This window comes from Ochotona curzoniae, unplaced genomic scaffold, assembly GCF_017591425.1.
Source record: "Ochotona curzoniae isolate NIBS_2020 unplaced genomic scaffold, NIBS_Ocur_1.0 patch105, whole genome shotgun sequence".
NCBI lineage: Eukaryota > Metazoa > Chordata > Mammalia > Lagomorpha > Ochotonidae > Ochotona > Ochotona curzoniae.
In genome coordinates, this window is record NW_024466646.1 from 1 (window position 1) to 117,273 (window position 117,273).

General features: G+C 41.8%; 2 protein-coding genes across 6 annotated transcripts; one reads left to right on the forward strand and one right to left on the reverse strand.

Moving 5' to 3' along the window:
* Positions 1–2,717: 2,717 nt before the first annotated feature.
* LOC121166254 (structural maintenance of chromosomes protein 6) lies at positions 2,718–74,498 on the reverse strand. 5 transcript variants are annotated; one of them, XM_040995357.1, is made up of 27 exons: positions 74,355–74,498; positions 67,419–67,561; positions 62,994–63,111; positions 61,546–61,651; positions 55,078–55,214; positions 54,123–54,184; positions 47,264–47,344; positions 45,580–45,681; positions 41,701–41,820; positions 41,510–41,608; positions 36,555–36,701; positions 36,188–36,276; positions 35,835–35,999; positions 35,294–35,472; positions 33,756–33,960; positions 27,664–27,778; positions 22,746–22,906; positions 20,241–20,376; positions 19,199–19,279; positions 18,423–18,593; positions 14,393–14,530; positions 13,530–13,675; positions 11,685–11,810; positions 10,463–10,568; positions 6,500–6,652; positions 4,182–4,279; positions 2,718–3,184 (listed from the first exon to the last, which is right to left on the reverse strand). In XM_040995357.1, exons 2-27 carry the CDS (start codon positions 67,554–67,556, stop codon positions 3,070–3,072), a joined length of 3,294 nt encoding a protein of 1,097 aa, XP_040851291.1. In that variant the 5' UTR covers positions 67,557–67,561; positions 74,355–74,498; the 3' UTR covers positions 2,718–3,069. The 5 variants fall into 5 exon arrangements, 4 of the variants coding, with proteins under 4 accessions (XP_040851291.1, XP_040851290.1, XP_040851292.1 ...); XM_040995356.1 differs by lacking the exon at positions 74,355–74,498 and having other exon boundaries at positions 67,419–68,193; XM_040995358.1 differs by lacking the exons at positions 45,580–45,681; positions 74,355–74,498 and having other exon boundaries at positions 67,419–68,193.
* A 4,441-nt stretch (positions 74,499–78,939) lies between these two features.
* LOC121166256 (flap endonuclease GEN homolog 1-like) lies at positions 78,940–104,671 on the forward strand. Its single transcript, XM_040995361.1, has 14 exons — positions 78,940–79,572; positions 80,080–80,254; positions 80,874–81,057; positions 85,501–85,677; positions 86,824–86,934; positions 89,248–89,321; positions 92,811–92,902; positions 94,907–95,057; positions 95,709–95,745; positions 95,827–95,907; positions 96,768–96,898; positions 100,738–100,799; positions 102,723–102,866; positions 103,353–104,671. The coding sequence occupies exons 2-14, from the start codon at positions 80,094–80,096 to the stop codon at positions 104,669–104,671; spliced, it is 2,724 nt and encodes a 907-aa protein (XP_040851295.1). The 5' UTR covers positions 78,940–79,572; positions 80,080–80,093.
* Positions 104,672–117,273: the final 12,602 nt, after the last annotated feature.

The window sequence follows — 117,273 nt, forward strand, 5'->3', positions numbered from 1 at the left end:
CCTGGGGCAGCTGGGGACTGACGTGGGATCTGTTCTCAGTTTCTCTGCAAGGGAAGGTCTGCGCTTCCTCACAGCACAGCAGCCTCGGGGCAGTCCCACGGCTCACCTGGTGCCTTGGGGAGCTGGGGAGCTGCAAGCTCTGTCATCTTTCCCATCTAGCCTTCAAAATCAGGAAGTGTCACTACACTTGGTTGGTTACAAATCACAAGCGTATCCATCTTCAAGGAGGGAGTTGGACTCCCTCCCGTCTCTGAGTGGGGCTGGAGACTGCCATCAGCATCGTCAGCAAGCAATCTGTCGCAGTCTCTCTGCAGCCACAATCTGCGCTCTTTCCTTCACAACAATTCACACACCTCACACTGCTGGAATTTCAAAGTCGGGGCCAGCCTCGGATGTCACTGTCCGAGGCTCCTCAGATCTAATTGTTCAGGATGTGGCACACTGAGTCTCATTCTTGCTCCAAGGCAATGAACCTTTGCCCTGTACACACAATACTGTAGGCTGGTGTAGGCTCAGAATATCAGCCAGTACAACATATGCATTCCAGAAAGGGTTCAATGAAAATGCTCATGGCAATGCTGAAATCCATACCAACTCAGCTTGTAACTCCTTTGTAAAGAGGAGTGGTTTTCTCTGTCTATTGCCTTCCATAAAAGTTTAAAAGTATAACTGGTTTTCATTTTATTCTGCATATTTGTCTAATATGATACAATTCTTAAAAAAAATAATTAAAATAGATTTCCTATGTTTCAGCTTATAAAGTCCACTCCATTTTAAGAGGCTCACCTTGAGACAGCTATGGAACAAGAGCCCTGAGAGTTTTGTTGTTTACAGAGAACATTTCCTTAGGTTGTAACTGAAAAGCTCTAAGACCTGCCTGAGGTACTGATCAACAATTTTACAGTCCCAGCTATTCCAAGTTGAAAAACAGTTGCCACTCGAAAGAGTCCGAGGATGAAAATGTCTTGCGCTTCCTTCGACGCACTCACCTGTCCTTGACCACCGCCCACCTTCCTACAGGCAGCTGGAGGCAGCAACAGGGTCCTTCTTGTACTTGTCTGGACATCTCCTTGCCTGCATCATGCGGCTCTCAGCCACACTTTTTATTATGCACACTGATGTATCATCAAGTTGATAAAATTTCCACCACTCCATAACAGTCCTTTGTTCTCTCAAGTACAACAATATTGTTTGTACTTTCCTTATTTTTTAGAGAAGGCATTCAACACAGTGCAACGAGCTTTGGCTTGTTTTGCGACCTGGTCTAGTTATCTAAAATCTGTTCTAATTCCTACTGCTACGTAGAAAATTACCCCAAAGTTCAGTAGCTTAAAAAAGGTACCTCTCACTGGTTTTAGTGGGCCAGGTGGACAACTGCAGTGTGCGGTCTCCATGCGGTCACAGGGAGCCGGTGCAGCAGGGGCTTGGGACTTCTGAAAGCCAACCCTGACTTCTCTGATCTGGAAGCTTGGGACTTCCTTGTGCGCTTTCTCCACACAGGCAGGGCAGGTGTCCACCTTATGAAAGAGCCTCGAGGAAACTGGACTGGTCGCAGAGATCATGGGAAGGATCCATTTCCTCTCGTTGCCTTTTCTGACCTGCCTAGCCTTCAAGTCACCATCTATTGATCGACAGTGAGTTACAACATGCCCAGGTAACGGGGAGAGGTGCATTTCCCAATGTGAGGAACGTACATGGCAGTGATCTATGGAGGCCCAGCTAGTCATCTACAGTCTGTGACGAGGACTAAGGATGGAGATGTCTCCTCCAAGCTTTACCAGGTAGGAAAACACCTCCCTAAATACACATTCGGTCCTATGTCATTAAAATGGCACTTTACATTATAACTGGTTTTCCTGAGACCAATCTTACAAGAATCTGTGTCAAATAATTCATGTTTTTCTACCAGATCTAAGGAAAGTGATCTGAGCTGGAAAAGACTGTGGAATGCTAGCAAGATGAGATTGGTTGTGATGTGGTGCTGTGTCTGCTGTGGGCAGCATTAGCTAGATGCCCTAGTGCATCTGGATTTAGTGCAGACAAATCCGTGACGGGAGCCAAGTAGAAAATGCTTCCAATGTGGTGGTCATGTCACAGCATTAGGGCCTCCTCTGTGGGGACAGCAGGCCACAGAGCAAGGCGCTGCATGTCCCTGCTATAGGGGCCGGAGGGTAGTTTACACTGTTTTTAAACAAAACAATGGGAAAATATTCAAAGTTAAAAAATTACATTTGAGGTTACGATCCTTAAATATATTCATGTTATCAAAACTATTGTCCTATAAATGGCTTCTTTATGTCACAAAGGTTTAATTTTACATAGAGCAATTCCTTCCCATGATCTTAATCTTTTCAGAAAAAAGGCAGAGATGTATACAATTGTTAGCAATGCCATGAAAACATTTCCTTTCTCCCTACAAAAAAAAAAGTAAATTTCTGAGACTCTCTGGCAAGCCTAGCAACTTAGAATCAAATAGAATTCTGATGAAGAATTCCTCAGTTACTATGTTGGCCGGTGCTGAAGGGGAGCCATGGCCTGAGAGTGCTGGACTCAGTCCTCAGCTGAGGCTCACTGTAACACGCAGACTTCACCACCAGGCTCCTCCCAGCCCCACATCCCCACCAGCCAGTGACAACAACTGAAAACGCATCTACCACATGACCCTGCTATCCCACTGCTGGGAATACGACATTCTGGAAAAGCAAAACTAAATATAACCAGGTGCTTAAATTTTTATTTTAATTGTTACAAAATACTATAGAAATGAACCCAAACTAAACAGATATGTACATGTGCATATGTACAAAACTTTACTTCTGAAAAAGAAATCTATAAAAGTAGATGGTACGAAAAAACTTAAAAAGATTGAAAAACAGTACTATGAAACTGATTTCTCAAAACAAAGTAACAGTAACTTGAAATTGCTGGTTGTACTTGCATTTCTAGGCTTCTCCACACGTTTCACTGCAGCCAGAGATGTAAAGGAGTTTGTTTTAGTCAAGTGTATCTCCCAGTCTCATTCTGTCACCGTTCAGAATTTTCATCCCTTTACAAACGCCGAGTTCCCTATCAGCTTTGGTCATCATCTTCTCCCTGAGTCACGGGGCGGAACGGCAACGTGCTCTGTCCTCTTTCCGGGTCAGACATCCGAAGAATTCTAATGAGTTTACTTGAAGGGAGGGAGCTAAAGGAAACAAAATTAATAATTCAAACATCCAAGAAAGTTTCTACCCAATAAAAAATCTCTAATATTGCCACATGAAAATATAAATCTGTATGACAGTTTATTATCTGCTATCAGTAGAATTCTAATAACCTAAGGGATATATAAGTTCAAATAAGGAAATAATTTGCTTTCACTTAAAAATATAATATACCTTGCTAGTCAACAGATTTTCAGCCAAGGAATTTCAATCACAAAACTTAATTTCCAGTCACAAAACTCAATCTTTAAATGGTCACATGACCCCAATAAACACTGAGAGGCAGCAGAGGAGAAAGTTCTTTATTCATAAACACTGCTATTTGTAAGTTTCCAAGAAAGAGCTAAGAAGAGAGAAACCGTGAATTAGTTCCAGTCTAAAAGGTAATTACTAAAATTCCACTAGATGGCCAAGATAACCACAAAGGAGCAGATTCAAAACAAAACAATGACAGGTCTGGGAGGCGCTTCCCATAGCTTTCAAGTCATGGCCAGGGAGGCCCATATCCCATTTTGGAGTACCAGGTTCGAGCACTGGTTCCTCCGCTGCTGATCCGGCCTCTTGGTAGCGAGCACCTTGAAAGAAGCAGATGGCTGCTCAAGCACTTGGGTCTCTGACAGCCACACAAGAGACCGAGGTGGGGTTCTGAGCTGCTGGACTGGCCTGGTCACAGCCTGGCTGCTGCAGGCATTTGGGGAGTAAACCAAAGGATGGAAGATCGTACTCTCCCCTTCAAATAAAATGAAAAATAAAATATTTAAAAAATCGAATCAGCTTTTTTTTCCAGCTACAAAACACAAGCAAGATTTCAAGTATCTATAACTAAGAAAAATGAACTGAAATCTCCAGATCCAGCACAGAAGCTAATTACTGCCCACTGGTCAGTTATGCCTGTGCATTAACAAGATTACACAAGATTTCTTTTCCTTTGTATGTGTGTGTAAGTGTGTTTGTAAACAGAAAGTGTTTTAAAGTTACCTCATGCTTTGAGGCGTAAGCAGGATAAATTGTCTAAAACGCTGGGAGTCTGCCATCTTAAGTATCATGTCCATTGCAATTCTCCTATTAACCATATCCTGAAGAGAAAAGGAGAAAATCAGAATCATGTCAGTAGCATTTCTATAAAAGCAGCATTCTGGTGGCTGGTACCAACTCCAATACTTTCATCCAGGGACCTTGCAATGTCCTTATCTATAGTATCAGGGAATTCATACAGTAAAAGCAAAGACAATTCAACACTACCAGAGGAAAATGGCCACAGAAACATCCGCAAATATTCCAGGTAAAATCTATACTCAAATATAATATGGCTCTTCCTTCAAATATATAGAACAATCAGATCCAAATGATGCCACTGCATGTTATAGAACCAATAAGCTTCTGAAAGAGAAAAAGAAACTGTTCAAGAAATAAATCTGAACTACAAGTTAGGCAGGTGAGCAGACTGCATACTGACATTTTGGACAAAAACACTGCATGGCAAGAATAGCAATCTTTTCTGATTTATGAATTAGCTTAGAAGTCATTTCTCATCAGAAGAATCTTTAACCCATCTTTCATCATGGGGCTTAGGAAAAATTTGATATGAAGACTAAACATAAACCCCAAGTCTGAACTCTCACTCATGAACAGCATTTGCTTAGTAGGGGGTCAGGCAGGAAGATGCCATGAATGCCATTAAGACACAGTTGGTGATCTCAAAAAGGCTATAAACTGCTAGAAACCATAACAATATATAACAACGTATTTCGTAATATGAAAACAGTAATAACCATCAAAGGTGGGGGTAAGGCAATGCCAAGGAGGCTGTGAGAAGTTCCCAGTCAGCTGCCGATCCTACACAGCCAGGTACCATGGCTGCTCACAGAAGGCTACTGCAAGGGGACACGTCAGTCAAGTCTTGAAAAGGCATGTTGAGCTTGACATAGACTGACTACGAACTGTTGAGTACAGCTGAGAAAGCACAGGACTCTCTCCTGAAAAGCCCGAGTCAGGCTGGAGAATGAAATGTTCATTTACAAACAACAACTAACTACTGAAGGGTGTAAATGTGACGAATCGTTCCAATTTATTGAAGTGATTTATACTGAAGTTCCAAGTCTGAGCAACAGGATGCCACAGTGAGCAACAGGTGAGGAGAGTTAAGAAAACAGACACCACAGAGTCACTTAAGAGAGGAGCAGAGATCAGATGTAGTGTAAATAGTAAGATAAGAAGAATCAGATGATGGGGCTAGTCAACCAGCAGCACCTGCCATTAAGGAAGGGGAAGGATTCAGGAAGAGGAAGTGGCTTTTCAGAACTTTGACCAGGAGAGGGCATCTGGATTTAGAACACAAGGGAAACGTCCGGATGTGGTGCTTCCAACCTGGCAGGTGCTCACAGGCAGGGAGTGGTTTGGGGACTCGGACGTGCGGACAAGGGACACGTAGAATATGAGCTATCCAGGAGTATCAAGAGCAGCGTAAGAAGCCAACAAAGGCTTCCACCACGTACGGGAGTCAGCGTGGCAGACCAAACACAAGGACTAAATCACAGTGACACCAGAAAAGGCAAGGCAGAAGACGTCTGTGGTGCGAGACACCCCGAGACGAAAAGGGAGATCCACAGCTCATTTATGACCTTTGCTGAACAAGCATGGTGGGAGTGGTTCAGTCTACACTCAGATTACAGTGGATGGTCACAGCCATTGTACAAAGACAGAAAGAGAATAATGAATTCCTCGTAAGAACTCAACAGGTGCCTGCATTCTAGGCAAGACTGCTTGAGCCCCATCACAATGCTGTGAGGCAAGGTGCATTAGTTAGTATGTTTTATGGACACCAAGAGCTTCAAAGGATAAATGCTTGCTTAAAGTTAGCTGAATAACTGCTGGCAGAAGTAGGGCTCCAATCCTAGGTTTCAATCTCAAAGTTAAGTGCTCTTGAAAAAAGTGTGGCTGTGAAGAAAGAGACAGCTACATAGCAGCTAAGAGTTACTCAAAGCAAGGGTGATGACCTGGTTGTAATTCTGTGTGGAAACAGGAAACTTGCTGAACATATTTATGGGTTGACAGAGACAAGCTAGGGGGAAAACTGAAGGCAGTGTAAGCTACTGACACTGGCAGAGAAGAGATGAGATCAAGACAGGCCTGCAGGGCTCAGCATGACAGCAGGGAACAATCCATTCTCGGCCCCCACCAAGTCAGACGCAAGTGCCAGGGCAGGGTCTCCGCTGCCATGGCTGAAACGAAAAGAAGCTTGTGCTTCTTCTGAAATACATGCTTCACACAGAGACAACTTCAAATATTAACAATACCATGTAGACGTCAAACTCGTCTAGGCATCTGAAGGGAGACTCGGCAATGGACCACAGGGACAGGATGAAGCACACGGTGGAGAAGGAGCGCTCGCCCCCCGACAGGGCACGCATGTCGTTGAAGGCCACTTTGTTCCCTTCCCCAGGCTGGACCTTAAAGGGAACAAGGGTAACAGGCAACAAAAACAAAACACAGAGAAAGCAGGTTAAATTCTTCTCAGTGCAAGTAAAGCAAGAGGAGGCTTACAGTTATGCAAAGGAAAAAATAAAATCATGTAGCAATGTGGAAATGGGATCTATTACATTGAAAATACAGCAAAAGGGAACCACATCTGCACTAACAGTGCTTTTCAGTTTCCTGAGAATCAAACTGAAAGCTTTGTCTCATCGTTTCTGAATTTAAAATACCAAAACCTAAACGCTTAACAGAAGGGCTGACGTTAAACAAATACTACTGATCAAAATAAGAAATTTAAGTCAATTCTCCTAAAATTTTAATAGTTGCAAACATTTGAAAAGTACTGAGGTGATTTGTTACTTGAATTATAGTGACATCTAGTGGTCATGCCGCTTAAGAAGTAATTATAGAAGCAAATGTCCAAAGGACCCAGGGTCAAACTGGAGACGCTTACACTGGCCAAACTACAGCATAAATGGATTGACAGACAAAAATATCTTTAAAAAGTGCTTCTACAGTAAAAAAAAAAAAAAACAAAAAATATACAGGTATGAAACAAGGAGAAAAAACAGCACCTACCAGTTTGTTAGTTAGCTTCTAATATTTTCAAGCCCATTATTAAAAAAAATTATGCTGGTGTCAAGAGAACATTCAGTTGTTTTGCAAAATACCCTGAACTTATATGGCGTATCTTTGTGAGGATGTATCCACCAAGTTTCTTCGGATTACACCCAAGTGGAAGGACCCTGCCATACACTGACGGGTTTTTAAACCAGTTCCACTGATTTCCCATCTTGGCCAATCCAGTACTCAGCCTTGTGTCTCAGTCTGCGAGAGGGGTGTGATGGGAACTCACGGTGGAATCTGTGTATCTGCTACTTCTATTTCACTTGATCTGACATTGCACTCAGTAATGATTTCAATCTTTTGAACTTTGAGATTTATACTATGGCTAGGTGTGGTGTCTGCTTTGGCAAATGTTCCACACACACATACCTCAAAAGAATCTACAATCTGTGATAACTGGTGTGTTTATTAATCTCTCCAACTGAAGTGTCAATTCTGTTTTGCATTTTAGTTCTTCCTACTTCTATGTATTTTGATGCTGTTATCAGGTACAGACACATTTTCAATAGGAAATGCCTCTTTTGGTTTTAAATAATTTTTGCATAAAGTCTGTTTTGTTATTAATATAGTTCACCAAATGTGTTTTTCTGTCCAGTCTGCTAGTCTTATTTTCAATCCAACTCTTTGTTCCATTTATCCTTATGTAATAACTGATGTATCTAACTTTAAGCCATCCATTTCCAAGTTGTTACCTGTTCTGTTTTCCTCCCTTTTGCCACCATTTGAGTATTTCTTCATCTTTTCTTATATATATATATATACACACACACACACATTTATTTTTCATGACATGGTTCCATAAGCCAAGGATTTAACCTTCTACCTACCCCAATTCCATCTCCCTGTTGTTTTCCCCCATATTATTATATTAGACTCCTTCAGCAATAGCCCTAAGTCCAACTATTGGCTATTTATGTGTACCATGGCATTGTAAGTATACATAATGTGAGAGAGCCTGCTATCCTACCGCCAAGATATATTTAACAGTTTTATTGGTAGTTCTCCTTTTATTCAGGAGTAGAGATGCATTCAGCAGTTTATCTTCAATTTGCAGTATGCTAGTTTCCATTAAACAGTTCATCCGCGAGAATACATGTATATTCAATGTTTACCCATCCATCTTTTTAACTTGTATTTTGCATGAAAGTTGCCTTCCATCAGAGAGAACATATGTGTGTCCTTTTGAGATTGGCTTATTTCACTAGCATAATTGCATCTAGTTGGGAACATTTTATGGCAAATGGCAGAATCTCATTGTTTTTAATGTCTCAGTGGTGTTGCACTGAGTAACTGTACCAGTTTCTTCAGCCATTTGTCTTTCACTGGGCATCTGGGTTGTTCCCATGTCTTCACTATTAAAGATTAGACCTGCAACCCTGCATTTATTAGCAGCATTTTGAGTATTTCTCTTCACCATTCCTTTCATGTGGTCATCACTACTTCTTTATACATTCTTCACAATTCTTCAGTAGTTATGCTAGAGACTGCAATGCATATCTCTAATGTATCAAATTTAAATTAGTATGAACATTACCTCTGGAAAAGTGCCAAGAAGCTTATTCAGTTTTTTTGCAAAGATATACTTTACTTTTATATCTCATAAACTCAAGACACACTACTGCGGGCTAGTCATAACTATTCATATTTAACCACGTATCTGCCATTCACAGTGCTCTCTGCTCCTTTTGCTGTTTATTTCCATCTTATTTTTCTTTTATATTAAGACATTTCTTTGGTTTCTTTTCACAGCATATGGAATCAGAATTTCTTCCACTTTGGTTTGTGTGAAAACTAAAGTGTTTCATCTTCATTTTTGAAAGAGTAATTCTGCTAGTTACAGAAAAAAAAATTTTATTTGTTTATTTCTTTTAAAAAAAAATCACAGGCACAGAGAAAGATGGAGAGATAGAGAGCTCTTGCATCTGCTGGTCCAAATGGCTGCAGAGCCAGGTCTGCGCCAGTCAGAGGCAGAAACCAAGAGATCCGTCTCTGACTGTGTCACAGGCCCAGTGTTAGACCGAGCATCTTCTGCTGCTTTCCCAAGTGCATTCGCAGGGAGCTGGATCAGAACCGGAGAGCTGGGATTCTAACAGGCACTCTGATATGAGCCTGGCTTGCTGTTCACAACGCTGCTCGTCCCTCTAGTTACACATTTCCACATAGCACTTACTAGAAACACAAACCCTTAACATTCTGAAGTTTGACAGGTGACATATATTCTCCACAACTTCTGTTTTAAGGTCTTCTTTAAGTTTCATAAGTACTCACTGGGAAGTACTGCGTGTTTTTTCTTGTTACTGAAAGGTTACCTCTTTGTTAAGGGTTTTCAGCTATTTGACCATTTTGTCCTCAACAACGATTGTTTTTGCACTTAACTCGGAGATTTCTGAATCTGAGTTGATGCATTTGTTTTGAAAAATTTCAGTCACTATCTCTTCAAATATTTTTTGTTTGTTTTTTGTTATACACTGTATGCTTCTTATCTCTTAAGACCTGCTCAATGGTGTCACATCTATTTTGATGTTACTGAATTTAGGTATCTTCGTTTGAATTGCTCTGAATTCTGCTAATTATGTCTTTTGTTGGCTGTTAAATACATTCCATGAGTTCTGAATTTCGGATATTTGAATATTTGTGAATTCTTCTTAGAAGATCTCAAATCTGTTTAAGCTCTCCATTTTTTTTCCTTTTTTTGGGTCTATTAATGGACTACTTCAAAGTAAAGGCTGCGAAGGCTGACTCATGAAGGATGGAGCCTTTTTGGCTTCCTAAAGTCAGATTACAGATTAAAGAGTTTACCTAACGCCCCACATAACTCAAAAATGCTGTGTAAATTCATAAAAGAGAAAAAAAAATCCAAAACATCCCCCAAGCCCTGTGCAACAGAAAGATTAGGAAAAACACTTGTCACTGAGAATAAAATTCTCAATTATAATCTGACAAAGATAATATGGTTGTGGGGGGGAAATACTAAATAGCAGTTTTATTCAAAAAGTTTAATTCAATTTTCAACATGTTGGCAAAGGCTGTTTTAAGTCTCAAGAAGAACTTAAAAAGATGTATCTTTTGCTTTCCAAAGACAACAGTTGAAAGTTAATTAATGTTTCATCGAAAGAAGGAGCTTATATTCGTAGTATCAGATGTAAAGAAATACTTACTGAAATGGTAAGAGTTTCATTTTTATGGTCAAAATTCATTTTTCCACAATAGGCTCTCTGAGACAGTAAGTTGTCAAAGTACAATTTGCATCGTAAAGTCAAACACCTGGAAGTAAAGAAACAGACCACATGAAAAAGAAGGCCGGTAAGTGTGCATCCAGAACGCTTTAACCAGACGGCAATGTGTGATCCACTGCCGTGTACCACACTCATTTCCACCCTCACATTTTTATCAGTTCATTATAAAAACACCTACACTGTACCTCATTACAGCAGGTGATCTACATGAATACATCAATAAAAACTTTGTACTATATCCTAATAGAGGTACACATCTTGTGCTTAAGATGAATGGAAAAATGCTCATTCAATTTGCTTGTTTCCTCCCAGATTTAGGTAGCAAAAATGGCTTACCCAGAGCCAGGCAGGGCTGGTAAGGTCTTTGGCTCATGTGAAAATTCACAAGCCTGGCAGAGTCCTTAGCACAATACTAGCTCAGGTAAACACTGATACTGCCCTAGCTGCACCCAACAAAGCTTAAAAACAGCCTCAAAAGGAGAAAATTGAGTCCTATTTGCTTCACATACTAACATCACGATTGACACAGCCAATAAACCTGAAACACATTTCAAAAACCAATCCACAAATATATTTCTCCTTTTAGTTTGATCTAATTTGCCCCATATATGCTAATCACGTGCTTGCTACATCTCAGGCACAGTCACAGGCATCGGAGCTAAAACAGTGCACACACAAGAGCTCCACTGACGGAAGCACACATGGCAGGAATCCACGGATAACCAAGGGATACTGTCCAACACTCCTTCTCCCCCAGCCTAGGTTCTCCAAGTCCTTGATTACATCCTTCGACTGCCTAGTTTGCTATTAAACATTGGTCTCCCTGGAGAACAATCAATGCCCAACAGTGAAATAGGCTACTTCAGCATAAATCTTGTACAACCAATTTAAGCAATCAACAGGCACTTCTGAGTCATGCACCAAGAGACAACTAACAAAGTGTGGAAGCACTAAGTTCTCTATAAAGGTCCCACCCAACCCAGCTTGCTCCTGAGAAGATTCCGGAATCCCAAGTGGCAGAGCAAGCACAACAGTTAAGTGCACCATAGAAAGCTCTTCTAATTTTTCTATTTATAAATAATAATACAGAAACAAAGAAAATACATAAGTGTATAATACTTAGCGATATTTCTAATGCACTTACCTTCTAAACTGTTGATACGTTTTGTACCTATGGGTCATGATTTCTTCCAATAATTTAATAAACCTTTTTAAAGTCCTTACTTTATTATCCAAGTCAAGATAGGTTTCTCTTGCCTCTTGGTATTGCCTATGTTATGAACAAATAGTAACTAAATAAATGCCATCCACAAAAAGTCCAGGAACAGCATAACAGCCAATATATGTAACAACAAGCAAGGGCCTAAGCCTAAGAATAGCTAATTTCATATACTCTCAAGGGTAAAAGGGGCCATGGGAGGAGACAGCGCTCACCCAGCCAGGAAGGAACACAGCCCAGACCTAGAGAAGGCAGAGGAAGTGCTTGAGCAAGCGCCCCCATGAGGGTCCGAGGGGCAGATTTGAAAAATGACAGCAGGGCCCGGCGCGGTGGCGCAAGTGGTTAAGTCCTTGCCTAGCACGCCCGGGATCCCATATGGGCGCCAGTTCTAATCCCTTCCCTTCCAGAAAAGCAGTCGAGGACGGCCCAAAGCTTTGGGATCCTGCACTCTGGCTCCTGGCTTCGGATTGGCATAGCACTGGCCGTTGCGCTCACTTGGGGAGTGAATCATCGGATGGAAGATCTTCCTCTCTGTCTCTCCTCTCTGTATAAAATGACAGCAAACACGTATCATCCCCTCAGAGAAGGGGTCAACAGAGGAGACAGGCTCCCTTCAGTGGGAAGTATCAGTGAGTGAGGAGAACAGGAGTATCAGGATGTGTAATGTAACTACTTTCCAACAGTTTCTATTCTTAAATTTACAATGATCCAAAGGTGGCTGCAATGAACTGAACACACAATTTTTCTCATTTTGGATTATATACAGCAACAAAATTACTTTGTCAAATAAAATTTTAAGAAATATTTTGACGTAAGCATCCTAAATGCTTCTCCAGAAACACATTAATACTAGAACTAACATGTTTTCTATACGTGCTATTCATTATGGATTATCTTAATCTCTATTATCACCCTGTCAGGTATTAGAAGTGCACTCATTTTGTAGACGAGGAAACACAAATAATTTCCAAAAAGATGCAGCAGGCAGAACTGCAACTCAAAACAAGGAATTCTCCCTTCAAAACCTGTGCTTCGATTATACAAACGTTCTATTCTCAGATTTGGAATATTGGTTTATTAAATTTTACTCAGTTTGTTGTACTTAGTTTCTAATTATTTTGATTTGTATTTCTTTGACTACTTGTGAAGCTATATATTTTCATCTCTGTGAATTTTATAAAGACAATTTATGTTAAAATGTCATGAGTTTTTAATAATTCAGAAGTTAATTGCTAACTTAATAACATGCATATACTTGAACTAAAACCATCTGCTATGGTTATTATTTCATCACAGCTTAACATTTTAATTTTAATTTTTAGTTAATCATTTTACTTGAAACGCAAGTGACAGGGCATGGAATGGAGAAAGAAAAAGAGAAGGAAGGAGACAGAGGGAGAGAGAGGGAGGGAAGGAGGGAGCAAGTGAAGCAGGGAGAGAGACGGAAAGCAAGCAAGCACTCGAGCTCCCTTCTGCCGGTCTGGCGCTGAAGCCTTGCAGGAGCCAGAACTGGACCCAACGGGCCAGGGCCTGGGAGCCCGGCTAGGCCTCTCAGATGGCAGCAACAGCATCTGCATCAGAAACCTGGTGCTAGGAGCGCAATTTTGACTTGAACTTGTCATTCCAGTGTGGATTTGGGGCATCATGGGATGCATCTTAACTGGTATATCAAATGCTCAGCCCAACCTTAATATTTTTTCAATTTATTTTTTATGTGTTAAAAAGATGCATGGATAACATAATAAAGTAGAACAGCTGCCAACCACATACCTCATTATTTCCTCCCGATCTCCATGACTAGCATGTTCTGCTTGTATCCTTTGTCTTAACCGATTAATTTCTTTGTCTAGAATTGATGCAGATTTTTGTACTTCTATCCGCTCTGGGCAGATTTGTCTTGCCTGTGACATTTTCTCCTAAGAAAACAGATGTTAAATATCTCTTAAAACTCTTCTTTGATTTGACAATATAGTATTTGTGCCAAAATATGCAATGTAAAATTCTGAGCTTAAGAAATACATTTTAATTATCCAACATCAATATTATCTAAGCGTTACACTAAGAACACAATCCAAAGTCATTATAATGCTGTAAGAGAAAACTACACTACACGGCACAGTTTAAACATTTTATGATATGCTCACAACTTTTCAGTGAAAATGTTATAGAAGTAGTTAAGAAAAGTTAAGCATCCAGGGCTCTAAAATCAGACCCAGTCTTACAGCAGCACCCAAATGAAAACCAAGAACCTTCGTGTCTGCAAAAGATTTAAAAAGTGCAAAGTACTATTACTGACGGTATTTATTTTATATTCACAACATCCCGTATTTACCATAACAATGGTACTAGGAACTAAAACGGAAGCAAGCACACACTCAGGAAAGGATGCCTCATCCTTACTCCACACGGGTATCCACCTGCCAAGCCGTGCATCTAAGGAGATATGTCAGATCAAGAGCAGGATGTGTCTGAAGGATGGGACTGCTGCAGCACTGCTAGCTAAGTCCCATTCTTAAGCTCAACACTTGTCACCACTCCTGTTTCTGGAAACATGATGTTAGGCAAAACATACTTCAATAATCATGACTAAAGTCATAAACAAGATCATGTATGGAAAAAAAAAGGTGGATGACCTGTAGTTCCTTTTCTTTCAAGTCTAGTTCTCTTTTCTTCTTATTTAAGGTCTCCAAGTGTTCCTTCTGTTTCTCTTCATAATGCTGTTTTCCTCGTTTTTGATTATCCACTTCAGAATCAGCAAGGTTTAATTCATCCTGTTTCAATCAAGCCAAAATAATAAAGAATGCTTAAAAAAGCACTGCAACCAAGTATAAAACTAGTTAGCAAATCAAAAAAGTTCCCAGGACTATGTTGCTTGAGAAACATGTGTTAATACTTCATATTATGTGTCTGAATAAAAGAAAGCTGCTTCCAAAATCAGTAAACCATGTTACAGGAGCAAATGCTCAGACTAACAGTTAAGATGCCTGCACCCTCGTGGAGGAGTTCAAGAGTCTGATAGTTAGCTCTGGCTTTTCTCCAGCTTCCTGACGATGCCATCACCCATGCTGGTAGTACTGAAGTTCCTGGGCTCCTACCATCCAAATGTGAGGCCCCACAGACTGTACTCATGGTTTGGCCCAGCCCAGGCTTGGCCCTGTCCCTGTCACTTTAGGGAAGTAACTCAGAAGATAGGAGTGTTCTGTTTCTTTCTCTGCCCTTCAAATAAATAAAAGTTCGAAACACACCATATTCAAATTATTACATGAAGTTTCTACATGCTGTAATACCTCCAAGTTTATTTTGGATAACAAAGTAATTTTAGGGGAATTCATATTAGCCTTAAAAATTAAAGCATGTGTTAAGCATTTGGCCTATCTTGAACTGATGCTCTGCTTGGCTCCTGACTACAGCTGTCTGAAAATGCCAAGCCTGGAAGGGAGTGCTGATGGCTCCAAGGGCTGCATGTCTCTCGCTTGTGTGGAGGTCTGCACTGAGCTCCCCAATCAGCCTCAGCTCCTCCTGGCTCTGTCAGGAGCAGTGGAGATGAATCACTGAATGGGAGCATCTATTCTGCCACTCAAAAGACAAACAAAAACTTTTAAAAAGAAAAACCTTAAGGGAGGGATAAAGCAATCTCTTCTTTACTGTAAAGGTCATGTCCCAACCCTTCCGGGCAATGTCTGAAATCACAGATATTACCAAACTACACAGTAGGAGTCTTCAGAAAGTTCACGGGAAATTTGTATCATGAAAAACCTACACATGGGGCCCGGCGGCATGGCCTAGCAGCTAAAGTCCTTGCCTTGAACGCACCGGGATCCCATGTGGGCGCCAGTTCTAATCCCAGTAGCTCCACTTCCCATCCAGCTCCCTGCTTGTGGCCCGGGAAAGCAGTCGAGGACGGCCCAAAGCTTTGGGACCCTGCACCTGTGTGAGAGACCAGGAAGAGGCTCCTGGATCCTGGCTTCGGATTGGCATAGCACTGGCCGTTGCGCTCACTTGGAGAGCGAATCATCAGACGGGAGATCTGCCTCTCTGTATCTCCTCCTCTCTGTATATCTGACTTTCCAATAAATGAATAAATCTTTAAAAAAACAAAACCCACACATGGATTCCCAAAATTTTTGAACCAAATAAGCACCTCCTAATTATCTTGATTCACTTGAACCTCACTTTCCATGTCTTTTTGTAATACAGCAGCTATATAGGTTAAACTTACAAACTTAAAAATACCAAAAATAAGCAATAATAATTATTAGAAATAATAACAATACAATTGCAGTAATAGTTTAGTAAAAGTTGTTTCTCAAGTCAAGACATTTTTTAGACTGAAGTTACTAAAAAGGAACTAAAACTGTATTAAATGGACGGCTACAGGTAATTTTAGAAAACGTGCAACGTACAGGACCAGCAAGTGAATTGTGAATGCCCAAAGACAGAGGGCAAGGAGGAGTACAAAGGAACACGAGGGGATTCACAGGCCAGGGGAGGGTGTCCTGCTTCTGATTTGTGGTCCTGGTTTCACAGACTTTACATGCTTAAAGCCATGTTACACATTTACAAATATATTTCCTGCATATTATCTCAACAAAGCTGTTTTAAAGAGGCTCCTGACTTAAGAGCCACAAAGCGATCATTACAGCAGAATAAAATGGCTCAACTTCTGCAGTCAGAGATGTTGCAGTTTCTGAAGCAGAATGGTCAATCGCTCACGTTTCTAATCCTTCTCTGCAGAGACTGGATTGTTTTAGGGAAACAACTGAGCCCTGCACCGATCGAAGCAGGAACACATACTGGCCATTTCTTTCTAACACCTTGGGAACGGAACCACTAAATTTGAAAAATAGGATGAGAGCAACTACAGGCGTTGGTTTTCCTTTATTCACATTTACTATGGCTCTTCAATATGTCTGTAGATGTTTCATAAACTTCCAAACTGTATGCTATCCAATTTAAAACTACAAGAAACCAACACTATGTTACCTAAACTACAGATACTGAATCCCTTTCTCGGGCTCAATGCAGGTCCCACTTTCTATCATGAGTTTCATTTAACAAATCGTTAAGTTTATAAGCATAAATTAAAGTAAGCTGATCAAAGCAGGGGGAAAAATGCTTCCTAAAAAGAGATTTCAACAATCACATATTCAAACAGAAGACTCAAATACTAACTACTTGTGTAAAAACACAAGTCCAAAAAGCAAACAGATAATATCTGGAAGGCAGTAATGAGCCAATTTCTTGGGAGGGAAAACTGTTGACTCCATCTCCTTGTTCCGACTATTACTGACGGCTAGCAGGACGTGGAGTTGAGAAGGAAAAGCTCCCGGATACTGGCTGATGACATTCAGGTTCACTATTGGACTCACCTCCCACCTTTCAATTATCTGCAGCCCAGGCAGAGAGCTAAGACCAAGAATTCTTACTGCCTTCTGCCCACTTTCTCTGTCCTTGAATTTATTTACGGACTCCCAGTTCCAGGAGTTCTTTTAGCCTATAAATCCCTAAAAAAACAGAATATAGGTTACTCTTCGTCACTGTTTTTAAGTTTTTTAGGATAAACACTTTAGGGGGTAGTGTTTTTCTTGCTACATTATTGTAGCATATTTCATCATTTTAGAAGTCACTGTCTAGAGCCAGTATTGCGGCACAAGCGTAGAGATACTATCAGTGCCACCTGAACACCCAGTTGCTCTGCTTCCCGTGTTCCTGGGAAAGCAATGGAAGACAGCCCAACCACCTGGGCCCTGCCACCCACATGGCAGTTCTGAGCTCCTAGATTAAGCCTGGACCAGACTAAGCAATTGCAACAATTTGGGGAATGAATCAGTGAATGGAAGATCCATTTGGTTTTCCCATACTTTGAAGTAAAAAATGAATAATTAAAAAATTGTGATTTGGGCCCAGCGCCATGGCACAGTGGTTAAGGTCCTCGCCTTGCACGCCCGGGATCCCATATGGGCGCTGGTTCTAATCACGGCGGCCCCGCTTCCCATCCTGCTCCCTGCCTGTGGACCTGGAGGGCAGTTGAGGACAGCCCAAGCCTTTGGGACCCTGCACCCATGTGGGAGACCCGGAAGAGGCTCCTGGCTTCAGATTGGCATAGCACCGGCCATTGTGCTCACTTGGGGCGTGAATCATCAGATGGAAGATCTTCCTCTCTGTCTGTCCTCTCTGTATATCCGCCTTTACAATAAGAAAAATGAATCTTTAAAAAAAATTGTGATTTGTTTTCCTTAACTTATAATTTCATTGTACTTTCTGAGCTCTGAATTCTACGTGATCTATTCTTGAAATCTGTATTGTTTCTATCATTACTTCTCATTTTCTTCTAAAAAACATTTTTTCTTTTAGAACTTGTATTTTTAATTTTTATTGCATTCAGTAACCACCTTCCTTATATTTTTCTTTATTAATCACTTTGCCTTCTTTTAATTATAATTTTAAAATTTCATATTCTACTTAATCCATCCTGAACAGTGTTTAATATTAATTTGATTAATGATGAAAAATGGTTCTTATCATTCTTTGAACTTTCATTTTTATGTAGTTCTAATTACATTTAACCAAAACTTCTTTTATGAGCATTTGCATGATGAATACACTGCGGAAGTAAAACTAAAGCATGAAGTTTACCTATGTCAGAATAAAAATAGCATGTACCTTAAGTGGGTCTGCTTGCTCTGACAGCTGATTAATTATGGATTTAATTGTATCATACTTATTTTCCGCTTCTATTTTCTGATTTTTAAGATGTTTCATATTTTCTTCTTGTTGCTCCATATTTTTCTCAACCATTTTCATTTTGTTTTTATTTTCTTGGGCTTCATCTTCCTGAAAAGTTAAAAAGTGTAAGAATTAATTAAAATATTCATCAACAGATAAAAACCTGGGAGAAGCAGAGCCTGCAAGCAAACAGGTCAAACAGGAAGGGAACAACAATATTTTCATGCTCTTAACAGTAAAGCAGAAGAAAGCAGATTGAAAAATAAAATAGGGAGAACATTTAGGAAACAAATGAAAAAGTATCTGCTTGAGATCATCAAAAGGAATGTTTTTTTGACTTGCTCACTCCCTTCAATCCCAAAATGCACTTAGTGGAAATACACACATATGCTATGCCAATGTGTCAGGAATCTAACTATGTTGTCATTTAAAAGGAAAATCGTTAGTTTTAAGAAGAAAAAATGCAGAGAACCTTTCCAACTGACTCAGACACAGCCCTGGCGTCCAGGTCCACCCGGAGCGACACAGAGGGGCTGAGCAGGCCTGAAAGACCATTCAGCTTTGCTCAAGCTTTTGTTTCAGGTGGCAGAGGACAAAATCAAACTGAAGCCTGAAGGTTTTTACAAAGCTGAGAATGGAAGTTATCAACGTAAGTGCTGTTTCCTCCTTTAACACTACAGGTAAACAGGGAAAAACAGAGGGGATCATTTTACCAATGTTGCTATATCTACAGACTGGTGTTCTTCTATATTCTCCAATTCCCGAATTTCAGAAATGTTTTTTCTTATTTTCATCTAAAAGAAAAACATAAAGATTTAAAAGAGTAAATGCAAAGAGTAACCAGGACAAATGGCTGGAAAGGATGTATCAATCCACAGCTGTATTCTGCATTAATGTCGCAAAAGGCTTTCAGAGTTAACAACAGAGATGCACTGGTTTTAAATAAACCAAAAGCTCTGTATAAATTCTGCCATGATCACGCTTACTAAAATATATTTCATGCAGAAACAACACCTATGCGGTCCATCTTAGCATTTACAATGAATAAACTGTTGAGTGCTAAAAGAAGACATCTTTCAGAAACATCCTAAGTTTGAAGTCATGAAAAATTATTATGATACAGGGATTTTCAAAATATAATCCAAGTAACCTGTGGTCATCTGGCCCTTTCAGAGGTCCATGGTATTGAAACTATTTTCATGAAAACACTAAGACATTACTCACCAATTTTACTAACATTTTCCAACTGTACAGGGTGTATGTATGTGTAATGTTACATTAGACTGAACATCAGTGCTGATATAACCATTCAGTTGCCCTTTATTATGACAGACACTGAAGTTTGTTTTTCCTAAATGAATACACATTCTTATTCATTTTAAAATGTAAATCCTTTTAAGAGTTTTAAGGTTTACCCATTTATTTGAAAGGCAGAGCAACAGACAAGACCGAAGTCTTCCATCTGCTGCAACAAGGCTGGAGCAGGTTGAAGCCAGAAGCCACTACTTCCATCCAGGTCTCCCAGGTGTGTGGGCCACCCAGCTGCTTCCCATGGTCATCAATAAGTGTCTGGATCAAAGTGGAGCAGATGCGGCACTCCCATACAAGCAGCGGTTCAGTCTACTGATCACTATGCTGGTCCCCTTCTAGGAAGCAGGCCACAAGGCCAAAATGTTCCAACACCATAGCTCGAAGGGAACAATGGGAACTTCAAATCAACTTGGAACTCTAATTTGAGATGTATTTTCTTCTTACCTGCAACTCTTTATAACGTAGTTGGCACCTTTTAAGAAATTCTTCATTGCGTTTAATATCCTTTTCAAGTGCAGACAAATGTTGCTGAAGATTTACTATCTGCGCCTTTTTATTTTCAACCTCATTTTCCAAGTCACTTGATAAGGATTAAAAAAAAAAACAAAAAAAACTTACCTATTTTTACAAAAAACTAAAATAACTGCTTTTTTTTTGTTTTGGGGTGACAACTTATTTGCAAAATCCTGTTCAATTAAACCAGCTCTATCACTCTATCAACTTGTTAGTCACATGAAAATCTATTGCAGAAACTTAAAAAAGTATTTCTTTATCTCACTAACAAGAATGTTATGACTTTCATGTGTGAAGCATTGTGCCTAATAGTAGAAACAGAATTAAGACACAATCTCTCAAAAGAAAATTAATCAGGAAATAAGCCATACCATTAAAATGTGAATATGACACATAGATACCCAAGGTAAACAGCGGAGATTAATAGCTCAACATTTCTTGTGGGCAAACAGAAGCTAAGAAAACAGGACAAGGAGATGGAGGGGGAACAGTCACCAAAATCGGAGGCTGCAGCTAAGGGCCAGCTGCTTCTCTCACCCACACTCTTGTCCTGCAAAGCCGTGTGCCAGCAGGAAGAGAACCAACCACCTGCATAGTACAAACAATCCAGCCCTCGACCAAGAGGAGCTCATCATATTTCATCTAAGATGTGTCCTTTTCCATTTTTTTACACCTCTAAAATTGAAAGCACTTTCAGTCCAAAGTTCAGTTAGCAACACTTTATACATTTTTACTGGTACTAAAATAAAAGAACATAAAATATTTTCTGGTATGTAAAATAACTATCTTGTTATGATTTCCGAATTAAGCAAAGAAAATTGAACAAATGTTAGCTGCATAAATGCTAAATGAACAAAAATGAAGAAAGGAAGAAATACTGCACTATTACTGATAAAATGGAGCTTGATAACAAAATTTCACTATGGCTGGTCAAGCCTCAATATGAAGTATGCATGTCTATAAATCTGTATCTTTACTAAAAAACAGTAATTAAATCAACTAACAAAATCCCCAAAATATCTGACACCAAAAATGAAACAAAATGAACAGAATTACACAATTTTCTCAACATGCAGAATAAATTAAAGCAATCAATATGACCTTCAATAGCAACACTGATGAATTTTACAACTTCTTTCTTAGGTAAATTTCTTAGGTTACCAATTTTCACATCCTATTCCTACGTGGTATTAGTTTTACAGAGAATGATACTCAAGTGCACAGAGAGGTGGCCAAGGTAGGGACCACATCTGCTGGGTCCGTGAACACAGCCTCCCCAGCAGCCCATCCAAACGGCTCACTGCTCAAGTCCCAGGCCTGTCCTGCGCTTCATGTGCTCACAGCATGGCTGACCGCTGACCACTGACCACAGGACCAAGCTTTCTGTACTTTGTTTCCTGCTAACTTGTGCCTAGCTTAGTGCCAGGTATAGCAAGTACTCTGGAAATATTTGAAAGAAAAAAATGATACCAGATAAAACATTCTTCAGCACATTATACTAACAGAAGTTACTAAACTGTGATACTGAGAACACATACATATATATATTACTGAGCTGCACTGGTAATTACACCGGGGACTGCTGAAGCAACGCATGCAGGTTCATCCCTGGAAAGCACGCTGGGAAAACAAACACCACAAAGCGCCATGACACACGCTGCTGCTCATCAACTTTTTCTTCTGTGTTTAAATAATAAACCCACTAATTTTCCAGTATCCATTATGGCTATTTTCCTTTATGTTGCTCTTAATATCAAACAAAAATAGCTACTATTATTTGAAAATGAGAAATCTATTTCAATAAAATTCTAATTTCTCCTACACATGCAAATTATTACAAACACTGTTGCTCAATTTCCTCACATACTTACTTAAGTCTAAGTTACACTTCAGATCTTCTAAGTCATTAATTCAGAGCCAATTTACTAATCTGTCCGCTGAAATAATGCAGTTGGGAAACCATGTGCTAACCTTTTTTGGCACCAAAACTTCATTTTGCATGTTTCCAAATCTTCCTTTACCTTCTCAGTTTGTCTTGTCTAACATATCCTACTTTCCCAGCACGTGTCCTAACAGCACTCATGGCTCTTTTTGTAACAGTGCAACTCAGCATCTCAGAGGCAGATGTAAATTCACCCCCCATGAGAAAAATCAGCGGAGCTCAGCAGTGAACATGATGACAAAGGCAGTATATTCTGACTTGAGCTCTTCATTGTGCTATCAACATATCGGCTGGTAAAAGGAACATGTTTTTATAAAAACTGCTGCCGAAGTGAGGCTGGAAAATGACCTCCAGGGTACCATTCTATAACCAACTGAATGATCTTCAGGGATCAAACACAAATGGAACATTGCTCTCCCCTGAAATGACCACTGAGAACACAGAATCAAAAAGGAAGAAGTGGAAACAACACTGTCAGCTCGCCTTGACCCTACCTTATTTCAGAATCCACGTCCCTGGTTAGGAACCTGGGTCTTGTATGCTCAGACGAATAGTACCGCTGTGCAAACACTTGATCCCCATCAGCTGTGAAAGCTTCTCTGCAATTTTTGGGTGGCTTCTGCGACTGCATTACAGCCCGAGCTACTGAATTGTTCTAAAACAGAGGAGAATACATTCTGAGAGCCACACCAAAGCATCTCCCATGAACACAATCTCAAAATAAAATCTATCTTCATGATCTCCAAATTTCACTATTCTTAGTTAAAGTCAAATAATTTTATTAAATATAGGAATTTAAAAACAATTTTTCAATGCCCAAAGAACTAAAATTATTACGAGTTTTTAAAATAACAGCAGGGGCTAGTACAGTAGCTAAGGAAAGAAGTATAAAAATATGAAGATACTTAGAAGAAAATAATTTTAAAATTGGAAAAAAAGCATAACTGGAAAATATATTTATTTTAATAGCAAAAAGTCTTAAATCCAGGGCTAATATAGTGGGGTAGCAAGTTAATTTTCCACCGGTGGTATCATTTTCCTATATGTGCACCACATGGGAAGTGTTTCACTTTTGATCGTTTTCCCTGCTTATGACCTAAAAAAGTGGCAGAGGATGGATGAAGGCTCTGGACTCCTGAACCCCTGTGGGAGACCTGCAATAAGCTGCTGGCTCCTAGCTTTGGTCTGGCTCAACTCTGGCCACAATGGCTGCTTGGGGAGTGAACCAGCAGATGGGAGATCTTTCTCTTTCCTTTTTTTCTATAAATCTGCTGTTTCAATAAAAATAAATACATCTTTAAAAAAATTATTTGAGGTGCTCTGCAGCAGGAGTAGCTGCCATGTGGCTAGCTGCCCAGAGGTAGGTCCGCCCCTTTGCCTGTGGAGGCCTGAGGGATGGTGGGAGCAGGGCATGGGGAGACCTGGAACCTTGAGTCCAGGCACGCAAACCGAGCCTGAGGACTTCCTCATGTGTGCGGTCTGTGGACTGATGATCAGGGAAAGGGGAAAATGTGCGGGAGGACAGACCGCTGAGGGAATATGTTGTAAGCGAGGAATGACTTGAGAGGGACTCCCATCCACAGGGTTGCTGGACTTGCAGGACAGCCAGGGAGCTGAGACCAAGCCATTTGGAGGGAAGAAGTCGCAGGACTTTTGTGGGTCAGACAGATGCACCAGCCCACATGGGAGATCTCAGCATGCATGACAGCTGAGCACCACTCACTGGCGCATACTAAAGCTAGGGCTGGGGGCCTGCCCGGCAGAGCTGGACCCTAGCACACACCAGTGAAAGTCAGAACAGGGCATGGGTAATGTTAGGTTGGATCGTGACACTGACCAGCACACAAGAGAACCAGGTCCAAGGGCAGATGCTGTAGGGGATAAGTGGGCACAACCTTGTGGAACTAAAATTCCATCTGGTTTGCTTCAGAGCTGTGGGTGATGACAGGCTGAGGTAGGCATGAACATGGAACCCTCTGACACTCAAGGGTGCTGGGGCTGGGAACAGGATGGGCCAGTTGGGATGCAGCAGCCAAAGGCGCACCCAAGAACAAGGTAAGGGGGCAGACTGAATACAACAGAGCGGGCAGAATCTGGGTCTGGGAGTGGGCCTAATAAGGGAAACTCCCGTGGTGGATCATAGCATCCACTGGTGAGCAAGTGATTCAGGCCCGGGTATTGGTTAGGTCCGGCAAGGTAACACCACTTGTCAGCAGATGTGAGAATCAAGACTATTAAGAACTAGATCTCAGAACCGAGTGCAGGATAGGCCAAGTCGGACTGCAACACCAGTCAGTCCACATTAGGGCCCTGGAGAGGTATGGGCCAGGAAGCACCAGACCAAGCTTAGTTCTCAGGCATGTGCAGGAGCCAGGCTAGTCTATCACATTCAGCAGTTTTCATGAGTCAGGGATGGGAGCAGTCTGGTCAGGGTTAGGATGCAGTATTCACCAGTCAGACTTGAACTGGTGATGGGACAGGACAGGTCATGTTGCAGTACCTGATGGCAAAGGCCAATTTGGGGGATGGACTATGTTGAGCTGGGTCAGAGCAATTGCTGGCACACACAAGATCTGTGGCTGGGAACAGGTCTGGTTGGGGAGCTAAGGGGATGCCCTGGTTGGGTTGTGGTTCCCACCAGCGAGTGTGAGCCAGAATGGGGGCAGCATTCTGGATAGGATGTGACTGCAGTTTCCCTCAGCATGGGTGTGGACTGGGTCTGGAGTATACCAGACTGGGCTTGACTCTAGCACCTACTGGTGCTCATGAGAGCTAGGGTGAGTGTAGGACATACTGAGCTAGGTCTTGGCACCCGCTGAACCACATTGAGAGCTGTACCAGATGTGACTGGGCTGTAACATCCAATAATAAGAACTAGAAAGGGTGTGAGCCAGTTGGGCAAGGCCACCATTCCTGCCAGGACAGGAGGTGGACTAAGTCAGTCTGGGCCAAGGACCCACCAGTATGTATGAGATCTGCCACTGGACAGAGGACCAATAGGGAGTTTGGGGAACTAATGTCAGCTCACAGTCCCTGCAAGTGACTGTAAGAATCAAGGCTGGGAGCAGCCCAGGTTACAGTACCCGCCAGCTCTTAGGGCAGTCCAGGCTGGGCCAGTTTACAACACCCATTGGCAGATCTGAGAACCAGGTCTGGGTGTAGGATAGTCCAAGTCAGGCTGCAATATCAGCCAGTCCAATTAAGGCCAGGACTGGGGGCTAGCTAGATTGGACTGGACAATGGCACCCACCAGCTTGAGCTGGAACTAGGGCAGGACAGGCTGGGCCAGGCTACAGTACCCACTGGTAAATGCCAAAGTGAGGCAGGCCATGCCAGATTGGGCCACAGCACCCACCAGCAGATGTAGACTTGGGGCAAGGTGGGGGAGATGCAAGCCTGGCAGAAGGACTGCAGCGGGGATGGGGAGTTCTCCTGCTGGGTCACTGCTCCCACTGTGAGCATGAGTATTGGAACTAGGTACAGACCAGATCTACTGGCTTGAATATGAGCTGGATTAGGGGAACAGCCAGGCTGGGCTAACTAACTGTAACCACTGGGGGGCAGGCATTAGCCAGAGTAAATACAGGGTTGCTGGGCTTTGCTGCAGCATCAGCTGGCAAACACTGGGACTGGGGACACCTGAGATCCAGGAGTGGGAGTAGGCCTGTTAGGGAAACTGTGGGTACCTCTTTAATGGGCTGCAAACCCCACTAGTGAGCATGAGAAATAGGGCTGGGGGCAGGCCTGGCCAGACAGGCAGCAGCACCTGCTGGTCTGAGTGTGAGCTGGATGGTGGGCTGAGCTAGGTGAGATGTGGGACAGATTGGGCCATTCTGCTGCACATATTGGCAAGCACAGGAACCAAGAATGAGAGTAGACTTGGTGGGGACTATTGATGGTCACCCTGACTAGGCTGCAGTTTCTGCTGGTGAATGTGAGGGCCAAGTATGTGGTGAGCAGGGCTGGCTGGGCCACAGCATCCACTGGTTTACATAAGAGATGTGGTTAATGGTAGAACTGACCCAGCAATTGCAACTGTGTGCACAGGCTGACATGGATGACAGACTAAGCCGGATCCCATCTGGCAAGCACGCACAAGTCAGGTCTGGGATTGCCCTAGACGAGGTTTCTGTGATTTCCCCCCAAACTGAACAACTGGACTCAGAATTGTAGGATCTGTAGCCAGACCATGGAGGGCATGTATCAGAACATTGGTCCTATCCATACTCCCCTAGTCCTCGGCCCTTCCACACTGATCAACTATGCAAACATCATCAAAAAGAAATAATAATAAACATGTCACATGAAAATATTTAACTTTATACAGGTTGTATATTATTTTAAATAACATATTTCTTATTTTCATCTTATTTTTAAGAGAGACCAAGTTCTTTCAACTACTGTTAAGACTTGCCCAACATATGCAGCAGGCAGGGCTGGGACAGCCAGGCAGAGCCAGGAGCTGCAAACTTCAGCCAGGCCTCCAGTGCGGGTCATGCCTCTCAGGGTGTGTGTTGTCAGGATGCTAGACCACAGACGGAGGACTCCAATCAGGCACTCCCTTGTGGCATGCAGGTACCCCAAAGAGCATGCTAATGACTGTACCCTACTGCCTTCTGTCTGACTTTCCACATCCTAGAAAAGCTATGTACAAATAGAAATTCTAATGAAATATTATCAAGGATGTGGAGAAAGGCTGAAAATACTTGAATCCAAGCAGAATTGAAAAGATCAGGTTTAATGGAGGGATGATTTCCTGCCAAGTATCCTTCCAAAAATATGAAAGAGTCAAAGATACAAATAAATAGAGCATGAACATATATAGACACATATTTGGGATACCAAGACCATTACTTCTCAGTTGTCATTAATGAAAAAGATTTTAATTGTTTCTCTTGATTACACAGATTTCTGTTTTGAGTCTCTTGTCCCTTCTCTGTATATTAACGCTAATACGTGAAAAAAAATATATAGTGTAACGAGCATAGAAAATCACATACATAATGGGATGATACCGATTTTTACAGAACAGCTAAATAAAGAAATCTGTAAGGTACTGAAGCATTTCATTTAAAAAGCATAATAATAATAACATATGTATCTGTTAGCATAAACAAAAATCAGATGCGCCAATCAAGAATTTAAAAATTTTATACCAACATATGCCAAAAAATAATATCCATTTGTAAAAGTGTTTTAGAAAGGAATGCCACAAGTTATGAATGCACTGGGGTAGAAAGCACGAAAACCAACCAGCAGTATGCTATGCTACAGCTGTCCCTAAGAGGTCAAAGCACAATGGCGAAACTAACCAATAGTGCTGAGAAAAAAGGGAGAAAGAAATGCATAAAACATCCTAGAGATTACAACACTATAGAGTAACATAAACATACAACAAGTATCTTCTCTTACTTTGATCAGCAGCACTGTCTCTATACCCCGCATGTCTATCAGGCTGTTGGCAACAACCGCACTGTCTATCTCTAAAGCTGTCAGAACCGTGGGAAACTCCGGATGATAAGCAGCTCTAAAAGACAAAGAGACAGTGGGTTAGCTTTGCAGACTTCACTGATAAGAAGATATATAAACCACACACGCGCGCACACACACGTGTGCGCACACACACAACTCTATAAAGATCTTCAGGTGGGTGAGAAGATTACAAGACAACAAAGTATGTGATAGCATTTGAAAACATAGCTGTAATAGGTTTACTCATTAAGTACATAAATACTATCACTGTTCTAAACATAGGACAAATATCAGTTCAATTAATCCGCCCAACAAGCATATGAGATAAATGTTACTTTCTCTATCCTTTTTTCGAATAAGGATGCTTCACAGTTCATTAAGTTCTCCAACATCATAAAGCTAAAAATGGAAACATCAGAGGGTCTGACATTTTGTGAAGATCAAGCCAACATCTGTGACGCTGGCATCTGGTGTTGCACACTAGCTCAAGTCCCAGCTTCTCCATTTCCGGTCCAGCTAATGTACCTAGAAAGGCAGCAAAAAATGGTCCAAATACCTGCGCTCCTGCCACCCACAGCAGAGATGCAGATGGAGCGCCAAGCTGCTGGCTTCGACCCCGCACAGACCCTGCTATTATGACTACTTACGGAGTGAACCAGCAGATAAAAGATCTCTTTTTGTGTCTCTCCTTCTATCTTTCAAATAAAAGTGCATCTTAAAAAAAAGTTTTAAAAAGTACAGACGACAAGTTTTCCAAGAACAATAAGTCTAAAAGCAATAAATGGCTAATGGGGAAAATAATGGTGCTGCATTCCTAGGGTTTCCTAGTCTTAGAATCCCAAAATAAATACCTCTGGATGCATAAAACATAAAACACAATATGATGATCTAATTGGGGGTGATGACCCAGTGGATGAAAAGTTCTCTCTCTGAAGCCAACCCCATGGGATCACAGGTTAAGCCTGTGGTGCTGGCATCCTATGTGGGCATCACTGCTTCACAGAACAGTGTTAAATGCCTAATAGAAAGTGAACATACATGTGTTCAAAAAGATACATTTTAATGAGGTACATTTCAACACGTTACAGAATACTTGCAAATACTTAAAAAAAAAAAGATGTATTCATTTTTATTGGAGAGGCAGATTTCACAGAGAGGAGAGACAGAGAAATATCATCCACCCGCTGGCTCACTCCCCAAACAGCCACAGTGGCCGGAGCTGAGCAGATCCGAAGCCAGTAGATATTCCGGGTCTCCCACATGGTGCAGGGTCCCAAGGCTTTGGGCCGTCCTCTACTGCTTTCTCAGGTCACAAGCAGGGAGCTGAAATGGAGCAGCCGAGATATGAACTGGCTAAGGCAAAGTAAGAACTTTAGCCACTAGGCCATCGTACCAGGCCCTGTAAATACTTAGCCTATAATTCTGAAATGTTTAAAAACTGCAGCACCTCCTCTTAAATGGGTTTTGTCAAACTGGTGACTAAATTTTCTAGCCAGCTCCAGTAAGCTCTAATAGTGAAGTCTTTAACTGTTCCACAACATGAGTTGAATCGATATATTCTTACTTTCAAGGCTTCTACTGTATGGAGGTAATCTCTGTGCCACTCATTATTTAGAACTAATGAGAGTTATGTACTTGTTTAAGGAGTATTTGAGGACCTGGGACAGTGGCCTAGTGGCTAAAGCCCTTGCCTTGAATGTACCAGAATCCCCTATAGCACCAGTTCTAATCCCAGCAGCCCCACTTCCCAGCCAGCTTCCTGCTTGTGGCCTGGGAAAACAGTCAAGTATGGCTGAAAGCCTTGGGACCCTGTACCGGCATGGGAGACACAGAAGAGTTCCTGGCTCCTGATTTCAGACTGGCGCAGCACTTGCTGTTACGGTCACTTGGGGAGTGAATCAACGGAAGCAAGATCTGCCTGTCTCTCCTCCTCTCCGTATATCTGACTTAGCAATAAAAATAAATCTTTAAAAAAAGAAAGAGTATTTGCGTGATCACTTTATGTCAATCATTAAACCTGATCTATACTATGTCATATAAAGGGGTCCTACCTCAATCTGACATTTTAAGCCTTCTTGACATCCTTGATGGTTGTTCAAAACACAAAACTGTTGGACTTTTATTTCAAGGGAGGCCTCCTGGAATGTCAAAGAATTTATCTTATTTTGTGGAGATTAGACTACTTTGGATTATATTAAGAGTGCCTTCAAGAGGCAAAGTGGTGCAAAATTTTGCTGTTATAATAATAAAAAGTTACTGATGCAAATGTCCAGAAGTTACAAAAGCTTAGTAACCTTTTTGGTGGTATTAGTCATGACTGTTATCTTAATTGCAAAAAGGCCCAGAAGTCTGGAGGGCATAAGTATCTATAACATCCCACTTGCATGCTTCCTAAAACACTAGAGAAAACACGTGACTCTCATTGGTTAATGAACTCCATGGCTCCAATCACAACTGTTGGGAATTTTTCCACATCCAGTTTCATTTTCTCTAAAAATACTCACACTCATCTATAAACCATCTGAGGAAAATACAGTCAACTCAGCTTACTAAAGCAAGTGTAGTTCTAATCAGTTGACTTTAATGTTAAAAAAAAAAAACACCTAAAAACTTTCAGCTCACATGACAGGCTGTTTAAAATTTTTTGGTACAAAGATACTAAAATGTTTGAAAATGATCAACACCTTTGTGCTTGAGTTTGCTGGTCACAAGTTACTCATATTGGATGCTCACAGCTGTCTAAAATGTCCAATTCCAGCTTCTACTAGAGCCAATTTTTGGCAAATACTATGACCTAAAATAAAAACCACACTTGTCTAACAATTTGGTTTCTTCGGCAATTTAAGTTGGCAATTGCTTTTTTGTTTTTATTTTAAAAATTCATTTATTTTTATTTGAAAGGCAGATTCACAGAGAGGAAAAGAAAGGAACAAAGAGAGAAAGGAGGGAGGGAAGGAGGGGAAGAAAGATATTGAGAGAGAGCCTCCATCCATTCACTCAAACGCCCATAACAGCAGGGGCTGGGCCAGCCTGAAGCTGGGAGCCAGGAACTTCTTCCGGATCCTGGGTGCAGGAGCTCAAGAACTTGGCCCATCCTCTGTCACCGTCACAGCCCATAAGCAGAGCTGGATTGGAAGTAGAGCAGTTGGGACTTGAAGCAGTGCCCATATAGGATGCCTCCAAGTAGCTATGCACACAAAAATTTGGATCTGAAAGTTTGTGCTAGCTGGCATGAAGGGCACCTCAAAGCTATCTTCTGCTGGAACCCTGGCTTGACCACAGGCCCTGGTTTTGTCTCTTCTCAACTTGAAGCCTGAATAGTCACCCTGACCCCCGGCAGCAGACAGTTTCTGTAATGAAATGGAGTGAATGAGGGACCCAGGGCTAGAAGTAGGCCAGACTAAATCCAGCCCACAACTCCTGGCCAGTACATACATTAACCCTAACAGTAATGTTTACCCCTACTAACTGGACAGGGACTTACACTCCTGCTTTCCTATTTCCCCCATTTGTTTTAAAAACACCAAACCGAAATAACTACAACAATAAAACCCCAAGCACAATCTATTTCCAAAACAACTCTGCCTCACTCTGGCCATTTTTATACCAAGGGAAACATCTTTATTATCTCCTCCTCCTCGTAATCACAGTTCCTCTATTCCTAGCATATACAATTTATGTATTTCAAAAGTTCTTACAGGAAAGAAGGAATTTTATTAGCTGAAGCCACCACTATCCAGATCCATCAAGCAGGAACAAAACCTGACTGTCTGGCCCGGCATGATGGCTTAGTGGCTGGGCACTCGTCTTTCACGCACCAGGATCCCATGTGGGTGTCAGTTCGTGTCCCAGTGGCCCCACTTCCCATCCAGCTGCTTTAGACCTGGGAAAGCAGTCCAGGATGGCCTAAAGCTTTGCTACCCTGTACCCATGTGGGAAACCTGGAAGAGGCTCCTGGCTCCTGGTTTTAGATTGGCTCAGTTGCATCCATTATGGCCATTTAGGGAGTGAATCAGCAGATAGAAGATCCTTCTGTCTCTCCTTCTCTCTGTTTATCTGACTTTCCAATAAAAATAAACAAATCTTGAAAAAACAAAAAAAATAAACCCTGGGGGTTCTCCTTATCCAACCCACCTAAGCCATGACTCTTACATAGATGTGTCTTATCAGCAGGAAGCAGCCAGAGAAACCAGTGCCCAGGATCAGCAATGGAGTGCACAAGGACAGAAGTTGTGCCTTATGTCCTTGACATAGTAAAAAGAAAAAAAAAAAGTCTCCCAACAGGGACTCTTCAAAAGACCATTCTTGTCCACAAGAGGCAAGACCAACCAAGGGTGAAAAGCCTGAGGCAAAACCGGTTCTGGTCCCCACCCACTCCTCCATTTTCTTGGCATTCTTCCACCCAGAAGAACAGTCCCAAGACCCCAAATGTAAGCCCAGTCTGCTGAAAGCTTGAGCCCCTGTCACGTGTTCAACCTCATCCTCAAGGGTGGCTGGCCATTCTCCTCTTTGATGATAATCTGACTTGGCTGTGAATTCCTACTCTGCCTCTTCCTCTGTTGTGCGTCTATTTCTGAACACACCCTCCTCCCCATTTCTCAACCTCTGGTTATCACTCTTCTCAGGTCAGCTAACTTTAATTTCACTTCCACCTAAGAGCAGCATACACACTTGGCTTTCTTGCTTCTAGCTTTATCTCAAGTACTATCCATTTTGCTGAGAGTCTCAAAATTTGACTAATTTTTATGGTTGAATGATATTCTAATGCATATATGTATAAAATGTCTTTGTCTGCTCACCCACTCATGGACTCTAGGTTGATTCTACAGCTCAGCTACTGAAAACAGAGCTGCAATGAACATGGGAGTGAAGGAACGTCTCTTACATTCAGGTTTCATTTCCTTAAGATACACATCCAAAAGGTTAGCTTCGTAAAATTCTAGAGATTTTAGTTTTCTGAAGAATTTCTGTTTTCTACGATGGTGGTACTGATTTGCATTCCCACCACGAGCGTACAAAGAGAGGTTTCCTTTTCTTCACACTATCACCAACTTGCTATTGTAGTCTTTCTTTCCTGCAATCACACTGTTGCAGAATGCATTGTGCCTCCATCCTGCATACACGACTCTATTTGTGTAGAAGGCAGTCATTATTTTCTGTCACTTGACAAATTCATCAGTTAAAAGACGACTCACTTATCATCTCTTCTCTGAACACCTTCCTGACCCATCTACTAAAATGTGAGTTAATTACTCCTGCAATTGAACCTCACCTGTTTCTTAGGATCCACTTTTATAAATGCTCACCAGAATAAAAGATGACTGGTGAATGCGCCAATCTGCTCAACTCAGACACAGAATTACAGATTCTTTCTTAAAAAAGCAAAATTAGGACTTATACATAGGAGAGAAAGGCAATTTTAAGTACAATCTGGGAATACATTCCCATCAATTTTTAAGGCAAAGTTATCAGCCAGCCAAGAATCAGCAAACAGACCAATTTGGGTAATGTTGCCCATAGTTTTTTTGAATTTCTGAGACACCCAGCTGGGTAGTGCACACCAATCTTCTTCCTCAGGCCTACCCTCTTATCACGGCTAGGTCTGCAGCATTTCTCTCGTCTGTACAATCCCCATGGCACACTGCATCTACTCCTAGGTCTTCCACAACAGACTTTATGCCAGAACCTCTGGACAACGGATACCAACTGTCACTATTTCTCCAATGACTACACAGAAATTAAAATGGATTAGTGAAATTTTACAAATTAATATTATGTTAACACGGTTTTAAAACTTCCAGGCCTGGTGAAGCCTAGCAGCCAAAGTCCTCACCTTGCATGTACCGGGATCCCATGTGGGCGTCGGTTCCTGTCCCAACTACTCCATTTCCCATCTAACTCCCTGGCTTGTGACCTAAAAAAGCAGTCAATGATGGCCTAAATCCTGGGGACCCACACCCACAGGCACCTCCTTCAATTTTACACATGATTAAAACGAAAACCTGGAACAGTAATACTTACTAAGGTCTTACCTGCTTCTTATGTCATACATCTCATTTCGAAATTCAGAAACTATTATCTGAGGCCTCGAGGTTCCTGGTGAGTAAAATCTTCTCATTAACGACTGCAGTACTCGTTCATCAGCGTGATTGTGGCAGCAATAGGCCTGCAGGAGTCCTTTCAGGCAGGATTCGATAGCCAGAGCATGCTCAGGGTCCCGCGGGTGAATGCAAGCTCCTAAAAGCAGAAGGACTGACACTCACCTGGATAGCTCAACAGAATCGTCCTTTTAATGGTTCAAAATGACTTAAAATATTTTCAAAGTAATGTAAATAACATTGCAAATCTCACATGAACTGAAAAAGAAATTCCCACAAAGCCCCCGGACACAGAAAGGAGAAACCTATTAAATCCTGTAAAAATACTGCCCTACTCCAAATCAGCCAACAGTGATGTTCTGCATGAACCTGTTCCACCCTAGCTCCTCAGCAGGATTCTGAAGATCACCCCAAGGATGTATAGATTCTTTGCCACTTTCAAAAAAACACATTAATACTGGGACTGCAGATTGACCGATGGCAATAAAGCCCCATCTACTGAATGGACTGTGTATAAAGATGTCTACATTTAAACAGAGATGTCACTGTAATACTTAAACGCAACACTCCAGTAACAAAGATTTTAATTTAGAATACCATCTCACCTAAGATGTGCAATTATGCAAGTCATCAGAATAGGATCAAAAAATTCTTTAAATTTCATGTACATGTGGCAATAATACAGTACTTATAGTTGTATATAAATCATACTGTCAAACCTAAATAAGAAATAAGTAAAACAATTTTATAAAGCTCATGTAAAATTCATGAGCATTCTTTCAAGTATATAATACTAATTAGATTTCCTGATTTGATCCGTCATGTTCATTAGTTCATTAATTTGTTTAGGAGAAAAGTAAAAAGTTGATTATTAAACTCTATAATTTCCTTTCCCCAAGTTGTTTTTCTTCTGGTTAATAAACGTTTAAAGGGTATCAAGAAAAGCTAAAAAATGCAATGTGATCTTAGCATTATTTCAAGAACATTTATAACTAAGGCCCCATCTAAGTACACTGCTTCTCTCTTCTCGTCTTATAAGGAGGCAGGAAGAGAGCACACTTATTGGTTTAGCCTCCACTGCCCACAATGCCACGCCGTGCCGGGCCAGAGCTGCCCGCAATGCCAGGCGAGGCCAGGCCACTGCTGCCTGCAACACCAGGCCAGGCCAGAGCTGCCCACCACACCAGGCCAGGCCAGAGCTGCCCACAATGCCAAGGATGGGATGGGCTAGAGCTGGCAGCTGGCAAACACAGAAAGGTTTTCTACATAGGCAGCAGGGGTCCAACAACGGAGCCCTCAGCACTGGTAGGAAGCTGGAATCTGGCGACTGAATCCATGAGCAGAAGAGTATTTTCATCACAAGGCTAAACAAAAATATGTAACTCTAAGATCTCTGTGTTTAAACTGGGTTCAAAAGACCTCTTTCTGAAAATAAAATGTGTATGATATCCTCTATAAGTCAAAACAATCACCTAGAGGGCCCACGGGCTTGTAGGCAAAGCGGCCTTGTCTGTAAGCATCATCTATTGCCTCCAGAAGGGCAGGCACATGAGGACCGAATCTCTTCAGTCGGTCAGTTTTGCTATCTTTGAGTTCTTTCAGTTGTCTCTGATTATAGTTCAGGATATTAGTCACATCTAATTCTTCTCTCCTAAGAAAAAAGAAGGCAGAAAAACAGATATGATAGTGAAGTCATAGAAATATGCAAACTTTGCCTTTACCAGCCACTCTAAAGAATGACAGCAGAACTCTGCAACTGAAAATAACTTCTACCAAACAAAAGCAGAAGTTCTTAGGATTCAGTATTAAAAAGCTGTTGGGCAAAGAATCCATCAACGTAGACATTACTTTAATACAAAATCCAGTAACTGTGAGAACTGCAAGGCGACTGTCTTACCTTCAATTCTTTTACAAATTTTAGAATGCTGTTAACACAAATAACACAGCAAATAACACAAAAATCATATTTTGTGTAAGCAACGAAAGAAAACTCCACAACTGCTGTAAACTTACTTAATTCTGGCATATTCTTCTTTGTCCTTTTCTATGGCCTGCTGAAACTGTTCAATATCTTGATTGACAGTATTTTCCTGATCATGTAAGCTCTTTACTCTCTCTTTTAAGCAAGATATTTTTTTTTGCCTTTCCAACCGCTCAGGTTCCAAAGATTGATCAGTACTGACAGTAAATAATCAAAGTGAAAAATATTAAAATTAATCATACATTTAAAAGACAAGTTAAAAAAAAAAAAGAAGAAGAAGACAAGTCCATCAGCTATAATACAGACAGCGGAACCCTCCATCAACCTAGACATTACTTTAATACAAAATCAGGTAACTGTGAGACCTGCAAAGTGACTGTCCTACCTTTTTTTAAGTTCCTCAATTCTCTTACAAAGCTGCTCATCATCTTTCTTTAACGCTCTATATTCGTTTAGGGAACGGTTATATAATACCTAACAAAAAAATTAAAACATCCAATGAAACGAGGAAACAAAACTCCTAATCAAGTCTACTTTCAGCAGATTTTCACACTGGGGTTGACTATGACTGGAAATATACATATATTTTTAAAGGCTTAAAATGATCATTAGAAACCATTGCCTTTTAGAAAAGGTGCAAGTTAATCAGATAAAACTCCAATTGTTTGTTTCTCCTCTAATTTTAAAAATGGGTAAACACAACTATTCTTTGTCATGCAATTTTCAATATTCCAGGCTAGCAAGCTTCTCACCTCAGCCTCATTATAGGCCCTTTTTCTGGCAGTGACTTCTGCCTTCAATGCCATGCACTCTGGTGCTCGTGCATTTGTCTCTTGACTAATTTCTTCCAGTTTATCTTGAATATTCTTGTATTTATTTTCCGCTTCATTAAGTTTGACCTTTAAGAAAATTACATTATTGGGGTATTTTTTTTCTTGCAAAAACAGAAAAACCTTTTAAAAAATCAGATCTAGTTCACATCCCAATGAACTGAATTTTGCTCAAAATATTAGGCAAGCAAACATATAAAATATCAAAATAGGATTTAATTTTAAATAAAATATGGTATTTTAATATAAATATGGTTTATAATATGGTATCTTCTGGCAGTATACACAAATGCCTTCAAACAACACAAGCAACGGGAAATAAAACACATTTCAGCAAAGAAAGACAAATTAATGAGACAGTTTGTACATAATGCTGCATAAGTACCTAAAACAAAATACAATTTATTCAGAAAAAAACCAAGATGCATTCAAACAGGCGCTATCTGAGCTGAGACTGGAAAAATTCATCTAAGTAAACAGGGCACAAGTTGGAGAAGGTGTTTAAAACTCGGAGAACATGTATTAAAGGTATTCACAATTCAGAGATCAAACACACTGCAGGAGCTTAGATGGAGAAGATGATGCTATGAGATAAGCTTTGCAGGTCATGTACCACATAGTCAATGAGCAATGTACAACTAATCCTCAACAGTGAGGCAAGAAAGGACAAAATTTGGATGTTACATCATTATGGAAGTACTTGGAAGGAAGGGTGGGAAGAGAGAAATGAAAAGACAAGACTTCAGTAATAAGTCAATAATGCGGGACAAAACGGAATGCTGACAATAGAATGAATCAATAGGGACACAGAAGTAAAGTATTTAGATCTGGTCAGCAACTGTTTTCCGCAGAAGCCAAAAGGGCACACTTCAGGCTTTGTGGGCATACGGTCTCTATTCAGCTCTGTCACTCTAACAGAAAAGAACTCTGCAGAATGAATTTAATAAAAACTTCTGATGGACCCAGATATTGCACAAATTCAACATTAACTCACAATACATTCATTCATATTTCTAGCCTTAAATTACGTTAATACAAATTTGACATCTGCTTTAGATGCTATTTTCTTTTAAAAGCAATAATCAGGGGAGTTTCAAAAGTTCTAAAACAATGTATATTATTTTTTAAAAAAGATTTATTTTATTTTTATTAGAAAGTCAGATATACAGAGAGCAGGTGAGACAGAGAGGAAGACCTTCCATCCGATGGTTCATTCCCCAAGTGGCCGCAATGGCTGGAGCTGAGTTAATCCAAAGCAAGGAGCCAGGAAATTCCCACGTGGGCGCAGGGTCCCAAGGCTTTGGGTGATCCTTGACTGCTTTCGCAGGCCACAAGCAGAAAGCTGGGTGGGAAGTGGGGCCAACTAGACACAAACCGATGCCCATATGGGATCCCAGTGCATACAAGGCAAAGACTTTAGCCACTAGGCTACCAGGCCGGGTCCAAAAATGTATATAATTTAAAACCACACATGGAGTTTGAATTTTACACTAAAATAAGCTAATCTTTAATTCAATTTTCCATGAAGTTTTTGGGAATATTGTCAGCTTACAGGAAAGACGACTTCACATGACTCATGGTAGGAAATGTTGTGGGCGACAGGTAAGGCAGCTAACTATTAGAAGAGGCTAGGTCTGGACACAGACGTGTCTGAGTGTTGAAAAGCAACGGGTAGCAGGTCTCTTCCAAACCAGCTGCTGCCACAAAGAAAGGGATCCAAATGCTACTTCTAGAACATGAATTTATGACACAACCAATCATGACTGCAGAATCTGGAATCACTATTTGAAGTGAAATTCAAAAACTTGAGGCTTAGAAATTATATCCTCTTGCTGCCTTGATAGTTTTGAAGAGTAACTGGGCTGTGTTCTGGCGTTTTCTGTCTCAGCACTTATCAATACACTGGACGTTACTGAGATCCATTTCAAAGTCTAGGGAAGAGAACACAGTGGAGCTTTGAAGGGCGTAATGTTCTCAGTGTTAGTGAAAGAGGGTGATGACAGAAGGACAACGGTATTAGCAAGAGGGAAATCATATAAGGGTCAAACTATATTGCAAGCTTACTTTGCGGGTCCCTGGGGAGGAGAGTGACCTAAGAGAGATGGGGGAACAGTGCTCTCATGGGCAACTGACAAAGTTTCCTTTCAGGGTTACAGTTCTTATACACTTAGTAAAACAATAATTCAAACACAACTCAGACTTAGGTCATGTCTGCAAACAGGGAGTTCAAGGAAAGTTAAAAAGTTGTCCTGGTCAAAGCACTCTTGAAACGGGGACTGGACAAGCAATACCCTCAGCCCTTGGTGAGCTGACCAGACAGCACAAATGTTTGCCTTTCATCGGAGAGAACACAAGAAGACCCCTGAGGACTCCCTGGGGGCAGCACGTGTGCCAGCCGAGGGGCCCTTCGCCTCCTCTTCCTGGAGCCTCTTCTGCACAGGGGTCCAGCCTTGCCTCTGTCACCCCAGCTTGTCTCGTTGGATGTGTTCTGACAACACTATATTTTGACTGCTATTGATCTACTGGACGTGCAGTGAGGTCAAGTTGGGAAGAAACACAAGACAGTAAACATTAGAGAGAGGATTCTCTAATACTGAGATTTTCTACAGTTCCACCGAAAAAGAAATGCTAGTACACGGGGATAGTTCCTGAGATAAGCTAGCTTTGAATACAATGCTCACCACTGCTCTCTTCTCCTTGAACTGTTTCAATCTCTTCTCAGTCATCACAGTGGATTAAAAATATTTTGATAGCAAAGCTACTGTAGTCCTGAAGGCAGGTGAAGGAAGTCATTGCCTTCATCCTGTTGCGACTGCTGTAGTTGGGCATAAAAGATGGGGGTGGCAGGAGGGGTGTGTCAAAGTATTTCCTAGTTTCACAAAGCAGTTCTATGGGGTTCTCTGCCACTCACTTAGCTGAGGTCTGAGAAATACAAGATGTGTAAGTCAGCAACTTGTGTGCAACTCTTTGTGGTGAGTCATTAGGCTAAAGAGAACAAACTTCAAAGTGATTTTTTAAAAGAAATATTTGCATTTATTTTCTGTGCTATCCTGTTTTTATTCAGAAAAGTGAATAGAAATTACAGCCTTTTGTTAGGTACCAGCAACAATTATTTCCTAGGATTAAATCCCAGAAGAAATATCATATTGTATACTGAATTTACAGTAAATTACAATGAAGTACACATATTTTCTCCTAAAAGGACTTGGTAAGATAAATAAAAGTCAACATGTCCATGCTTTCCAAAACCCTGCTTGCCAAAGTGTCCAAATGCTGAAGTACAAACCCAGAGTTTATAATCCTCTGCTTCCTGCTAGAAGGAGGTGAGCATCTGTGAGCAGATCAGACTAGAAAATGCTTAAGGAGGAAACAATACTTAAGGCTTTACTCTGACAAATTGAGAAACAAGGCTGAGAAAAGATTTGGTGCTAGTTTCAGAGTATTTCCTCAGAAGTGGAAAATCAGAGGGATGAAACTCAGCCCAGATATCACTAAACCAACCATCCTCCTCTACACGTTCCCCATGAATTTATATACTCATCACCTTTGATGATTTGATGCCATAACCCTTAGAAGAAAAGAGACACCTACTTCTGTTTAAAAGGGGAAAAATCTGAGAAAGCTTACAACCTATACCACCCACCAAGCCTGGTGCCAGAAATTCTTCAGGGAAAAGGGAACACAACACCAAGGGCCGAGTACGCTGACACACCGTACACCAGGAGTACATTCCTGAATACACAAAGAAAAGCTACAGTTCCACCAGCAGTTCTACAGTACTAGCTGCACAACCTTGTCAATTGCCTACTTCAAATGGGCAAACCTCGTGGTATGTTAATTACATCTAAAACACTAAGGACATAAAAGGAGCTTTGCCGGAAGGTAAGAGTCTCTGTGGAAACTCCCCTGCAGGACAATGCCACTTCTCACCACCATCAGCCCGCTAGGGGCCCTACTGAAACTTTTTGTGCTCTTCTAAATTTTTTTCTTTTTTTAAAGATTTATTTTTATTATTTTTTATTGGAAAGGCGGATATATACAGAGAGGAGAGACAGAGAAGAAGATCTTCCGTCCGGTGATTCACTCCCCAAGTGAGCGCAACGGCCAATGCTATGCCGATCCGAAGCCAGGAGCCTCTTCCGGGTCTCCCACATGGGTGCAGGATCCCAAAGCTTTTTGGGCCATCCTTGACTGCTTTCCTGGGCCACAGGCAGGGAGCTGGAAGGGAAGCGGGGCTGCCAGGATTAGAACCGGCGCCCATATGGGATCCCGGGCATGCAAGGCGAGGACCTTAACCACTTGTGCCACCACGCCGGGCCCTCTTCTAAAATTTTATACAGCAGAGTTTCCGCCTGGGTTCTTATCTCAGGTTGAAATGAAGCTTATCGATCTAACATCTTCCAAATGTTACAGCTGTATGAAATCCTCTAATGGGATATCTTGTTTCTAAGTCCTGTACATTTTCCTAATGTCCCATTGGCAGTTCCTGGGCATTGTTTTCAAATTCAAACTCCTATACTTGCTGATACTTAGGAACGATGTTTTTCTAGTTATTATCCTGGCACACACTTCATTCCTAAAGCCCCTTTTAGTTTGAACTTCTCAAAAAATTCAAAGTCCAGGCTTCCCATTCTAGTACTTTTCATCAGTAGCAAAGTCCCATTGTCTGTATCATGAAAAATCCAGTCTTAGCCAGACAGGCTTTTCACAGCCAACCATAAGATCTGATTTTCACAACAGTCCTCAAAAAAGCTTACATCTGCTTCACCTCATTAGTGAATTCACCTGCAAGCGCCACTTTTGTAGTTCATCAATAGTCTAATACTTGCAGTTAGATATGAGCCTACTGAGCTCCTGTGTTAAAAAACTGGAATTACCTGCTGTTCTTCCATCTTCCTGTCAAGTCTAGCAGCACGATCTTCTCCAATTTTGATATTATCTCTGATGGCATTCAATTGTTTTTCAATTTCATTGACCTAAGAAGAAATTATATAGCAAGTCACTGGTAAGACTGTCACCTTATACATTCTATATATTGCTAATATGTAAATAATTAAGTAAACATTACCACAGCCCAAGCCATCTCATGCTTCAAGTACTCTAAATTAGTCTTCATCGTACTTAAACCAGCAATACTTTGAAAACGTTCTTCTTTTTCCAAACACTGGCGCTTTAGTTCACTAAGTCGCTTAAGAGAAGAAAAAAACAAAAACACGGTATGTTTCTTGAGACATTCTACAAATGTTTTTCTTTTGAAGGCAATGTTTAATAAGCACTCCATAAAGGTTTATTAGGATATGGCTTTTTTAAAGTAGAAATAAAAATACTTTTGGCTCTCTGACTTTTGCTAGCTACAACAATTTTGTTAATTTCTACACTACAAAAATGTGCCAATATTCTGCACATAAAAGAAAACCAAAAGAATTAAAGGCTTAAACCATACAAGCATAGACAAATTTCAATGTACTTCCACATTTCTTTTCTCTTTCTGTTCTTCTAAAGTGTAACCAGTACCCACTCCCCCACTCCAAAGATGAGCGAAGGATCAGAAATAGTCTGTTTCCAAAAACCAAAGCAGTTATTTTTAAAATCTAAATCTATGACAAATATCAAGTATCCTGACACTCAAAACAGTTTGGCTTCTAGACTTTACAGTCTGTATCCATGTAAGACACCAGTCCTCACTCACACTTTCCAAATTTGAATAGCATCTTAACCCTGCAGGTCTCGCTGTTTCTCGGTCAATTCATTTTCTCATTCTCCAGGATTACTGAAATTCATTATAATCTCATGAGACTCTATGTACACCATCATCATGTTTCCAAACCCTCATTATCCCTGGCTCAGCCTAAAGAGATTTAGAAGTTATCACTTGGAAACTCCTTACCCCAACTTCCAAGAAACTGATCTTCAAATATAAAACAGTGCACCCACGTGCACCCCTGCTTCCAAAGGAAAGATTTCCACACTGAGTTCCCACTCCCTACACTTAAACCTACTGACCTTCCATCCCATCTTTTCACCCTTGTCACTGACTCCTATCTGCTGCCGTGCTTCACTCTGCTCCAGGGCGTGCTGACTTACAAGTACACAACTACCAATTGGCACCATCTCTTCCACTAAAATTGTGCCCTTCCCATCCAAGTTGCTTGAAGATTGCCTATTCTTTTTTTCTTCATTTTTCAGCCTTAAATACCTAGTTTTTTTTTATATACCACTACTGAAACTCATCCTGCAAAAATCATCTTTGAAGAGTCACTGTAAGTACTTTGAGTTACACAATTGTTTTGGTGCTTTAGCCACAGTACACGTCCCACAGCCCGTCATGATGATCTCCTTCCTTCACTGACTTCTCCCCACGTGTTTTCACTCCACTCAGTCATCCACATTATTCCTGGGGCCTCCACACCAGTAATGCACTGATGCCACTCACACTCTTACTGACAGCAGACCTGGACATTATTGCAGCAGCACACAGGCAGCTTCCTATTTGACAATTCCCTCAGATGTACAAATTTCACTTTCCTTCCTAATACCTTATTGAAAAGGGAATTCACTCTTCTTTTTCAAAAAAAAGAAAAAACCCAACTGTTTCCCCTAGCTTCCTATCTCTAAACTTACTCAGTTGCGAGGAAAATTAATGGTGACATCATAGTCACACACACACAATTGCCCAATCATTTCAACTTATTTCCCTCTTGCTACAACAAATACCCTAATTTAGCTACCATAATCTCTTCAGACAATTGTATCTTCTTTATTAACCTCACTCCCTTGTCCTTATATCTCTCTTGTATAGCACGGCAATGTACTGAAAACGCACCATGTAGTCAAGTTACTCCAGTTCATGTCTCCTGCTGCTCTTACGTTGTGTAATATTCTCTACAATCTGGTACTTTCTCCCGCATACTTGTGTTCTTCACTCCAGCCCATGTAGGAATCTCTCAGCGCTTAAAGAGCACAACAGACTCTCCTGACCTGGAGACCTCTATCATGCTACTACTTGGAACATCCTCATTCACATCAACCACTGTCTCATCTTATTCATCCTTTAATGTCATTTCAAACATCACTTCATAACAGCTCCCCCCTATTTCTGTTCTCTCCAATGCCACACGCTCTTCACAGTTTTCACACAGAAGTTATACCTAGTGTTTAGCCTAACCCAATTACGTACCGTCTGTTTCCTGCTGCACACTTAGTCCATCATCCCAAGAATTCTGATACATATTTGTGCTATCTGCAAATGGGCAATGGACAATGCCAACAGGCATGTTGTAGAAATTCAGCATATGCTGGGCCCAGAGGTGTGGCCTAATGGCTAAAGTTCTCGCCTTGAACGCACGCCCCGGGATCCTATATGGGCGCCAGTTCAAATCCCGACAGCTCCACTTCGCATCCAGCTCCCTGCTTGTGGCCTGGGAAAGCAGTCGAGGATGGCCCAAAGCTTTGGGACCCTGCACCCATGTGGGATACCCGGAAGAAGTTCCTGGATCCTGGCTTTGGATCGGCATAGCACTGGCCATTGAGCTCACTTGGGGAGTGAATCATCGGACGGAAGATCTTCCTCTCTGTCTCTCCTCCTCTCTGTATATCTGACTTTCCAATAAATAAATAAATCTTTAAAAAAAAAATTCAGCATATGCTGAGTGACATCTAGTTTTTAAGCATATATACTTTTTCAAAATCCACAGCTCATTTTGAGAAGATAGGATATTTAATAAACTAGAAAAAAAATTCTTATGTGCATAATATCTTAGGTACTCTGAAATATAAAAAGCGGAATGTTTCTTAAACTTTATACCCAAAATATCTGGAATTACTGAAAACAAATTAATACCATGGGGAAAGTGATGTTAACCCCAAGAGATCTGAAGCAAACCAACTTCTTCAAAATCCTGATGTGTTTTTTTAAAATCTACACTTAATATATGTATTTATTTGAATATTTCCTTTCCAATATTTCCTACTCCAAACAAGTAGGCTGAAATAATTCTGAGGTTATAGCAGTCCTTTCCACACTATATCATTACACAAGTTGGAATGAATAAGACATGGAATAAAATAAACATTCATTCTTGATTTCTCACTTTTCTTTTATATAACTACAGACCTTTTTCAAGAACTTACAAAGTAAAAAGGTTAGCAACATCTGATAAATTCAACTCCAGTCAATCCTCAGTATAAGTCCATGTCAAAAGGTCAACAAAAGTTGCTGGAACTTGAGAAGGCTGCATGTACTGATGAACAACAGAACAAGACATGGAATCACAGGAAGCTAGCCGAGCGGAATACTAGACAAGTGTACTGTAAGCCTGCTGACTCTGACCCTCAGACACAACACTGCACACTCAAGAATCTGAAGAAGAAAGCCTAAGAACCAACTATAGCTGATAAAAAACAAAGTATGTCATTGTTGCTGTGACTGGGAATTCAAGCAAGCCTGCCCAGATGCCAAGCTTGTCAGTACTGATGACACCTGCTTTAAGCTATCAACTGCTTACAGAAGGCTAACATTTCACTAGTGTAATGAAGGAGATACTCAGTTTGATAATTATGCATGCATAGTATGTTTATAATTAGCGTGAGCCTTGTGCACATCCTCACAAAGGAGATAGGATAGTTCCTACAGTTTTTAAACTACATAAAAGAATGAAAATTTGTAATACCTTACTGTAGAACTAATCATGTAGCAAGAGTAAGTATGTAAGCTACTTCCTAGTCTTTAATTTGCACTCTAACATAAGATAAAGACATACAGACAGTCAATATTACAAAACAAACAAAAAAAATCAAGACCTCAAGTACTAAACAAATTTCAGAGTATTCTACATAGTTTTATATACATGTTGAGATAGATTAATATATCATTTTATACTACCATTTCAAGTAGAAACCATGGGAATCTCTCCAATCTCAAACAGGTCTACATTAACCGCTTACAAACCTCTTCTCCCTGATTTATCTGCTCCTTTGTTCTTTCTTTTGTTTCCATAATGTAAGAATAATCTTCCTTCATCTGCTCAAGTTGGGTTGCTTTCATAAAGAACTGCATTAACAAGAAAAACAAAATCAGGAATGTATAAACTTACACAGAACTGTGAAAAATGAAAATATAATCTGAGAAGTGTTAAATGCGATAATTAAAAACCTTAAAAACACAGATACAAAAGATCTTATTTCACACTCAAATTTACTGACCCTGCTATGTTTACATTCACACGCTCACTTGCAAAAGTATTCAATGCCCCACAGGAAAAGTAACTGCAGTATCATTTTGAAGGCTTCATGTCACTATGAGTTTTAAGCATAAATGACAGAAACCAGAGCTTGCACAGTGGCATAAAAAGCGAAGCCACTGCCAGCAGCGCCAGCAGCCCATACAGACATTGGTTTAAGTCCTGACTGGTCCACTTCCCATCCAGCTTGCTGCTGATGTGCCTGGGGAGGCAAGAGAGAAAGGCTCGAGTCCTTGCGTCTCCGCATTTGTGCGGGAGACCAGAAGAGGCTCCTGGCTTCGCTTTCAACGCTGTGGCCACTTAGGGAGTGAACCAGCAGAAGGCAGACCTCTCTTAACTCTGCCTTTCAAGTAAATAAATCTTATGAAAAAAAACAAAAACACAAGGGACAGAGACCACTCCTGTTCCTGTCTTTAATCTTATTGTAACTTAAAACTTTTAGAATATGAACCAGCAAAACTTATTCAGAAAGCTATAAAGTTTCAATAGTCAAATGTTTTTTAATTGTTCAACAGTTTAAAGTTCATAATATGTTTCATGATCAATTGTTCTTGGCTTTCCCTGAAGATTAACTTGAGAAAAACGAAATTCGTTCAGAATCAAAGGCAAAATACTAAAAACAATGACCTATCAACAAAATTATACTAACATTTTATTTAATTTCCCACTTCAGTCCTATAATAGTACTTAAATAGAAATCTTTAAGAAAAAGAAATTTCTGGCACTAACATTTTGGCATAGCAGGGATCCTGTATGAGCAACAGTTTTTTGTTTGTTTGTTTGTTTTTTTAAAGATGTATTTATTTTCACTGGAAAGGCAGATTTATACAGGAGAGACAGAAAGAGCTTTTATCTGCTTTTTCACTTCCCAAGTGGCTGCAATAGCCACAGCTGAGCCAATCCGAAGCCAGAAGCCAGAAGCTTCTCTTCTGGGTCTCCCAAGTGGGTCAAGAGTCAGGGCGTTGGGCCATCCTCCTAGGCCACAATCGGGGAAATGGAAGAGCTGGGACAGGCACCAGTGCCCATATGAGATCCCGGAACATGCAAGGTGAGGATATAGCCACTGAGCCTTTACCCAGGTCCAGCTGCTCCACTCTGATCCAGCTCTCCGCAAACGTGCCTGGGAAAGCGCAGAGGATGGCCCAAGTGTTAAGGGCTCCTGACTTCAGCCTGTACTAACCCCAGCCGATGTAGCCATTTAAGGAATGAAACAGTGAATGAAGACCGACCTCTGCCTCTCCCTCTTTCTATCCATAACTCTTCCAATTAAATAAATTTTAAAAAGAAGAAGAAGAAGAATCTCAGTATCTATTATTTGAGCAAAAATAATGTTTGGTACTTATGTACATGTGCTCATTTTGGATAATTTACATTTGCTTTGGTGGCTCTTACTTTGTATTTGTCACCCTCATTTTTAGACTGCAAGAACTGCTTGCTCATCTCTTGTGTCAAAACTGAAACTGGATTATCCACCTGAAATAAACAAGAACAGGTCTTTTAAGAAAATCCTACTTCAATGCCTTAAAGAAAGATGAACTGAAATAGACATTAAAACTGACCTACATATCCAGATAAATAAGTATCATCAATAAAGCTAAGTATCATCAATAAAGCTAAGCATGGCCAAGTGTTAGCTTTGATAAATGTGAGTGATCTTTCACATAGGGAGAATGTTTCAAAATTTCATGATTCCAAAACAGATACTCAAAATTCAACATTCAACCATTTTAAGACAGTGTAAGAATGCCCTGAGGTACTTTTATTAGAAAGCTTTTCACTTCCAGCTGCTTTTATAGACTATCACTGTTAATCACAGACCAAGAGTGGGCTATGCTGAGCTGCCCCCAGTTCCCATGGCACCATGTCCCCAGCTTTCTTTGAGCCTTGGGGCATGTTAGTGAGTTTCTACAGCTAAACAGATAAAGTTCAACTCCACCATTTCTATCCAGAATCACCATGATTTTTTTTTTTACCTTTTTCTTACAGCAATCTCAGATTTGCCATGTACCTTCATTCTTTCATGAGGATATTGTAAAAGGAATAGAAATCATTCCTATCCTTTGAAGAGTCATTTTAAATAAGCCATTGCTTGTATTAAACGATCAATTTAAACTATCAAAGAAATTGGAAAGACACAAAAAGAACACAACTTATCTAAAAACTCAGGGTCATTAGTATATGTGGCATTAGCAAAAACATCTTACGGTACATATTATGCAGTCAGTATAGATGAGAAACAAAAAGTTTAAAACCTTTATTTATTTAAATTTTGAATATAATGGTACAATTTTATAGGGCCTGGGATTTTTCTGTTCCCTCCCCAAATCTCCATCCCTGACTCATTTCCCCCATATTATTACAATAGTATAGTCCTTCATAAGCAGTCATAAGTCCATTAGTCTGTTATTTAAGTGTGTCCTGACATTGCTGGTACAGACAATGGCAGACAGTCCAGCATCCCATTGTCTAGATATGTTCAACAGTTTCACTGGGAGTCCATCTTTGATTTGGAAATAGAGATGCATACTGCATTGTATCTTCACATCTGGATATGATAGTCTCTTATGCCATCACTATACATTCCTTTAAGTTTACCTTAAAATGAGAAAATCTTTAACATTTGCAAAACACACTTGGGTAATTTGTTTTTATACCAGTGGTTTAAAACATTTCTTTTAAGTAAAATGCTAGGTTCTCTCTTCTAAGGTAAAACAAAAATTTATGCAATTGTAAAGAAGCCTTTAAAGTTTTCTAACACAAAGACCAGACTGTGACTGCTGCATATTTTTTACAATGATTTTTTTCTACTATAGTTTCAGACTGCCATCTGACTTTTTTTTTTAAAAGATTTATTTTTATTATTTTTTTTTATTGGAAAGGCGGATATACAGAGAGAAAGATCTTCCGTCCGATGATTCACTCCCCAAGTGAGCGCAACGGCCGATGCTATGCCGATCCGAAGCCAGGAGACTCTTCTGGGTCTCCCATGCGGGCGCAGGGTCCCAAAGCTTTTTGGGCTGTCCTCGACTGCTTTCCTGGGCCACAGGCAGGGAACTGGAAGGGAAGCAGGGCTGCCAGGATAGAACCGGCGCCCATATGGGATCCCGGGCGTGCAAGGCGAGGACCTTAACCACTGCGCCATCCTGCCGGGCCCCCATCTGACTTTTTAAAGGCTGAGGAGGATGTGGGGCCTGGAGCCTAAGACAACTACCAACCATACCAAAGACTGATTTCTGCACTCATTCTGGAAGCCCTGGATGAATTCCAAGTTACCAGCTTTGGCCTCATTTCAGCCCAACCATCAAAGGCATCTGGAGGAGTGAACTAGCAAGTAGGCATCTCTCTTTGTCTCTCAAAACACATCAACAAATGCACCAGCTTAACCACAGAGTAGAAGGGACTATACAATTAGATACTGTATAGTATCCAAATCAAAGATATAAAGAGGTAAAGCTAGGTGCGATGCTTTAGTCCACTATAGCCAAAATATCACCTTAACATAGCAATCAACATGAAAATTAAGCTATTCTTTTTTATTGTCTTCAAAATCTGCTACTTCATCTACTATGAAGCACACCTCAAGACCACCTATATGCAAGCATTCAAGATCCATCCACCTGTGGCTAGTGATTAGCTTTTAACAGCAAGGTTCTAAGTCCTCTGGTATGTTATCAATGAATCTGACCTTCAGTTACAATTAAACCATCCAAGAAGAATAAAGTAATTAACATAATAATCTTCATTATTTTAAGAAAGAATAAGCATCTTTTATATTACCCAAGGAAGTGGGAGCATGCAGAAGCAGGCTTTTACGCTCTACCAAAGGAGAACTTCCTACAGAAACAACCCACAAAAGAGCCTAAGAGACTCCCTGACTGAGTGACTGCCCCAACCAACCTTCAGGTGCATGTGACAGAGACATCTGAAGTCCACACAAGGTGTGCACAGCATGCCAGAGAACCACAGGGTACATGTGGAGCAGGCCCGTGTGTCAGGTACCCACAGGGTGCAGCATGACCCGCATGGCTGGGTAACCTCAAACATTCTCCTAATCTCTGTTATTACATAAACGATAAGTTTTGGTTTTCAGTACTCAAACTGTGTTCTAACTGAAAATACATTTGCTGCACCTGCTCTGCTCCAGATTTTAATAATGCTTCTTATTCTTTCCTAAGCTTGTGACTTGCCACATATGGCTTTTTCTGCTTCACCAAAATCAACAATAAAAAAACAGGTCATACACTTCGTGGACAGGAGCCATTTATGGCTAGAGATTACCCTGACAAGCAGGGTAGATTCAGACACCGAACACCACAGAGATTTGTTCTGGTAAGTTTGTTCTAAAGCAAACTGGAAAAGAGATCAAAACTCCTGAACGTTCTTTCTCTGTAGTAACAATCATAGTGCTCTAAATCCTGAAAAATAACCCCCAGTGTGACACAGACACAGCAGTACATAATGACCAAGTACACAGACGGCGCAGTGGTCACACGTGCCTGGGACACCCTCTCCCATATCCAAGTGCTTGGTTCGAGTCTAAGCGCCCTTCCTTTTCTCACCAAGCTTCCTGCTGAAGAGCACCTGAGAAGCAGCATAGGACAGCTCATGCACCTGACTCGGTCACCTGCAGGGGACACTGGGACTACGCTTCAAACACGCTCTAACTCTGACCATGTTGGAAATTTGGGGAGCAGGCAGGCAGTTGGAAGACTAATGTCTCTGCCTTTCAAACCAAAGTACAATCTTTTTTTATATATATAAAGCTTTACCCATTTTCATTTGAAAGGCAGATTTTTACAAAGAGAGGACAGAGAACCACATTTCCGTTCAATACTAAAATCTCGCAATGGCCAGAGCGGAGCTGATCCGGAATCAAGAGCCAGGAGCTTCTTCAAGGTCACCAAGTGGATGTAAGGTTTCAATGATTTGGACCATCCTCTGCTGCCTTTCCTAGTCACGAACAAGCGGCTGGATCAGAAGTGGAATAGCCAGAACTCTAACTGGCACTTCTATGGGCTATCAGTTCAGCAGGTAGAGGAGTAGCGTGCAATGCCATGCCAGCAGGTCACACAGTCTCTTTATCTCCTTTTTAAGACCTATCATTTCCTGTAATTCCTCCACCATCCGTCACAGGGGCTGCATCACAATCCATGCTATGCTACTTGGACTTTGGATTTCCACAACTCTAAGCTTTAATTAAGCCTCTTTTTCTTCCTAAGAAACCTGTCTCAGAGACTTCATCACAGCCTTGCAGTACTGTCTAACACAAAGTATCTTAGCAGAGAGGACCCAAGCCTTGTCGCCTATTATTGGGATCAGTAACTCTGAAATAGACAGAAACATTTTCTCCTTCTGGATTACATTTTCTTTCTTTAAGAATATAGCAACTGAGAATCAAGACAGCAGAACAGGGTAAAGACACGTTTAAACAAACATCAGTCAGGGTGAAGCAGAGAGGGCACATTCCAGGAAATAGGACAGGACAGACAGGGCACCTGGAGACTGATGGACACGGGAAAGCAGTGAAAACACGGTGTGGTGTTGCAGTGACCAGGCACCCCAGCAACATTCAGCCAGTGGCAATCTGAACTGCACCAGTGGACAGAACTCCACCAGCAACCAGGTAGGAAGTGGAGCTCATCAGGAGCTCAGCAGGTGAACCCAGAGAGCTTCCTGTCCTGCTGGTTTGTTCGATTTGACCAGGAGCAGAGACAGAGCAGCAGATCCCAGACAGGCAGCATGGAACAGGCTGGATTTCACAGCCCAGACATCCAACAGAGCCAAATCAGGTACAGTTTTTGTGGAGGGAGGCAAAGGTGCTAGGACAAGACTGTGCCTGCTCTAAGCTGGAAGGGAACTCACTTCAGGCTCAGTGAATAGCAATGACATAGCATCTACAAGTTCCACCCACTATAGGTTTGGGCAGCCCCCAGACATAATGGCCAGCAGGTTAAGAACTCCATCAGGCACCATTCTGAACAGTGTGGCAAAGGGTTTGTGAGACTGCTAAGAAAACAGTGAGCTGCACATGTGCTGAGCTGGGAGCAAACTCACTGAACTCAGCGCATAGTACTGGTGGCTTCAAAGTGGCACAAGTGACTGCAAACAAAGAATTGTGTACCAACTACAATCAGTAAAATCGAACTGCAGACCTGTGGGTGACACAGCTTAGAAACCTGCCCCAAGAAGAATCTGCTAACCAGAAGTACAACGACCAAGAGCAAAAGAAGAGACAGAAGCCCAATGAATACTGCTGAAGGCTCCCCTGCAAAGGAACAAAAGCCTTGTCCAACCTCAGAGTTACCTGAAGAACACATTGAAAAAATGGGGGATACAAAATTCAGGAACCTTATAAAGCTTCTTATGAAGAATGAGAAGCACGTATAGGAGTTAAAGGAATTTAAGAAGTATGTCACAAAGGAAATAGTAATACTGAAACAAAATCAAGCAGATTATTGGAAATAAAGGACACAACAGAGTAAATTATAATTCAGTGGAAAGTCTCAATAATAAAATGAACATGCAGAAGAAAGAATCTCAGAATTGGAAAATATTTCTTGTCATGATGGGGAAACAATCAAAAAGCTAGAAGCAGAGCTGGGTCAAACTAATAAAAATATTCAAGAACTAAGACATACCATTAAAAGGCCAAATATAAAATTTACAGGAGCTCCAGAAGGTGCAGAAAAAGAAGCTGTGTTTAAAATGCATTCACTGAAATAATAAGGGAAAATTTCCCTAACCTAGAGAAACAATGGGGAAACAACATCCAAAAGGGGGACAGAACTCCCAACAGGGTTGACCAAAAGCAATCTTCAAGCCCGACACATAATAATCAAGTTCTCTTCAATCAAACATAATGAAAAGATCCTTAAATGTACACGTGAAAAAAAATTAACTGACATATGACAGAATGCCTGTTAAAGTCACAGGTAGACCTCTCACAGGAAACTCTATAGGCCACAAGAGAATGAAGCGACATATTCCAGATTCTAAAAACAAGATTGTCAGCTCAGAATAAATAACATACTTTCCTTTCCTTTTGTCTTTGAAAATGAAGTAAAATTCGTCCACAGTAAAGTTAAAAGAATATGCCTCTTCTAAACCTGCCCTGCAAGCACTACTTAAAGGAAAAGAAACAGACCCGTCAAACCCAAGGGAAATGCGAAGACCATCCCAGCAAGATAATAACAAGGCTAAATCAATGAACAACCCATTGTTAAAATGACAGGACTAATTACCACCTATTTATATTAATCCTGAATGTAAATGGCTTAAACTCATCAATCAAACATCATAGATTAGTAGACTGGATTTAAAAAACAAAACCCATCTATGTTGCCTACAGGAGACACATCTCACCAACCACAACCAGCGGAAACCATCTCTCACAGATTTCAACATTTTTGTTTTTATTTTCATTTCTTCAACACTTTTTTCCCCATTAAATTCTTCACTAACTCATAGCTCCTATGGTGGCATCATTTTCTTCAAGAAGGTTCTTGAGTTTCTTTTTCATTTCTTCAGTGACACATTACTCATTCAGTAGCATGTTATTTAACTTTATGGTGTTATAAATTTCTTTTTTTCCTCTGCTGCTGATTTTGCTTTGTGGCTTTTCATTTAAGGGGATGTATAGTAACTGTGTAATGGAGACTATCATACCCAGATGTGAGGATGCAATGCAATATGCATTTCTACTTCCAGATCAAAGACGAACTCCCAATGAGACTGAATATATCTTGACAACATGATACTGGATTCTTCGCCACTGTCCATTTTCCATGCCTGCAATGATGGACTTATGACTATTTATGAAGAACGATACAAGTGTAATAATATAGGGGACTCCGTGAGGGGTGGGGAAGAAGAATTAGGGAGGGGATAAGGGAAATTCCAGGGCCTATGGAACTGTGTTATAAATTGATAACAACAATAATAAAAGAAAAAACACAAAACAAAATATAGCAATTCAGTTACATGGTAGGATGTTTTTTAAATTTAAAAGTCTTATTTTAACACAAACTTTAGCCCTTAGCAGTTTAAATGTTCAAATTAAAGCCAGCATGTTATATATTTAAAATTCATGGTGAACTTGTAATTGTTAAGCGGTTTCATTAACAATAGTTAACAGTACACATTCTGTAGTCAGGTTACGCATGAGTTATTTTTAACGGTTTCTATACCTTAAGCACAAGCACGCCAAAAAACAATCAGTTTAATTACTTTGATATACAATTTTAACAATTACCTGAATGTTAAAATGATCAAGAATTGCAGTTAACTCGTCTTTCTTTGTAGAAACCACAGCACCTAATTTATGAGAAACAAAAAATTACCAGACAATTTTAGGAAAACAACCCAAAAAATACATTGTCCTACTTAATAACATACCAAAATGAATTACTCTTCATCTTATCATCAAGAAAGGTAGCACCAAATTATGTATCAATCAGAGGAACTAGAGTGCTATGCTAATCACAGCACAGTGGAGAGGAAAAAGTTCCAGCCAGGTGCACTGCAAGGGAGCATCGTCATCTCCTAACATTTGCTCCTCAACTACCCATATTTTCCAGTGTCCCTACACTTGCCTTTCTTCCTCTGTGCCTGTTACTATCCTTTCTAGCCACCTCTCTCCACAGCTACAAAAAGAGCAAGGCTAGGAGACCGGCACAGTAGTCTAGTAGCTAAATCCTCTCCTTGCATGCACCAGGATTCCACATGGGCACTGGTTCATGTCCTGGCTGCTCCAATTTCCAGCTCCCTGCTTGTAGCCTGGTAAAGTAGTCGAGATTGACCCAAGGTCTTAGAACCTTGCACCTGAATGAGAGACCCGGAAGAAGCTCCTGGCTTTGGACTGGCTCATCTCCAGCCGTTGCGGTCACTTGGACAGAGAACCAGTGGACAGAAGATCTTCCTCTGTCTCCCTCTTCTCTGTAAATCAGCCATGTCAATATAAAATAAATAAACAAATAAATTTTAAAAAGGAGAAGAAGAGAAAAAAGTGCAAGGGTGCAAGGTCTCTATGTAAGAGATTTGCCTATAAAGCTGTGCATACACATATGAATACCTGAACACAGAACAACCAACCCTAAGATACAGGTTTTAAGGGAATGGGAAAAAAATACTCTTTGAATGAGTATGAGCATAATAAATTGTTTTTGAGTATTCGCTAATATTTGTATGAAAAGGAAACCAAAACGAACCTGACGAGCTTTTCAGTTTGTAAGAGCGACTCCCATCCACGCTGATGTGCTGCTTCACCGTGATGCAGTCCCCGTACACGCTGGCCTTAAAGGCGTCGTCGCCTCTGTTCCTCAATGTGATGGTGATATCTGCTGAGCTGAAAGACACCGTCAGGCTAACTCAGACACAGCTAAGTACAAGAGTGAGAAGACCATGTTACCCTCCAAATAATCTAGCAAATTCACTTAAAACCTTGCTTATGTACACAGCTGCTGACTGACAGCTTATTACAGAATGATAAAGATATTAACAAAATAGAATAAAAATATAAAGTTCAGAACAAGTTTTATGCAAAATTATCTTCTATCTGTTAACAGAAATACAATATGTTACCCCAAAACATTAAGTTCCACTTATTTCAAATCATGTAAGCAACTAGTATATTTTGCTATAAGGATTATACAGTCCATTATAACATACGACCTGACTAGGAACACTTGCACAATGAAGCAGCACGTTGAGAAAAGGCATTTAAAAATGATGAAGAATGATGATACCCAAGAATGCTTCGTAAAAAGATCAGCATGAAGGAGCTACCTTAATTTTTTAATTACTTGATAGTAAAAATAAAATAAAACTATCTGATACCAAGAAATATAAACTAAAGCTCAAAATTTCTTCAAGGGTTGACACTGTAAATTATTTTACAACAATACAGTTAAATATACATATAACACCTGAAAGCATAACTCTGCCTAACTGAATATATCTGTCAGATTTACAACCATGTATATTTCAAGATATTACAAGGGGAAAAATCAGTAATTGCACACTCCCAGTCTGCTAAACTAACACTTAATAGAAAAAAATCAGACACTGATCAATATACTCATAGATATAACTTCCTAACACTTAAAAGCAGAAAATACTTACTTAGTCTAGTTTCTAAGAGCATGTACTAAAATGGAAATCTTTGACAAAAAAAACCACTGCAAATAGTAATGAAATAAACTTCGTGAATTTGTAATCATATTCCAAAACTATTGTAATTTGTAAGAAATGTCAGAAAAAAAGAGCTGGAATGACCGTGACCGTCACACATCTGTGGGACACAAAGCAAACGCCCCGAAGGGCTCACTCTGCTCTTGCTCCCTCCCCTGTCCTTCCTGCAGCTCAGCAGGAAGATTGGGCTTCACCGCCTGCCCTCCCAGGGCCTATCGTCCCAGGTTAAAGACGAACAGAACTAAGACCTAACAGAGCGATCAGCTTCTTTGCTTCTTTTAAAATACAAAGTAAAAAAATTTCTAAAAATATCTGAAGCAAGTTTATAACTTAGTTAACATTCTATCAATGTTAAAATTACATATAGCTTTGATAAATCCATCTTAGTTACTGAAGATACAAAAATTAAAGGAAACTGGGTAAATGTACATAAACAGACGTCTCTACTATCTTTACAATACTTCTGCAAATGCATAATTATTTTTAAAAAAAGCTTTTAAAATTCAAATTAAGATACAACCAAGTCAAGAGATGGTGATTCTATGGAGCTACAAAGTTATGGGACCTGGGAAAATAGTCTGTGAAAGCAGCAGGAATCTGGACTAGGATAACCTCTTGGGAAAACTGCCAGCTGCACAAGATCATGGTCTCCCCACCCCCACTAACCCCGCAGATTAAGACAAGTACCTGACAGTGGAAGACAGTGACACTGTGCTGGCTGAAGAATAAGAGGACACACGCCTCAGAGACAGAGATTCACGCCCACGCGTGTGTCCCAAGGAGTGTGGATGATTGAGTAAGGAGCTGAACGGGGTGGTAAAGAAGAGTTGTAGCACATGCCAAAGAAAAGGAGACAGGCCCCGAGACAGCTGGAGAACACACACGAGACAGAGCAGAGGCAGGGCTTGGGCACACCCTCAGAATGCCTAGGTCTAGGTGCCACTTTGATTTCCAGATCCTATTAAGGTGCACTCTTGGGAGTACTTGAATTCAAACAAGGGTTGGTTTGACTCCCCGTTTCAGTTCAGCATAGTCCTAACTGGCAGGGACATTGGGCAAGTGAAGAATAAAATGAAAAATCCCTTGATCCGTCTCTTAGTCTTTCATAAAAGTGAGTTAAAAAGATCCACAGACAAAGGAACCTTGGTTTCCAATCTCAGTCTGGTCACTTACTAGACCCAGCTCCTTCACATTGTAGCACCCGAGATTTCTATTCATGCATCTTTACAGTAAACATGCTTTTCTAGGGCTCTCTTGATCAGTAGTTTTTTATATTAATAAGTTACCTAATGAAGACAGACCCCTGAAAACTTTTCACTGACAAAATTTGCAAAAGCTCCAGTTAGTTCTTAAGCCAGCTTCACGGCATACCAGGTAAAGCTGTAGTATGCAAGGCCAGAATCTCGTATGGGTGACAATGTAAGTCCTGGGTGTTCTACTTCTGACCCAGTTCCTGCTAACCGCCTGGGAAAGCAGCCTACATGGCTCCCGTGCTGGGGCCCCTGCTGCCCACAGAAGGCCCAGGACAATCCCCTGGCTCCAGGTGTCAACCTAGCCCAGCCCTGCTCTCATTGCAGCCATTCGGGGGACTTATGGAAGATGTTTCTCTTGCTCTCTCTGTAACTTTGACTTTTAAATTAATTTTAAAAGTTCAAGTTCATTCTAATGAACAAATTTAATAATCACTTGCCAAATTATGAAAAAGGCAGAGAGCCTACAATATAAGTAAAAATATTATTTAATTTCATTATCTGGCAAGATTATCTAGCACTAAATTAACATATTGCATAAAAATATTTTTAAAATAAAACTGACTAGGCGTCAGTATGTTGGTTCAATTTGCCAATCCCTACCTACAAGTGCCAGCATCCCATATGGCCCAATTACTCCACTTCCCATGCAGCTCCCTGCTTGTGGCCTAAGCAGCTGAGGGTGGCCCAAAGCCTTGGGATGCTGCACCCCTTCGAGAGCCCTGGAGGAGCTCTCACCAGCTGGAGCAGGCTCCGGCTCCCGATCAGCTCGGCTCCAGCTGTTACGGCCATTTGGCAAAGGAACTAAGCAGATGCAAGATCTTTCTGCCTCTCCTTTCTGTACATCTGCCTTTCCAGCAAAAATAAGTAAATTTTTAAAAATAAACAAATAAAATGACTATATGTTATCAAATATGTCTCTTAGGGGTAACCATGTGCCCTTGTTACCAAGACTCGGCTTAAGGCACCCACCTACCATGTCAGAATGTGCCTGGTGTGAGTGCCAGTTCTTCGCCTAACTCCACCTTGCGGCGAGGTGGCAGGTTGCAGCTCAAATTACTTGGTTTCCTATTAGTCATGTGGGAGACCCAGACTGAGTCCCTGGCTACCAGCTTTGGCCAGCTCCAGCCACTGTAGGAATCTGGCGAGTAAATCAACAGGTGGCAGTGTGTCTCTCTCAAATAAGCAAAACATCATTCTTGATTAGCAAATATCAACTTTATTTTCATCATCCTTAGGTATTTTTGTGTTTGACAGCTATCTATGTTATAATGAGATTTTGGAAGCACTTTATACAGTATACTGAAAGAAATTTGGCATATTCATATCTATGAATTTAATAGAAGAAGTTCTCTTAAAAACTGATGGCCACAAATAAGTTTCAAAGTAATGTTGGGACCCTGTACCAGGGGACAGGGACGGGCAAGCTGGACACTGCCTGACAAGGCCTTTGCTGAGAGCCTGTGCCAGGGGACTGAGGCGGGCAAGTTGGACACTGCCTGACAAGGCCTTTGCTGAGAGCCTGTACCAGGGGACAGGGACGGGCAAGCTGGACACTGCCTGACAAGGCCTTTGTTGAGAGCCTGTGCCAGGGGACTGAGGCGGGCAAGTTGGACACTGCCTGACAAGGCCTTTGTTGAGAGCCTGTGCCAGGGGACAGGGACGGGCAAGTTGGACACTGCCTGACAAGGCCTTTGTTGAGAGCCTGTGCCAGGGGACAGAGGCGGGCAAGTTGGACACTGCCTGACACGGCCTTTGTTGACAGCCTGTGCCAGGGGACAGGGACAGGCAAGCTGGACACTGCCTGACACGGCCTTTGTTGATGATGAATTCAGGTCAAAGTTCAGAGTCCAACACGTGTGTAAGTACATTACTTCTTCAAATAAAAAAAAAATGGGGGACCATCAATGACACAATGACAGGTCTTTCCAAATGATAACTGGTGCCTCTCTAAGCACTCGGCTTCTTGTCCAACTCTGGCAGCTCTCTCTATAGAGGTAGAGCTGGCAGCAGCAGCCGAGCCAGAAACAGGGAAGAAGACATGTAAAATGGAATGTATCTGCCCTTGACACGACGTTAAAGACGTTTTAAGTCTTTAAGTGAATTTGGAACAGAATCAGAAGAATGAACCCTATGATACCATTCACGTCAAAAGCAGGTCTACTGCAAAGATCCGAGGCCACAAGGGCTAGTGTACAGAACCACGTAGGCAACCACAGCAGGCTGCCCATGTTCTAAAACAATGTGCGCAGTGAGCAGGTGAGCCCCCGCACCCCCGAGGGAGCTCTTCACTCCCAGTCCTCCCGCAGGTGCACCGGACAGTGGAGATGGAGGGCAGAGACAAGCGTCCGAGGACCGCCTCAGAGGTGCAACAGCAGTAAAAAAGGGAGGAGGGATGCGGAGCTAAAGATGTTAGCTTTGATTGACTCATTTTAAAATATATTAATTGTCCCTCTAGAGGCAGCTGTGTCCTTGATGTATCAAAAGGAGCATTTCTTCTTAAAATAATATTCAGAAAGGAGTTTTTATCTCGGTCTAAGGACTTTCAAAATGAAAAACAAAAACACCAGGAATATTTAACAGAGATAACATTTAATGGTATATAAAATATAATTCCTGTTCCAGAAAGATCAGCGGGTACTCTCACCGGGCTGACAAGATTATTGGGTAACTGAAAAACACACAGTTAAAACTAATGAACTGAAATCAATTTGGCTCCATTAACCTAAAAGCAATTGAGTAATGGGCTGGCACTGTGGTTCGGTGGGTTAAGCCACTGTCTCATTTCGGAGTGCCGGTTGGAGTCCTGGCTACTCTGCTTTGAATTCAGCTTTGCAAATAGCAAAAAGGAACTGCCAAGCACATGAGACCAGATTAACTCCATGTCCTTGGCTTCGGGCTGTTCAGGCCTAGCCATTACAACTATGGGAAGCAGAGGAACGGATGTAACAACTCTTCGGCCTGCTGTCTCTTCACTCCCTGCCAGCCTGCCTTTCAAGCAAACAGAACAAAATTTCCAAAAAAAAAAAAAAGGAAGAAAGAAAGAAAATTAAGGGGTAATTTTTTACCACACACATAATCTTATTTGGAGAGGGTGGAGGGCAAGCAGAAGACTTCTGGGCTGAGGCCAAAATAAGACAAGTGCAGAAGCAAACGGTGCTGGGAAACTCCTAACAGCAGGGTCTTTTCCAAGGACACACAGCATGGAAAACAGCTTCCACTGCACCTTTCATCCTTCCCTAGACTTGGTTTGGAATCCCAGCTTCAGATCCCTAACACCTTTGCATGACACATGAAGCAGCTCTCAATCCTGATGGACATCATGTCCCCATTCTATAGTTCACTAGTAAGAGAAGTCAAACAGATACAACACTGAGTAGAAAGGAAGTCTAGTATACGAGAAAAAGACAGTGTTAATTACCACTCAAAAGTTCTGGGCACTGGGCGTGGGAGAAGCAGCAGCAGTGGCAGCAGCCTCACACTGGGAGACAGTATGACAGGGTTTGGGACATTCAGTTGTTATGAGAAACAAGGATCCCTCCAGAGGTATCTGGGGCAGCATGAAAAAGAATAATGAGATCAGCCTGGAGACAGAGCCACAGAGGCAACGGGCAACAAGTCCATGACCAACAAACTGGATGGTTAACATACAGCTAGACAAACGCAACCTAGGACAAAAAGAAGTGTCAACACAAAGCCAAAGAGAATACTAACAGGGTCGGTCATTCACCGAGGCTCAGGCAGAACCACAGACTCGCGACTATGGCCTTCTTATCAAACATACTGGCAATCCAACCGATTACAGGACATCAAACCAGAAGCAGAGTGAGCTGCTTTTGTGGAATTCTTTGTTCAGGGATACACTGAATGATCACTAACTTTACTCTCATCTCATCACATCAACAGGGCCTTGCTGATGCTCGTTTATGTTAGCCAGAAATATGCAAGCTTTTAAATAGTGCTTTAAACAAAAGTATCACTTCCCTTTCTTCTAGAAAGATATGTATAGGTGGGCAGGCATTTGGAAAGGGGCTGTACCAGCTAGCTGTGTAAGAGAGTAATAGGCAACAGTGGGCCAGGCAGGCAACAAGGAGCAGAAAGGCAGGCAAAACTATGATAAACCGCTCCTGTGCTGGGAAGCCTGTTCCATCCCAGCTCTGTCTGTATCAACTGGGAAACTGAGATAGCTGCTTCTTGCTGAAAATTAAAAAGTATATGTAGAAACCAAACACTTACTTCTGTCCATCTTTGACAAAACCTTTTAAAGAAGATCCTCTATTAGTAGCAACTGCTTTTCCACCAAGACCAACGATAAGAGCTGTGAGCACTGCACTCTTCCCACCTACAGAAACAGGTGTTGAAAAAGTCATTCATTAAGACAAAAGAAATAGACAACTCCTACAATTGGTTGCAAAATATTCCTAAAAGAATTATTCTCACACTGAAATGCAAAAATGCAATTATAACTATCTTTTGGTGTCAAAATGGAAAGCTTAACGAAAAGCATCTGCATATTTCATGAAATATTTAGGTACCACTATGAGAAAAACAGCGCACTGAGTAATCCAACTTTTGCCACTTTACCGAAGTGAGAAAAGTGGCTCTGGTTACTTAAAACTCTCATTGTGTCATCCTAGCCCGTTTACCAACATGCATACACTTAGCTCCTAAAATTTTTCTTGTATTATGGGTTAACTAGTAGTTACTTTCTGATGCCCTAATGTAATATATTGAGTTTTTAATTTTTACATTTTTACTAATCTAAGAAAACAAATTTCATGTATTTCCTAGGTACAACTGTACAATAACTACACCCTCCTGTCTCCCTTAACTCCTGCTCCTTCAGTTGCTATTCTTGATTTGGTTATTCTTCATTTTGTACCTTTCTAAAATGTGTTACTTCTTTTTTCCATAACAAACACAGAAGATCAGCAGCTCCTTCCATTCTCTGCTAACCCATCTCTGTAACATGGCAGTGCTTTATAAACCTTAACATGTCAGCCCTTCGCTCAAAAACTTCAATTGGCTACCTAGTGATATTAGAATAAAACTCCAAAGTCTTCACAATGACATTCAAATCGAATATATCACCACCACCATGCTCAGTGCCAGCTTCCAGCCCTCCCTGCACTGCACTGCACGATGGAAAGCAGACACATTTATTCACATTCCCCACACATGTACGCTTCTAATCCCCCAAGCTTTGGCTGATGAGCAATGTTTGCCTAGGAATATCTCAGTTTCTACTTTGTCAGTGAGATTTAAAGAATCTTTAATTTTCATTTGAGCACCAGCACAAATAGCACCTCCACGTAAAGCTTTCATTAACCACTAAGGTGAGAGCTGCTAAGTCCTTTCATGTTTGGATTCCCAAGTTTCTCATTTACAATGCTAAGCGGAGGTAAGACACAGGCTTGTTTCAATCTCAATCTCAATCTCAATGGTGTAAGATCCAGTGTAAATCTAGAAAACAAGTGGGAAATACTTATCCATATTGCTTAAATAACATGTGGGAATTAATTCAGCATAGACTCACAGAAAATATTGTAAGTATCTGTAAACACAAAAATTTATCAACTAAATATTTATCAGTGCTACAAGTTAACTATCAACCACTCCAAGAAGCAAATACATTATAATCTCAGAGTACCACACAGTTAAATGAGGAGGGCAAAGGCACTTACTTCCATTGTTACCAACGACAAAGTTAACGTTAGAACCAAATTTAAAAGGTCCAAGCATCGAATGGCACATGAAGTTTTTTAGTTGAATACTCTCAATTATTCCAACTTCTGCTGCAGTCTATTAATAAAAAACAATTGGAAAACAACTAATTCATTCATTATAATCATTTGCAGGCAGGAAAACCAGGAGTTTAACTGAAGTTACAAGGAAAGAATAATGGTTACTTCAATGAACAAGATGAACATTCTATCAGTCACCACTCCTTCAACCATCTTTACAGGATTCTGCAAGTGTATCACTAGGTTTCTTACTATGGACAATGTTGACTTTAGGTTAAAAAAATATATACTTCCTAGGGTAGGGGCTTGCCACCTGTGCACTATATAATGCCAGTCAGTGACGGACGTATCTATCCCCACCAGTTAGGACCACCAGAAATATATCCAGACAATTGCCAAATGTTCCTAAGCACCAAGAAGACAAAATCATTTCTGGCTGAGAACTACTGACAGAAAATTTTTCTCTGTGGGTTCAGTGCTTGGCACAGTTGAGTTAAGCTGCCTTCCGCAGTACAGGCATCCCACATGGGCCACTGGTTCAAATCAGTTGCTTCACTTCTGATCCAGCTCCCTGTGAGTGCAACGGGGAAAGTAACAGAAGACGGCCCACATGCTTGTCTCCCGTGTGGTACAGCTGCTACAGCGCCAGTTACTGCAGCCATTTGGACAGTGAACCAGCAGATGGGTCACCTGTCTGTCTCTCACTCTCTGTAACTCTGCCTTTCAAATCAATTAATATAACTTTTTAAAAATTTCTATGACGCACAGCATTTCATTTTAAAACGTCCCTGGAAACTGACAATCTAGCCACGACTAGAACACTAAATTCACTATCTCACAGTTATCTATTACGTAAATGGACAATTCTAAGAACAAAACACATTTTTTTAAAGACAAAAACCTGGTTCTCTTGTGTCTTTTGCAGACTTGTGACTTCTTCAATTTTAATGAAATCGTGACTGTTAAGTTTTTAACTCTGTCTATAACCAACAATGTCTCTTAGACTTATTTCTGAAGATTTTACAGTCTCATAACTGAGGCTCAACTTTGATTTAATTTTTATGTAAGATAAGACCTCAGTCAAGGTTCGCTTTTTTTGCTCATCAGTGTATAATTGTTCCAATACATTTCAACACCATTTGATGAACAGGTTGCCTTCCCCTTCACTGGACTGCATGTGCAAGTTTACAAAAACTAGGTTCACTCTGTGTGTGTGAGCCTCCTTCCCTCCTCAAAATGGATGCTAGTCCTGCCTCAGTGACCCGGGCAGCCTTCCCAGTACCAACCTCACGTGACCTTCAGCATTACAGCTATACTCATCTAACAGGTCTTGAAAGTGGAAGACATTTCAATACTCTGTTAGATATTTCAGTTGCCTTCCTTTCACATAAGTAGTAGAAGATGTTTCCCCATATATATATTCTTGCTGAATTTTGATGGGAAAATGCACTTAAACCTATGGGTCATTCTTGGAGAGAAAGTAACATTTTCTTTCTCTGTTGAATCTTTCAAGTCTGTAAGTAAGTCTCCCCATTTATTGGGCTCTTCATTGATTCCATTCATCAATACTGGTTAGTTTCCGGCATAAAAGTCGTGATGAACATATTTTGTTAGATTTAAAATTAAGTGTGCTTTCATTTTTCTTAAATTATTTTTACAGCAGATCTGGGTTCACAAATTCAGTGAGATTTCCCAAATACCATCTCCCCAAACACACACACACAGCTCCCCCTCTTGTCAAACTTTCATAGCAAAGTGGCCCACTGGTCAAAGTCGATGAACCTACACTCACCTATGACCACAGTAAGTACTTATCCTATTAAGCTTCACTCTGCCTGCTGCACATTGTTTGAATTTGTACAACTCAATAAAGACATACATCTGATCATAAAAAGATCACATAGCATATTTCTTTTGCACCACCACCACCACCACCACCACCAAACAAACAAACAAAAAGCCACCTGGTGTTTGTCCCTCAATCTTTGTCTTCCCTACCCCTTGGTAATCACTGGCCTTTCAGGTCCACAGTTTTGGCTTTTCTAGAACGTCAAAACTGAAATTAGACAGTAGACAGCCTTTTCAGTTTTGCTTCTTTTACACAATGAAAGGCACTTTCATTTCCTCCATCTGCGTTTAAGGCTTGATAGTTCAGTTCTTACTGATGCTGAAAAATACACTATTGTCTAGACACACCACAGTTTCTTTATCCTTTGGCTTACTAAAGGGCATCTTTGTTTCTTCCAAGTTTTAGAAGTTAGAAATAAAGCTGCGATAAACATCCACATGCAAGTTGTCGCAAGCACACTAGTTTTCAGGTCTAGAGCATAACCTCTGGACCACTGGTCAGAATCTGTCTCATTCCGTATGCACTGTCTACAAGGTGGCTACACCACCTGGCATTCCCCAGGATGGATGATGGACGCGAGTGTGTCACTGCACAACCCTGCCAGCATTCCGGCTGCAACATCACTGCTGGCATCTTGATGCAAACTTGCCCAAAGCATTCTTTTGTAACTGTAAAAACCTCTGGATTCCAAATGTTCATGTACATGTATTCAATGCCAGTATGTACAGTTTTTAAAATGTTTATCTTCATGCTTTAACTTGACTGAATGCACTTAATGCACTTACAAGCCTAAGAATTTTCTGTGGAATCCCTGAAACTTGCTACCCAGATGAGGCTCATGTGCAAATAAGGGCAGTTTCACTTTCTTCTGCAATTTCTGTTTATCTTTTCCCTCTTCCTCTGCATTAACTACGTGTCCCCGCACTGCCCCTAACAACAGTGATGAAAGCAGACACCCTGCCGTGCTCCCCATCTCAGTGAACACTACGCATTCTTTCACCATTACAATATGTTACACCCGGGTCTTCCCGACAGTGCTGCTTAGCAAACTGAGGAAGTTGCTCTCTGCTCCTATTTTCCTGGGACCTTGTAATGTCAAATAGCCATTGAATTTTGTCAAATACTTTCACTATATCCACAGATACGATCATACCAACTTTCTTCTTTAGCTGTAGTACACTGAATCACACCGACTTTCAGAAACTCAGGCTTGCTTTCCTACAATAAATCCATTCGTTCAGGGGATAGTTCTTTTATATGCTGAATTTCAAATTTATTTGACATATTTTGTTCAGAATTTCTGCACCTATACTAATGAGGCATTTGAATTTTTACGCTTGGCTTTTGGGAGTTCATATCAAGATAACGAAATCAAAAGCATTTCTTCTTTCCCTGTTCTTGGAAAAAAACTGAGGAATGCATGTGAATTCATGTTAAAATATTTGGGAAAATTCACCAGTAAAACCAACGGGGTCTAGAGTGACCTTGGTGGCCAAGCTGACTGATCCTCCATCTGCAGTGCCAGCATCCCATCTGGACACCAATTTGAGTCTCAGCTGTTCTACTTCAGACCCAGCTCCCAGCTGGCGGCCTGGGAAAGCAACAGAGAGTAACTCAAGAGCCTCGGGTCCCTGCACCCACGTGCATGACCACAAAGAAGCTCCTAGCTGCTGGATTCAGATTGGCTCAGCTCCAGCCATCACTACCATTTGGAGAGTAACCCAGCAGATAATGGATATTCTCATATTCTCTCCTCTCTCTCTTCCCAACTTGGTTAACTCTTTCAAGTAAAAATACATCAATCTTTAAAAAACACAAAAACTTGGCAACCTGGAGACTTCATTTTAGGAGCTTTAAAACCTGAACTAAACTCTCAGTAGTTGTGGAAATATTCAAATCATCAACTCAACCGGTCAAGCTTACCTACACTGTCACGTTTATGTGCGCAGAACGGTTAACGCGACTTTCACTTTTGCTTTTCACTGGGTGCATCCTCAGTGCCTTTCATTCTATTCCTGCCAATTTGTTTCTGTTCCCTTTAATTCCCCTTTGGCGGTCTTACAAGGGGCCTGTCAAATTAAAGACCCAATTTTTCTTTCATTATTTTCTCCATCGATCTTCCTAACCACATAAGCTTCAAGAGTAAAAGAGGCTATTTCACGTGATGTATCACTTAACTTTAATTTGGTGGAAAGGCAAAGACAGGCAAAGATCTTTCAGACTCCAGTTCAGTCTCCAAAAGGCCACAGCAGCGGGGACAGGAGCAGGCCAAAGGCACGAGCCAGAAATGCAATCCAGCTTTTCCTGCTGGGAGCAAGAGTACCTTCTCCCGCTGCCTCTCGGGAAGGGGCGCGGGACTGGGACCCAGGTACTCCAACGTGGGATGTGGCCGTCTCGACTGGCTTCTTACAAACTGCCACACGGCCTGGCCTTCCAATTTTGAATGACAACAATGACAGGAAACAGACTTGAGAAACAAGTCAGTGCCAGGCACAAGCGTGGCAGCTTACACTTACCAAGGTCGAGGTGCCGTTAGTCAGAGAGCCTGCACACTCATCCTCGTCGTCGTCCGGATCGCAGTCGTCCAGATCTTCCTGCCTGGGTCTTTTGGCATTTTCTGGAGAGAGGAAATGTTCTTCCTTTCTTTTGGCCATTAGGTCTGAACAAAGATGTACGGTAACAATGAAGATAGCATTCATAATGACCATTCTTACACATTCAACTTAAGTTACACTCGAAGCTTATTCAATCTTAAATATTTTGTTCATGTATTTGTACATTGAAAAATAAAACGAACTTTCTCTCCTGAACACAGGACCAATGAGTCATGAATCGATAAACACTGCAGAGTGCCAGGAAAGAGATCCTGTTCCCTTGCTCCCACCAAAACCCCAAAAAGGAGCACAGCCTCGTGGCGCTGATGCCAGCCCGGTAAGCCCTGGGCCGGCGTGCCGCCAGACAGATGGCAAGGCTGTGTGGCTGGGAACAGCTGATCTGCGTATTCTGCACAGCTGATTTCCTCAGTACCGCCTGGCCAGGGGCTTCCTGATGTCAGAGTACCTGATGCTTCGACTCCTCAACTCCCACAAGGTTGGCCGACAGATGGTACAGGAGTTCTTGCGATTACTACAGCGCCACTACCCCACTTTGACAGTTATAAGTAACAGCTACTCATATTATTTTCCCAAAGAAGGCTATTTTGAAGCATTTACCAAGTAAATAACTATTCCTTAAAGAAATAGTAAAGAGTCTGGCACGGTAGCCTAGCAGCTAAAATCCTCCCCTTGTATGCACCAGGATCCCACATGGGTGCTGGTTCTAATCCCGGCAGCCCTGCTTCCCATCCAGCTCCCTGCTTGTGGCCTGGGAAAGAGATCAAAGTCTGCCCAAAGTGTTGGGACCCTATACCCACGTGGCAGACCTGGAAAAGGCTCCTGGCTCCTAACTTCAGATCGGCTCAGCTCTGGCCATTGCGTACACTTGGCGAGAGAATCATTGAACGGAAAATCTTTGTATCTCCTCCTCTCTGTATATGACTTTCCAGTAAATTTTTTAAATAAATAAATAAATAAATTTTTTTAAAAAATAAACCTCCATGTTTATGGCCTTAACTTATCTCAGTATAAGTAAAATTTGAACCTAGAAAATTAATGACTAAAATTGCAGAAAGCTTTGCTAACAAATACATATACTGAGTCCCCACAGTGAGAGCTGACAGGCTGTGTGAGTGACACCCACTCTGCGGGATGGGTCTGGGGCGGGTGCTCCATCTGCCCCATCTCCTGCTAAGCAGCAGATGAAGGATGCAGACCCACGTCCACGGGGCCCAGCACCTGCGTGAGAGACCCAGCCTGGAGTTTCGGCCTCAGGACGTGAGCCTGGCCCTGGCTTGGTTGCTGCTGACATTTGGGGAGTGAATCCAGATGGAAGATTCTTCTCTCAAGCTGCTTTTCAAATAAATAAGTCTTCAAACAAAACAAAACAAAACAAAAACAAATTCAGCTTTGTGATTACTCTGTTGCTTTCATTTTCCACAAAATATATTTAAAATCTAAAATGATTGGCATCTAGTAATTATTTGCCAAATAAAAAGAGAGAAAAATGTCTGACTTAAAATGTAAAGTCTCTAAGACGCAGTGAGTACTCCTGGGCTCCCTGATGTAACCCCCTAAACCCTAAACCACACGCCCCACCCTCTCATCCCCCACAACCACACGGGGCCGAATGAGGTTTTCTCTCATCAATTTAGGTTGAAGGATTCGAGTGAGTCCTTACCAAGATGTGGCAGCACTGTGTACCTAGCTAGAAAACCCAGGCTGTCGTGCACAGGCAGGGAGGCAAGGGGCCCCTGGGAACAGTGTTATGAAAAACAAGAAACTGAGGGCCCAGTGCAGTAGCCTGTTGGCCAAAAGTCCTCACCTTGCATATGCCGGGATCCCTATGGGCACTGGTTCTAATCCTGGCAGCCCCTAAAACAAAACAAAACAAACAAACAAAAAACCATGAAGCTGAGACACAGATGTAGAATAGGAACTATAAAGAAGAAATATGAGGAAGAAAAAAGCAGGGAGGCAGGCACTCCCACATGACGCTCCATTTTCTAACTGACTGCCTTCCAAACTCACCACGGACAGAGCTGCTGGGGCAATCAGTTTTATCAGGTTTGGGAATTAAAACAATGCAAACTTCATTAAGCAAACTGGTAGTCTGTCAAATTACTTTTTTTTTTTTTAAGATTTATTTTTATCGCAAAGTCAGATACACAGAGAGGAAGAGAGACGGAGAGGAAGATCTTCCATCCGATGATTCACTCCCCAAGTGAATGCAACGGCCGGTGCTGCACTGATCTGAAGCAAGGAGCCAGGAACTTCTTCCGGATCTCCCATGCAGGCACTGGGTCCCGAGGCCTTGGGCTGTCCTCAACTGCTTTCCCAGGCCACAAGCAGGGAGCTGGATAGGAAGTGGGGCTGCCGGGATTAGAACTGGCACTCATATGGGATCCTGGCATGTTCAAGGCAAGGACTTTAGCCGCTAGGCTACCACACCGGGCCTTCAAATTACTTCTTACAGCAAAACATTAACAACATTTTGAAGGATCTACACTTAAACCATTTTAAACATGAAGATTATCATAAATCTTATCAAACCATCTCAATTTCCTTGTTGTATACCAACCAGTTTTATGAGTAAACTAATCTTTCTGAATAATTTTTATAACTTTATTTTCCAAAACACTTTGCTTGTAAAGCTTGAAGTTTACTACACAAAATCGCTATTTATAAAGTCCTTGCTTTCACCATGACTCCTTTCATGCAGCGAGCAAGTTCGGGACTTCTCTAACCCTGCCTTCGTTAAAGCAGAGTTCAATGCTTACTCACAGAACTTACACAGTGGAGAGAAGGTCCGTCACGGGCTCAGAACCCTGCTTCTACGCCCTCCTCCCAAAGCCCGAGCGCAAACAGCAGCCAGGCTTGTGCTTCCAGATAACCGCAATCTGCGTCCTCTTACTACTGCTCTTCTGAAGTCAAACTTTGGACGATGCACATAAAATCAACATTTAAAGACTCCGGTCACCAAGAAGAGCTCAAAGCACCCAAGCACTGTACACTGAAGGAGTGGCACAAAGGCGAGTTCACAGTTTCTGCTTTTCCTGGAAAATCCCAGACTTTATACTATGGCTTGAGCAGAGTTTGTTCCCCCAAATCATGCAAGAATATGGTCCCCAAAGTCTTTTGTTGATGGTACTTAAAAGGACACAAATGCCAACTATGGTGAGTACAGGTGAGACTGTTCAAGCCCTTAGATGGAGTTCCCATGATGCAATCCTGGTGGCTTGAGCAGCAGGGAGGGGAACACACAGTCACATGTGCTCCTTGCCACCTGCCACGTGATGTGTGATGCCTGTGCCAAGCAAGATGACATCCCCAAAGCCCAAACCAATGTGGCCTGTACGAACTGTGAACCACCAGAACCCTGGGTCAAAACAACCTCCTGTAGCTCAACTGGCCTCTGCAGACATCTCAACACAGTAACACAGAGCTGACTAACAACAGGCCCAGAGAAGCCAGCAACCAGGCAGCACCAACAGGTCCGAGGCAGGGCAAAGCAGCGGGAAGCAGGCACTCCACTCAGAGGGCTGCAAAAGGGGCAGTGCAATGAAAACAAAGCAACCCTGCTTAGACCAAAGCACAACTTCAGCTATAATCACATAATGTACGGCTTTAAATAAAACTGAAAGCACATTTTTAATTTCTTCCAAAACGTCCCCAAATCAAGCATTTATAAAACAACAGTTTTTCATGGAGGATGAGAAGGAGGGTATGCGCTAGCCCAGACCTGCGAGCTCCGTCTCAGGCACAGGAGATGCCGGGATGCCAGCCATGCCTTGCCACACGGAGGGCAGGAACACGGAACAGGCGCGGGTGTGCAGTCTGCTGTCAGGTTGCCAAGGCAACTTACATCTAACAAACACTCAGGGATGCTGCCTTTTAATACACGAATCACTGTGTCTAAGGAAGATGGATCTTCACAAACATCTATGTAATGAGGACGGATTTTCCCAACAGTTAGTTCCAAGTTCCAGACAGTCTCAACATGTTAAAACCACCGAAAACCGTTTTTTAATATGAACTTATTTACAATAAAATATTATCAGCTAGGAACACATCAATTCTCCTTTACAAGAAATAAACTCCATTAGAATGGGGACAACTAAAAAAAATCCTGAACTAAAAGCTCATTACAATATTGAGGTACATAAGAAACATGAGAGAAATCAAATGTGTTTCTATGAGATTACATCAAATCTATCGATCTAAGTATTAAGGAACTTGTATCTCCCACTAAAGGAAATCAGAGTTACCTAGTTTCACAACCAAACAAATTTTATTTTTACTTTTAACTGTTATGATGGATCTGGGCCTTATCTCAATTTAATTCTACTCCTCCCAACACAACAAACAGACTCATTTTAATATACTGAATTAAACAGCCACATCCTCTTGGATGTATCATGAAATCAAGGGAAATTCACTAGATTCAAAATACACACATTTAGTTGAGCAAACCCGATCAATAAAGTGGGCGGTACAAGGCACAGCGCTTCCAGCGCCAGCTGAGCAGTGAGGGGATGGTGCCAGGGCGGGAAGGGCACCACAGACCAGTTCTAGGGCAAGAGCCGCCGGCTGCCAGCTCCACGGGGACACCTGGGCTGGAGACCACAGAGGGATTTCCAAGCTGAGGTCAAAAACGGGTGAGTGAAGTTAACACTTGCTTAAAAAAAGTATGCCTTAAAAACACATGTGACATTTCACAACAGGAAACTGAGGCAGGCAGAAGGCAAGGCGGAGGCTGCGGCCGAGCTCTGGCTTAAGGAAGGCTTAGAGCTGCTAGCCTAGAGAGAGCCCAGAGCCTAACCCAAGGACGGCTTTCTTCAATGCCCAGCTGCCCAGACACCACGACCATGTTTACCTGACAATTTTTCACAGGCAGTGTGTTTTGTCATCTACCTCTAACAAGCACTACAGAAACCATTCTGTGTCCCTCTAATATTCCCACTAAAAGTAAACAAAACTTTTGGGCCGGCTCTGTACAACCTTATTTTGCATTTCATCTTCACAGTTAATTTAAGTGCCATTCTAACGTGAACAGAACAAGTACAACAAGGCAGAGGACAGACAATAAATTTCTTTGCTTGAAAACACTGATATTGAGGCCAGCACTGTGGCACAGCCAGTAAAACCACTGTCAGCAGCACCAACATCCCATGTGGGCACGGGTTCAAATCCTAGCTGCTCCACTTTCAATCCGGCTCCCTGCTCATATGCTTAGGATGGCAGCACAACACTGCCTGAGTACTTGCACCCCTCTACCCACAACAGATGACCAGAAAGAAGCTTCTGGTCCCTGGCTTCCAACTCAGCCAGCTCCAGCAATAGCCACCATTTGGGACGTAAGGCAGGAGAAAGACCATCTAGCTGTCTCCACCCCTCTACAGCTCTTTCAAGTAAAATCAATCTTAGAAAGAAAAAAAAAAAATACTGAAACAGAGCATTCCCACGATACTAAGATAGGCAGGCGGCAGCGAAAAAGCCTGTGCAGTGTACCCGGATTTCTGGGAAGACACGGGGGTTCAGGCAAGAGGTCACCACGTTACTACCCAGAGCCACTGCACCTGACCCTCAGGCAAGTGGGCTCACCAGCTTGCCTTGTGCCATTCCATTCTGTCTTAAACATAATGCACGCTCATACAGCGAAGTTTCAAAGTGAGCCACAAAGAGGTTTCACTGTCTTCCTCACTGTAGGTCTCTGAGTGACAGTCAGATCTTCAGCAGTGTGTGTATAAAATTGTGTAAACAAAGCGCTCTGGTCTACTTCATTCTCATCACCAACTTCTAACATGTAATTTGTCCTTAGCTTTACACTAATACTTTCATCACAGAGAGAGCTGTGAAGTTTTGCTCCTCTCTCTGTAGACACATTAAGAATCCAGTATATTGGGCACTGTTACCGCTTTCATCTTTCAGAAATGAAACTTACAGAGGTGGTACCCCACCCCCGCAAAAAAAAAAAAAAAAAAGAGGTGGTATCAATCTGCCTAGGTTACACAACTACTTCTATGTGAAACAAAAACATGTTTTTTAAACCACATTAGAGTAACCTCCAAACCCATTTTGTTTTTTGCACTTGTTCGTATTCCGAAAAAGAAATTGTGAATATACATCATAAGGCTACCTCACCGTTCTGTATTAAACTGACCTAAGCAGATATTGTAACAGACTCCTTCCATCACTCATACCTTCAAGGCAGTTACCAGCAGACCCCTGCACCTGCTCCTGTATATTTTTTAGAACGACACAGCAGACACCCAAAAGCCAGGGAATGGGGATTCTATTTTTCCTTTGAAGATGCATTACAGAATGGGTCATCTTTACAGCACTTTCAGTATCCAGGTCTACACACACACACAAGTGTTTAGTCACTTGCCTGCAGCCTGTCTTTCTAGGAATTCTCACCGTGTCACCTGCAGCCCGGCTGGTCCTACAGCCCCGGGCTCTGCCCTTACAGAACAGTTTTGGGCAATTCTCCATCGGGATTCCTCCTCACCAGACAAGGTAGGTGACTTCCACCACAAACCAGGGGGAAAGCTACATCCATCAACACTCTCCCCAGACGGGTGATGGGTCGGCGGGCGTTCCTCCCCACGACTGCTGGGACTTGCAGTGACATCTGCCTGCACCCGTTAAACTTGAGCTGCTGCCCCCGGACCGCCTCACCTCCTCCGGGCTCCCGGAGCCGGGAGCCAGCGGCCCGCGCCACCGCCCGAGTGCCCCGCGGCGCAGCCCCGAGCCGCCGGCCGGGCCGCTCCCGTGCGGGCCCCGGAGGACGGCCGCGACCCGGCGGGCTGCGGGGATAGCGGCCGGGGACGGGGACCGCGCGCGCCCTCGCCCTACCTCTAACGAGTCGAAATCTCCGCCGAGGGACCGGGGCGCCTCGGCCTCGGCCGGCAGCCGTTGACCCGCCGGGAACCGCGCGCTCGCCGCCCGAGGAGACAGCTGCCCCGCCGCCCCGGCGCCCACCGCGGGACGCTCCGCGCCTGCGCCCCCGGACTCTGCCCGCGCGTGCGCCGAGCGCGGATTGGGCACCCCGGAATCGCCCCTGCGCGGGCGCGGGAAGCGGACAGGCACGCGCGCGGTGCGACGGCGAAAGGGCAGACAGCGGCGCGTCCCCGGCAACAGGTCCGCGCATGCGCCTGCCGGTCCGGTCGCAGGAGGGGCGCGCCCGCAGTCGCTTCCCGGAAGAGGCGGGGCCTCCGGACGGGAAGTGCGCGTTCTGAATGGTTTCCAAGCGTTTCCTGACTTCAGTAGGGAAAAGGGAAGGAGGACTTTTGGCCAAAGTTAGGATTCACACCAACCCGCGCCCAGGAGGAAGGGGTGTCCGGGTAAGTCCCGCGGCTGCTTCCTGGGGAGATCCGGTGAGGAGCGACCTGGCGGGTCTGGGCCGGCGCCCGGGGAAGCTTCCCTAAAATGGGAGATCTGGACGCGAACTCGCGCCCTGCCGGAGGAGCGGCGGGACCCAGACTAGGAACCCCTGCCTCCCACAGGGATCAGTGGCTATCCATGCCGGAAGCGGCTTGGCTCTCCCGGACGCGAGCCTGCCCCTCTCCATCTCTACTCACGCGGGGCGTGCCCTGCGCGGATGTGCAGCGGGAACCTCCCCCTGCACGCCCCACCATCTTCCCCCACGAGATCCACGGAGCGGATCTCTGACCCCCAGGGATAGGAAGCCCCTCCGCACCCATCAGAGACCCCTTTGACTCCGAAAACTTGCAAACACCATACTCCCGGGGGACCCTTGCTGTAGCCCAATGGCTTGTATTAACTGATCGGCCCTGGCCGAGAAACCGCCCCCTTCAGGAAATCTTGCTCGATGTCGCAAGAAAATAGGGCGTCTCTCTCCTCTGAAACTTCTCTTTCTCTGCTTACCCGGGGCCTGCACCGCGCCTCGCCCCGTTGGTGTCTGCAGCCTTAACCTTCGTTAAATGCGCAGCAGCCTGAACTTCCTGCCCACTCCTGACACCTAGTAGCCTTCCTGGTGTGCTTCCTCAGGCTACACTTTTTCATATGAAAATGAAACTGAAGAGGCAATTTTAAAAAATTGAGTTAAGAAGTGAAATGATGCCGCACGTCTGATTCAGTAACTTTCCCTAATGTAATGCTTACACCACTTGCCAGTCTGATGGAAATGCAGTTATTTAAGTGGCAATGGGGAAATCATTTCCACCTCGCTGTTGAAACAAATTTTCTACCGTATTTTGCATAAGTCACTGCTTTCTTTTTACGTTCTCCAAATTTGATTCATTAGTGGAATTAGCAAGGTTTTGTGTTTTTCTCACCTCATTCAGTTTTATAATTAACCAATAAAAGCTTATTAGCTTTCAAGGAAGTTTTAGGAGCACAAATTGATTTATGGACACCATATGGTTACATCAAAGGATGTGTTTTTGTGTTAACTTGAAGTGGACTCCTAAAACCCTTCATTCCAGCTAGGAGACCACGTCCCTCCTTCCAGGCAATAATTTCTGAGTCCTTTTCTTCCAAACTAACAAAGTGGGTCCTGAGATTCGGAAGATCTGCAGCTCGTAATTCATTTGGTTCAGCACCTCTCATCTCGTGGAGAGACCGAGTGTCTTGCCAAGGTCACACACCTCATCAGTGCTATATCTGAGCCCAAAATCTTAGGCTCACTCTCACGCGTCCTTCAGTTTCTTCAGCTACTCACAAAGTTATTTGCTGTTTGTTGTCCTGACTTTATTGATTCGCTTAAGTATTCTTGTATCGCAACTGCGAATTGTAAATAATATATATTGACTGCCTGATGAATTTGACATAAGTAAAAATGACAATGTATGACTAGAGGCTTACCCAGTTCCACCCATAAAAGTTTTAGAGTTCACTATATTAAAACATAAAAAGCAAGAACAAAACCGTACATTGTTTTTAGCTAATTTGGCATGTTAATGTGAATTTTCAAGACTGAGCTGTTTTCAGGTAATCTCATGGTTGATTATAACTGCATATCAGAACCATCTGTTCTTTCAGTAGAGTTCTTTCATCATCTTATAAGCTGTTCCAGTCAGTCCCTTTTTGGAATTTTGTAGACTTTTATAATCTGATCTGTTAATGCTTCTTCAGAGGAACAGCTAGTACCAAGAACATGAGTGATAAGAAGAGAAGCCAAAGGACAATGGGATTAACTGCTCTCTTAAAGCAAGCTATGGTGTTCCTTTAATGAAATATAAACTTCTTGTCATTTTCCCGTTTCAAAATTAATAGAATAATCTTAATGTTTTATGAATCTGCTTTATAAAGAATATGTACATATAAACTTAGATTGTGCTTGGACTAAAGGTGATCCTAAAATAATCATTAAAAATATATTTAGAACACCTCTACTTTTATTTTAACAATCTTTAGATTTTCTTAGCTATTGATAAGCTAGCTACCTTAAATGTAGAAACTTAGGGCTTCAGTGTGTTACCTGCCAGGAAGTTTGACTGTGCATAACCAGCACAGTGATGGTTGTCGTGATTTAGGTGTTGGGCAGCATTCCTCTGGCTGTAGGTGGCTGTGCAGGAAGCAGGGAAGTGAAAGTAGGGAGGCCCATCAGGATCCAGTAGCAGCTGCACAGAAGCCACAGGTCGGGGAAGTCTTGTGAGACGCGGTGGTTCAGGATGTGTCCAGGAGACAGTGGAACTGCTAACCAGTGTGTGAATCAAGAACAACTGGTGGTTTCTGGCCAAGTGCTGGAAAAATCCGGGGGAAGAGTGGGAAGCATGGCACCGAGGAGTTGGGGTGGAGGCCAGTTGGCCTAGTGAGCATTAATTTGCAGGTTACAGAAAGGCAGTGGGATGCTTTGGTTGGGAGATCAGGGGATGTGTCAGATGCTGTGGGATAAAAATATTAAAGCATACAAGACTGAGAAATTCAGATTTTCGGGCCTACACCCAATTCCTTCAATGAAGACTATTAAGAATATTTTTGTTGTAGTTCAAGAAGTTCTAATAGAAATTCATTAAGAACAGAATAGACTGCAGTATAAGGAGAAAAAAGACTCAAACATCCTGTCTGAAGAGAGGATATAGCTGTTAGGACAATGTCCCCAGGTGATCTGTCATTTAGAGAGAAAAGTTCAGAATGAACCCTGTTGCACAGCAGTGGTTTCTTGTGTGTGTGGAAGGAACATTAACAGCCTTTCCAAATCCACTTGAGCAGATCCACAGAGGCCAGGGTAAGTGCCAGAGTGAGTGCTTCAGTAGGCTTTGAAACACCCCTGTGACAACCTCCTGGGACCAACAACTTGTTCTGTTACAGACTTTGCTTGCTTGACTGTTATTCATACCAGTTGTGTTCAGCCATTATTACAACTTTTTGGTCTTACATTTTGAAAATATAGACAAAGTAAAGGTTCCAGGCAGACATTGCAAGTATCTGTTCAGTTACCACTGCCTGTTGCTTATAATACAAACCTTTCTCGAGACAAGTTAGTTTCCAGCAAAAGAAACAAGAAAAATTAATGTAGTAATGGGTTATGACAGATGTTACAGGTTAAACATTCCCAGCCTGGAAATCCAAAATGATCCAAAAGCCAAAACTTTGAACAATGACATGACATCATGTATGGATAATTTCCACACTTGAAACTTTATTTCATCTATAAAATTATTTAAAGTGACCCCAGACTATGGGCATAGGTACATACGAAATCTATTTCATGCTTACACTTGGATCCCTACCCATGTTACGGGTTCTTCAGAAAGAGCATATTATCCAAAAAAGCTGCATGGATTTTTTTTAAAATGCACCAAAATAAACTTATCCTTGAAAAAGTGAGAAAGAGCTTCTATGGATTACTTCACTCCCCAGATGCCCACAGTGGGGAGCTGGGCCTAGGATCGCCCAGGACTGGCAGCTCAGTTCACGCATCTCCTGTGGGTGACAGGGAGGGACCCTGCTGCTGGAGCCAGTACTTGTTCCCTCCACGGGTCTGCTTTGGCAGAGCCACCACGCACAACCAGGCTTTCTGATGGCGGATGTGAGTGCCCCACTGGCTTTAGGTGCCGTGTCGTTCAGCTGCCTCAGACATATGTTTTCATACATTTTAAGACTAACTTAGAGGGAGAGGAGATCTTCTATCAGCTGGTTTACTTACCAGTCCTCAGTGGTCAGAGGTGAGCTGATCCCAAGCTGGGAGCAGGAAGTTTCTTCAGGTCTCCCATGTAGTGCAGAAACTCAAGACCTTGGGCCATCGTCTCTTGCTTTCCCAGGCGCATTAGCAGGGAGCTGGGTTGGAAGCGGAGCAGCTAGGACTTGAGCTAGGGCCCATATAAGGCAGAGGCCGTGACCTAACATGCTGTGCCACAATAGCAAAAGGTCACATTAAAAAAATTTATTTTAAACAGTAGCATGTAATTATGATTATTTAATTTTAGAAATAACATGAGGAAATCATCTTGAAGAATAATTCAATATTTTAAAAGATTTCTTTCTCCCTAATAATACCTTAAAAATTATACACACCCACTTTCTTCAGAATCAATCACAACTCTTCATATTAACTTAAAATCTCTGTACAATGCTGTATTCAATAAGGGGATATTTGAGGCAAAATAAAATTTTTAGTACTAGACTGCCATTAAGTATCAAATATTTCTTTTGTTTTTACACATCTCTATTTTTCTTTGTAACATGACATATCCACAGATAGCTGTGTCCAAATAATCAAGTGGTACTGACCACATACAAAATTACGATAGAGAAAAATACAGATACTATGACAGCAAGATTTTCAGCACTTGTTCGTTTTTACTCCTACCTGAAATTTGGAAAAATGTAAAATGCCTATTAAAAGGCACAGACAGCAAGACGCTTGTTGTGCACCAGGTTTCTGCATAGACTTGAGAGCTGTTTCATTTATTTTTCTCTTGCCTTGCACTTATGGGACGAACAGGAGCCATCTTTGAGAGGATAATGAGCTGGGTTACATTTGTACAGCCGGATTCCATCTTCACTGCAAACTCTAGCTCCTGTCGTTATCAAACAAAAACAAAGGAGAAGGAAATCATACAAATGTTTAAAGAGAAAAACTGACCTAGAGAAAATATCCAGGCAGGTAACAGTGGCGGAGTTTGAAGTTTCCTTTCATTTTTCACAATGAACATATGTGACTTCATAACGTAAAAATCCAATGCTTCTTTAAAAACACTTCCTCCCTCCCTTGTCCCTTGTTTTTGTCCCCCTGCTTTTCACCCTTTTTCTCCCCCCACGAACATTCTGGTGCTTTCCATCAGCTTGTTTCCATATTAACTTACTTTTGGTTTTCCGTTCTGTTTTACTTTTCCTGATTGTTATCAAAGACTAGAACATTTGTTTAGATAGGTAATTCCAGGAGTAAATTTCAAGTAGAAAAAAAAATGATTGGCAGATTCCTGCATTTTCTATCTGCTTCTGCATTTGTTTGCTCCTGTCATTAGCTGGAGCAAAGCCAGTTACATCATTTTTAATGTTTCGGATTCATTTGGTTCATTTTGAAAAGCCAACTAATAAATAAGAAAAATGCTCTGAGTTACCCAGACCACCTCTTGTTCTGAACTTTTCACTGTGTGTTGTGTTACAGCAGATTTTATCACCACCATGGGAGTGAATGACCTGTGGCAAATTCTAGAGCCTGTTAAGGAACACGTGGACCTAAAGGATCTTGCTGGGAAAACCATTGCAGTTGATCTGAGCCTCTGGGTGTGTGAAGCACAGGCAGTCAAAAAAATGAAGGGAACTGTGCCGAAGCCCCACCTCAGGTACGGTAAGCCTTTGGACTGTTGATGTGTAAATTGTGTAAGCATACTGAGACTTGTTTATACTTCCTGTTCTTTTGCATTTTGATAACTTCAGTTACATGTAAGGTATCTAGATCTGCCACCTTGCGTTAACTCAGGGTTTGGCCCCGTGACCTCCATACTCCTTTCTCCTATGCAACTTGTCAGCCAGGATGCTCCCATCACCAATGGCCAGAAATTGGGAGCCCCTGTCTCCTGGTTTGCTCACTCCCCACAGCCACTCCCTCACTAAGTCTTGCCAGTCCTACTTCTAGACTATCCTTAGTGTTCACCAAGTCTACTTGCTGAAGAGCCAACAGCTCAGACTGCATCAGCCTGTTCCTTGGTCAGGGTTGCACAGTGCCTTCTTCCCAATTTCCCCTCCCCTCTGGGTCCCCTCCAGCTGTCTTCCATAGAGCAGTGGCAATGACAGCCACTCTCTCTAAAAGCACAGGAACCCGTCTCCTGCTCAGCCAGATGGTAACTTAGAGTTCCCCATGTCATGTTTTTGGTATTAGCCTGTTCTTGCATTTACATCCTCATGTTACCTTGACTTACCGTGAGTTATAATGATTAATATATTGTGATTTATGCATTTTAGAAACCTGTTTTTTCGTATCTCCTATTTAACACAAATGGATATAAAGTTAGTGTTTGTTATGGAAGGAGAGCCACCAAGGCTAAAAGCTGATGTCATAAACAAGAGGAATCAAATTCGGTACGGACCTTCTGGTAAAACGTCTCAGAAAACAGAGAGATCCCATTTTAAGCTGGTTTTACAAGAGGTAAGCCTTCAGAATGGACTCAATTCTGATTCGTAGAATACATTGTACTCTACTAATAGATGATTTTTTTTTTAATAATCATTTTTTATTTTACTTGAAAGGCAAAGATACAGCCAGGAATAAGCATAAATCTGCTGGTTTACTTCTTCAGTGCATACAACAGCCAGGGCTGGGCCAGGCCGCAGCCTGGAGCCAGGAATCTCCCACGGGAGTGGCAGAGCTTGGGCTGTCAGCTGCTTTCTCCCAGGACACTGGATCAGAGGCACAGCTCCGACTCAGCCCAGGCAGCTGTGTGGGCTGCAGGAGTCTGAGGCTGCAGCCTCACCGCTGCGCCAACAGCTGTTCCTGTCATCGCCCATGCTCTCTGGCCTTACTGCAGATACACATCCAGCCTGAGGAGACAGAGGAAACTTCTTAGAGTGAAACATCTGAGTTTCTAAGTGCCCATGTCCTGCTGGTTACAACTGAAAAAGGAGACACTGACTGAGATGTTTAGCCTGTCTAGCTCATTTCCCCGTCTGTGAAAAGGGATCATGATGCTCTTCGGGGATATGATGAGGATTAGGGAGAACCGTCTAGAGCAACTGGTACTGAGTCACGGCTTGTCGGGGTACACTGGCAAGCTGCCCAGAATACTTAGGCTCTCATTAATGTGTGATGTACCCACTTGGAATTGTACATGGTAAACATATTTGCCTTACTTCAGGGCTTATGATTTTCAAGAATAATTATCATAAATTTACATAATACATGTGGATTTATCTGTTTTTATTTTAAAAAAGATGTAATAAAATGCAGTGAATAATATAGTAGAAAACGGCTATTATTGAATGTGTTTCTTTTAAAATAGACTTTGGAGCTGTCATAGTATTGCACAAGTAGTTTTTATCTTTGTCTTTGCGCTTACCGTATCATGTACCCATTCCTCTGTTCAGAACGTGGCTTGTGGCAGGTGCGCTTGGGCAGGCTGTCCATCGCCTGTGGCTGCACGCGCTGCCTTTGACTTTGCTCTGTTCCACATAAAGGTGAACACTGTGTACAGAGCTTTCCCCTGTGACATGTCATTTCGGACACGTTTCTCCGAAGTAGGATCGGAAGACCCAAGTTTTAGAATGATTTTAAAGCTCTTGGTCATTACTGTCTATCACTGCAGAAATGAAATACGTAATTTCTATTTTTTTTTTTTTTATCATTTATTTTTATTGGAAAGTCAGACATTCAGAAAAGAGGAGAGACAGAGAAAGATCTTGCATCCGCTGATTCTCTCCTCAAGTAGCCACAGTGGCCAGAGCCGAGCCGATCCAAAGCCAGGAGCCCGGAACCTCTTCTGCTTCTCCCACTCGGTGCAGGGTCTGAAGGCTTTGGGTCATCCTCGATTGCCTTCCCAGGCCACAAGTGGGGAGCTGGATGGGAAGTGGGGCTGCCAGGACACGAACCGGCACCTACATGGGATTCCGGCTCGCTACGTGAGGACTTTAGCCACTAGGCTACTGCACTGGGCCTGAAATACACAGTATCAATGCATCAACGACAATGTTAGGAGATTCACTCTTTTTAGTATGAAAAAACAGGGGAAGCATTTCACCTGATTTTCTTTACTGCTTTCAGATAAGTGTTCTATTTTTTACTTGCTTGTCTTTCAAAGTTCTCATTTTTACTTTTATAGATCAAAAATGTATTTTTTTTATATTTACTTTCCTGTTTTCCTCTACGTTAGTGAAATTTGAATTTTAACAGGCATCCTATAAATCAATGGTTTATTTTCTCCTAAACATTTTTCATTTCTGTCCTTGCCTGACCTTTAAGCATAGTTTTGGGGCTAGGCGTTGGCCTAGCAGTTGGGCACACGGTGTCAGCACTGACTCCAGTTCTGGTTGTGTGCCCTGGGATGGCTCAGGTCGGGCCCCTGCTTCCACACAGGCACCTGGATTGAGCTCCGAGTTCCTGGCTGAGCCAGCCCTGGCCCCGCTCTTGTGGCCGTGTGTAGAGTGGAGCAGATGGGATCTCTAGCTGTGTGTGTCAGCCTGTCTCTCTCCTGCTCTGCTCACCCTCCCAGCCCTCCCCCTTCCTCCCTCCCTCTGCCTCTTCCTTTCCCTTCCCTTCCAAAACAAAAAAGGTTTCCATTAGTGAATATTGGGTCTTAATTAATAACTGTCAGTCGTTGCAGAGAATACTTGTTCTAGAGTGTCTCTTGTCTCCCTGCAGCTGTCCCTGAACCGCATCGTGTACCGTTCTTCCGTTGCCATTTCCATGTGCAGTTAGTGCGGTGCTCCGAGGACTTACTGCGTCAGCTCAGTGGGGCTTATCTACTCTTTTTCATTTTTTCTGTTACTAGGTCCCACTTCCTCCTAATGCATTGCCATCTCGTAGGGGTAAGCATGAAAACCCTGAGTTAACACCCTCCAACGCCACCTCTACCCAAGGTGTAGGATAAGGAAAAATTATAGCAGGTCATATCACTACTTCGTTCTGGACGCTTCAAACCAGTTGCAATGACAAGTAGCACTAGGAACAGAAATAGCTTCCTGGGAAGGGATAATTCTTGTCTGGGGGTAAGATCAAACAGGGCTTTAAGAAAACTGTCTCGGGTTGGGACTGTGGCCTGGTGGGGAAAGCTGCCACCTGAAGTGCCTGCGTGCCACATAGGCACCTATTTGGCTTCCGGCTGCTAGCAGCCTGGGAAAGCAGGAGATGGTGGCCAAGTGCTTGAGCCCTCACGTGAAGACCAGGTACAGCTCGTGGCTCATGGCCTCAGCCCGGCTCAGTCATGTCCATGGCAGATACTTTGGGAACGAATCGCCCGTGGATGGAAGATCTCTCTCTGTGTCTGCATCTTGTTCATTGAATCTTTCAAAACAGAAAAGCCGGGAAGAACTGTTATCCCTTCAGTCTCCTGGCCAGAGACTGGAAAAGTAAATTTTTTGTAAATTTATTTGAAAGTCAATGACTGAGAGATTGAAAGAAAGATCTTCCATTCCCTGGTTCACTTCCCAAAAGTCTGCAGCAGCCTCAGCACGGCCAGGCCAACCAGGAGCCAGGAGCTTCACTTTGGTCTCCAGTATGGGTGACAGGCAAAAGTACTGGGATCAGCGTTGGGGCTCTCCCCAGCTGAATTTGCAGGAAGGTAGATTGAAATCAGAGCTTCTGGGCCTCAAGCCTATACTCTGATATGGGATGCCAGCATGGCAGGCAACAGCTTAGCCCACTTCGCCACAGTGCTGGCCCCCAAAAGGCTTTTCAACGTGTTACTTTGTCCTTTTGAATTCTGCTCACCTTGGGTGACATCAGGCAGGAATTTTTGTTATGTAATGAAGAATGCAAGTGCTCAATCAGAACAAGAGATTTATTTTTGTCGTTTTCCAGAAACTGCAACTAAATACCTTCTTCGCCAGCGCACTTAGTCAGTACACTCCAGCAGGGAGAGAAAGACAAGAAGGAATGCAGTAAGACTGGAAGGCTAAGCTGCAGCCTACTCTGCTGGCTAGAATCAACCCAAAGAAAACAAATTCTCTAGCTATCAGTCCAATAACATAATCCCCTGGATAAACATTTGACTTGCCAGGAAGACACCTGACCCGTTTCCCACAGTGTGAAGGTCTCATTGAACAGTGCGGGACAGGTGAGAAACAGACACCTGGAAATCCTCAAGCCACAATTAGATAGTTACTTGAACTTTACAGGAGTATCATGTAAGAAAATCATTATCATTTCAGTTGATTGATTTCAGTCTGATCAATTATTATTTAAAGATATTTTCAACTGTAAAGACAGAATATTGACAAAGCAATGAAAGTGGAATATGAGTTGAAATTGTAACTGTTGGGTCCTGCCCAGTGGCTCAAAAGGTTAATCCTCCTGCTTGCTGTGCTGACATCGCATAAGGGCGCTGGTTCTAGTCCTCACTGTACCACTTGCTACCCAGCTTCTTGCTTATGCTCTAGGAAAGCAGCAGGGGAGGGCCCCAGTCCTTGCCCCCACGTAGGAGACCCAGAAAGAGGCTGCTAGATCCTGGCCTCTAACTCTGCCTTTCAAAGAAAAATATGAATCTTTAAAAGCAATTTTAATTTATATTACAGAAAAATTTAAATCAATAGGAAAGTAACTAGTCATAAACAGTTACTGACTTTCGACCCCTCTCATTTCATCTAGGCCCCTGCCACTCCCGTCTCCCATGATTGTGAGGAAAATCACAGCCAAATTTATCACCTTGAATATTTCAGTACCTTTCTCTACAAGATGAAATAGAAAGATACCCACAATACTTTTATTATTATTCCTGAAAGTTTAGCAGCCATTCCTTGGTGCCATCAGGGACACATTTGCCAGTTTCTAAAATAGTTTTTAAAACCCCTACGTAGCTACTGGCTGTAATTTAGCACCAAGGCAAACAGCTGATGAGATTAACAAGCGAATTTGTGATGGCTTGTGCCTGCTTGCCTTCAGTGTCTGGATCTGCTGAAGTGCTTAGGAGTGCCCTGGGTTCAGGCGGCCGGGGAAGCGGAAGCCATGTGCGCCCACCTCAACGCAGAGGGCCAGGTGGACGGCTGCTTCACCAACGACGGAGACGCCTTCCTCTATGGGGCCCAGACTGTTTACAGGAATTTCACTATGAATGCAAAGGTAGCTTGTTCCTGCTTTGTTTTCAGAATTTATTCACGAATTACCAGTTAATGGGCTAATTAAATGAAATAGTGCACGTAACAATGCTGATAGTACCTGGCACATAACAGTTGCTGAATCAGATGTTGACTGCTTATTAAAAATGCAGTTGCCGCTCAGGTCGGGCACTTTCCCCTGTGGATCCTTCTCCTCAGGGCACGACTTGTTTCACATGGTTCAGTCCTATATCTGCTTCAACAATATATCACAAAATTATAGAAGAAATGGGAGTAGTTTAATCCAGAACTTCCAGTGTTGGTGTTTTATCCTCAAAAACACCCACAAGATACTTAAGGACATTTCTTGTGACATTAATTACCCAAATCTGCCAAGCCACCCAGGTGTTCCTTGGTTACTCTCCTGGTGGCCAGTCCAGGAGGCTCTGCCAGGGAGCGATTGGGTTGTGACCATTCCGGGTTGGACCTTGGTGAATTTTAGCCACATGAGCTGAGGACCACACTGTTACCCCTCCCCGGTTGCCAGTGGCGTCCCCATTGGGAAGTGCTGCCCGCGGTCACACAGTGTGACCTCAGCGCTCACTAAAAGGCCAGTGTCGGTGATGCGAGAGGTAGCCACAGATTCACGGGGGCAGGTGGTGCCAAGTAGTATTTTTATACGTCTTTACTCTTGATTTAAAAACAGTAGTTAACAATTACAAAAAATTTATGGAAAATGTGTGATTATGAAAAAGTATGCATGGATTTCAAAAAATTTCGCATCAAAATATTACTGTTTTTACTGCTACTGTTACACAAGCTTTAAGAAGTCAGACATGTTAGCATATATGTATCAAAAATGCTTCTGTAAGATTAAGTGCTAAGCTGCTCCAAGATAGCTTTTAGTGATGTACTTATAGGGAATGTTAGCTTCCTGTATTATATTTGTAGTGCTTAATTTCATCAGGTCAAAGTTTGCCTTTCAGGCACTGAAAGACCATAGAGAGGGAAAAATAACTACCATGATTTATGGGTTAAACCAGTTTCGGAACTATGGCTTAATTTCCATTTGTAAATTTGTAAATGTGTGTAAATTACACATTTGAAAAACTACCTTTTGTAATTGCTTTGGATAAATTCTTTGAGCAGATGAAATCTGTCCTTTCTGTAGGACCCACACGTGGATTGTTACACCATGACGTCTATCAGGGATAAGCTGGGGTTGGACAGGGACACTCTGGTTGGACTGGCAATTCTTCTCGGCTGTGATTATCTCCCAGAGGTGAGCTCAAATGGTAGACACATCTTGTGGACACACGCTGGACAGATGTGAACAGAATACGGTCACATCTAAAACGATGTCAAAGAGAATTTTAGGCATAGCAACAGCAGCTGAAACATTTCAGATGGCATTAAAAAGCCGACTGGTGACACTGATTATAAAAGACAACAAAACAAGTACACCAAAGCTTGGATCTCCATAAATCTTTCCAGATTAAGAAATTCGCATTCATGCCTAACTACCCTTTTCAAGAAATAGGAACATCTTTCTGCTCTTGTGTTGTTTAGTTTCCATCACTGTTTTACTTTTAGTTTTCAAGTGTCCATTGCTTTCCAGCTGTGCACATGCTCACTGTTGTTATCACTGTTGCTAAGAAACATGAGCGCTGAAGTAAGCCACACACTAGCATGGCTCTCAGCATTGCACTGATTTTGTTCATGAACACATTTTATTTATTAAGATGCATAATAGAGTACTCTGCAACAAGTGAGGATAATAGATTAGTGATTAACAATCAGGAGAACAGGTGCATCGCCCTCAGTGCAGTGTACAAAGCAGAAAATGACTGGCCACACTAAGTCATCCCATGGCTGCCTCCCTGCTGCTCATCTTGGCGTCCCTGCAAATGTCATTTACCTCTGTCCCCAGGAGAAGTACGAAGAAAAGTGGTATGTAATTTTTGTTTCTACATGGGCTTAGAGGAAAGGCAAGAACTGTAGGATAGAAAATTTATGAACCCTACTTTCTAATGCCATCAGCGATCAAGTAAATCAGTTTGTTTTGAATGGGTAAGAAAAGAATACAGGAAAATAATATTAATACAAACCAATATTTTATTGTAACTGTTTTCAATAGAAGAACCCTTTTTCCCATAGGTAGTCATATCATACCTAAAATCTAGAAACAGACTAAAGAATTTAAGAAAAATTGGCTGACTTAATCTCACAGAAACCAGCTTCTAGTATGATAATGTTTATGTCAAACATCAGCCCTATCCTTTTTGGTTTTGTTTCCTCTGTAACTGAAACTGCTCTTCACACTGCTCTACTCAAAGTTGGAGGGTTTTTTTTTTTTTTTTGGTTTGTTTTATTTTTTATTTTTATTTGAAAGGCAGGGTTACAGAAGGAAGAGTCAGAGAAAGAGATCTTCTGTCTCCTGGTTCACTCTCTGAACGGCCGCAGTTGCTGGAGCTGAACTGAAGCAAAGCCAGGAGCTTCTTCCTAGTCTGCCACAGGGTGCAGGGGCCAGGGGACTCGAGCTGTCCTCCACTGCTTTGCACTCCATAACAGATATCTGGATAGGAAGTGAAGTAGCCAAGACTCAAACCGATACCCATATGGAGTGCTGGAGCTTACAGGTGGAGGCTTAGCTCACTACGTCACGGTGCCAGCCTCCTCTGCTTAAAGATTTTTATTTTTGGATACTAACATAATCTGTCCTAAGAATATTTCATATATAGGGCCCGGCGCGGTGGCGCAAGTGGTTAAGGTCCTCGCCTTGCACGCCCGGGATCCCATATGGGCGCAGGTTCTAATCCCGGCAGCCCCGCTTCCCTTCCAGCTCCCTGCCTGTGGCCTGGGAAAGCAGTCGAGGACCGCCCAAAGCTTTGGGACCCTGCACCCGCGTGGGAGACCCGGAAGAGGCTCCTGGCTTCGGATTGGCATAGTATCAGCCCGTTGCGCTCACTTGGGGAGTGAATCATCGGATGGAAGATCTTCCTCTCTGTCTCTCCTCTCTGTATATCCGCCTTTCCAATAAAAAAAGAATAATAATAATAAAAAAAAGAATATTTCATATATAGCTAAGTGTTAATATAAGAGCAAGTGTGTTGTTAATTCCTGCTTTTTACATTAAGCTTTTATTTTCAAGATTTAACTTGAAATTTTTCTGATGTCTAGGTCTTTAAATATTAAATGTTCATATAATTAAGTGAATGTGCTTTTTCCTGTTAAAAATATGATAAATATGGTCAAATTAATAATATCCTCAAAGTAATTAACAAAGTAAGAGAAAGCCTTCTACAGCTACATCCCTGCCTCCTCTACAATAAATGTTGTCAGTGAATTAATATATAACTCTGAATTTGCTGCTTATATAAACTTAACAGTGTAATTGTTATTTAATTTGCAAATCTGAGTCATATCCCTTATTGTACAAATTTTATTTATTATGTTACTCTCTTGCATATTTTTCCTTTTATTAGAGTTACCTCATTCTTTGATATGCACAGCTTCCAGCTTAATTCATGTAACACGCTTTACTTATAAACTTATCTTAGTGACTAACCTGATTTTTTCCCCCGTTTTCTGAAAGGGAGTCCCTGGAGTTGGAAAAGAAAAGGCATTAAAACTTATACAGAGTTTGAAAGGACAGAGTTTACTTCAGAGGTAACTGTAAATTGCTGCTTCTTGTGCAATGGACTTTTATTCTTGTTGAATCTAAAAGTAAATATTATAGAAGGAATTGTATTTCAAAAATACAGTTATATCAATTAAAAGATAGTACATACAATTTTATTGTATAGTACCATTATAATTTTAAACTAGCATTTTCATTTAAAATTATTTTTACTGAAGCTTTCCCAAGAAACAATGAAAATGTAAATCCTAGTTCACATTGTGTTTCTTTACGCGTTTGCTGAACACTCAGTGCAATGTCACACTCATTTATTTGTAACCGTGGACATTTTGCTGCACACTCTTTTATACTGTCTTACCGACCAGATAAGAAATAATTTTGCATGTAACACTTTACTATTATATTTATTTTTTGTAAGTGAAATGTCTGACATGTTGCAAATATTTAATAATAAGGAACACTACCAACGACATCAGAACAACAACTAGGAACCACGATTGGTCATCAGAACCAGAAGATCAATAAACTTCTGGCAGGACAGTGGGGGAAGAATCCTCTCCAGTCCTTACCTAGTTTCAGCTCTGGGCCTCCACCCCCTATAAAGACCAACAGGGTTCCTCCTAAACTCCCCTCCCCCCCTACACACACACACACTCATACACACACACTAATAGGATGAGATAACCAAAGAACAATAAAGATAGGTCATCAAGGACTCACTCATATACTATTAGATGGAACATAAAGAACAAGTACCCATTAGCAAGGTATGAGAGATTTCTCTGCAACACCCCCCAAAATCGTTACACACCTCAATTGAGGAGGTGACATTGAAATAGTTGTAGAAGGTAATCAAGAACTTACATGTAATTTTTACATATTGTCTACTCAATACTATGTCAGACATCTAATGTTTGCCTGGATTTAACCTGTAATTTATGCTTGGTTGATTGTTACTTTTTGAACCTGTCACTGATACTGTCTAAACCCAGAGGTGTGGAAGAATTGAACTTTTTTTTTTTTTAACATATTGTTCACTCAACACTATACCAATTAATCCCATAACATTGTATATCGACGCTGATGTTTTGTTGGGGGTTTTAACTGACCGGAACTTTACTCTGTTAGCTCTACCTTCAGACCAGAGAAGGTCTCCCCAAGAGGCCACTGAACTTATCTGGACAATAAGACGCTGGACTTTATGCTAGGTACATGCTCACAATGAAGGAATTTCAACTGAACTTGAACTGTGGTTATGCAGCAAGATGGAGCAATCCACTATGGGAGGAGGGGTGTGGGAGGGGCGGGGGGACTCCCCAGTGCTTATAAAACTGTTTCACATAATACAATGTTAATAAAAAAAATAATAATAATAAGGAACACTTGATCACAGTTACCGCTTCCATTGTTGTGCATTTATTGATACGTTCTGATTCGGTTAAACTGTGCAGTTTGAGGGTTGAAGACAAAGTGTGTGAACTGCATTAACTGTGCTGAGCCACTCAGAAGCCTGTGATTTATGTGTACTTGATGAAAGCAATGATTTCTAAAAATTGTATCAATGACAGTAAGGTGTACAATGAAAAAAAAAGGGAACTAAGAACTAGGAAACAGCACCCTTGACCGGCAGTCAGTGGGAGATGGAGAGTGTCGACTGAAGGTGGGACAGCCATGGGGGTGTCCCATCGCTGAACTCTTTCCTGTCAGCCTTCCGTTTCAGCTGAGAAACCACTGATCTAAGATTTCCATAACACATCAGTTCTTGTCATCAGTGGTCACTGTTACAAAGCCAACAAGAAAAGATGTGTTGGGGAAAGGTGTGAGTTAAGGAATCACGTGGAACTTGTGAACACTTACATAAAGAAAAGTAAACAAAAATGGTACATGGCTGTCTCCAAACCATTCTTACTGAAATGGGTTCAGAAAATGCTCACTTCCATGAGCCTAAATAAGTGATTGTCTTAACACTTGAAAACAAGAAATTATACTCCTTTTTGTAACTATCTGTTATTCTGATTATATTCATTTAGACTGACTTTTCCTGTATTTAATTTTAATTTTGAAAACCTGTTATTTACCCAGAGATTATTAATGCTAATTTTAGCAAACTTGTACTTGTTTTGTAGCTAATACTTTAGAAACTCTAGCAGCTAAATAATTCCAAATAGCAGATACTGTGCAGTGAACTGAAGAGATAATTTAGCTTTTTATTAAAACGTTAGCTTATATAAATTGAAAAACATAATTAAAACTTTCAGGTCTTATGATTAATTCCTAATTGTGGCTTGCAGATTTCCTATTATCCTGAGTCTTTCACCAAAATGAACTTAGTGGAAATCTTTATGGTAATACACATTTTTCTTAAAATTGTTCATTTAACAGGTAATGCTTTGTTATTTGCATTAGAGAATAAGAAATGGTAATCAAATTATGTAGATTTCTAAACAGCTTTCTGAGAAGCTTAATGCATTACTTTGTTTTCTGCATCATTAATTCTTCCTTCTGATAAGGAGAAATGTACATCTACATGATGGACACCCAGCACACCCAAAAGAGATAAAAAATAAAGATGAACAAATAATACGCTCCATACATTGTTGTCTAGTAAGAGCAGACTGAATGAATACATATCCATACATTTATAGGGACATGTAGGTATATATAGGTACCCACACACATACACATTCTCTCCTCTTTAGAAATTCTCTGTCTTTGGGGCCACGGTGCTTTTTAAAGATTTATTTTATTTTTATTTGAAAGGCATATTTCTTACAGAGACAGATCTTTCACCCTCTGGTCACTGTCCAAATAGCCGCAGTGGCCAGAGCTGAGCCAAGCCTAAGCCAGGAGCCAGGAACTCCCTCCAGGTCTCCCACGTGAGTTACAGGGTCCCAAGGCTTTGGGCCATCCTCCACTGCTTTTCCAGAACACAAGCAGGGAGCTGGATGGGAAGTAGAGCAACTAGGACATGAACTGGCGCCATATGGGATGCTGACACTTGCAGGAGTAGGATTAGCTTGCTATACCACAATACTAGCATCATTTTTTAAAAAATTTATTTAGATATTTTAAAGTTGACACTAAAGAGAGAGCTCTTCCATCTATTGTGTCATTCCCCAGTTGGCCGCAACTACAAGAGCTGAGGCAGGTTGAAGCCAAGAGCCAGGAATTTTAGAGGTCCCCTGGTAGGATGGCATGGACTCAGACACGTGGGCCATTTTCTGCTGCTCTTCTGAGGTCGTTAGCTGCGAGCTGCATTGATGTAGTGACTGGGACATGAAATGGTGCTTGCATGGCATGTCAGCAACACAGGGAGGGATTTATCCACTGCACCAAGTACAGGCCCCTAGGGCCACATTTAACACCTGTGATCTGAAATGCAGGGTTTTCATAAGATTGAGCCATCAACTCTAACTGTTGCCAGAGGAAGAATCATTAGGCAGGTGACAGGAATTAGCCTGACATTTGAGAACACAGCATTTTTGTAACTTTTTTTTCTCATCCACTTTCTATTAAAGGTTTAATCAGTGGAATGAAAAATCATCTCACACCAGTCCACAAGCAGCAGTCACTAGAAAACCGGCTCATTGTTCACTGTGTTCCCACCCAGGTAAGCAAATATAGGAAACATATCTAATTATTGGTGTCTGGTAAACACATTGTCATCCCTATTCTCAATACTTTTTACAAATCCCTGTTAATAGCACCATGGAGACTTTTACACTATCTGCTCCCCAAGATTGAGAAGGTTTGGACCCAGAAATCTTATTATGTATACATAATATACTCAATTTTGTGTTGAATGAAATAACAAGATACAGTGTTTGAAACTCTGAAACTGAATTACTTACATCTTAAAATTATGTTGTCGGTTTAGACTTATCATTTAAGAACATTCTCCTTCTGAGTCTTTTTTTTTTATTGGAAAGGCAGATATACAGAGAGGAGAGACAGAGAGGAAGATCTTCCGTCCGATGATTCACTCCCCAAGTGAGCACAACGGCCAATGCTATGCCGATCCGAAGCCAGGAGCCTCTTCTGAGTCTCCCACGCGGGTGCAGGTTCCCAATGCTTTGGGCCGTCCTCAACTGCCTTCCCGGGCCACAGGCAGGGAGCTGGATGGGAAGCGGGGCTGCTGGGATTAGAACCTGCGCCCATATGCGATCCCAGGCATGCAAGGCGAAAACCTTAACCACTTGCGCCACTGCGCCAGGCCCTCTTCTTCTGAGTCTTACAGGAAGACTTTGTGTTTTTATTTCACTGATGTATGTGTTCGTGTAAATGATGCTTCATTATCCTGTAATGCATTTTTTACTGTGTTTGAAGAAATGGTGTACATGTTCTGTTACTGAACATAGCTTGGATCTTTACTGGTCTTGGTGGAACATATGCAGTGAGAAAAGATTAAGAAAGCTGGGGCTGGCACGGTGGCGCAGTGGTTAAGGTCCTTGCACGCCCAGGCTCCTGGCTTCGGATCGGCATAGCATTGGCCATTGCGCTCACTTGGGGAGTGAATCATCGGACGGAAGATCTTCCTCTCTGTCTCTCCTCTCTATATATCTGCCTTTCCAATAAAAATAAAATAAATCTTTAAAAAAAAAAAAGAAAGAAAGCTTGTTAATTCATCCTGTGAAAGGTATTCTTTGTCTACTTAATGTTTCATGCACGTTGTTAAATGATAGATAAGCTCGTGAGGGAAAGTGATTCCCCGTGCATTTTTTGTGACTCCTACATGACAGCTTCAGGTCATGTCCTCCAGCTCTGCTCTTCCATGTACTCAAAACAAGGCTGAAGGTGAAACTGAACTGGGACTCCATAAATCTGTACTCTTTTTTTTTTTTTTTAAATAAAAGATTTGTTTATTTCTTTAAAAAGGCAAATGATAGAGAGGAGGGAAGATTGGTCATCCCTCCGTGGTTTCACTCTCCACAGCAGCTGACATGAGCCAGGGTGACAGCAGGGGTCAGCGATTCCATCCTGGTCTGCCACAAGAGTAGCACTAGCCCGAGTCCCTGAGCCATCGTCCACTGCTGTCCCAGATGCCTCAGCAGAGAACTGAATCAAAATCACTCACTCATGAGGATGCCATTGCAAGCAGGGGCTTAACGTGTTGTGGCACAACGCAGCCGCCATGCGAAGTCTTACATACCTGTGTGTGTTTCAAGCAGAGCTTAAGAATGATGACGCACATGTGAGAGACACTTGCAAAGGCAATCAGTTGCTGAGTTCTTTTAATACACTCATTAAAGAAACCACCTAAATTATTCTATCAAGTAAATAACACTTCTTTTTACGAATGATAACATCTAATTTTTCTTGTATAACTTTTCAACTGCTGATTATTGAAATGTACAATTTTAAGTTACACATTAACACTTTTCTGACAGAATATTTTCTTAAAAGTGTCCTGTGGCAATAATAGTTCAATATCAGCATTATCCAAAGGACTAACATTGGTATCTGTTTCTGTATTCAGCCTAAATGTATGAAATTTTGCGACTTTTATCTGTGCTAGATAGTATTAATTTAAAAAACGTATATAATGGCAAAAAAAAAGTATGTCTAAAAGGTAATTCTGGAAGTCGGAAAATACAATTTCTTTGTGGCTTTAAAGGCTCACGTAATGATCATGAACGGAATGGATGCAAATTATGTAAAAGCAGTAAGTACTGTGAGCCACATGGTGATGAATACTGCTGTCCTTGTGAGTGGCATCGGACGGAACATCACAGCCAGCCTGCCGGAATCGAGGAAAGTATTAAGAAGTAAGTTTGTATTGTTGTTCTTCTGGAATAGTTCTCATATGTGTGTGTGTATGTATACACACATATATAGAGATATATCCCTCTGCTCGAATTCACATAACCTTCCTCTACATGTCTAAATCAGTCACATGTTTCATAAATCCTCTTTTTAAATTCTGTTTAAAAAAATAAGCTACCAGGCCCGGCATGGTGGTAGCGGCTAACGTCCTCTCCTTGAATGTGCTGGGATCTCATATGGACACCGGTTCTAATCCTGGCTGCCCCGCTTCCCATCCGGTTCCCTGCTTGTGGCCTGGAATGGCTCAAAGCCTTGGGACCCTGCACCCACGTGGGAGACCCAGAAGAGGCTCTGGGCTCCTGGCTTTGGATCGGCACTACACCAACCATTGCGGTCGCTTGCAGAGTGAATCAGCAGATGGAAGATCTTCCTCTCTGTCTCTCCTCCTCTCTGTTATCTGAGATAAAAATAAAAATAAAATCTTTAAAAAAGATTAAACTACCACAGGTCATAATTTAGTCATCAAAGAGAAGCTTAATGACTTTTAGCTGCTCCATAGGCCTTTGTAATAACGGAGGGCATTGGGTGAGATGAGATCCGCGTCTGTGTGCAGTTGTCTGTGTTAATGAAACGTGGATTCCATCTGTTTTCAGGAAAGCGTGCCAGTGTGAAGGATTCCCATTCCAAGAGGTAACGACCCATTATCTAACTCTGTTTCAGAGACTTTGTAAGAGTTTTTGAATCTTGAGTTTCTACTCTCTTTTTATCAAGGTCATTGAAGAATTCCTTTTGAACAGGGATAGACTGGCGAAGGAGATCCTCTACCACAGGCCTGATTTGCTGCTGTTTCAGGTATCTGAAATTAAGTCCTCGTTCGCAGTAGGAAGATAGATTTTTAGAAAGCCGAGATATTCACTTTGTTCTGAGAACATGCTTGGAAATCAGACGGGTAATGACGGCGTCTTTCCAGCAGTGGTTTCTAATCATCAGGTTATGGCCACACCTGGCAGTCTATGAGCAAAGTCACGTTCATACTGTTGTTTGGAATCTGTCTTAATTACCTTATAAAAACATCTGGTACCCAGGGATATTTGGGGCTATTTCTTAGAACAAGAAATCAGAATCAAAGCTGTTACTGTGGAAGGCAGCAGATAGCAGTTCCGTATAAACACTGAGACTTGAAGTCGGTGCCTCGATGTAAACTGGGGCAGTCTTTCCTTTATTGTGTGACCCTCCACGTTTATTATCCTCAAAATGAAAGTGACATCTCAGGAAGTGACTGTGAGAATTAAATGGTACTATTTATATGAGCGCTTGCCGTGATGGCTTAATGGATTCACCTTGCCAACAAACATGTTAATAATGGCAGCTAACATTTGTTGCACATTTAGAATGCGCTATTATATTTAACACATTATATGTAATTTCAGTCTTCATAATCTGTGAGGCGATTTACATTGTCTTCAACTCAGGGATGAAGATACTAAAGTTAAAGAGGTTAAGTAACTTACCCCCACATCCTTTAAATACATTAAAACCAAAAACCCTTAAAGAGAGTTATTATATAATGCTTTTACCTTCAGTCTTTCTGGGTATATTCTCACTCATACAGCTTAATGTTCATTCTAAAGGAATATTGGCACCAAAAAAAAAAAACGTTGTTTATTTACAAATGATGGCAGAATCCTCCTTCATTTTTATTATATTTACAGAGATTTACTCATGAAAAAATGGAGTGGCCCAGTCACTATGCATGTGAGAAATTGTTGGTACTTTTGACTCGTTATGACATGGTAGAAAGAAAGCTTGGCAGACGGAACTCTAATCAACTACGGCCAATTCGGTAATATAACCAAAGATCTTTATGGTGAAGACTGTTCTTTCATGTAAATATCTTATCATCTAAAGCATTCTTAATGTCTTTAATAGGGAAACATATGGCTCTGTGTTTTCCTAAGATGGAAAAAGGGCCCGTTATCATGTTAGAAGTCTACCCAGTGCTTATGGTCGAGGCAGCGCAGTAAATTTGTGCTTTTTCACTTTGAGCATATAGTAATAATAGATTATAGAAAAATGGATATAGAAACAGATAATTAGGCTTACCAAGAAAACTGTCTGGGGCAAGAAAAGGAACAATACTGTCAAGTGAGTGGAGGGCTGGTACCAGGTTTGAATCCTAGATGGGAGCAGTGACATCATCCAGGAGTTAGATCCCTGCAGGGTAAAAGGACAGATGACCCAAAATGCAGGCACTTATGGAATCAGGCTTATTTATGAATATTCACTCTAGGATGGAATTTACCTGCTCTGTTCAGGAGGCTTAGAGCTGGAATGATTGGCAGGGTGGGGAGAACTAACAAAACACAAACCTGAAAGGCAGAAGGCCTGTGGAAACTCTTCAGAAAGGACTGGAGTGGCACAAGTGGAGACAGAGATAAAATGCAAAATAGGGGGTGAGGAGGGAAAGCACAGCTTATGAAGAAACATATTGTTACTACTTGAATTATGTCACTCCAGATTCAATCTGTTCAATAAAAAATTTGTATTAAGTAGCATTTTTGGTTTGATTTTGGAGTTTGTTTGTTTATCTTTTTGCCAATGAGAATGGTTGGCTACTTAATTCAAGGAAGACAGGTCCATAAAGAACAGAAGGTTAAATTATAAAGCAAAAGTGAATTGAAATGATTTTAAGTGACTGCTTATAAAAAGTGAATTACTAAAGTTGCCTCTCGGCCTTTTGGCTAAGATCAAGTGTGAGAAATAAACTATTAGAAATCTTAAGAAAAATAGTTGTTGAAATAAAAAGCAATAGATATGCCTAAGCTGAACTTGATCAAAAAGAAGAGTGAATTAGAGAATACTAATCAAATCACAGAAGGCAATGCAGAAGCTCAAATTAAAAAAAAAAAAAAGAATAGTTTTAACATGGACAAATACAATGAATACTAGCTTGGTTAAATCAGTTAGTGATGAATAATGAACTGATGGACAGCCTATGCCTTCTAACCTGGTAAGCTGAGAAATATACCACGTCATCTACATGTTTTTGCAAAAAAAGAAAGAAAAAGGTATAATCGTGAGAAAATAATTCAGTGAAACTAAAGTGCTGAGACTTCTTCAGAATTCCTATCCTGCCACTTTCATAATGAATATAGATATCAGGCCTGACACAATGGCTCAACTGGCTAATCCTCCACTTCCAAGTGCCAGTATCCCATATGGGCACCTGTTTGTGTCCCAGCTGCTCCACTTCCCATTCAGCTTCCTGCTTGTGATCTGGGAAAGCAGTAGAGGATGGCCCAGAGCCCTGGGACCCTACATGCACCTGGCTTCTGGCTTTGAATCGGTTCAGCTCTGGCCATTGCAGCCACTTGTGGAGTAAACCAGCAGATGGAAGATCTTTCTGTCTCACTCCATCTCTCTGTTTATTTGCCTTTGCAATAAAGATGAATAAATCTTAATGAAAGAAAAGAAAAGCATAGGAGTCAAAAAAGAAAACCCAGGGCCCGACGCAGTGGCGCAAGTGGTTGAAGGTCCTCGCCTTGCACGCCCGGGATCCCATATGGGCGCAGGTTCTAATCCCGGCAGCCCTGCTTCCCTTCCAGCTCCCTGCCTGTGGCCCGGGAAGGCAGTCGAGGACGGCCCAAAGCCTTGGGAACCTGCACCTGCGTGGGAGACCCAGAAGAGGCTCCTGGCTTCAGATCGGCATAGTATCGACCCGTTGCGCTCACTTGGGGAGTGAATCATCGGACGGAAGATCTTCCTCTCTGTCTCTCCTCTCTGTACATCCGCCTTTCCAATAAAAAAAAAAAAATAATAAAAACAATAAAAATCTTTAAAAAAAAAAAAAAGAAAACCCAGCAGTGGGAGTGCAGCACTTGGCCCAGAGATTCAAACCTGCTCCTAGTTCCCCCATCCCACAGTCTTAGCCACTCTGCGTCTGATCCAGCTCCTGAGTAGTGGGAGTGGATCCCGTTAGTCGGCCGCACGGGGAATTCCAGCTCCCAGCTTTGGCCTGTCCCAGACCTACCATTTTTGATTGAACCCTCAGTGGATGAAGATCTTCTGTCCCCTTCTTTCTGCTTCTCCTTTTCAAATGGTATGAAAATAGATAATTTTTTAAACACAGCTAGAGGGACAGATGTTTCACTTAGCAATTAAGCTGCCGATTTAGAAGCCCAAGTTACACAGTGGAGTGCTTGAATTTGCTGTCTGGATGTGGGAGTTAAAAAGAAGTGGTCAGCATAGAAATGCATAAAAACATTTGACTAATTTGATAAAATAACTAGAAAATTAATATTTGCATAGTATTTAATTACTGATGATAATAAGTGATAAAGTAAAACTAAATGTTTGCATTTAGTCATCTAAGAGTAGCCGTTAGAAATATGGTCTCTTTGGGCCCGGCGCGGTGGCGCAAGTGGTTAAGGTCCTCACCTAGCACGCCCGGGATCCCATATGGGCGCCGGTTCTAATCCCGGCAGCCCCGCTTCCCTTCCAGCTCCCTGCCTGTGGCCTGGGAAAGCAGTCGAGGACAGCCCAAAGCTTTGGAACCTGCACCCGCGTGGGAGACCCGGAAGAGGCTCCTGGCTTCGGATCGGCATAGTATCGGCCCGTTGCGCTCACTTGGGGAGTGAATCATCGGACGGAAGATCTTCCTCTCTGTCTCTCCTCTCTGTATATCTGCCTTTCCAATGAAAAAATAATAAAAATAAATCTTTAAAAAAAAAAAAGAAATATGGTCTCTGGGTCTTGCACGGGGGCCTAGCGGCTAAAGTCCTCACCTTAAATGCACGCCCGGGATCCCATATGGACACCAGTTATAATTCTGGCAGCCCCACTTCCCATCCAGGTCCCTGCTTGTGGCCTGGGAAAGCAGTCGAGGATGACCCAAGGTCCTGGGACCCTGCACCCGTGTGGGAGACCTGGAGGAGGTTCCTGGCTCCCAACTTCGGATCAGCTCAGCACTGGCTATTGTGGTCACTGGGGAGTGAATCATTGGATGGAGAATCTTCCTCTCTGTCTCTCCTCCTCTCTGTGTATCTGACTTTGCAATAAAAAGTAGATAAATTGTTTTTTTAAAAAACAAAGAAAAGAAATACATCTCTGTCTAAAATAGCGAAATATAACTTTCAAACCAAAGAAATACAGGCAGGCGGAAGAAGAAATAACAAGATAGGCTAATACAGAAAACATAAAATAGATGTGTGAGTGAGCCCAGCTTCGTCTGTAACCACAGTAACTCTAAGTGGATTAAATTCATCTATTACAAGTCAGGTTATATTGGATAAGTGAACAGGATTCAGCAATGCTTTGCTTACAAGGCACTTGTAGGTTGATGTTCTGTATTCAAAATCAAGTGATTTAAGGTCAGTAACCATACAGATATTTGCAAAAGTGATATAAAAGAATAATTGTTAGGAAAATAGCCATTTTTATTGAAAAATGGCATACTGCATAATAATGTAAAGATTAATCTAGAAAGAAAATACAACAGATATAAGTAATATTTACCTAATAGTAAAATGTCACTTAAACAAACTAAGCAAAGAAATAGCTAAGCAGTACTCTGTTCGGCTAGTTTTACTTAAAGATTAGGAAATTAGATTATTATGTGTGCAAATGGAAAATTTCTGAATAACTCATGTAATGAGGCCTTATTTAAATGAATTTGTTTTTCAGAATTGTTAAAAACCGAATTAGACATGGAGTTCATTGCTTTGAAATAGCATGGGAAAAGCCTGGTATGTATTCTCTATAAACAAAATATTTTGTCTATAACATTTGATCATTTAGGTATAGTAAGTATTGTGTGTGTGTATATAACACAAAATATTGAACTCTACACATGAACTATGGGTCAGCTTCAGTTACCTGGGTTATTTTAAATACCTTTTGACTAATAGTCAAAATGATGAATGTCAAAAATTTATTATTTTTTTTTTGATTAAGAAAATAATGCTGGGCCCGGCACGGTGGCGCAAGTGGTTAAGGTCCTCGCCTTGCATGCCCGGGATCCCATATGGGCGCCGGTTCTATCCCGGCAGCTCCGCTTCCCATCCAGCTCCCTGCCTAAAGCAGTTGAGGACGGCCCAAAGCTTTGGGACCCTGCACCTGCGTGGGAGACCTGGAAGATGCTCCTGGCTTCGGATTGGCATAGTATCGGCCATTGCGCTCACTTGGGGAGTGAATCATCGGATGGAAGATCTTCCTCTCTGTCTCTCCTCTCTGTACATCCGCCTTTCCAATAAAAATAAATCTTTAAAAAAAAAAAAAAACAGAAAATAATGCTGAAATACTTTCATTTGTATATCTGAGAATGGTTTAATAAATGATCTGGTCATGGATTTTAAATACTTACAAAACTGATGCTAAAAAAAGGTTGGTGAAAATTACCTGGGATTTTTTTCCCTCTCATTTAGTTTTCCTAAGACTTCACAAGGGCCTGATTGCCTTTATTTGTGTTGTAATACCAGGAATAACATGAACTTGGAATTAGAACCCAAACTGGAAGCAAGTGAAATACAGATAATTAAAAATTTTTAAAGATCCAGATTTATTTCCTTTTGGCTTTGAAAGGAGATTGTGTTGCAGTTAGATGAGTGAGAGAATATAAGTTTAAGCTGCAAAAATTGAGGAGTGAAAACACGAAGAATTCCATACACTATTCCAAGCAGGAAGGTAGAAGGAAGATTGAGGGCTTCGGGACGCTCCCACCAACCAGTGTAGCCTCATGAAATACCAAGGAGTAACCCGGTTTAGCACTACCTCTCGCTCTCTGGAAGTGAGGGTCAGGTCCTCGCTCATCCTGGTGGGAGCTAAGAAACATTTTTAGATCAACTTTTTGGGTTTTTTTTTTTTTTTTTGGTTCTATTTTAAACTTACCAAGAAACTGTATATACTGTAAATTAAGATACAGCCTTACTCATTTCTGTATATCAGCTTGTGAATCAAGGAAGACTGGGCATATCATAAGAAATCTGAAATAATATCTTAGTGATTCTTTTAGCTCTTATCTTTTCAGACTCTTTCACAAAAATTTTTTTAAAAAGTTAAGTTTTAGTAAACTGCCTATTCCGTTCCTTGTTTATAATTTTAACATTTATCTAATTAAAACCAACCAACCTCATCTAAGCAAAATTTTTGATGCTCTTAGATGCTACTACAATCTCTGACGCAAGGGAATTTTAAAAGACCACCTTCCCACTCTTTCCAGACAAAAGAAAATAAATTCTGAGGCTGTGACATAGTGTATTACATCACTGTTCCTGAAGATGGCATGCTGTATGGGCACCATTTCATGTCCCAGCTGTTCCACTTCCAATCCAGCTCCCTGCTGGTGGCCTGTACAAGGCAGATAGCCCAAGTCCTTGGGCCTCTGCTACCAGGTGGGAGACCCCGTGGCAGCTCGTGGCCCCTGGCTGTTGCAGCCATCTCAAGAGTGAACTAATGGATGGAAGGTCTCTTTCTCCTCCCTGTCTTTCTGTAAAAGGCTTTTCAAATAAATAATAAAATCTTTTTTTAAAAATATCTGGAACAGTATCACATTATTAGAATGGCAGATTGCATTTATAGATTATAGATGACTATCTGGAAATTTTCCTGGGAAGTGTGAATTTTTTTTAATCTGTGAATGAGCCTACTTCACTGCGTTTTTAACTTTGCAGAACATTACGTTACAAAAGATGGGCAAAAAGGAGACTCGGTTGTATCAACGGTCGAAGAAGAATCATTGTTTGAAGCCGCATATCCAGAGATTGTTGCCGTTTACAAATTACAGAAGTTAGAAATTAAAGGGAAGCCAAAAAAGGGTCAGTGTCTAATTTTGACAGCTATTTCTGCAACACACAAATGTTGTAGAAGTTCCACCTGTTCCGTTCTGCTCTATCTTGTCCAAATTTCAATGAGAATTCTCTACAGTCCACAGTGGGTATACTCTTGCTTCTTTTCTCTTCATACTTTCATTTAAAGCTGAGACGTCGGGAATAAACCATTCTATGTCTACTAATGTAACCAAATGTTAGATTAATTAAACCAACCAATTATTGGACAACTGCTATGTTTAATATGTGGGGTTATAAACACATTATCTTTATTTCTTAAAATTTGGTAAAGGAAACAACTGGATTATAACATTGTTTCCAGAGGGAACTATTTTGTAATATTTCCAGGAATCCACTGAGCCCAAAAAAGGCAAAAAGTGCTCAGATAAAAGATTTCCAGTCTGAACTCCAGTTTTTTAACCCAAGTTAAAGAAAACAAAGTGGATGCTAATTGTGTTTGTTTTTTTTTTACAGGTATGAAAGTTAAGCCCAGGAACAATAATTTACCAGACTCGGATGATGCAGTGAGTGTTCAGTCGCAACTGACTTTAAAACCCGCACGTGAAATCTTTCCTAAACAGAATTCTGAGCTGAATTTGGAAATTCCTCCCATTCCTGCATTATCACAGGAAGCAAGCTCTGCCTCATTGAATAACTTACTTTTACCTGAAGACAATTCTTGTTTGAATACCCACGAACAGTTTATATCCTCCCCAAGACTTTTGGCTATCCAGCAAAAAAACAAAGCTGCAACCGAATATCCAACTTCAGAAGCCGGTCAACACAATTCCTTAAACAACAATAGGTCAGTAATTGCTGATCTGCACTTGAGCACCATTGACTGGGAAGGCACTTCTTTCAGTAATTCCCCAGCTATTCAAAGGAACACTGTCTCTTGTGATTTAAAGTCAACACTTACAGCAGAGCTGTCAGCCACTACTGATTCTTATGAAAATATCCAAGAGCAATTATGTGAATCAGAGCAATTCGCCTCAAACATGAATGAAGCGTCAGATTGGGATCTCCAAAAGATTAGTTCTGAAGAGCATCTCATTTCTAGCATTTCCAATTTATGTCTAAAGGATTTGCCTTTAAGGGAACGACTACTGATAAAGTCATCATTTCCTCAGAATAATGTACAACCAGATGTTGACCTGAAAACTGTATCCCTAATTAGGAGAAAGGAGTCTTGTGTCGCTAGGAATAGTTTTGACTATTCACCACAACTTTCTCAGGATCTTCCAGGAATCCATTTGCAAAATGAATCCAGAAATAGTGAGATGTTAAAAGACCAACTACTTCAAGAAAACTGCGAAATAACCTCTTCTGCACCTCTTTCTGACAAAAATCCAACAGCATTTAGAGCTGGACCACCAAATATAACTTCGGATCACAATAGAAAATTTGATATGCCAGCCACGAAGAAAGCTGTAATGCAGAGAAGTGTTTGCCTTGAGAGACAGTCATCTGATGACGAAAGCACCCCAGTGTTTGAGAGAGCTAAGTTCTCAACAAACAAAATAAAGCATGGTTTTCAGAATAATCTCACAGCAAAATTCAAAGAAAATGACCACAACAATTTACCTAATCCTAAACTACTGATGAAAGAAACTGAAAAATATAACAAATCTTTCAAAACATCTAGAAATGAAGAAGATTCTTCCTCTGGCCCAGGAAAAAAGCTCCCGAGTTCTCCCCAGTGTCATCAGAAAGGAGATCATGACTCCAGTGTTCGGCTGGATAGTCCACCTCCTTTAGCGCAGAGATTAAAACTCAAGTTCCAAAACACTTGAGATCTGAAACGCCTAGCAGGGGGGAGATGTCCCATTAATGCTGGAGAGGAAAATTTAATGTAGCTTTATATGTTGCAAAATGTTTTTGCCTCTTTAATCAAAATTATAACTTCAAAATGTTATTTAAAAGTTTAATTTTAAAGGATGAACCCTGGAGTGAAGACTTCAGATAATGTCTCATTTTAAAATGTATTTTCGCCCTTTCTAATATTTTTATTGATTATTGTCAGTTTACCTAATTTTAAAGTGTCAGGAATAGTACTTGACATAGTCAATGCTCCATCCATTTGCTCATTTTTTACTTCTTCCACAAGCCCTTAAAGCACTAACTATACTTTGACTTGTTCTCAAGAGAATAACTCTTTAATCATATTACAGTATCTTCCATTGTGCCTTTCCTGAGAGTTACAGTTTTTCCAGATGTTCAGATACTTTGTACTCTTTCCTGATGACGTTATTCCCCCTTTCGATAGAGGCGTTGGTCAACACATGGAATGGGAGTCATGGTGGTAATGATGACTAAAGTAAGACCAGGTAGGAAAGTCGCTGCTTACGCGTCTCCAGTCCACAGGACAAGGTTTAGATTGCTCAGGATCACAGCTACCTAATTTCCTTGCCATCTGATTATTTTTTAATCACTACCGTTGTTTTAAAAATGAGTATGCAATATTGATTTTAATACCATAAAATATTAGTTATTGTACTAATTTGTTGTATATTCAAAATCAATTTTGCACCTGTAGTGAGGTACTCAAATTTGAAAGGAGACAATGAAACTGTAGCCACAGATACAGTATCTTATATAAAGAAAATCATAATATTCAAACCAATAAATGAATTCAGCAAGGTTACAGGATATAACAACAGTATACAAAATCTGTTGTATTTCTGTACATTCACAGTGAATAAAAACAAATTAAGAAAATTCATTTACAACAGTATCAACAAGGATAAAATGCTTGGGAATAAAACGGTAGAAAATGAATACTTTTAAAACTGCAAAATATTACTGAATTAAATTAAAATTAAAACCTAAATAAATGGATCAAAAAACTTAAGGATAGTAATACTCCCTGAACTGAACCGCAGATTAAATATAGTCTTCATCCACTCCTGCTTATGTCTTGCTGGAAACTGGCAAGTTTACGCTAATATTCACGTGGGAGGTTAGGGGACGCTGAGTAGCTGAGACTCTTGAAAAAAAGAAATAATAATAAATAAAGGGCATAACTTACCACAATGTGTTATCCTGGTATAAAGATCAATAAAGTAGAAGCAGGAGTCCAGAAATCTGCATTCACATTTATAGTCAATTGATTTTTTTTTATTACATTTTATGATACAGTTCCATAGACTCCAAGATTCCCCCAAGCCCTCCCCCCATATTGATTTCCTCCATATTATTACAGCAGTACAGCTCATAACCAGTCATAATTCCATCATTGCGGGCATGGATCATGCAGGGAGTCCAGCATCTTATTGTCCAGATAAATTCAACAGTTTCATTGGGAGACCATCCTTGATCTAAAAGCAGAGCTGGCAGAATATCATCCCCTCCAATGAAAAGCCACAACACAACTTCAACAACAGGAAGAAACATGAAAGTTAACAGCATCGTGAAGTCAGTTGACATGGTACAGAGTGACCAATGTGTTAGAAATGCAAGTTCTTAACCACATCCTGTAACTGCTCCTGTAGTCAATTGATTTTTTTCAACCAGAGTACCAGGACAACTCAATGGGGAAATCAGAGACTTCCAATAAATACCATTGGCTCTATTTTGTGTGAACTCGGAATAAACTTAAGCACTCAAGGTGGGAGCTAAAACTACAATTTAAAAAAATAAAAACGGAAGATTCGTGGCTTTTGGATCATTTCATAAACAGCAACAAAGAAAAGATTGATAAATTAGACAAAGCTAAAAATCTGTTGCTGGGCAGAATCAGGCTGGACTGCAACACCCATTGGTTCCTGTGGGAGACAGTACTGGAAACAGAACTGACCCAGCAATTGCAACCACAAGCATACATATAAGCTGATTGGGGTGATGGACTATGCTGAAGCCTGTACTGGCAAGCACACGCAAGAATCAGGTCTGGGATCACCTCAGATGAGGTTTCTTTGAAGATTTCCTACCAACTGGACTAGAACCCCAACCATGAAGAGAAGTGCAGGTTCCATGATCTGACCATGGAGTGTATGTGTCAAAGCTGAGCCTCAGAGGCTCAGACAGAGCAGTGGACAGCATATCCAGGTGCACATGGAGGAAAGGGCAGACCATCGGAACCTGCAGAGGACACCCAATACCACAGCAGAGGACCAAGGACAAAACAAATCGATCATCTACACCAGCCATGTGTTGGCAGTAAAATCTGGGCAAGGTGGGCTGTGTCAGCCAGTGGATTCTGGAGAGATTTCATCGTGCTTGGAGTGGTGAGACTAACAGCAATTCAGAACTGCTGAACTATCAAAACCACTTGAGCAGGACCCTCAGAGCATGCTCCAACCTGGGACCTGGGATGGGTGGGAGGCTGGGTGGGGCTTCTCCCTTTATCTCTCCCCTTACCCCAGATACAGAAAATAATAATAATAATAAATATGGAAACATTTAGAAGTGTTACCGAGATTTTAATGAAGTGAAAAAATTACAAAATTAGGAGTGCCTGATCAGCGCTCGCTTTGGCAGCACATATACTAAAATAGGAGTGCCTGATCTAGATTCATTTTGCTGTGTAGCTAATATAGTTTGATACCAAATTCCACTTTCTGTTCGAGAATTTTCAATGACCACATTACAGCGCTTCTCTTTCAAGCATCCTGCTTTGTTCTTGTTCCTTGCTGATCTAGTCATGGTGCTGCTTGCAGACTTTTAGTCAGTGTAACTGCTTAGTTACTGCTTTATTCACCACTTCACTGACTTGTTAAGAAAGTTTGTTTCCCTCCAAAATACTTCTCAAAAGACATGGCTTTTGTTTTACAATGAAGGGTTCTTTTTTTTTTTTTTTATTTAACATGGCTCAGGCCTTGTCACATATCCATAACTTCAAATTGTTTTGTTTCAGAATTTTTCTTATGCTGTAATTTTTCCTCAGGCATTCAAATAACCACGTGACATCTATTACAGAACAGGCATTCTGCTGGACCCTGGAGTTTTAGCAGTGAGCAAAATTCTGTAAGACTTAATATTCACTAAGTTGCTGCTCCTATGGACACATGGGCGTTTGCTAAATGGTCACCAGGCCAGTGAGCATCATTTGGAAGGAGGACTTGGATTAATTTCCAGGTGGAATAGCCAAATAGCTCCCTGGGGAAAAACTACTAGAGGCCAATAAGAAGGTGGGGAGAGGGGTCTTCAGAAAAACAAGACTAAATTAGTGAGGTTCCAAGGGAATTCCAAAGATGTGATATTTGAGCTCAGTATTGAAAAAATAATGCAGCCACTGAAATCTTGTAACGGTGTTCCATAAAGTTTGTGAAAATGGAATTGGAAATGTAGTGTAGAAAATTTTGAAATTGCATTTTTTTTATAATCAGCTTTTCAAGAAAATTTTGAAAACCTCTCATGCGTTATTAAAAAACTTGTTTACAATTTAAAAAGATTTTACTTCCATTTTCCATAATTTAAGTAGCCATATTATTACCCCAGTCACCTGTTACTGAATACCTGATTTGTGCAAAGCTCTTACACTTTTTGTGCATAGCAGCCAGCTGATGGGTTAGTGAGTTTAAAGTAACTTCTCCAGGCCATCCAGCTGGAGAACTCTTAGTGCTGCAGTTAGAACTCAGATGTAACTCTTAGGTTGATTCCATATATGTATGTATTCATATTTGACACAATTGTTAATTCAAATAGTACCTCAATAATCTGTCTCTTGGGCCCGGTGCGATAGCATAATGGTTAAAGTCCTTGCCTTACACGCGCTGGGATCCCATATGGTCACTGGTTCTAATCCTGGCAGCTGCACTTCCCATCCAGCTTCCTGCTTGTGGCCTGGGAAAGCAGTCAAGGACAGCCCAAGGCCTTGGGACCCAGCACCTGCGTGGGAGACCCAGAAGAGCTCCTGGCTCCTGGTTTCGGATTGGCTCAGCTCCAGCCGTTGCAGCCACTTGGGGAGTGAACCATTGGAGGGAAGATCTTCCTCTCTGTCTCTCCTCCTCCCTGTATATCTGCTTTTCCAATAAAAATAAATAAATCTTTTTAAAAATCTGTCTCAACTTTATCATCAAAAATAATTCCCATTATTAAAATCCATATCCCTCGAATCTGCCTTGTTTTCATTTCCACATACCAGCACCTGACATTTTTTAAATGATGTTTCCCAGACAACAATGCAAACTCGAAGGCAGAGGCTAACTCTTCTTCCTTCACAAAATACCAGAGCAGTGCTTGGCACCCTGACTTCCGGCTGCATGAGGCCCTCTTGCTGCCTTCCAATAGGGAGGCTTTACAGCAGGGGCTGTGCTTTGCAGAGTGTCATAGGGAAACTTCACAAGCTTGGGACAGCCTGACCCCAACATGTGTCCTCGCCCGTTCACGAGGACTACTTCCCTGATGCCACTCTGCAATGCCAGTCCCTCCCAGCTTGGCCAGACACTCCCTCCTCTGCCACGGACCAGCTCAAATGTCAGCAGCTCTAATTCCGAGCAGATTTAGCTGTTCTATTTGTGTTCCCAGAGGCATTGCACATTCCTGTGATGGCATCACATTTCATTCACTCATGCAACAAATTTTAGTGGGATGGCTACTCTGTAGGAGGACTTATGCCCCCTTTTTAGAATGCATCTCCCCATAAGGTAGAATTGAGATCTTCGAAGAGGAATCCAGCACAGCTTTTGTATCCTCCAGAGCCCTGCCTAGAATTGGATATATTAGACTTGTGTTCCTCCAATTCGTCTACCCTTCAGACTCAGTGCAGAAACGCTCCTGTAAGGAAGACATTCACTTCCGTGGGTTTCTGTTAACTTCCTGTTATTCTTCATGGGTTCCCACATTGTTGTGGCCAACATCAGATTGTGAGATTCCAGAAGGCAGAGCTATTTATGTTTCCAAACCTACAAGGGCTGGCACAGAAAGCATTCTTTGAGTAGTTGCTTACTTAGTAAACCCAGGGGCTTCATTCCTCATAAAGACCAAGTTCGGTTGAATGGTTCCCTCTGCCAGCTTGATCACTGTCCACCTTTCGCCATTCTAAGACTGCCTCATGGGATGCTTGCTTCTGGAAGGTGCAGGAGGTTAAGTCAGCTATTGTGTGAGTCGCATGTAGGATAAAACAGCTTAAACGATCTAAGTGAAGGCAGCCCCTTTCATCTGCAGATTAGCACAGCAACGTTTATCACCTCCTTCACCAGGAAAAGCTGTTGTCCGGCTCAGCTAACAACTTGCAGCAGCTTCTCTCAGGGACTTGCCACATTGCCTTTAACGGCACATGCCGCAGAGTCAGCACCCACAGCATGCCGCATAACAGTCACCCCAAAGTGGGACCATTTCAGATGATTTCCAAGATGGATAGTTTATTTAACCCTCGACCAGACAGATGCCATAGAATCTCTATTGGCAATGGAAGGGAAGTTCATCAACAAAGTAGGCTGACCTTTCTGTGGTCAGAATCACTTTACATATTTTGCCAAATGTCTTAAACATTAGAGCAGAACTTGATAAATAAAAATTAAGTGTCGGGACTTCCTTAATATTAATCTCTGCCAAGATCCAACCCCCCCTTCCCCCCAAATGCTAGCATCCTTAAATGGAAAACTACCTGTGTACTTAGGATTCTTCAATCAAAGGCCAAATGAAAAGAAATTTCTTAAAAATGTTTAATTATTTGAAAGGCACAGAGAAAAGGAGAGATGCAGGAGCCAGGAACTCCATCTGAATCTGTCAAGTTCCTGGACCACCATCCACTGCTTCTCAGGCAGATAGGCAGGAAGCTTGATCAAGTTGGAAGGGCTCAGACTTCCATGAGCTGTGGCATTCCAAGTGGCAGCTTGACCCACTGTGCCCTAATGCCTTCCCTCGTTTCAGTCATCATGATTCTACATTTGCCTACCCAAGTTTCAATCATAATTCATTTACCACTTAGCCGATGCTTGCCTTTCAACTGAGTAAGATCTGAAAGGACTGTCCTTATAAAGGTTTTGAATCTGAACATAACAAAGCAATTTACAAAGTGCCTACATGACATACATTACCAGTCCTTTGCCTTTTTGTTGCTAAGCAATATTTGTTATGATAACTGCTCTAATGCAATTACTATTGCTAAAATCACTTAGCTCTTTGTTAAACAGAAGATGCTGACCTGCCAAAAGGCTGATTTTATAGGGCTGTCCCAATACCGAGGTCTCCGGCCCAGGCCCTGGGGTATCAGCTCAGGACAAGCAGGTCCATCTCCTCCTGCTTGTTACTTATTGTATCGGCTGTGGTTTATAATCACATGTGACTCCTTTGAGATGTTTTATTAGGGTTGGCACTGTGGCCCATCGGTTTAAGTGGTTGCTTGTGATGCCAACACCCTGTATCAGAGTTTGAGCTACTTCATTTCTGGCCCAAATCCCTGATAATGCACCTGTGAAAGTAGCAGAAAATGGCCTAAGTGCTGTGGGCTCCTACCAAAGTGGGAGACCTGGCTGCGGTTCTGGGCTCTTGGCTTTGGACCAGCTCAAGCTGTTGTAGCCATTGGATAGTGAACCAGCACATGGGAAAACTCATTCTCTCTCCCCTGCTTCAAAGTATTTTTTTTTTAAAGAGAAAACATTAAACTATCATTAAAATCTGCATTTTTGGAGAAATGCGTCTCTAGTTTACAGATAAGGAAAAAGAGACAACGCTAACTCATTGGACCTTGGTGAGTACAGGCAGGATCACACAGTTCTGAAGTCTGTTATGTGGAACCTTAGTCTTAGGAGAATACAAATGAAAGAATGAGATGTGCTGCCCAACTCACTGATTCTCCAATTTCCTCATATGCTCTGAAGGGCATGCACTGTTACACCCTGATTACATGTGAGATTAGAAGTTAAGGAACCAACCTAAGTTCAGCATCAAATGAACAAATGTTTGAAACTATAAGTAGCTCAACTTCAAAGCTGGTTTACTCCCTGTTCCTTCCTACTGTTTTGGTCAAAATTCAACCTCCTACACATATCCCTTCACTCCAGGTCCACAGTACTTGAAATAAATCATCTATCAGAAAAACATAATGACCTCTATTGATCTACTGTAGGGAAAACCGGCTGCAGATGCCATTCGTCTTGTGGCCTATTGGGAGCTGTGAGTTGGTCTCATTGCCCACAATTGCTAGAGTTTCTTGTTGCAATCTCCAGGCCAGGAAATGTCAAGACTCAAGGCACACTTTCTACTGGAGGTGTATTGTTTCACACCATCAGGAAGGCAAAAGCAGGATAGGAAAAGCCAATATAAGTCAGTGAAAGCCTTCTGTACTCAGGAACAATACATCGGAGGCCCAGAAAACGTATTTTCAACTTCTCAGAATTATCACAAATTCATTTATTTTCAGGATTAAAGTGTAACTATTGTGGTCAGCACTTAGGGAGACTGGAGGATTTGCCTGTTTTCTTCAAAGCTCTAACCACCAGAGTCTTCAGGATGAGGTCACCTGCAAGTTCTTGGTTAAGAGTATATCTTTTATTTGTTTATTTGTTTAAAAGGCAAAGTGACACAGAGAGCGAAATCTTCCATTTGCTGATTCTCTCCTCTAATTCCTGCAACAGCCAGGTCTAGGCCTAGTCGAGGCCAGGAGCATGGAACTCCATCTAAGTCTCCTGGGTGGATGGCAGGAACCTGGACTTGGTCATCGTCTGCTGCCTCCTGGTATATTATCAGGCAACTGGATTGTAAGCAGAAAAGATGAACTTCAACCCACACGTTAGCATGCGATGTGGACAGTAGCTTAACTCTGTGCCGAAATGCCTACCAAGCACCTCTGTGATTCCTTTTTGAAGTGTTCACTTCTTTAATCACTTTTGTACAGTGTCTGCCATGAGCCAGGCCCTGTGCTAAATACATTCAGTACATTGTTTAGCCATCTGGAGGGCAACCCAGAGAAGGAAGCAATGAGCCTAAGGTCACACTGCTAGCACCCAGAGCTCCTCCAAGTTGGAGTGCCATCTTCTGCAGGCGCTGCAAGAACAGGCTGCTCACTGATGTGCCTGCTTCCAAGCACTTGCGCCGTCCTCTGGCTCACACCCAGCCAGATAAAGCTGTACAAGATGAAGAGGCATCCTGTGGATTCCTATCAGAGTCAGTGTGAATGCCTATTATTTTTAGCATATCATTTGTGAATAGTTTCAAATTTGCAAAGCAAGCTTTGTGAGGCAGTAATACAAAGAATTTTCACACACTCTCACCCTACATCCTCTATTGTTAATATCATATTAGTGTATGTGTCATTATTAATGCACCATATCCAGCTTCTCTTATTTTTTTAATCTAAACTCTAACTCTCCCACCCCTTTGAACTTCTAGTAACCTGAAAAACAAAATGAAACTAAAATGAATTTGTGATCATTTCTGCATATAAACTCAGATTAAGGCTTTTGGCTTTTGTTGTTCCATTTTTAAAAATTTTTTAAATTAAGCACTCACAAATAAAGGAAAACATGCTGCCTTATTTTTTAAAAGATTCGTTTGTTTTTATTGTAAAGTCAGATATACAGAGAGGAGGAGAGACAAAGAGAAAATTCTTCCATCCAATGATTCATTCCCCAAGTGATGGCAATGACCAGAGATGAGCTGATCTGAAGCCAGGAGCCAGGAGCTTCCGCTGGGTCTCCCACACAGGTGCAGGGTCCCAAGGCTTTGGGCCATCCTAAACTGTCTTCCCAAGCCACAAGCAGGGAGCTGGATGGGAAGCAGGGCCACTGGGATTAGAACCCGTGTCCATATGGGATTCCAGGTTATGCAAGGCTAGGACTTTAGCCGCTTGGCTACTGCACAGGGCCCCGTGCTGCCTTTTTGTCAGGCTTATTTCACTCAAAATAATGTCCTCTGCATCCATTCATTTTGCTGAAAATGACAAGATTTTATTTATTTTCTCTAGTTGAATAACATTTCATTGTGTATCATCTTCTCTCCATCCATCCATCTGACATTGGAAACCTTCCTTGATTCCACACTTTGGCTCCTGTGAACAGCACTGCTAGGAGCACAATGCAGCAGGTGCCCCGTGGAGACAATGAGTTCATGTCTTCCAACATCCAGGATGGAGTCTGTAAGGAGCTGTGGAGTTTCCTGTATCACTCGCCTGATCTATTACCTTTTTTTTTTCTATAGATACTGAGTTTACACCTTACTCTGGCTCTTTTCCTTGCTGTTCCATCCCTCTCCCTTGACAGATATTTGGCTAGTGAAAAATTTATCACCAGACCAGCTAGTATTTTTTCATCATTATTTTCCATGATGCAGTTTTGTAGATATATAGATTCATATCCATTTTCCCCTCCCGCCAGTCTGCCCCATATTATCATAGTACTGCAGTCCGTCAGTAACATTTGCAAGTTCAACTTTCTGCTATTTAGATGCATCATGGTATTGTAAGAATAAGTAAATGTAGAATATCTAGCATCATACTTCAAAGGCATATTTAAATGTTTCACTGAGGGCCCAACTTGGTAGCTTAGTGGCTTAAGTCCTCGCCTTGCATGCACCAGGATCCCATAAGGGGACTGAACCATATCCCGGCAGCCCCACTACCCATCCAGCTCTCTGCTTGTGACCTGGAAAAGCAGTCAAGGACAGCCCAAAGCCTTGGGATGCTGCACCCATATAGGAGACCAAGAAAAAGCGTCTGGCTCCTGGCTTCAGATCAGCTGAGTTCCAGTCACTGCGGTCACTTTTGGTCACCCATGTTAATTCATGATGTTGTAAATTTCCATGTTTCTTCCTGTTGTTGAAGTTGTGTAGTGGCTTTTCATTGGAGGAGATGATATCCTGCCAGCTCTACTTTCAGACCAAGGATGGTCTCCCAGTGAAACTGTTGAATTTATCTGGACAATAAGATGCTGGACTCTCTGCATGGTCCATGCCCGCAATGAAGGAATCATGACTGGTTATGAACTGTACTACTGTAACAATATGGAGGAATTCAATATGGGGGAGGGCTTGGGGAGGGATTGGGGGAATCCCAGAGCCTATGAAACTGTGTCATAAAATGAAACAATAATAATAATAATAAAAAACTATGTAAAAAAAAAATCAAGTCATGAGCTAGTGAGGCTTATTGTACTGTAGATCCACAGTCAACCAGGCAGCCTGCCAGCAAGCAGCAGTTCTATGCCAAGAGTCATGCAAGATGCGTGGGCTACAGCGAAGTTCAGACAGCCTCTTTTCCTTGAGGAATTCATGGTCGACTCACAGAGACAACTACATGCAGTTAGCTTCCTGGCTTTCTAGCTCTGTGTTTCAGATCAGAATTGAATGAAACACTTACCATCTGCCCATCCTCAGCCACTAACCGCAGCATACCAAACCAAAATACTCCACAAAGCAAAAGACTATAATTAACATCTCTGCCTCTCTCTTGCCACAAAGGTGATAAAGTAAGATCTGGCCCCAACTGGGCCACAGGCAGTGATTTGCATTTTAAAGTTTGACAGATATTTATAGGCCTTTTGATCTCCCTCTCCTCTTCACCCACCCACCCACCCCAGCCTTGCTTGCTGCCCGCTTCTCCCCCACCCCCGTGCTTCTCCATCCTGCACCAGGTACAGACTTCAACAATTATGGTCATGGATGCCCTTGCATGATGTGCTTATGGCAAGATGGCTTCTGTTTACCAAACCCAGCCATGCAGCAAGTACTCTTCTACAGCCTGACACCTGTGGCCACCCTGAAATGTTCATACTATTTATCATTTTGAAGTGAAGAATTTTAGGCTCAGAAAGACGAAATACCTTGCCCCTAATCACCAAGACGAAGGAGAGTGGGTCGGTACTGCAGCCCAGGCCTGAGTGCTTGCAAACCAAGACCTTTCCATGAACCCAAGCTGTCTCCAGTGAATGAAACTGGTTATTAAAGGCTACTGAGTTAAGGTCCTTCTTGGAAAAAGTAACCCTGCTTTCCAGTTTTCTTGCTGGTGTTATTCTGGAAACAGCCCAATAAACGTCACTACTTGATTTACTTGAAGGCAGGCTGCAGCTGCCTCTTCCTTCACAGCTCTTTCTGGACTCAAACCTTTCCCTCTTCTACTCATCTTTCACACAGGCTGCTCACCCCAACAGCTGCATGTCTCGCTCAGGGACACCCCTGCAGCCCTGTGGAATACGTACAGCAGTCTCTCCAAGTCCAAGAAGGTCTGTGGGAAACAAGCTCGGAATCACAGACTCTCACAGGTTTACAGCCAGAGGAAATCCCACAGGCCCACGAGAACACCTGAAGTTTGGAAAAGAGCCCATGCCACGTAACCCACACCAGCTTCATGAGACTTGGATTGGTTGGCTTTGAAGTGTAAGACAAAGGAAAGAAATCACACAAATGAAAAACTCATGAATGTGCCAGGCGCTGTCTCATGCAGTCTACTCTGCAGCCCATGGAGATAGGCACCCAGGGCCCTTGCGTTCCACATGAGCCCTGGCTCAAAGAAGCAGCTGATGCAATGATCTGAGACCTGTGATGCGCTGAGCTCAGAAAAATTGTCATGGGGACAGCTCTTTTCCTGAAGCATGGAGAGTGTGACATGGTCTGTGAACAGGCAGTGCAAAGAGCCCACAGAGATGAACTCAACCACTCAACTGAAAGCCACTTGGCATTCACAACAGTCTGTCATATTTTGACCAGGAGTGAAATTCCTTAAAAAATAAAATAAATTTAGGGTTACCCCTACTGTCTCCTCCCCGTAAGTACAATCTCTCCTAGAATGTTCTGAGGCTGTTACCAGGCCGAAGATTCTGCAAGCTCTCTTCCTCCTTGGACAATCCACCCCCTCCTCAAAGAGGGGGCCTTAAAAGTGCCAAATTGGGAGCCACAAGAAAGGCATTGCTGAGTCTTCCTGTTGAGGTTGAGAGATCAGGTTCAAAGCTCAAGCCGCTGCTTCCCCACCTCCTCTCCCCACCCTATCAGGAGTGGTCCTTCCCTCCCTCCTCTGCAGTGCCCAGTAAAACTCTCCAGGCTGTGCTCAGTTTGGGGGTCAGGGGTCATATGAGGAGCGTGAGGCATCCTTTTGCTTTCTCTACTTCTACCCACACCTCCCAAAGGAGGCACGTGGGAAAGTCCTCTCCTTGAACAAAAGCTACAGGAAATCAGAAACCTTCCCTGCTCGGTGTACAACATTGATCTTGATGGAATCTGGCTACTCCATGAAAGTTGTTTTCTACTTAATTCCTGCTGGCTTTGTAGCTGTGGGCCCTGCAGTCCCAAGGGTGGGAGATGATGTCAAATCGGTGGCTCCAGATCCTACAAAGCACATGCTGACCTGGTCCCCCGTGGGTCATGGGACATCTCTGACCCACACCCACTTGTCCTCACTAGCCATTCATTGGCACCTCATTCTCTTTGGAAAAGAGGTAGGCCACGCACGACTATCTTCAGAACACATTGTTATTGAGGGACATTCAAGTTCTGCCTCACCTTTGATTTCCTACTTAAGCTT

Bases quoted from the DNA above. Each gene is read 5' to 3' on its own strand.
- LOC121166254 (XM_040995356.1), bottom strand. From the start codon at position 67,610: ATGGTCATTATGAATGCTATCTTCATTGTTACCGTACATCTTTGTTCA. The intron at 19,280-20,240 runs GTAAGAAGAAAA...TTTTTCTTTTAG, and splicing joins TACGTTATAAAGAGTTGCAG to ATGAAAATAAGAAAAAACAT. The intron at 6,653-10,462 runs GTAAGTATTTCT...GTTCCCTTTAAG, and splicing joins ATGAAACTCTTACCATTTCA to GTCCAGCCTGGGGAAGGGAA.
- LOC121166256 (XM_040995361.1), top strand. From the start codon at position 80,094: ATGGGAGTGAATGACCTGTGGCAAATTCTAGAGCCTGTTAAGGAACAC. The intron at 95,908-96,767 runs GTATCTGAAATT...TTATATTTACAG, and splicing joins CTGATTTGCTGCTGTTTCAG to AGATTTACTCATGAAAAAAT. The intron at 102,867-103,352 runs GTCAGTGTCTAA...TTTTTTTTACAG, and splicing joins TAAAGGGAAGCCAAAAAAGG to GTATGAAAGTTAAGCCCAGG.